This window comes from Balaenoptera borealis (assembly GCF_965194805.1).
Source record: "Balaenoptera borealis genome assembly, chromosome: 20".
Lineage (NCBI taxonomy): Eukaryota > Metazoa > Chordata > Mammalia > Artiodactyla > Balaenopteridae > Balaenoptera > Balaenoptera borealis.
In genome coordinates, this window is record NC_138879.1 from 52,551,600 (window position 1) to 52,655,161 (window position 103,562).

General features: G+C 53.7%; 14 protein-coding genes, 1 long non-coding RNA gene and 3 pseudogenes across 22 annotated transcripts; 3 read left to right on the forward strand and 15 right to left on the reverse strand.

Moving 5' to 3' along the window:
- Positions 1–1,281: 1,281 nt before the first annotated feature.
- Positions 1,282–4,660, reverse strand: LOC309618774 (acetylcholine receptor subunit beta-like; the record flags this gene model as incomplete). Its single annotated transcript, XM_082373028.1, has 5 exons — positions 1,282–1,859; positions 2,164–2,311; positions 2,666–2,847; positions 3,341–3,564; positions 4,375–4,660. Coding segments are annotated over 5 exons (981 nt in total), but the record flags the coding sequence as incomplete, so codon positions are not given.
- A 412-nt stretch (positions 4,661–5,072) lies between these two features.
- LOC309618771 (uncharacterized protein SPEM3-like) lies at positions 5,073–7,305 on the reverse strand. Its single transcript, XM_082373022.1, has 3 exons — positions 6,494–7,305; positions 6,288–6,345; positions 5,073–6,169 (listed from the first exon to the last, which is right to left on the reverse strand). The coding sequence occupies exons 1-3, from the start codon at positions 6,629–6,631 to the stop codon at positions 5,292–5,294; spliced, it is 1,074 nt and encodes a 357-aa protein (XP_082229148.1). The 5' UTR covers positions 6,632–7,305; the 3' UTR covers positions 5,073–5,291.
- A 5,897-nt stretch (positions 7,306–13,202) lies between these two features.
- On the reverse strand, positions 13,203–16,581 carry LOC309618775 (acetylcholine receptor subunit beta-like; the record flags this gene model as incomplete). Its single annotated transcript, XM_082373029.1, has 5 exons — positions 13,203–13,780; positions 14,085–14,232; positions 14,587–14,768; positions 15,262–15,485; positions 16,296–16,581. Coding segments are annotated over 5 exons (981 nt in total), but the record flags the coding sequence as incomplete, so codon positions are not given.
- Positions 16,582–16,993: 412 nt separating this feature from the next.
- Positions 16,994–19,226, reverse strand: LOC309618770 (uncharacterized protein SPEM3-like). Its single transcript, XM_082373021.1, has 3 exons — positions 18,415–19,226; positions 18,209–18,266; positions 16,994–18,090 (listed from the first exon to the last, which is right to left on the reverse strand). Exons 1-3 carry the CDS (start codon positions 18,550–18,552, stop codon positions 17,213–17,215), a joined length of 1,074 nt encoding a protein of 357 aa, XP_082229147.1. The 5' UTR covers positions 18,553–19,226; the 3' UTR covers positions 16,994–17,212.
- A 5,870-nt stretch (positions 19,227–25,096) lies between these two features.
- Positions 25,097–27,375, reverse strand: LOC309618773 (acetylcholine receptor subunit beta-like). The gene is made up of 4 exons (XM_082373027.1): positions 27,156–27,375; positions 26,481–26,662; positions 25,979–26,126; positions 25,097–25,674 (listed from the first exon to the last, which is right to left on the reverse strand). Exons 1-4 carry the CDS (start codon positions 27,369–27,371, stop codon positions 25,534–25,536), a joined length of 687 nt encoding a protein of 228 aa, XP_082229153.1. The 5' UTR covers positions 27,372–27,375; the 3' UTR covers positions 25,097–25,533.
- Positions 27,376–28,887: 1,512 nt separating this feature from the next.
- LOC309618769 (uncharacterized protein SPEM3-like) lies at positions 28,888–30,965 on the reverse strand. Its single transcript, XM_082373020.1, has 3 exons — positions 30,321–30,965; positions 30,103–30,160; positions 28,888–29,984 (listed from the first exon to the last, which is right to left on the reverse strand). Exons 1-3 carry the CDS (start codon positions 30,510–30,512, stop codon positions 29,107–29,109), a joined length of 1,128 nt encoding a protein of 375 aa, XP_082229146.1. The 5' UTR covers positions 30,513–30,965; the 3' UTR covers positions 28,888–29,106.
- A 480-nt stretch (positions 30,966–31,445) lies between these two features.
- On the reverse strand, positions 31,446–34,153 carry LOC309618221 (uncharacterized protein SPEM3-like; annotated as a pseudogene). The gene is made up of 5 exons (XR_014249852.1): positions 34,016–34,153; positions 33,810–33,867; positions 33,517–33,691; positions 33,248–33,375; positions 31,446–33,162 (listed from the first exon to the last, which is right to left on the reverse strand). The product of XR_014249852.1 is annotated as an uncharacterized protein SPEM3-like (transcript).
- A 2,826-nt stretch (positions 34,154–36,979) lies between these two features.
- On the reverse strand, positions 36,980–39,863 carry LOC309618223 (uncharacterized protein; the record flags this gene model as incomplete). The annotated part of the gene is made up of 2 exons (XM_082371676.1): positions 36,980–38,930; positions 39,859–39,863. 2 exons carry the CDS (start codon positions 39,861–39,863, stop codon positions 36,980–36,982), a joined length of 1,956 nt encoding a protein of 651 aa, XP_082227802.1.
- Positions 39,864–40,705: 842 nt separating this feature from the next.
- On the reverse strand, positions 40,706–48,967 carry LOC309618776 (acetylcholine receptor subunit beta-like). Its single transcript, XM_082373030.1, has 11 exons — positions 48,804–48,967; positions 48,573–48,718; positions 47,943–47,987; positions 47,284–47,393; positions 47,071–47,179; positions 46,558–46,705; positions 45,892–46,101; positions 42,765–42,988; positions 42,090–42,271; positions 41,588–41,735; positions 40,706–41,283 (listed from the first exon to the last, which is right to left on the reverse strand). Exons 1-11 carry the CDS (start codon positions 48,871–48,873, stop codon positions 41,143–41,145), a joined length of 1,533 nt encoding a protein of 510 aa, XP_082229156.1. The 5' UTR covers positions 48,874–48,967; the 3' UTR covers positions 40,706–41,142.
- Positions 41,632–44,815, forward strand: LOC309618778. Its single transcript, XR_014238619.1, has 2 exons — positions 41,632–41,744; positions 44,107–44,815. It is a non-coding gene; the product is annotated as an uncharacterized lncRNA (long non-coding RNA).
- A 112-nt stretch (positions 48,968–49,079) lies between the features above and the next one.
- On the reverse strand, positions 49,080–56,160 carry LOC309618772 (fibroblast growth factor 11-like). Of its 4 annotated transcripts, none has more exons than XM_082373025.1 (5): positions 54,767–56,045; positions 53,858–54,098; positions 52,091–52,201; positions 50,963–51,886; positions 49,080–50,695 (listed from the first exon to the last, which is right to left on the reverse strand). In XM_082373025.1, the coding sequence occupies exons 2-4, from the start codon at positions 54,048–54,050 to the stop codon at positions 51,603–51,605; spliced, it is 588 nt and encodes a 195-aa protein (XP_082229151.1). In that variant the 5' UTR covers positions 54,051–54,098; positions 54,767–56,045; the 3' UTR covers positions 49,080–50,695; positions 50,963–51,602. The 4 variants fall into 4 exon arrangements, with proteins under 4 accessions (XP_082229151.1, XP_082229150.1, XP_082229149.1 ...); XM_082373024.1 differs by lacking the exons at positions 53,858–54,098; positions 54,767–56,045 and adding an exon at positions 53,140–53,851 and having other exon boundaries at positions 50,963–51,077; positions 51,783–51,886; XM_082373023.1 differs by lacking the exons at positions 53,858–54,098; positions 54,767–56,045 and adding an exon at positions 53,140–53,851 and having other exon boundaries at positions 50,963–51,161; positions 51,783–51,886.
- On the reverse strand, positions 56,160–59,567 carry LOC309618767 (transmembrane protein 102). The gene is made up of 3 exons (XM_082373017.1): positions 58,153–59,567; positions 57,601–57,957; positions 56,160–57,499 (listed from the first exon to the last, which is right to left on the reverse strand). The coding sequence occupies exons 2-3, from the start codon at positions 57,812–57,814 to the stop codon at positions 56,178–56,180; spliced, it is 1,536 nt and encodes a 511-aa protein (XP_082229143.1). The 5' UTR covers positions 57,815–57,957; positions 58,153–59,567; the 3' UTR covers positions 56,160–56,177.
- A 655-nt stretch (positions 59,568–60,222) lies between these two features.
- Positions 60,223–63,832, reverse strand: LOC309618224 (uncharacterized protein SPEM3 pseudogene; annotated as a pseudogene). The gene is made up of 3 exons (XR_014249853.1): positions 62,962–63,832; positions 62,755–62,812; positions 60,223–62,636 (listed from the first exon to the last, which is right to left on the reverse strand). The product of XR_014249853.1 is annotated as an uncharacterized protein SPEM3 pseudogene (transcript).
- A 2,077-nt stretch (positions 63,833–65,909) lies between these two features.
- LOC309619354 (uncharacterized protein SPEM3 pseudogene) lies at positions 65,910–69,420 on the reverse strand (annotated as a pseudogene). Its single transcript, XR_014249854.1, has 3 exons — positions 68,649–69,420; positions 68,442–68,499; positions 65,910–68,323 (listed from the first exon to the last, which is right to left on the reverse strand). The product of XR_014249854.1 is annotated as an uncharacterized protein SPEM3 pseudogene (transcript).
- Positions 69,421–71,775: 2,355 nt separating this feature from the next.
- Positions 71,776–74,567, reverse strand: LOC309618225 (uncharacterized protein; the record flags this gene model as incomplete). Its single annotated transcript, XM_082371677.1, has 4 exons — positions 71,776–71,787; positions 71,945–73,098; positions 73,135–73,470; positions 74,552–74,567. The coding sequence occupies 4 exons, from the start codon at positions 74,565–74,567 to the stop codon at positions 71,776–71,778; spliced, it is 1,518 nt and encodes a 505-aa protein (XP_082227803.1).
- Positions 74,568–75,349: 782 nt separating this feature from the next.
- Positions 75,350–83,350, reverse strand: LOC309618768 (acetylcholine receptor subunit beta-like). 2 transcript variants are annotated; one of them, XM_082373018.1, is made up of 10 exons: positions 83,222–83,350; positions 82,586–82,631; positions 81,927–82,035; positions 81,714–81,822; positions 81,202–81,349; positions 80,536–80,745; positions 77,409–77,632; positions 76,734–76,915; positions 76,232–76,379; positions 75,350–75,927 (listed from the first exon to the last, which is right to left on the reverse strand). In XM_082373018.1, the coding sequence occupies exons 2-10, from the start codon at positions 82,611–82,613 to the stop codon at positions 75,787–75,789; spliced, it is 1,299 nt and encodes a 432-aa protein (XP_082229144.1). In that variant the 5' UTR covers positions 82,614–82,631; positions 83,222–83,350; the 3' UTR covers positions 75,350–75,786. The 2 variants fall into 2 exon arrangements, with proteins under 2 accessions (XP_082229144.1, XP_082229145.1); XM_082373019.1 differs by lacking the exon at positions 83,222–83,350 and adding an exon at positions 82,758–83,120.
- On the forward strand, positions 83,304–88,344 carry SHBG (sex hormone binding globulin). The gene is given in 10 exon segments (XM_082373031.1): positions 83,304–83,464; positions 83,690–83,833; positions 83,999–84,090; positions 85,225–85,414; positions 86,257–86,418; positions 86,654–86,813; positions 86,931–87,067; positions 87,466–87,504; positions 87,507–87,683; positions 87,934–88,344. Coding segments are annotated over 9 exon segments (1,212 nt in total). The 5' UTR covers positions 83,304–83,464; positions 83,690–83,722; the 3' UTR covers positions 88,078–88,344.
- Positions 88,345–96,224: 7,880 nt separating this feature from the next.
- ATP1B2 (ATPase Na+/K+ transporting subunit beta 2) lies at positions 96,225–103,023 on the forward strand. The gene is made up of 7 exons (XM_082373609.1): positions 96,225–96,945; positions 98,736–98,864; positions 99,575–99,679; positions 99,788–99,993; positions 100,231–100,287; positions 101,070–101,168; positions 101,276–103,023. The coding sequence occupies exons 1-7, from the start codon at positions 96,834–96,836 to the stop codon at positions 101,438–101,440; spliced, it is 873 nt and encodes a 290-aa protein (XP_082229735.1). The 5' UTR covers positions 96,225–96,833; the 3' UTR covers positions 101,441–103,023.
- Positions 103,024–103,562: the final 539 nt, after the last annotated feature.

The following is a 103,562-nucleotide window of genomic DNA, read 5'->3' on the forward strand; positions in this document are numbered from 1 at the left end:
ATTTTGCAATTTTGTCTTTTGAAAATTATCAAGTCTTGTCAGTTTGTGCCCTCTTTCCCCATGTTCCCTGGGAAGAAGGGTGACGGTGGAGTGGAAAGGCCACTGGTTCTGTGCCACAGCACGCAAGATTTAGAATTCTACAGACTCTAGCTCTATACGTAGTGAGGACCCAGATTTAGAGAAACTGACCAATATTTATCTCCGCATTTGTGTGTGTGTCCAACTCTCTAGGCCAATAAACCAACAAGACAAACGAACTGTGCTCCACAGTGGGATGCCAGGTGCAATTATTGGCGTGGCTGGTGGGTCTGGCTGGACAGGGACATGCTAACCTTGTCCCACAGGGATCCCTACAAGTTGTAGCCCTATTCTCCCTCTTAGGACAACAACTTCCAGCAGTTGAGTAGCTGTGAGAGCCTGTTGACCCTAGGTACTTCATTGTAATTGCTGCAGCCACTAGGCTCAAGCTGACTTTGCTCTGACCTCCAGGCAGAAACATTAACACAGCCTGCTGGGCACAAGATCTTCATCTCCCAGATGAAGCCTTTTCTCCAAACTGAAAGGAAACTGAGGCACAAAATGTGTGATGGCCATAAGAGACACCAACACCCTTTCTTGTTCCACTCCTGGCCTCCCACGGGCTTCAACTCCCTGTCCCTCCTCCCCTCCCCTGTATTTTGTCTAGTGTTATGCAGGGATGGGCAAGTAAAATGAGTGGTCAGGTGGGTGGGGCCTTTGAGGAATTCTGGTACAAATACCTTGACCAGAGTGGGCAGCCACTAATCAGCTCTAGCAGGTTGCTGCCAACAGGGGAATCAGACCTGGTGCTACTGTAGTTCTTAAAAAGTTTCAAGAGAAGCCAGAAATCCAAATTTCTCTGTGAAATATCCACATTTTAAAAGTAGCAAACCAATTCAAATTTTAAATTCTGCTGGCCAACAACATGGGCCAAACAAAACACACCAGTTTGTAACCTCTGATGTATACTGCCTAATGCTTTTGTTCTCATCTTCTCATATGATCCTCAGACTAGGGAGCAGATACTATTATTAGCTTCATTTTACAGATGGGGAAACTGAGGCACAGAGCAGTTTAGTAGCTTGTCCAAAGTTTGAGCACCAAAGCTGGAACTTGAGGTTTTTACAGTGTGCTTTTTTATCCTCATTACAAATGTATCCTTTCAGAAATAACTTTTTTTATCCTAATGATAATACATACTACAAAATACAATAAACTACAGAAAGGTAAAAACAAAGAAAAAACGACCACTAGTCCCCAACATGCAAATATAAGCGATATTAGTGTATTTCCTTACAGAAAAAAATTTCCCTATTCATTCAACCAGAGGTAGCGGCCATATAGGTTAGGATCTGTGCTAGGTGCTGGGGATATTACAGTGAACAGACATAGTTCCTGCCCTCAGAAGGCTTACAAGCTAGCGATTGTTCTTTGTTCCATTCATTGCCAACCTAGGTGTGAATATCCAATGGAGCTTCTTCAAGAAGCCAAAGAGTAAATAAGCGGATAGTGCATTTCAGGTGGGCCCAAGGCCCCCATCTGCCCAGTCCCACTTGGGCTTCCTCCCTAGAAACGAAATGATGAGAGGATTGGACTCCTAGTGCAGGAGTTAAGATGCAGAAAGGGATAGGGCTTGAGAGTACTACCAAACTAACTCTCAATTCAACTGGCCGAGGACCTCGGTCTCGGCCCTCTCGTCCTCAAGGAGAGGGGTCGGGAGGGGGCAAGTGGTACGTGGCGTCCAGAAAGATGACGAGGGTCCCGACGCTCGTGAAGATGATGAAGGTCCACAGGAAGAGGCGGTCCACCACCATGGCCACAAACTGCCAGTCCTCCTTCAGCTGAGGGTAGGAAGAGGAAACTGTTCCTGAGCTCCAGACCCCCAGGGAAGGCGGCCCCAAGGCCCTGTGCCGCACCCAGGTCCTCCTACCACGGCTTTGAGACAAGGGCGGGCCCGCAGAATAGCAGAGAGCGAAACTGCGGGCGACGGATGTGAGTAAAGAACAAGTCGGAAACCAGGGGGCGGGACCAAGTGAGGCAAACTTCCAATCAGAAATAAAATCGAGTGCTGGGGGCGGAGCCTAAGTTTGCGGGTGGAGCCAAGGCCACCCAGGCCTTGCCTTGGCCCACCCTCTTCGGACTCACCGCGTCGTGGTCCTCCTGTTCCTGCAGCTGTTGAGCGATGTAGCTGATTGAGGAAACGACCTCCCGTAGCTCGGGAGGCAGGCCCACAGCCCGGTTTGGACCATCGATAAATCGCCGCAGGTCCGGGGCAGACAGTTCAGGCTGGAACCTGAAAGAGGCGAGTCTGTTTGGCCACGACCGGGGCGCAAAGACGGCCTGCGCGGGTGCTCTAGCCCCCGCCCCAACTCCCTCCTCCAACGCCCGTCCAGGTTTCAAAACGTGAGAGAGCCCTTCAGGTTGCCTCTGACAGCGGCGCCCTCTCTAGCCTTCCGCAATTCCTCCTATTCCCGTACGCTTTAGTCCCCACCTCCCCGCAAAGTGGGCAACAGAAGGGATACTGCAACTCCCATGATGCTCAACCACGACATCCTCCAGGAGCTTAGGACGCCTGCCTGCGCACAGTCTTCTGGGAACTGTAGTTCTCCCTCTCCCTTCTACGTGGGCGATGGGGAGTAGATACTACCTGTTGGGTTTGGGGAAGAGAAAATCATTTGGTGGCTTGCGGATGAAATATTCATCTGTTCCCCGACCCCAGCCACTTCCTGGAGAATCCCTGAGAGGTATAGGAGGTGGCTCCGGTATCTGGTCTCTCTCAGGCTTGGGTCTCTTCAGACCCAGATACAGAGGGAGTTTGTGGATAAAGATCTGCAGAGTAGAAGAAGAGGCGTGTTGGAGGGGGCTCTTATGCTTTCAGACCAGAAGGGAAGCCGCCAACCACCCCCACGGCACGTGCCCATTCTTGCGCATGCGTGCATGCATCCCACAGATGAAATGCAACTACACAGCCCAAGAGTTCTTAAGTGGGTTAGGAGGCATCCTGACTGGAAAGAAAAGTTCTGAGGGCTTCCACCCTGATAGTACCTAACCCTGAGAATGCTTCCTTGGGACCCACGATGGGCAGTATTGATGAAGAGAGTCTGGGATCTACGCAATGTTAATGATGGGAGGATAAAATTAATTGGGCAACATTTCAACACCCAAAGACCTTGGCACTTTGACACTCTACCAGGAGTTGTAGTTCTCCCTCAGGTCTGTGAAAGGGAAGGTTGAAGTTGGTGGGAGGGAGGAGCGATACCGGGACAAAAAGCCAAATACTAGGATTGAGAGTTAACACAGGTTGGAGAGGAGATCTTCTTACCTGACGGACCCAAAGGGGCATTTGGTGGGTGTAGGGTGAGCGATGGTGCAGGTTGAGGACTACGACGCTAAGGATGACTGAGAAGGTGACGAGGACCATGGTAAACATGAGGTATTTGATAATGATGGGGACAGACAGGGAGGTCTCAGGCACTTTGTCTGCCAGCAGCAGCAGGAACACAGTAAGGGTCAGCAGGGCAAAGATCGAGAGCCCCATCTTCTCTCCTTGGGGGACAGAGGGGAAGGCGGGAGGATTAGGCTTTGCCAGAAAGCAATCTCCCTGGCATAATCAGTGACCGTGTTTCCAGCTCACTCAAGGACAGGCTTTTGGAAGGGCCAACTGCATGCAAATAACTCCTACATTTATACCTCCAACCTGGACTGATTCCCCTAAATTCCACACTTGTATCCACCTGCCTACTTAACCTCTCCATTTGGGTGTCCAATAGACATCTCGAACTTCACATGTCCAAAACTTAATTCCCTCACCACCGACTCCCCACATAGTCTTCCCCAGTTCATAAATGACAACTCGATCTTTCCTGTGGCTCAGGCCATATCCCCTTGAGTCATTCTCAGCTCTCCTCTCTCTCATCCCATATCCAATCCATACCAAACCCTATTGGCTCTACCTTCAAAAGATATCCTGAAACTGATGACTTATCACGTCTACCACTACCATCCTGGTACAAGCCACCATTACCTCAGATCTGAGTTATTATAAAGGCCTCCTCTTTGCTTCATCCTTTGCCCCCCTGCTGACTGTTCTCAACAGAGCAGCCAGATTGATCCCGTTAAAATGTAAATCAGATCATATCACTCCAGTGGCTTCCCATCGCCTTTAGCATAAGAGTCCTTACTGAAGTCTACAAGGCCTTCCCATTAGCTCTCTGACTACATCTCCTACTGTTTTCTCTCTTGCTTACTTCATTCAGTTACACTGGCTATTTCTTGAATATGCAAGGCACACGCCACCTCAGAGCCTTTGCATTCACTGTTAACTCCTCCTGGTAATTTCTTCCCCCAGATATCTACCAGGGTCACGTCCGCAGGAGATAGGGCGCCGCAACCCTAGTCCCGGCCACCAGAGGGCGCAGCAGCGCCAGGGCCGCCGCGTGCGCTTGCAGCAGGGGAACGGGTATGCGCGTCTTGAGCGCCAGCTCTTGGCAGGCGAAGCAGAGCTGCCATCCGGAGGCGCCCGGCCGCTCTGTGCCGCCGCCGCCGGGCACCAGGTAGAAGGAAGACGACTCCGAGGCCAGCGGGCCGGCCCACGAGTGGCTCCGAGCCTCCTGGGGCCAGCCGGCCACGGACACCACGGGGATCAAGTCGAAAAGCAGGAGGCGGCGCGGGGGCCCGGGCGTAGCCAGGAGGATGGTGGTGACCCCCGCGTGGTGGGCTGCGTGGACCAAGCGCGGGGCACCCGGGACCGGAAACAGGGACTCAACGACCGCAGCCAGCGAAGCAAAGAACCAGGCAGCCACCTGGGCGGGGCACAACGTGGGCCACGCCCCCCGAGCCTCCAACGGCTGTGGCACTAACTGCTGGCTAACGGCGGCTGCTTTGGTGACGTCACCATTCGTTTTTTTCAGTGGTGAGAGTACCCAAGTCCTTTCTGGAGTACCCAGATTTCTGAGGGGGACACACATGGAATAAGTTCTGCTTTAACCTGCGGGCATCGTAGACCACCTGGCCGGAGGAGAGGCCTTGGCTGAAGGAAGACAAGGTAGAGGGAATAGAAGCTAGGATGGGGATAGGGGTGGTGGAAGGGACTGGAGTGGTCGTCAGGGCCATGACCAGCACTGGGACAGAGGTTGTGGCAGAGATCGGGACAGGGGCTGGTGTAGGGGCTAGGGCAGGAGTAGTAGCAGGGGCAGAAGTTGGGGGAGAGACTGGGGCCGAAGTTGGGGGAGGGACCAGAGTGTTGGCATGGGTATAGGTCAGATGAGCATGGGTCAGGGTGCAGACAGAAGTGTGGCCCAGGGACTGGGCTGAGGCATTTGAGGGGGCCTGGGCTTGGGCCGGGGCTGGGGTATGGGCTGAGGTATGCTCAGGGCCATGAACCTGGGCAGGGCTGCGCCCAGGGGTGAGGGCTGGGGAGGGGGTCTGGGCCTGGGGGGTGGTGTGCTCAGGGGGGTGGAAGGTGGAGCAAGTCTGGGCCTGAGGTGGGGCGTGCTCAGAGGGGTGGGTAGAGGAGAAGGTCTGGGCCTTGGCAGGTGTGCGCCCAGTGGGGTCCACTGGGGAGAAGGCCTGGGCCTGGGCGGAAGTGTGCTCATGGGCGTGGCCTCGGGAGCAGCTCTCGGCCTGGGGGGTGTGTGCTCAGGGGGGTGGGCTGAGGAGAAGGTCTGGGCCTTGGCAGGAGCATGCGCAGGGGGCTGAACTGGGGGGCGGGTCTGGGCCCGGGCTGGGGCCTGGGCTGGGTCATAGTCTGGGGTCTTCGTCTTGCTCTCTTGGGGCAGGCGGAGTGGAAGCACGTCCACCTTGCTCATCCTGCGGAGCTTGGAAGATGTCTCTTGCCTGGAGCAAAAGGTGGCTCGGGACGTTAAGGCTGTGACCGGAGGGGCCTCGCCAGCGCCCACTACCCCCTCCTTCCACAGTCCCCGTGGAGCCTCCATGGGAGCCCCAGCCCGTCCACACTGAGGCGGCCTCCAGCAGCACCCAGAAGCCTTCTCATTTTTTGTGTCTGGCATCCACGAGTCAAGGTGGTTTGGGTGCCCGAGCAGGAAGCTTGGGCGATGGCGGAAGCGGGAAGGAACTCTTGAGCACAGGTTCTTGGGATCCACGGAGCAGCGCATGCACATGCGATGGCTGCCTACACAGCTGGCTTGCTTGTCTGCGGGGAAAGGCGAGATGGGACAGGGCCTGGGTTCCTGAGGGGCTGAGAATCGAGGCAGGGATAGAAGAAAGGGGACAGGCCCACATCCCCTGAGCCCACGCTGGCGCCCACTCACCTTTGGGGAAAATATGATTGAAAAGTGTCCGCAAGGAGCTCTTCAGATGCCTCCAGATCTGAGGGAAGCAGGGGAGAGGGGAGGCCGGGAGCAGGGTGAGCCCTGAAATCCAACCCTTGTCCGGCCACACCCCAGCAGCCCTCCCACCTCAGCCCCTTCAAGACCCCAGGGCTCCCCTAACCCCGCTGCCCACATCCTGCACTGACCAGAGTCACCACGTTGATCCCCACGTTGAGCAAGATGAAGCTGCCCAGGAACAGAAGAATTGAGTCTCCTAGGTCCTGGCATTTCCTGGGGTTGGTGCCAGAGCACGGCTGGGCTCGGTAGTGGGTTTGCTCACCCATGGCCGTGGGTCCCAGGACTGCCTGGGCCCCCCGGCCTCCACATAGTCACTGGGAGCCAGACTCCTCTGGTGGGGGAGGGGGAGAAGGACTGGGTCATAATGGGGCAGGTGGTGGGGTCACAATGAGGGGGGAGGAGGAAAAGGAGGGCCCAGGGTGGCATTCCCTGGTAACCAGGTAATCAGGTAAGCTGAGCCTGGACAGTCAAACAGGGCCCGGAGGCCGGCACACCTCCCCTCGAGCGGTCAATCATTCGCTCACCGCCCGCTGACTCACTTGTTCAAATGACACATTCCATCTCTTGGCCCCTCCTGAGACTAGGAGGACCTTGGCCTCAGAGCCCTGGGGAAGGCCTGGCTGGAGTCCAGAGCCTCAGCCTTCTTCATGCCCTTCACTGGGCGTGGAGCTGGACCTGCCCAGATGTGGAACCTCCCAGTTTGGAAGCAGCTTCTTGTATGAGGCTCTCTGGGGACAGGGACAGCTGAGACACAGAGGAGGTGCCCAGAGACCAGTGGTTTGGAGTCTGCAGCTGCAGATCTCCTTAGTGCATGGTATAGGACCAGGAGGGGCTTGCTGGCAGGACTGTGGCCACTAAACCAAGGGGACCCTCAGGCCAAGAAGAGGACACTGGCTTCTTATTGCAGGAAGCCAAGGGCAGGGACCCAGGCTGGCAGAAGGAGTGGCTCTTCCAAGCCACAGACCACCAATGTTTCCTGGACTCTGGCGCTCTTTATTCCTCTCTCCATGCCCTGCCGCCCCCCGCCCCCGCCCCCGCCCCCGTTTGCTGCTGGTCAGTTCATTTTTCCCAGTCTGGCTCCCGTGCAGAGGGGGCCTCGAGGCCGAGGTGGAAGGCGGCAGCGAGTTGGCCCGCGCTCGGCTCTCCTGCACTTGCCGCTTCAGCTCCAGGCTGTCATACACCTGGTAGCTGGCATTGCCCCCCGGGTCCTGGCTGAGTGGCATGAAGGTGGGCCGGGGCGGAAGGTGCTCGGTAGCCTGGACGTCGGGCAGGGGCTGGGAGGAGCGGACGAGCAGGGCTGAGCTGGGAGCCGGGGCCCGCCGGTACGAGGCCTCGGCCAGCACCGTGAGGGAGGCGGAGGTGGTCAGAGGGCGCCGCACGGGCAGCATCTCGGCCCATTCGGCCGCCCGGCGCCGAACTCCTTGGGGTTAGAACAGAGGCCTAATAGGATGGATCTGAATAGCAAACAATAATGAGGGACATACACTAGGGCATGCGGAGAAATAGGGGACTCCACATCTCACTTGGGAGTAGAGGAGCCCTGGTCATTTAAATCTAGAAGCGTTCTTGCATGCAATTATAACTTCATTTTAGAGGTGAGACTGCAAGCCTAGAAAGGTTGCACATGACTTGTCCAAGGTCAGAGCTGAGCCAGAGAGGTGTTGGAAATGGGCTCTCCCGCTGGGACGTATCTCCTTGGAATCGGTGGTGGTAATGTTAGACAAGAACACACCGATAGTGTGCCTGTAGTGACCCAGGGATGGACATCTGACTCAGGGAAGGGACATATTAGTGTTGCCCACCTCAGACACACAAGTGGTGGCAGGGAAAACACTTTGCAATCTCGCAGCTTATGTGTGTATACAGAAGAGTTATCAGGACTGAAAATCAAGTCCAGAGGAAACTCCAGCTGGGCTAGGGCAGGGCAATGAGAAATTATGAGGGGAAGGAAATTGCTTTCAGCGGCCAGTGCTATCATGGACACAGCTTAAGTCCAGGCTGAAACTAGGAGCCAGAATAATAGGACAGAAAGATAGGACACCAGAGATACGCTCACAGATTAGACCAATGCATGCTGGACCAGGAATTCTTACATTCCTTTTTCCCAGGGGTCTGTCTCCACAGTGAACTAGGCCTAAGTCCATGGGCAAGAAAATTAAGTGGAGACACCTCGAGAAAATTAGAGGCCTATGAAGGAGGGCACCGTCAGAATCCAAGGCTCAATTTGGGGAGCCTAAAACACAAGGTTTCCTAGTCACTGACCAAGAGAGGTCTTCTCCCTCAGTAACCACGAGCCCCAAACACAGCCCAAAACGGGGGAGGCAAGTTTCCATACCTCTGGTCGTGACCCAAGAGACCAGATCAGGAAAACTGAAGCCTGGGCTTCTTCTCACAGTCTGGGGAAATCAGGCGTTGGGTGTCCATGCCTACATCTTACCTCCTCCCCAGAGGGTGGCTTCTGAGCCACCCTAAAAAGAACTACGTTCTCTGGGCTCTGGGGGAGCTTTAAGATGCTGGGGGTGGGTGACAGGGAAAGGAAAATTGCTCTAAACTCTAAAGCACTGCTCTCCAATAACATTTTCCATGATGATGGAAACGTTCTAAATCTGTGCCGTCCAATGCAGTATCCGCTAGCTCCATGTGACTACTGAGCACTTAGAAGATCATGACACTGAGGAACAGAATTTTTTTCTTTTTTGGCCAAGCCATGAAGCTTGCAGGGTCTGAGTTCCCCGACCAGGGATTGAACCGCGGCCACAGCAGTGAAAGCGCCAAGTCCCAACAACTGGACCACCAGGGAACAGAATTGGACGCCAGGGAAATTCTGTTCCCTGAGGAAGAGAATTTTTAACTTTTTAACTTAATTTTTAACAGAATTACTTTTCCTTAATTTTAACTAATTTATATTCTAATAGGCATATTTGGCTAGTGGCTACTGTAATTGACAATGCAGCTCTAGGGCCTTGGTGATAGCGGATTTAGCTAGACAGCGATGGAGGGAAAGCAGGGATAGTTTAGGTCCTCATCAGGCCCTGTGGGATGGGGCTGGGGTGGATGTCCTCACACAACCACAGAACACTTCTCTTGTCTCTTTATCCCTCATGCATGTCTGTCCCCTCTTTCTCTAAGTTTCTCATCACACACTGATATCCCCACTCCTTGATGGTCTCCGGTGAGTTGTTGGATGTCTCTCGGTGAAGGCGCCTGGGAGACAGAGCTTCGCATTTGTCCCTGCCCGCTCTGAACGGTCTCTGGCGGGCGTCAAAGACCCCATGCCCTAGCCGGGTGCCTGACCCAGGACAGTAGGGCTTCCAGCTGGTCTTGGGAGGCGCAGACATCTGGCGATAGTTCTGGCAGGCTGGAGGAACTGTATCCATGGGGTGGCACACCCAGTCTTGGCCGCCTGCTCGCCGGGAGGATGATTGCAGCTCAATCAGCACAGGTACCTCTGAGAAGGTTTGCAGGTCATTGGAGGTCACCTGAGCCTTGGGAGAGCAGGAGTTCTGACTGGGTGGGACAGAAGTCCCTGGTATGTGCTGCCCTGCATCCTCCTTTCGAGGACCTGCCTCACATATAAATGACTTTCGGGTCTGATGTGGGCCCAAAGCTTGGACAGAGTCAGTTCCTAGAGGGTTCTTGTGGAGGCCTGGATTTGGGATAAGGCATGAGTTGTTATGGAGGCCTGATCTCTTGGATGAGCCAGAGTCTTGAGTAAGGGCTGGACCCTTATGGGGGCCAGGATCTCGATTAATTCCTGAGTACTTGTGGAAGTTAGGGTCGTGGGTATGTTCTGAGCTCCTGTAAATTCCAGCATCTTGGGTAAGGCCACATCTCCTTTTGACTTCAGTGGCTTGGGTTAGGCCTGGATTCTTATGGAGGTCAGAATCTTGTGTAAGGCCTTGGCTCCTGCAGACTCCAGAATCTTGGGTAAGACCTGGATTCTTGTAGTCTCCTGAGTCTCGGGTAAGGCTTGAGCCCTTATGGAGGCGAGGGGTTTGCACAAGGCCTGGGCTCTTATGGAGGCCAGATTCCTGGCAAAGGCCTGAGCTCTTGTTGACTCCAGAGTCTTGGGCAAGGTATGGACTCTTCTGTGGCCCAGAATCTTGGGTAAAGTCTGGACTCCTAGAGACTCCTGGATCTTGGGCACTACCTGTACTCTTGTAACATCCAGAATCTTGAGAAGGGTGTGGGCTATTATGGAGGTCAGTTCTTTGGGAGAGCTCTTGACTTTTATAGAGTACAGTCTCTTGGTTTCGTTCTAGATTCCTATAGACTCCACAATCATGCATAAAGCCTGAGCTCCTCTGAATGTCAGAAGTTTGGAGAAACGGTGTGTTCTTGTGGAGACCAGAGGGTTGGGGGAGATATGGGCTTTTAAAGAAACGTCCATCTCGAGTAGAACCTAAGCTCTTCTGGGAGCCAGAACCTTGGGTAATGACTGGATTCTTCTGAAGGTCAGAGTCTTGGGAAAGGTTTGGATTCTTGCAGAGATAAGGGTCTTGGGTAAGGCCTGGAAGCTTGTGGAGTCCTGGATCTTGAGCAAGGCTTGGGTTCTTGGGGACGCCTGGCTCTCGGGTAAGGCCTGGGTTCTTGTGGAGACCTGGGTCTCGGGTAAGGCCTGGGTTCTTGTGGAGGCCTGGATTTGGGGTAAGGCCTGGGTTTCTGGAAACTCTACAGTCTTTTGAAGGGCCTGGGGTCCTTTGGAGGACAGAGCCTTGGTTGAGGCCTAGATTCTCACGAAGTTCAGGGGCTTGGGGCTGGTTTGGGGTTTGGGAAGTAGTGGATAACTGGGAGGGATGGGGCCCTGGGAAGAGAGGACAGACGGAGGAGACTTGGAGGTTGGGGGAAAGGTGGGGGGTTGTATTAAGGTGGAGGGCTTCTGGTGGTTGCTGTGTTGATGAAGGACAAAGGATCTGGGAGAGGGCTTCCCTGGTGGCGCAGTGGTTGAGAATCTGCCTGCCAATGCAGGAGACGCGGGTTCGAGCCCTGGTCTGAGAAGATCTGCAAAAAAAAAAAAAAAAAAAAAAAAAAAAATCACTAAAAAAATTCCCACAAATCTTGTTTCTGGCACTTTAGAAAAACTGCGGAAAAAAGTACATAATAAAGAATACATATATATCTACACACAAATTATATATATTATATATATATATATATATATATATATATATATATATATATATATACACACACACACACAGCGGAACCATAAGAGAGACTGAGGAAGGCCTTGGAGGCAGGGGGCAGATGCGTTAACAGTCCCCCTATATCCTTAACCTGCACTCCTCTGAGGCAAAAAGGCACAGAGATGGAAGGGGTTGAGGATGGACCAGGGAATTTGAATTTCAGAACAGGTCAAAATTCTAAAACCATGGACATTTTGGGAGAACTGAGACTGTAGACATTTATTTTTTTGAAAATATGATTTAGGAAAATAGTTTCCAGAATTTGGTGGTTCTGGGCAACAAAGGAGATTGTGGTGAAATGGCGATTAAAATACATGTATCTGAGTTGGGGAACTTGAATACTGTGAATTTCACATGTTGGAAATTTGGGATTTTGCAATTTTGTCTTTTGAAAATTATCAAGTCTTGTCAGTTTGTGCCCTCTTTCCCCATGTTCCCTGGGAAGAAGGGTGACGGTGGAGTGGAAAGGCCACTGGTTCTGTGCCACAGCACGCAAGATTTAGAATTCTACAGACTCTAGCTCTATACGTAGTGAGGACCCAGATTTAGAGAAACTGACCAATATTTATCTCCGCATTTGTGTGTGTGTCCAACTCTCTAGGCCAATAAACCAACAAGACAAACGAACTGTGCTCCACAGTGGGATGCCAGGTGCAATTATTGGCGTGGCTGGTGGGTCTGGCTGGACAGGGACATGCTAACCTTGTCCCACAGGGATCCCTACAAGTTGTAGCCCTATTCTCCCTCTTAGGACAACAACTTCCAGCAGTTGAGTAGCTGTGAGAGCCTGTTGACCCTAGGTACTTCATTGTAATTGCTGCAGCCACTAGGCTCAAGCTGACTTTGCTCTGACCTCCAGGCAGAAACATTAACACAGCCTGCTGGGCACAAGATCTTCATCTCCCAGATGAAGCCTTTTCTCCAAACTGAAAGGAAACTGAGGCACAAAATGTGTGATGGCCATAAGAGACACCAACACCCTTTCTTGTTCCACTCCTGGCCTCCCACGGGCTTCAACTCCCTGTCCCTCCTCCCCTCCCCTGTATTTTGTCTAGTGTTATGCAGGGATGGGCAAGTAAAATGAGTGGTCAGGTGGGTGGGGCCTTTGAGGAATTCTGGTACAAATACCTTGACCAGAGTGGGCAGCCACTAATCAGCTCTAGCAGGTTGCTGCCAACAGGGGAATCAGACCTGGTGCTACTGTAGTTCTTAAAAAGTTTCAAGAGAAGCCAGAAATCCAAATTTCTCTGTGAAATATCCACATTTTAAAAGTAGCAAACCAATTCAAATTTTAAATTCTGCTGGCCAACAACATGGGCCAAACAAAACACACCAGTTTGTAACCTCTGATGTATACTGCCTAATGCTTTTGTTCTCATCTTCTCATATGATCCTCAGACTAGGGAGCAGATACTATTATTAGCTTCATTTTACAGATGGGGAAACTGAGGCACAGAGCAGTTTAGTAGCTTGTCCAAAGTTTGAGCACCAAAGCTGGAACTTGAGGTTTTTACAGTGTGCTTTTTTATCCTCATTACAAATGTATCCTTTCAGAAATAACTTTTTTTATCCTAATGATAATACATACTACAAAATACAATAAACTACAGAAAGGTAAAAACAAAGAAAAAACGACCACTAGTCCCCAACATGCAAATATAAGCGATATTAGTGTATTTCCTTACAGAAAAAAATTTCCCTATTCATTCAACCAGAGGTAGCGGCCATATAGGTTAGGATCTGTGCTAGGTGCTGGGGATATTACAGTGAACAGACATAGTTCCTGCCCTCAGAAGGCTTACAAGCTAGCGATTGTTCTTTGTTCCATTCATTGCCAACCTAGGTGTGAATATCCAATGGAGCTTCTTCAAGAAGCCAAAGAGTAAATAAGCGGATAGTGCATTTCAGGTGGGCCCAAGCTCCCCATCTGCCCAGTCCCACTTGGGCTTCCTCCCTAGAAACGAAATGATGAGAGGATTGGACTCCTAGTGCAGGAGTTAAGATGCAGAAAGGGATAGGGCTTGAGAGTACTACCAAACTAACTCTCAATTCAACTGGCCGAGGACCTCGGTCTCGGCCCTCTCGTCCTCAAGGAGAGGGGTCGGGAGGGGGCAAGTGGTACGTGGCGTCCAGAAAGATGACGAGGGTCCCGACGCTCGTGAAGATGATGAAGGTCCACAGGAAGAGGCGGTCCACCACCATGGCCACAAACTGCCAGTCCTCCTTCAGCTGAGGGTAGGAAGAGGAAACTGTTCCTGAGCTCCAGACCCCCAGGGAAGGCGGCCCCAAGGCCCTGTGCCGCACCCAGGTCCTCCTACCACGGCTTTGAGACAAGGGCGGGCCCGCAGAATAGCAGAGAGCGAAACTGCGGGCGACGGATGTGAGTAAAGAACAAGTCGGAAACCAGGGGGCGGGACCAAGTGAGGCAAACTTCCAATCAGAAATAAAATCGAGTGCTGGGGGCGGAGCCTAAGTTTGCGGGTGGAGCCAAGGCCACCCAGGCCTTGCCTTGGCCCACCCTCTTCGGACTCACCGCGTCGTGGTCCTCCTGTTCCTGCAGCTGTTGAGCGATGTAGCTGATTGAGGAAACGACCTCCCGTAGCTCGGGAGGCAGGCCCACAGCCCGGTTTGGACCATCGATAAATCGCCGCAGGTCCGGGGCAGACAGTTCAGGCTGGAACCTGAAAGAGGCGAGTCTGTTTGGCCACGACCGGGGCGCAAAGACGGCCTGCGCGGGTGCTCTAGCCCCCGCCCCAACTCCCTCCTCCAACGCCCGTCCAGGTTTCAAAACGTGAGAGAGCCCTTCAGGTTGCCTCTGACAGCGGCGCCCTCTCTAGCCTTCCGCAATTCCTCCTATTCCCGTACGCTTTAGTCCCCACCTCCCCGCAAAGTGGGCAACAGAAGGGATACTGCAACTCCCATGATGCTCAACCACGACATCCTCCAGGAGCTTAGGACGCCTGCCTGCGCACAGTCTTCTGGGAACTGTAGTTCTCCCTCTCCCTTCTACGTGGGCGATGGGGAGTAGATACTACCTGTTGGGTTTGGGGAAGAGAAAATCATTTGGTGGCTTGCGGATGAAATATTCATCTGTTCCCCGACCCCAGCCACTTCCTGGAGAATCCCTGAGAGGTATAGGAGGTGGCTCCGGTATCTGGTCTCTCTCAGGCTTGGGTCTCTTCAGACCCAGATACAGAGGGAGTTTGTGGATAAAGATCTGCAGAGTAGAAGAAGAGGCGTGTTGGAGGGGGCTCTTATGCTTTCAGACCAGAAGGGAAGCCGCCAACCACCCCCACGGCACGTGCCCATTCTTGCGCATGCGTGCATGCATCCCACAGATGAAATGCAACTACACAGCCCAAGAGTTCTTAAGTGGGTTAGGAGGCATCCTGACTGGAAAGAAAAGTTCTGAGGGCTTCCACCCTGATAGTACCTAACCCTGAGAATGCTTCCTTGGGACCCACGATGGGCAGTATTGATGAAGAGAGTCTGGGATCTACGCAATGTTAATGATGGGAGGATAAAATTAATTGGGCAACATTTCAACACCCAAAGACCTTGGCACTTTGACACTCTACCAGGAGTTGTAGTTCTCCCTCAGGTCTGTGAAAGGGAAGGTTGAAGTTGGTGGGAGGGAGGAGCGATACCGGGACAAAAAGCCAAATACTAGGATTGAGAGTTAACACAGGTTGGAGAGGAGATCTTCTTACCTGACGGACCCAAAGGGGCATTTGGTGGGTGTAGGGTGAGCGATGGTGCAGGTTGAGGACTACGACGCTAAGGATGACTGAGAAGGTGACGAGGACCATGGTAAACATGAGGTATTTGATAATGATGGGGACAGACAGGGAGGTCTCAGGCACTTTGTCTGCCAGCAGCAGCAGGAACACAGTAAGGGTCAGCAGGGCAAAGATCGAGAGCCCCATCTTCTCTCCTTGGGGGACAGAGGGGAAGGCGGGAGGATTAGGCTTTGCCAGAAAGCAATCTCCCTGGCATAATCAGTGACCGTGTTTCCAGCTCACTCAAGGACAGGCTTTTGGAAGGGCCAACTGCATGCAAATAACTCCTACATTTATACCTCCAACCTGGACTGATTCCCCTAAATTCCACACTTGTATCCACCTGCCTACTTAACCTCTCCATTTGGGTGTCCAATAGACATCTCGAACTTCACATGTCCAAAACTTAATTCCCTCACCACCGACTCCCCACATAGTCTTCCCCAGTTCATAAATGACAACTCGATCTTTCCTGTGGCTCAGGCCATATCCCCTTGAGTCATTCTCAGCTCTCCTCTCTCTCATCCCATATCCAATCCATACCAAACCCTATTGGCTCTACCTTCAAAAGATATCCTGAAACTGATGACTTATCACGTCTACCACTACCATCCTGGTACAAGCCACCATTACCTCAGATCTGAGTTATTATAAAGGCCTCCTCTTTGCTTCATCCTTTGCCCCCCTGCTGACTGTTCTCAACAGAGCAGCCAGATTGATCCCGTTAAAATGTAAATCAGATCATATCACTCCAGTGGCTTCCCATCGCCTTTAGCATAAGAGTCCTTACTGAAGTCTACAAGGCCTTCCCATTAGCTCTCTGACTACATCTCCTACTGTTTTCTCTCTTGCTTACTTCATTCAGTTACACTGGCTATTTCTTGAATATGCAAGGCACACGCCACCTCAGAGCCTTTGCATTCACTGTTAACTCCTCCTGGTAATTTCTTCCCCCAGATATCTACCAGGGTCACGTCCGCAGGAGATAGGGCGCCGCAACCCTAGTCCCGGCCACCAGAGGGCGCAGCAGCGCCAGGGCCGCCGCGTGCGCTTGCAGCAGGGGAACGGGTATGCGCGTCTTGAGCGCCAGCTCTTGGCAGGCGAAGCAGAGCTGCCATCCGGAGGCGCCCGGCCGCTCTGTGCCGCCGCCGCCGGGCACCAGGTAGAAGGAAGACGACTCCGAGGCCAGCGGGCCGGCCCACGAGTGGCTCCGAGCCTCCTGGGGCCAGCCGGCCACGGACACCACGGGGATCAAGTCGAAAAGCAGGAGGCGGCGCGGGGGCCCGGGCGTAGCCAGGAGGATGGTGGTGACCCCCGCGTGGTGGGCTGCGTGGACCAAGCGCGGGGCACCCGGGACCGGAAACAGGGACTCAACGACCGCAGCCAGCGAAGCAAAGAACCAGGCAGCCACCTGGGCGGGGCACAACGTGGGCCACGCCCCCCGAGCCTCCAACGGCTGTGGCACTAACTGCTGGCTAACGGCGGCTGCTTTGGTGACGTCACCATTCGTTTTTTTCAGTGGTGAGAGTACCCAAGTCCTTTCTGGAGTACCCAGATTTCTGAGGGGGACACACATGGAATAAGTTCTGCTTTAACCTGCGGGCATCGTAGACCACCTGGCCGGAGGAGAGGCCTTGGCTGAAGGAAGACAAGGTAGAGGGAATAGAAGCTAGGATGGGGATAGGGGTGGTGGAAGGGACTGGAGTGGTCGTCAGGGCCATGACCAGCACTGGGACAGAGGTTGTGGCAGAGATCGGGACAGGGGCTGGTGTAGGGGCTAGGGCAGGAGTAGTAGCAGGGGCAGAAGTTGGGGGAGAGACTGGGGCCGAAGTTGGGGGAGGGACCAGAGTGTTGGCATGGGTATAGGTCAGATGAGCATGGGTCAGGGTGCAGACAGAAGTGTGGCCCAGGGACTGGGCTGAGGCATTTGAGGGGGCCTGGGCTTGGGCCGGGGCTGGGGTATGGGCTGAGGTATGCTCAGGGCCATGAACCTGGGCAGGGCTGCGCCCAGGGGTGAGGGCTGGGGAGGGGGTCTGGGCCTGGGGGGTGGTGTGCTCAGGGGGGTGGAAGGTGGAGCAAGTCTGGGCCTGAGGTGGGGCGTGCTCAGAGGGGTGGGTAGAGGAGAAGGTCTGGGCCTTGGCAGGTGTGCGCCCAGTGGGGTCCACTGGGGAGAAGGCCTGGGCCTGGGCGGAAGTGTGCTCATGGGCGTGGCCTCGGGAGCAGCTCTCGGCCTGGGGGGTGTGTGCTCAGGGGGGTGGGCTGAGGAGAAGGTCTGGGCCTTGGCAGGAGCATGCGCAGGGGGCTGAACTGGGGGGCGGGTCTGGGCCCGGGCTGGGGCCTGGGCTGGGTCATAGTCTGGGGTCTTCGTCTTGCTCTCTTGGGGCAGGCGGAGTGGAAGCACGTCCACCTTGCTCATCCTGCGGAGCTTGGAAGATGTCTCTTGCCTGGAGCAAAAGGTGGCTCGGGACGTTAAGGCTGTGACCGGAGGGGCCTCGCCAGCGCCCACTACCCCCTCCTTCCACAGTCCCCGTGGAGCCTCCATGGGAGCCCCAGCCCGTCCACACTGAGGCGGCCTCCAGCAGCACCCAGAAGCCTTCTCATTTTTTGTGTCTGGCATCCACGAGTCAAGGTGGTTTGGGTGCCCGAGCAGGAAGCTTGGGCGATGGCGGAAGCGGGAAGGAACTCTTGAGCACAGGTTCTTGGGATCCACGGAGCAGCGCATGCACATGCGATGGCTGCCTACACAGCTGGCTTGCTTGTCTGCGGGGAAAGGCGAGATGGGACAGGGCCTGGGTTCCTGAGGGGCTGAGAATCGAGGCAGGGATAGAAGAAAGGGGACAGGCCCACATCCCCTGAGCCCACGCTGGCGCCCACTCACCTTTGGGGAAAATATGATTGAAAAGTGTCCGCAAGGAGCTCTTCAGATGCCTCCAGATCTGAGGGAAGCAGGGGAGAGGGGAGGCCGGGAGCAGGGTGAGCCCTGAAATCCAACCCTTGTCCGGCCACACCCCAGCAGCCCTCCCACCTCAGCCCCTTCAAGACCCCAGGGCTCCCCTAACCCCGCTGCCCACATCCTGCACTGACCAGAGTCACCACGTTGATCCCCACGTTGAGCAAGATGAAGCTGCCCAGGAACAGAAGAATTGAGTCTCCTAGGTCCTGGCATTTCCTGGGGTTGGTGCCAGAGCACGGCTGGGCTCGGTAGTGGGTTTGCTCACCCATGGCCGTGGGTCCCAGGACTGCCTGGGCCCCCCGGCCTCCACATAGTCACTGGGAGCCAGACTCCTCTGGTGGGGGAGGGGGAGAAGGACTGGGTCATAATGGGGCAGGTGGTGGGGTCACAATGAGGGGGGAGGAGGAAAAGGAGGGCCCAGGGTGGCATTCCCTGGTAACCAGGTAATCAGGTAAGCTGAGCCTGGACAGTCAAACAGGGCCCGGAGGCCGGCACACCTCCCCTCGAGCGGTCAATCATTCGCTCACCGCCCGCTGACTCACTTGTTCAAATGACACATTCCATCTCTTGGCCCCTCCTGAGACTAGGAGGACCTTGGCCTCAGAGCCCTGGGGAAGGCCTGGCTGGAGTCCAGAGCCTCAGCCTTCTTCATGCCCTTCACTGGGCGTGGAGCTGGACCTGCCCAGATGTGGAACCTCCCAGTTTGGAAGCAGCTTCTTGTATGAGGCTCTCTGGGGACAGGGACAGCTGAGACACAGAGGAGGTGCCCAGAGACCAGTGGTTTGGAGTCTGCAGCTGCAGATCTCCTTAGTGCATGGTATAGGACCAGGAGGGGCTTGCTGGCAGGACTGTGGCCACTAAACCAAGGGGACCCTCAGGCCAAGAAGAGGACACTGGCTTCTTATTGCAGGAAGCCAAGGGCAGGGACCCAGGCTGGCAGAAGGAGTGGCTCTTCCAAGCCACAGACCACCAATGTTTCCTGGACTCTGGCGCTCTTTATTCCTCTCTCCATGCCCTGCCGCCCCCCGCCCCCGCCCCCGCCCCCGTTTGCTGCTGGTCAGTTCATTTTTCCCAGTCTGGCTCCCGTGCAGAGGGGGCCTCGAGGCCGAGGTGGAAGGCGGCAGCGAGTTGGCCCGCGCTCGGCTCTCCTGCACTTGCCGCTTCAGCTCCAGGCTGTCATACACCTGGTAGCTGGCATTGCCCCCCGGGTCCTGGCTGAGTGGCATGAAGGTGGGCCGGGGCGGAAGGTGCTCGGTAGCCTGGACGTCGGGCAGGGGCTGGGAGGAGCGGACGAGCAGGGCTGAGCTGGGAGCCGGGGCCCGCCGGTACGAGGCCTCGGCCAGCACCGTGAGGGAGGCGGAGGTGGTCAGAGGGCGCCGCACGGGCAGCATCTCGGCCCATTCGGCCGCCCGGCGCCGAACTCCTTGGGGTTAGAACAGAGGCCTAATAGGATGGATCTGAATAGCAAACAATAATGAGGGACATACACTAGGGCATGCGGAGAAATAGGGGACTCCACATCTCACTTGGGAGTAGAGGAGCCCTGGTCATTTAAATCTAGAAGCGTTCTTGCATGCAATTATAACTTCATTTTAGAGGTGAGACTGCAAGCCTAGAAAGGTTGCACATGACTTGTCCAAGGTCAGAGCTGAGCCAGAGAGGTGTTGGAAATGGGCTCTCCTGCTGGGACGTATCTCCTTGGAATCGGTGGTGGTAATGTTAGACAAGAACACACCGATAGTGTGCCTGTAGTGACCCAGGGATGGACATCTGACTCAGGGAAGGGACATATTAGTGTTGCCCACCTCAGACACACAAGTGGTGGCAGGGAAAACACTTTGCAATCTCGCAGCTTATGTGTGTATACAGAAGAGTTATCAGGACTGAAAATCAAGTCCAGAGGAAACTCCAGCTGGGCTAGGGCAGGGCAATGAGAAATTATGAGGGGAAGGAAATTGCTTTCAGCGGCCAGTGCTATCATGGACACAGCTTAAGTCCAGGCTGAAACTAGGAGCCAGAATAATAGGACAGAAAGATAGGACACCAGAGATACGCTCACAGATTAGACCAATGCATGCTGGACCAGGAATTCTTACATTCCTTTTTCCCAGGGGTCTGTCTCCACAGTGAACTAGGCCTAAGTCCATGGGCAAGAAAATTAAGTGGAGACACCTCGAGAAAATTAGAGGCCTATGAAGGAGGGCACCGTCAGAATCCAAGGCTCAATTTGGGGAGCCTAAAACACAAGGTTTCCTAGTCACTGACCAAGAGAGGTCTTCTCCCTCAGTAACCACGAGCCCCAAACACAGCCCAAAACGGGGGAGGCAAGTTTCCATACCTCTGGTCGTGACCCAAGAGACCAGATCAGGAAAACTGAAGCCTGGGCTTCTTCTCACAGTCTGGGGAAATCAGGCGTTGGGTGTCCATGCCTACATCTTACCTCCTCCCCAGAGGGTGGCTTCTGAGCCACCCTAAAAAGAACTACGTTCTCTGGGCTCTGGGGGAGCTTTAAGATGCTGGGGGTGGGTGACAGGGAAAGGAAAATTGCTCTAAACTCTAAAGCACTGCTCTCCAATAACATTTTCCATGATGATGGAAACGTTCTAAATCTGTGCCGTCCAATGCAGTATCCGCTAGCTCCATGTGACTACTGAGCACTTAGAAGATCATGACACTGAGGAACAGAATTTTTTTCTTTTTTGGCCAAGCCATGAAGCTTGCAGGGACTGAGTTCCCCGACCAGGGATTGAACCGCGGCCACAGCAGTGAAAGCGCCAAGTCCCAACAACTGGACCACCAGGGAACAGAATTGGACGCCAGGGAAATTCTGTTCCCTGAGGAAGAGAATTTTTAACTTTTTAACTTAATTTTTAACAGAATTACTTTTCCTTAATTGTAACTAATTTATATTCTAATAGGCATATTTGGCTAGTGGCTACTGTAATTGACAATGCAGCTCTAGGGCCTTGGGGATAACGGATTTAGCTAGACAGCGATGGAGGGAAAGCAGGGAGAGCTTAGGTCCTCATCAGGCCCTGTGGGATGGGGCTGGGGTGGATGTCCTCACACAACCACAGAACACTTCTCTTGTCTCTTTATTCCTCATGCATATCTGTCCCCTGATATCCCCACTCCTTGATGGTCTCCGGTGAGGTGCTGGATGTCTCTCGGTGAAGGCGCCTGGGAGACAGAGCTTCGCATTTGTCCCTGCCCGCTCTGAACTGTCTCTGGCGGGCGTCAAAGACCCCATGCCCTAGCCGGGTGCCTGACCCAGGACAGTAGGGCTTCCAGCTGGTCTTGGGAGGCGCAGACATCTGGCGATAGTTCTGGCAGGCTGGAGGAACTGTATCCATGGGGTGGTACACCCAGTCTTGGCCGCCTGCTCGCCGGGAGGATGATTGCAGCTCAATCAGCACAGGTACCTCTGAGAAGGTTTGCAGGTCATTGTAGGTCACCTGAGCCTTGGGAGAGCAGGAGTTCTGACTGGGTGGGACAGAAGTCCCTGGTATGTGCTGCCCTGCATCCTCCTTTCGAGGACCTGCCTCAGATCTAAATAACTTTCGGGTCTGATGTGGGCCCAAAACTTGGAGAGAGTCAGTTCCTAGAGGGTTCTTGTGGAGGCCAGGATTTGGGATAAGGCATGAGTTGTTACGGAGGCCTGATCTCTTGGATGAGCCAGAGTCTTGGGTAAGGGCTGGACCCTTATGGGGGCCAGGATCTCGATTAATTCCTGAGTACTTGTGGAAGTTAGGGTCGTGGGTATGTTCTGAGCTCCTGTAAATTCCAGCATCTTGGGTAAGGCCACATCTCCTTTTGACTTCAGTGGCTTGGGTTAGGCCTGGATTCTTATGGAGGTCAGAATCTTGTGTAAGGCCTTGGCTCCTGCAGACTCCAGAATCTTGGGTAAGACCTGGATTCTTGTAGTCTCCTGAGTCTCGGGTAAGGCTTGAGCCCTTATGGAGGCGAGGGGTTTGCACAAGGCCTGGGCTCTTATGGAGGCCAGATTCCTGGCAAAGGCCTGAGCTCTTGTTGACTCCAGAGTCTTGGGCAAGGTATGGACTCTTCTGTGGCCCAGAATCTTGGGTAAAGTCTGGACTCCTAGAGACTCCTGGATCTTGGGCACTACCTGTACTCTTGTAACATCCAGAATCTTGAGAAGGGTGTGGGCTATTATGGAGGTCAGTTCTTTGGGAGAGCTCTTGACTTTTATAGAGTACAGTCTCTTGGTTTCGTTCTAGATTCCTATAGACTCCACAATCATGCATAAAGCCTGAGCTCCTCTGAATGTCAGAAGTTTGGAGAAACGGTGTGTTCTTGTGGAGACCAGAGGGTTGGGGGAGATATGGGCTTTTAAAGAAACGTCCATCTCGAGTAGAACCTAAGCTCTTCTGGGAGCCAGAACCTTGGGTAATGACTGGATTCTTCTGAAGGTCAGAGTCTTGGGAAAGGTTTGGATTCTTGCAGAGATAAGGGTCTTGGGTAAGGCCTGGAAGCTTGTGGAGTCCTGGATCTTGAGCAAGGCTTGGGTTCTTGGGGACGCCTGGCTCTCGGGTAAGGCCTGGGTTCTTGTGGAGACCTGGGTCTCGGGTAAGGCCTGGGTTCTTGTGGAGGCCTGGATTTGGGGTAAGGCCTGGGTTTCTGGAAACTCTACAGTCTTTTGAAGGGCCTGGGGTCCTTTGGAGGACAGAGCCTTGGTTGAGGCCTAGATTCTCACGAAGTTCAGGGGCTTGGGGCTGGTTTGGGGTTTGGGAAGTAGTGGATAACTGGGAGGGATGGGGCCCTGGGAAGAGAGGACAGACGGAGGAGACTTGGAGGTTGGGGGAAAGGTGGGGGGTTGTATTAAGGTGGAGGGCTTCTGGTGGTTGCTGTGTTGATGAAGGACAAAGGATCTGGGAGAGGGCTTCCCTGGTGGCGCAGTGGTTGAGAATCTGCCTGCCAATGCAGGAGACGCGGGTTCGAGCCCTGGTCTGAGAAGATCTGCAAAAAAAAAAAAAAAAAAAAAAAAAAAAAAATCACTAAAAAAATTCCCACAAATCTTGTTTCTGGCACTTTAGAAAAACTGCGGAAAAAAGTACATAATAAAGAATACATATATATCTACACACAAATTATATATATAATATATATATATATATATATATATATATATATATATATATATACACACACACACACAGCGGAACCATAAGAGAGACTGAGGAAGGCCTTGGAGGCAGGGGGCAGATGCGTTAACAGTCCCCCTATATCCTTAACCTGCACTCCTCTGAGGCAAAAAGGCACAGAGATGGAAGGGGTTGAGGATGGACCAGGGAATTTGAATTTCAGAACAGGTCAAAATTCTAAAACCATGGACATTTTGGGAGAACTGAGACTGTAGACATTTATTTTTTTGAAAATATGATTTAGGAAAATAGTTTCCAGAATTTGGTGGTTCTGGGCAACAAAGGAGATTGTGGTGAAATGGCGATTAAAATACATGTATCTGAGTTGGGGAACTTGAATACTGTGAATTTCACATGTTGGAAATTTGGGATTTTGCAATTTTGTCTTTTGAAAATTATCAAGTCTTGTCAGTTTGTGCCCTCTTTCCCCATGTTCCCTGGGAAGAAGGGTGACGGTGGAGTGGAAAGGCCACTGGTTCTGTGCCACAGCACGCAAGATTTAGAATTCTACAGACTCTAGCTCTATACGTAGTGAGGACCCAGATTTAGAGAAACTGACCAATATTTATCTCCGCATTTGTGTGTGTGTCCAACTCTCTAGGCCAATAAACCAACAAGACAAACGAACTGTGCTCCACAGTGGGATGCCAGGTGCAATTATTGGCGTGGCTGGTGGGTCTGGCTGGACAGGGACATGCTAACCTTGTCCCACAGGGATCCCTACAAGTTGTAGCCCTATTCTCCCTCTTAGGACAACAACTTCCAGCAGTTGAGTAGCTGTGAGAGCCTGTTGACCCTAGGTACTTCATTGTAATTGCTGCAGCCACTAGGCTCAAGCTGACTTTGCTCTGACCTCCAGGCAGAAACATTAACACAGCCTGCTGGGCACAAGATCTTCATCTCCCAGATGAAGCCTTTTCTCCAAACTGAAAGGAAACTGAGGCACAAAATGTGTGATGGCCATAAGAGACACCAACACCCTTTCTTGTTCCACTCCTGGCCTCCCACGGGCTTCAACTCCCTGTCCCTCCTCCCCTCCCCTGTATTTTGTCTAGTGTTATGCAGGGATGGGCAAGTAAAATGAGTGGTCAGGTGGGTGGGGCCTTTGAGGAATTCTGGTACAAATACCTTGACCAGAGTGGGCAGCCACTAATCAGCTCTAGCAGGTTGCTGCCAACAGGGGAATCAGACCTGGTGCTACTGTAGTTCTTAAAAAGTTTCAAGAGAAGCCAGAAATCCAAATTTCTCTGTGAAATATCCACATTTTAAAAGTAGCAAACCAATTCAAATTTTAAATTCTGCTGGCCAACAACATGGGCCAAACAAAACACACCAGTTTGTAACCTCTGATGTATACTGCCTAATGCTTTTGTTCTCATCTTCTCATATGATCCTCAGACTAGGGAGCAGATACTATTATTAGCTTCATTTTACAGATGGGGAAACTGAGGCACAGAGCAGTTTAGTAGCTTGTCCAAAGTTTGAGCACCAAAGCTGGAACTTGAGGTTTTTACAGTGTGCTTTTTTATCCTCATTACAAATGTATCCTTTCAGAAATAACTTTTTTTATCCTAATGATAATACATACTACAAAATACAATAAACTACAGAAAGGTAAAAACAAAGAAAAAACGACCACTAGTCCCCAACATGCAAATATAAGCGATATTAGTGTATTTCCTTACAGAAAAAAATTTCCCTATTCATTCAACCAGAGGTAGCGGCCATATAGGTTAGGATCTGTGCTAGGTGCTGGGGATATTACAGTGAACAGACATAGTTCCTGCCCTCAGAAGGCTTACAAGCTAGCGATTGTTCTTTGTTCCATTCATTGCCAACCTAGGTGTGAATATCCAATGGAGCTTCTTCAAGAAGCCAAAGAGTAAATAAGCGGATAGTGCATTTCAGGTGGGCCCAAGCTCCCCATCTGCCCAGTCCCACTTGGGCTTCCTCCCTAGAAACGAAATGATGAGAGGATTGGACTCCTAGTGAAGGAGTTAAGATGCAGAAAGGGATAGGGCTTGAGAGTACTACCAAACTAACTCTCAATTCAACTGGCCGAGGACCTCGGTCTCGGCCCTCTCGTCCTCAAGGAGAGGGGTCGGGAGGGGGCAAGTGGTACGTGGCGTCCAGAAAGATGACGAGGGTCCCGACGCTCGTGAAGATGATGAAGGTCCACAGGAAGAGGCGGTCCACCACCATGGCCACAAACTGCCAGTCCTCCTTCAGCTGAGGGTAGGAAGAGGAAACTGTTCCTGAGCTCCAGACCCCCAGGGAAGGCGGCCCCAAGGCCCTGTGCCGCACCCAGGTCCTCCTACCACGGCTTTGAGACAAGGGCGGGCCCGCAGAATAGCAGAGAGCGAAACTGCGGGCGACGGATGTGAGTAAAGAACAAGTCGGAAACCAGGGGGCGGGACCAAGTGAGGCAAACTTCCAATCAGAAATAAAATCGAGTGCTGGGGGCGGAGCCTAAGTTTGCGGGTGGAGCCAAGGCCACCCAGGCCTTGCCTTGGCCCACCCTCTTCGGACTCACCGCGTCGTGGTCCTCCTGTTCCTGCAGCTGTTGAGCGATGTAGCTGATTGAGGAAACGACCTCCCGTAGCTCGGGAGGCAGGCCCACAGCCCGGTTTGGACCATCGATAAATCGCCGCAGGTCCGGGGCAGACAGTTCAGGCTGGAACCTGAAAGAGGCGAGTCTGTTTGGCCACGACCGGGGCGCAAAGACGGCCTGCGCGGGTGCTATAGGCCCCGCCCCAACTCCCTCCTCCAACGCCCGTCCAGGTTTCAAAACGTGAGAGAGCCCTTCAGGTTCCCTCTGACAGCGGCGCCCTCTCTAGCCTTCCGCAATTCCTCCTATTCCCGTACGCTTTAGTCCCCACCTCCCCGCAAAGTGGGCAACAGAAGGGATACTGCAACTCCCATGATGCTCAACCACGACATCCTCCAGGAGCTTAGGACGCCTGCCTGCGCACAGTCTTCTGGGAACTGTAGTTCTCCCTCTCCCTTCTACGTGGGCGATGGGGAGTAGATACTACCTGTTGGGTTTGGGGAAGAGAAAATCATTTGGTGGCTTGCGGATGAAATATTCATCTGTTCCCCGACCCCAGCCACTTCCTGGAGAATCCCTGAGAGGTATAGGAGGTGGCTCCGGTATCTGGTCTCTCTCAGGCTTGGGTCTCTTCAGACCCAGATACAGAGGGAGTTTGTGGATAAAGATCTGCAGAGTAGAAGAAGAGGCGTGTTGGAGGGGGCTCTTATGCTTTCAGACCAGAAGGGAAGCCGCCAACCACCCCCACGGCACGTGCCCATTCTTGCGCATGCGTGCATGCATCCCACAGATGAAATGCAACTACACAGCCCAAGAGTTCTTAAGTGGGTTAGGAGGCATCCTGACTGGAAAGAAAAGTTCTGAGGGCTTCCACCCTGATAGTACCTAACCCTGAGAATGCTTCCTTGGGACCCACGATGGGCAGTATTGATGAAGAGAGTCTGGGATCTACGCAATGTTAATGATGGGAGGATAAAATTAATTGGGCAACATTTCAACACCCAAAGACCTTGGCACTTTGACACTCTACCAGGAGTTGTAGTTCTCCCTCAGGTCTGTGAAAGGGAAGGTTGAAGTTGGTGGGAGGGAGGAGCGATACCGGGACAAAAAGCCAAATACTAGGATTGAGAGTTAACACAGGTTGGAGAGGAGATCTTCTTACCTGACGGACCCAAAGGGGCATTTGGTGGGTGTAGGGTGAGCGATGGTGCAGGTTGAGGACTACGACGCTAAGGATGACTGAGAAGGTGACGAGGACCATGGTAAACATGAGGTATTTGATAATGATGGGGACAGACAGGGAGGTCTCAGGCACTTTGTCTGCCAGCAGCAGCAGGAACACAGTAAGGGTCAGCAGGGCAAAGATCGGGAGCCCCATCTTCTCTCCTTGGGGGACAGAGGGGAAGGCGGGAGGATTAGGCTTTGCCAGAAAGCAATCTCCCTGGCATAATCAGTGACCGTGTTTCCAGCTCACTCAAGGACAGGCTTTTGGAAGGGCCAACTGCATGCAAATAACTCCTACATTTATACCTCCAACCTGGACTGATTCCCCTAAATTCCACACTTGTATCCACCTGCCTACTTAACCTCTCCATTTGGGTGTCCAATAGACATCTCGAACTTCACATGTCCAAAACTTAATTCCCTCACCACCGACTCCCCACATAGTCTTCCCCAGTTCATAAATGACAACTCGATCTTTCCTGTGGCTCAGGCCATATCCCCTTGAGTCATTCTCAGCTCTCCTCTCTCTCATCCCATATCCAATCCATACCAAACCCTATTGGCTCTACCTTCAAAAGATATCCTGAAACTGATGACTTATCACGTCTACCACTACCATCCTGGTACAAGCCACCATTACCTCAGATCTGAGTTATTATAAAGGCCTCCTCTTTGCTTCATCCTTTGCCCCCCTGCTGACTGTTCTCAACAGAGCAGCCAGATTGATCCCGTTAAAATGTAAATCAGATCATATCACTCCAGTGGCTTCCCATCGCCTTTAGCATAAGAGTCCTTACTGAAGTCTACAAGGCCTTCCCATTAGCTCTCTGACTACATCTCCTACTGTTTTCTCTCTTGCTTACTTCATTCAGTTACACTGGCTATTTCTTGAATATGCAAGGCACACGCCACCTCAGAGCCTTTGCATTCACTGTTAACTCCTCCTGGTAATTTCTTCCCCCAGATATCTACCAGGGTCACGTCCGCAGGAGATAGGGCGCCGCAACCCTAGTCCCGGCCACCAGAGGGCGCAGCAGCGCCAGGGCCGCCGCGTGCGCTTGCAGCAGGGGAACGGGTATGCGCGTCTTGAGCGCCAGCTCTTGGCAGGCGAAGCAGAGCTGCCATCCGGAGGCGCCCGGCCGCTCTGTGCCGCCGCCGCCGGGCACCAGGTAGAAGGAAGACGACTCCGAGGCCAGCGGGCCGGCCCACGAGTGGCTCCGAGCCTCCTGGGGCCAGCCGGCCACGGACACCACGGGGATCAAGTCGAAAAGCAGGAGGCGGCGCGGGGGCCCGGGCGTAGCCAGGAGGATGGTGGTGACCCCCGCGTGGTGGGCTGCGTGGACCAAGCGCGGGGCACCCGGGACCGGAAACAGGGACTCAACGACCGCAGCCAGCGAAGCAAAGAACCAGGCAGCCACCTGGGCGGGGCACAACGTGGGCCACGCCCCCCGAGCCTCCAACGGCTGTGGCACTAACTGCTGGCTAACGGCGGCTGCTTTGGTGACGTCACCATTCGTTTTTTTCAGTGGTGAGAGTACCCAAGTCCTTTCTGGAGTACCCAGATTTCTGAGGGGGACACACATGGAATAAGTTCTGCTTTAACCTGCGGGCATCGTAGACCACCTGGCCGGAGGAGAGGCCTTGGCTGAAGGAAGACAAGGTAGAGGGAATAGAAGCTAGGATGGGGATAGGGGTGGTGGAAGGGACTGGAGTGGTCGTCAGGGCCATGACCAGCACTGGGACAGAGGTTGTGGCAGAGATCGGGACAGGGGCTGGTGTAGGGGCTAGGGCAGGAGTAGTAGCAGGGGCAGAAGTTGGGGGAGAGACTGGGGCCGAAGTTGGGGGAGGGACCAGAGTGTTGGCATGGGTATAGGTCAGATGAGCATGGGTCAGGGTGCAGACAGAAGTGTGGCCCAGGGACTGGGCTGAGGCATTTGAGGGGGCCTGGGCTTGGGCCGGGGCTGGGGTATGGGCTGAGGTATGCTCAGGGCCATGAACCTGGGCAGGGCTGCGCCCAGGGGTGAGGGCTGGGGAGGGGGTCTGGGCCTGGGGGGTGGTGTGCTCAGGGGGGTGGAAGGTGGAGCAAGTCTGGGCCTGAGGTGGGGCGTGCTCAGAGGGGTGGGTAGAGGAGAAGGTCTGGGCCTTGGCAGGTGTGCGCCCAGTGGGGTCCACTGGGGAGAAGGCCTGGGCCTGGGCGGAAGTGTGCTCATGGGCGTGGCCTCGGGAGCAGCTCTCGGCCTGGGGGGTGTGTGCTCAGGGGGGTGGGCTGAGGAGAAGGTCTGGGCCTTGGCAGGAGCATGCGCAGGGGGCTGAACTGGGGGGCGGGTCTGGGCCCGGGCTGGGGCCTGGGCTGGGTCATAGTCTGGGGTCTTCGTCTTGCTCTCTTGGGGCAGGCGGAGTGGAAGCACGTCCACCTTGCTCATCCTGCGGAGCTTGGAAGATGTCTCTTGCCTGGAGCAAAAGGTGGCTCGGGACGTTAAGGCTGTGACCGGAGGGGCCTCGCCAGCGCCCACTACCCCCTCCTTCCACAGTCCCCGTGGAGCCTCCATGGGAGCCCCAGCCCGTCCACACTGAGGCGGCCTCCAGCAGCACCCAGAAGCCTTCTCATTTTTTGTGACTGGTATCCACGAGTCAAGGTGGTTTGGGTGCCCGAGCAGGAAGCTTGGGCGATGGCGGAAGCGGGAAGGAACTCTTGAGCACAGGTTCTTGGGATCCACGGAGCAGCGCACGCACATGCGATGGCTGCCTACACAGCTGGCTTGCTTGTCTGCGGGGAAAGGCGAGATGGGACAGGGCCTGGGTTCCTGAGGGGCTGAGAATCGAGGCAGGGATAGAAGAAAGGGGACAGGCCCACATCCCCTGAGCCCACGCTGGCGCCCACTCACCTTTGGGGAAAATATGATTGAAAATTGTCCACAAGGAGCTCTTCAGATGCCTCCAGATCTGAGGGAAGCAGGGGAGAGGGGAGGCCGGGAGCAGGGTGAGCCCTGAAATCCAACCCTTGTCCGGCCACACCCCAGCAGCCCTCCCACCTCAGCCCCTTCAAGACCCCAGGGCTCCCCCAACCCCGCTTCCCAGATCCTGCCCTGACCAGAGTCACCACCTTGATCCCCACGTTGAGCAAGATGAAGCTGCCCAGGATCAGAAGAATTGAGTCTCCTAGGTCCTGGCATTTCCTGGGGTTGGTGCCAGAGCACGGCTGGGCTCGGTAATGGGTTTGCTCAACCATGGCCGCGGGTCCCAGGGGTCTCTTTCCCAGGGGTCTGTCTCCACAGTGAACTAGGCCTAAGTCCATGGGCAAGAAAATTAAGTGGAGACACCTCGAAAAAATTAGAGGCCTATGAAGGAGGGGACCGTCAGAATCCAAGGCTCAATTTGGGGAGCCTAAAACACAAGGTTTCCTAGTCACTGACCAAGAGAGGTCTTCTCCCTCAGTAACCACGAGCCCCAAACACAGCCCAGAACGGGGGAGGCAAGTTTCCATACCTCTGGTCGTGACCCAAGAGACCAGATCAGGAAAACTGAAGCCTGGGCTCTTTCTCACAGTCTGGGGAAATCAGGCGTTGGGTGTCCATGCCTACATCTTATCTCCTCCCCAGAGGGTGGCTTCTGAGCCACCCTAAAAAGAACTAAGTTCTCTGGGCTCTGGGGGAGCTTTAAGATGCTGGGGGTGGGTGACAGGGAAAGGAAAATTGCTCTAAACTCTAAAGCACTGCTCTCCAATAGCATTTTTCATGATGATGGAAACGTTCTAAATCTGTGCTGTCCAATACAGTATCCGCTAGCTCCATGTGACTACTGAGCACTTAGAAGATCATGACACTGAGGAACAGAATTTTTTTTCTTTTTTGGCCAAGCCATGAAGCTTGCAGGGACTGAGTTCCCCGACCAGGGATTGAACCGCGGCCACAGCAGTGAAAGCGCCAAGTCCCAACAACTGGACCACCAGGGAACAGAATTGGACGCCAGGGAAATTCTGTTCCCTGAGGAAGAGAATTTTTAACTTTTTAACTTAATTTTTAACAGAATTACTTTTCCTTAATTGTAACTAATTTATATTCTAATAGGCATATTTGGCTAGTGGCTACTGTAATTGACAATGCAGCTCTAGGGCCTTGGGGATAACGGATTTAGCTAGACAGCGATGGAGGGAAAGCAGGGAGAGCTTAGGTCCTCATCAGGCCCTGTGGGATGGGGCTGGGGTGGATGTCCTCACACAACCACAGAACACTTCTCTTGTCTCTTTATTCCTCATGCATATCTGTCCCCTGATATCCCCACTCCTTGATGGTCTCCGGTGAGGTGCTGGATGTCTCTCGGTGAAGGCGCCTGGGAGACAGAGCTTCGCATTTGTCCCTGCCCGCTCTGAACTGTCTCTGGCGGGCGTCAAAGACCCCATGCCCTAGCCGGGTGCCTGACCCAGGACAGTAGGGCTTCCAGCTGGTCTTGGGAGGCGTAGACATCTGGCGATAGTTCTGGCAGGCTGGAGGAACTGTATCCATGGGGTGGTACACCCAGTCTTGGCCGCCTGCTCGCCGGGAGGATGATTGCAGCTCAATCAGCACAGGTACCTCTGAGAAGGTTTGCAGGTCATTGTAGGTCACCTGAGCCTTGGGAGAGCAGGAGTTCTGACTGGGTGGGACAGAAGTCCCTGGTATGTGCTGCCCTGCATCCTCCTTTCGAGGACCTGCCTCAGATCTAAATAACTTTCGGGTCTGATGTGGGCCCAAAGCTTGGACAGAGTCAGTTCCTACACGGTTCTTGTGGAGGCCTGGATTTGGGGTAAGGCCTGGTTTTTTGGAAACTCTACAGTCTTTTAAAGGTCCTAGGGTACTTTGGAGGACACAGCCTTGGTTGAGGCCTAGACTCTCACGAAGTTCAGGGGGTTGGGGCTGGTTTGGGGTTTGGGACGTCGTGGATAACTGGGGAGGGATGGGGCCCTGGGAAGAGAGGACAGACGGAGGAGACTTGGAGGTTGGGGGAAAGGTGGGGGGTTGTATTAAGGTGGAGGGCTTCTGGTGGTTGCTGTGTTGATGAAGGACAAAGGATCTGGGAGAAACAAGAGGCAGAGAAAGAGTGCATGGTGGAGGCATGGCGCATGGTGAGCTCTGGGCACTGGTTGGAGAATGGAAGCAAGGTTGAGAAGGTGCAGCATCCTTGGAGTACACCAGGAATTTGGGGTAGACTGGAGCCTGGGGGGTCCGTGTTTCTCTTCTCAGAACTGCAAGGATGGAAGCTGCAGTAAGGGAAGGTCTTGGACTGCACAAATTTGTCTTTGGCATCATTTGAGATCTTCCATTCCATATTCCCCAACTCCAGGTAACCCAGTATGGATCCAGTGGAGGGCTTGGCACTGTCCCCACTACATTGCTTCAGTGTTTGCTCAGCTGTACCAGAGCTCACCAGACCATGCCCCTCTTGGGGCCTGGAGACGGTACCCAAGTCCTTTCTGGAGTACCCAGAGTTCTGAGGGGGACACACATGGACCACGTTCTGCTTTACCCTGCGGGCATTGTAGACCACCTGGCCGGAGGAGAGGCCTTGGCTGAAGGCAGACAAGGTAGAGGGAATAGAAGCTAGGGTGGGGGTAGGGGTGGTGGAAGGGACTGGAGTGGTCGTCAGGGCCATGACCAGCACTGGGACAGAGGTTGTGGCAGAGATCGGGACAGGGGCTGGTGTAGGGGCTAGGGCAGGAGTAGTAGCAGGGGCAGAAGTTGGGGGAGGAACTGGGGCCGAAGGTGGGGGAGGGACCAGAGTGTTGGCATGGGTATAGATCAGATGAGCATGGGTCAGGGTGCAGACAGAAGTGTGGCCCAGGGACTGGGCTGAGGCATTTGAGGGGCCCTGGGCTTGGGCCTGGGCTGGGGTATGGGCTGAGGTATGCTTAGGGCCATGGACCTGGGCAGGGCTGCGCTCGGGGTGAGGGCTGGGGAGGGGGTCTGGGCCTGGGGGCGGGTGTGCTCAGGGGGTGGGCTGAGGAGAAGGTCTGGGCCTTGGCAGGAGCATGCGCAGGGGGCTGAACTGGGGGGCGGGTTTGGGCCCGGGCTGGGGCCTGGGCTGGGTCATAGTCTGGGGTCTTCGTCTTGCTCTCTTGGGGCAGGCGGAGTGGAAGCACGTCCACCTTGCTCATCCTGCGGAGCTTGGAAGATGTCTCTTGCCTGGAGCAAAAGGTGGCTCGGGACGTTAAGGCTGTGACCGGAGGGGCCTCGCCAGCGCCCACTACCCCCTCCTTCCACAGTCCCCGTGGAGCCTCCATGGGAGCCCCAGCCCGTCCACACTGAGGCGGCCTCCAGCAGCACCCAGAAGCCTTCTCATTTTTTGTGACTGGTATCCACGAGTCAAGGTGGTTTGGGTGCCCGAGCAGGAAGCTTGGGCGATGGCGGAAGCGGGAAGGAACTCTTGAGCACAGGTTCTTGGGATCCACGGAGCAGCGCACGCACATGCGATGGCTGCCTACACAGCTGGCTTGCTTGTCTGCGGGGAAAGGCGAGATGGGACAGGGCCTGGGTTCCTGAGGGGCTGAGAATCGAGGCAGGGATAGAAGAAAGGGGACAGGCCCACATCCCCTGAGCCCACGCTGGCGCCCACTCACCTTTGGGGAAAATATGATTGAAAATTGTCCACAAGGAGCTCTTCAGATGCCTCCAGATCTGAGGGAAGCAGGGGAGAGGGGAGGCCGGGAGCAGGGTGAGCCCTGAAATCCAACCCTTGTCCGGCCACACCCCAGCAGCCCTCCCACCTCAGCCCCTTCAAGACCCCAGGGCTCCCCCAACCCCGCTTCCCAGATCCTGCCCTGACCAGAGTCACCACCTTGATCCCCACGTTGAGCAAGATGAAGCTGCCCAGGATCAGAAGAATTGAGTCTCCTAGGTCCTGGCATTTCCTGGGGTTGGTGCCAGAGCACGGCTGGGCTCGGTAGTGGGTTTGCTCACCCATGGCCGTGGGTCCCAGGACTGCCTGGGCCCCCCGGCCTCCACATAGTCACTGGGAGCCAGACTCCTCTGGTGGGGGAGGGGGAGAAGGACTGGGTCATAATGGGGCAGGTGGTGGGGTCACAATGAGGGGGGAGGAGGAAAAGGAGGGCCCAGGGTGGCATTCCCTGGTAACCAGGTAATCAGGTAAGCTGAGCCTGGACAGTCAAACAGGGCCCGGAGGCCGGCACACCTCCCCTCGAGCGGTCAATCATTCGCTCACCGCCCGCTGACTCACTTGTTCAAATGACACATTCCATCTCTTGGCCCCTCCTGAGACTAGGAGGACCTTGGCCTCAGAGCCCTGGGGAAGGCCTGGCTGGAGTCCAGAGCCTCAGCCTTCTTCATGCCCTTCACTGGGCGTGGAGCTGGACCTGCCCAGATGTGGAACCTCCCAGTTTGGAAGCAGCTTCTTGTATGAGGCTCTCTGGGGACAGGGACAGCTGAGACACAGAGGAGGTGCCCAGAGACCAGTGGTTTGGAGTCTGCAGCTGCAGATCTCCTTAGTGCATGGTATAGGACCAGGAGGGGCTTGCTGGCAGGACTGTGGCCACTAAACCAAGGGGACCCTCAGGCCAAGAAGAGGACACTGGCTTCTTATTGCAGGAAGCCAAGGGCAGGGACCCAGGCTGGCAGAAGGAGTGGCGCTTCCAAGCCACAGACCACCAATGTTTCCTGGACTCTGGCGCTCTTTATTCCTCTCTCCATGCCCTGCCGCCCCCCGCCCCCGCCCCCGCCCCCGTTTGCTGCTGGTCAGTTCATTTTTCCCAGTCTGGCTCCCGTGCAGAGGGGGCCTCGAGGCCGAGGTGGAAGGCGGCAGCGAGTTGGCCCGCGCTCGGCTCTCCTGCACTTGCCGCTTCAGCTCCAGGCTGTCATACACCTGGTAGCTGGCATTGCCCCCCGGGTCCTGGCTGAGTGGCATGAAGGTGGGCCGGGGCGGAAGGTGCTCGGTAGCCTGGACGTCGGGCAGGGGCTGGGAGGAGCGGACGAGCAGGGCTGAGCTGGGAGCCGGGGCCCGCCGGTACGAGGCCTCGGCCAGCACCGTGAGGGAGGCGGAGGTGGTCAGAGGGCGCCGCACGGGCAGCATCTCGGCCCATTCGGCCGCCCGGCGCCGAACTCCTTGGGGTTAGAACAGAGGCCTAATAGGATGGATCTGAATAGCAAACAATAATGAGGGACATACACTAGGGCATGCGGAGAAATAGGGGACTCCACATCTCACTTGGGAGTAGAGGAGCCCTGGTCACTTAAATCTAGAAGGGTTCTTGCATGCAATTATAACTTCATTTTAGAGGTGAGACTGCAAGCCTAGAAAGGTTGCACATGACTTGTCCAAGGTCAGAGCTGAGCCAGAGAGGTGTTGGAAATGGGCTCTCCCGCTGGGACGTATCTCCTTGGAATCGGTGGTGGTAATGTTAGACAAGAACACACCGATAGTGTGCCTGTAGTGACCCAGGGATGGACATCTGACTCAGGGAAGGGACATATTAGTGTTGCCCACCTCAGACACACAAGTGGTGGCAGGGAAAACACTTTGCAATCTCGCAGCTTATGTGTGTATACAGAAGAGTTATCAGGACTGAAAATCAAGTCCAGAGGAAACTCCAGCTGGGCTAGGGCAGGGCAATGAGAAATTATGAGGGGAAGGAAATTGCTTTCAGCGGCCAGTGCTATCATGGACACAGCTTAAGTCCAGGCTGAAACTAGGAGCCAGAATAATAGGACAGAAAGATAGGACACCAGAGACACGCTCACAGATTAGACCAATGCATGCTGGACCGGGAATTCTTACATTCCTTTTTCCCAGGGGTCTGTCTCCACAGTGAACTAGGCCTAAGTCCATGGGCAAGAAAATTAAGTGGAGACACCTCGAGAAAATTAGAGGCCTATGAAGGAGGGCACCGTCAGAATCCAAGGCTCAATTTGGGGAGCCTAAAACACAAGGTTTCCTAGTCACTGACCAAGAGAGGTCTTCTCCCTCAGTAACCACGAGCCCCAAACACAGCCCAAAACGGGGGAGGCAAGTTTCCATACCTCTGGTCGTGACCCAAGAGACCAGATCAGGAAAACTGAAGCCTGGGCTCTTTCTCACAGTCTGGGGAAATCAGGCGTTGGGTGTCCATGCCTACATCTTACCTCCTCCCCAGAGGGTGGCTTCTGAGCCACCCTAAAAAGAACTACGTTCTCTGGGCTCTGGGGGAGCTTTAAGATGCTGGGGGTGGGTGACAGGGAAAGGAAAATTGCTCTAAACTCTAAAGCACTGCTCTCCAATAGCATTTTCCATGATGATGGAAACGTTCTAAATCTGTGCCGTCCAATACAGTATCCGCTAGCTCCATGTGACTACTGAGCACTTAGAAGATCATGACACTGAGGAACAGAATTTTTTTCTTTTTTGGCCAAGCCATGAAGCTTGCAGGGACTGAGTTCCCCGACCAGGGATTGAACCGCGGCCACAGCAGTGAAAGCGCCAAGTCCCAACAACTGGACCACCAGGGAACAGAATTGGACGCCAGGGAAATTCTGTTCCCTGAGGAAGAGAATTTTTAACTTTTTAACTTAATTTTTAACAGAATTACTTTTCCTTAATTGTAACTAATTTATATTCTAATAGGCATATTTGGCTAGTGGCTACTGTAATTGACAATGCAGCTCTAGGGCCTTGGGGATAACGGATTTAGCTAGACAGCGATGGAGGGAAAGCAGGGAGAGCTTAGGTCCTCATCAGGCCCTGTGGGATGGGGCTGGGGTGGATGTCCTCACACAACCACAGAACACTTCTCTTGTCTCTTTATTCCTCATGCATATCTGTCCCCTGATATCCCCACTCCTTGATGGTCTCCGGTGAGGTGCTGGATGTCTCTCGGTGAAGGCGCCTGGGAGACAGAGCTTCGCATTTGTCCCTGCCCGCTCTGAACTGTCTCTGGCGGGCGTCAAAGACCCCATGCCCTAGCCGGGTGCCTGACCCAGGACAGTAGGGCTTCCAGCTGGTCTTGGGAGGCGCAGACATCTGGCGATAGTTCTGGCAGGCTGGAGGAACTGTATCCATGGGGTGGTACACCCAGTCTTGGCCGCCTGCTCGCCGGGAGGATGATTGCAGCTCAATCAGCACAGGTACCTCTGAGAAGGTTTGCAGGTCATTGTAGGTCACCTGAGCCTTGGGAGAGCAGGAGTTCTGACTGGGTGGGACAGAAGTCCCTGGTATGTGCTGCCCTGCATCCTCCTTTCGAGGACCTGCCTCAGATCTAAATAACTTTCGGGTCTGATGTGGGCCCAAAACTTGGAGAGAGTCAGTTCCTAGAGGGTTCTTGTGGAGGCCAGGATTTGGGATAAGGCATGAGTTGTTACGGAGGCCTGATCTCTTGGATGAGCCAGAGTCTTGGGTAAGGGCTGGACCCTTATGGGGGCCAGGATCTCGATTAATTCCTGAGTACTTGTGGAAGTTAGGGTCGTGGGTATGTTCTGAGCTCCTGTAAATTCCAGCATCTTGGGTAAGGCCACATCTCCTTTTGACTTCAGTGGCTTGGGTTAGGCCTGGATTCTTATGGAGGTCAGAATCTTGTGTAAGGCCTTGGCTCCTGCAGACTCCAGAATCTTGGGTAAGACCTGGATTCTTGTAGTCTCCTGAGTCTCGGGTAAGGCTTGAGCCCTTATGGAGGCGAGGGGTTTGCACAAGGCCTGGGCTCTTATGGAGGCCAGATTCCTGGCAAAGGCCTGAGCTCTTGTTGACTCCAGAGTCTTGGGCAAGGTATGGACTCTTCTGTGGCCCAGAATCTTGGGTAAAGTCTGGACTCCTAGAGACTCCTGGATCTTGGGCACTACCTGTACTCTTGTAACATCCAGAATCTTGAGAAGGGTGTGGGCTATTATGGAGGTCAGTTCTTTGGGAGAGCTCTTGACTTTTATAGAGTACAGTCTCTTGGTTTCGTTCTAGATTCCTATAGACTCCACAATCATGCATAAAGCCTGAGCTCCTCTGAATGTCAGAAGTTTGGAGAAACGGTGTGTTCTTGTGGAGACCAGAGGGTTGGGGGAGATATGGGCTTTTAAAGAAACGTCCATCTCGAGTAGAACCTAAGCTCTTCTGGGAGCCAGAACCTTGGGTAATGACTGGATTCTTCTGAAGGTCAGAGTCTTGGGAAAGGTTTGGATTCTTGCAGAGATAAGGGTCTTGGGTAAGGCCTGGAAGCTTGTGGAGTCCTGGATCTTGAGCAAGGCTTGGGTTCTTGGGGACGCCTGGCTCTCGGGTAAGGCCTGGGTTCTTGTGGAGACCTGGGTCTCGGGTAAGGCCTGGGTTCTTGTGGAGGCCTGGATTTGGGGTAAGGCCTGGGTTTCTGGAAACTCTACAGTCTTTTGAAGGGCCTGGGGTCCTTTGGAGGACAGAGCCTTGGTTGAGGCCTAGATTCTCACGAAGTTCAGGGGCTTGGGGCTGGTTTGGGGTTTGGGAAGTAGTGGATAACTGGGAGGGATGGGGCCCTGGGAAGAGAGGACAGACGGAGGAGACTTGGAGGTTGGGGGAAAGGTGGGGGGTTGTATTAAGGTGGAGGGCTTCTGGTGGTTGCTGTGTTGATGAAGGACAAAGGATCTGGGAGAGGGCTTCCCTGGTGGCGCAGTGGTTGAGAATCTGCCTGCCAATGCAGGAGACGCGGGTTCGAGCCCTGGTCTGAGAAGATCTGCAAAAAAAAAAAAAAAAAAAAAAAAAAAAATCACTAAAAAAATTCCCACAAATCTTGTTTCTGGCACTTTAGAAAAACTGCGGAAAAAAGTACATAATAAAGAATACATATATATCTACACACAAATTATATATATAATATATATATATATATATATATATATATATATATATATATATATATATATATACACACACACACACAGCGGAACCATAAGAGAGACTGAGGAAGGCCTTGGAGGCAGGGGGCAGATGCGTTAACAGTCCCCCTATATCCTTAACCTGCACTCCTCTGAGGCAAAAAGGCACAGAGATGGAAGGGGTTGAGGATGGACCAGGGAATTTGAATTTCAGAACAGGTCAAAATTCTAAAACCATGGACATTTTGGGAGAACTGAGACTGTAGACATTTATTTTTTTGAAAATATGATTTAGGAAAATAGTTTCCAGAATTTGGTGGTTCTGGGCAACAAAGGAGATTGTGGTGAAATGGCGATTAAAATACATGTATCTGAGTTGGGGAACTTGAATACTGTGAATTTCACATGTTGGAAATTTGGGATTTTGCAATTTTGTCTTTTGAAAATTATCAAGTCTTGTCAGTTTGTGCCCTCTTTCCCCATGTTCCCTGGGAAGAAGGGTGACGGTGGAGTGGAAAGGCCACTGGTTCTGTGCCACAGCACGCAAGATTTAGAATTCTACAGACTCTAGCTCTATACGTAGTGAGGACCCAGATTTAGAGAAACTGACCAATATTTATCTCCGCATTTGTGTGTGTGTCCAACTCTCTAGGCCAATAAACCAACAAGACAAACGAACTGTGCTCCACAGTGGGATGCCAGGTGCAATTATTGGCGTGGCTGGTGGGTCTGGCTGGACAGGGACATGCTAACCTTGTCCCACAGGGATCCCTACAAGTTGTAGCCCTATTCTCCCTCTTAGGACAACAACTTCCAGCAGTTGAGTAGCTGTGAGAGCCTGTTGACCCTAGGTACTTCATTGTAATTGCTGCAGCCACTAGGCTCAAGCTGACTTTGCTCTGACCTCCAGGCAGAAACATTAACACAGCCTGCTGGGCACAAGATCTTCATCTCCCAGATGAAGCCTTTTCTCCAAACTGAAAGGAAACTGAGGCACAAAATGTGTGATGGCCATAAGAGACACCAACACCCTTTCTTGTTCCACTCCTGGCCTCCCACGGGCTTCAACTCCCTGTCCCTCCTCCCCTCCCCTGTATTTTGTCTAGTGTTATGCAGGGATGGGCAAGTAAAATGAGTGGTCAGGTGGGTGGGGCCTTTGAGGAATTCTGGTACAAATACCTTGACCAGAGTGGGCAGCCACTAATCAGCTCTAGCAGGTTGCTGCCAACAGGGGAATCAGACCTGGTGCTACTGTAGTTCTTAAAAAGTTTCAAGAGAAGCCAGAAATCCAAATTTCTCTGTGAAATATCCACATTTTAAAAGTAGCAAACCAATTCAAATTTTAAATTCTGCTGGCCAACAACATGGGCCAAACAAAACACACCAGTTTGTAACCTCTGATGTATACTGCCTAATGCTTTTGTTCTCATCTTCTCATATGATCCTCAGACTAGGGAGCAGATACTATTATTAGCTTCATTTTACAGATGGGGAAACTGAGGCACAGAGCAGTTTAGTAGCTTGTCCAAAGTTTGAGCACCAAAGCTGGAACTTGAGGTTTTTACAGTGTGCTTTTTTATCCTCATTACAAATGTATCCTTTCAGAAATAACTTTTTTTATCCTAATGATAATACATACTACAAAATACAATAAACTACAGAAAGGTAAAAACAAAGAAAAAACGACCACTAGTCCCCAACATGCAAATATAAGCGATATTAGTGTATTTCCTTACAGAAAAAAATTTCCCTATTCATTCAACCAGAGGTAGCGGCCATATAGGTTAGGATCTGTGCTAGGTGCTGGGGATATTACAGTGAACAGACATAGTTCCTGCCCTCAGAAGGCTTACAAGCTAGCGATTGTTCTTTGTTCCATTCATTGCCAACCTAGGTGTGAATATCCAATGGAGCTTCTTCAAGAAGCCAAAGAGTAAATAAGCGGATAGTGCATTTCAGGTGGGCCCAAGGCCCCCATCTGCCCAGTCCCACTTGGGCTTCCTCCCTAGAAACGAAATGATGAGAGGATTGGACTCCTAGTGCAGGAGTTAAGATGCAGAAAGGGATAGGGCTTGAGAGTACTACCAAACTAACTCTCAATTCAACTGGCCGAGGACCTCGGTCTCGGCCCTCTCGTCCTCAAGGAGAGGGGTCGGGAGGGGGCAAGTGGTACGTGGCGTCCAGAAAGATGACGAGGGTCCCGACGCTCGTGAAGATGATGAAGGTCCACAGGAAGAGGCGGTCCACCACCATGGCCACAAACTGCCAGTCCTCCTTCAGCTGAGGGTAGGAAGAGGAAACTGTTCCTGAGCTCCAGACCCCCAGGGAAGGCGGCCCCAAGGCCCTGTGCCGCACCCAGGTCCTCCTACCACGGCTTTGAGACAAGGGCGGGCCCGCAGAATAGCAGAGAGCGAAACTGCGGGCGACGGATGTGAGTAAAGAACAAGTCGGAAACCAGGGGGCGGGACCAAGTGAGGCAAACTTCCAATCAGAAATAAAATCGAGTGCTGGGGGCGGAGCCTAAGTTTGCGGGTGGAGCCAAGGCCACCCAGGCCTTGCCTTGGCCCACCCTCTTCGGACTCACCACGTCGTGGTCCTCCTGTTCCTGCAGCTGTTGAGCGATGTAGCTGATTGAGGAAACGACCTCCCGTAGCTCGGGAGGCAGGCCCACAGCCCGGTTTGGACCATCGATAAATCGCCGCAGGTCCGGGGCAGACAGTTCAGGCTGGAACCTGAAAGAGGCGAGTCTGTTTGGCCACGACCGGGGCGCAAAGACGGCCTGCGCGGGTGCTCTAGCCCCCGCCCCAACTCCCTCCTCCAACGCCCGTCCAGGTTTCAAAACGTGAGAGAGCCCTTCAGGTTGCCTCTGACAGCGGCGCCCTCTCTAGCCTTCCGCAATTCCTCCTATTCCCGTACGCTTTAGTCCCCACCTCCCCGCAAAGTGGGCAACAGAAGGGATACTGCAACTCCCATGATGCTCAACCACGACATCCTCCAGGAGCTTAGGACGCCTGCCTGCGCACAGTCTTCTGGGAACTATAGTTCTCCCTCTCCCTTCTACGTGGGCGATGGGGAGTAGATACTACCTGTTGGGTTTGGGGAAGAGAAAATCATTTGGTGGCTTGCGGATGAAATATTCATCTGTTCCCCGACCCCAGCCACTTCCTGGAGAATCCCTGAGAGGTATAGGAGGTGGCTCCGGTATCTGGTCTCTCTCAGGCTTGGGTCTCTTCAGACCCAGATACAGAGGGAGTTTGTGGATAAAGATCTGCAGAGTAGAAGAAGAGGCGTGTTGGAGGGGGCTCTTATGCTTTCAGACCAGAAGGGAAGCCGCCAACCACCCCCACGGCACGTGCCCATTCTTGCGCATGCGTGCATGCATCCCACAGATGAAATGCAACTACACAGCCCAAGAGTTCTTAAGTGGGTTAGGAGGCATCCTGACTGGAAAGAAAAGTTCTGAGGGCTTCCACCCTGATAGTACCTAACCCTGAGAATGCTTCCTTGGGACCCACGATGGGCAGTATTGATGAAGAGAGTCTGGGATCTACGCAATGTTAATGATGGGAGGATAAAATTAATTGGGCAACATTTCAACACCCAAAGACCTTGGCACTTTGACACTCTACCAGGAGTTGTAGTTCTCCCTCAGGTCTGTGAAAGGGAAGGTTGAAGTTGGTGGGAGGGAGGAGCGATACCGGGACAAAAAGCCAAATACTAGGATTGAGAGTTAACACAGGTTGGAGAGGAGATCTTCTTACCTGACGGACCCAAAGGGGCATTTGGTGGGTGTAGGGTGAGCGATGGTGCAGGTTGAGGACTACGACGCTAAGGATGACTGAGAAGGTGACGAGGACCATGGTAAACATGAGGTATTTGATAATGATGGGGACAGACAGGGAGGTCTCAGGCACTTTGTCTGCCAGCAGCAGCAGGAACACAGTAAGGGTCAGCAGGGCAAAGATCGAGAGCCCCATCTTCTCTCCTTGGGGGACAGAGGGGAAGGCGGGAGGATTAGGCTTTGCCAGAAAGCAATCTCCCTGGCATAATCAGTGACCGTGTTTCCAGCTCACTCAAGGACAGGCTTTTGGAAGGGCCAACTGCATGCAAATAACTCCTACATTTATACCTCCAACCTGGACTGATTCCCCTAAATTCCACACTTGTATCCACCTGCCTACTTAACCTCTCCATTTGGGTGTCCAATAGACATCTCGAACTTCACATGTCCAAAACTTAATTCCCTCACCACCGACTCCCCACATAGTCTTCCCCAGTTCATAAATGACAACTCGATCTTTCCTGTGGCTCAGGCCATATCCCCTTGAGTCATTCTCAGCTCTCCTCTCTCTCATCCCATATCCAATCCATACCAAACCCTATTGGCTCTACCTTCAAAAGATATCCTGAAACTGATGACTTATCACATCTACCACTACCATCCTGGTACAAGCCACCATTACCTCAGATCTGAGTTATTATAAAGGCCTCCTCTTTGCTTCATCCTTTGCCCCCCTGCTGACTGTTCTCAACAGAGCAGCCAGATTGATCCCGTTAAAATGTAAATCAGATCATATCACTCCAGTGGCTTCCCATCGCCTTTAGCATAAGAGTCCTTACTGAAGTCTACAAGGCCTTCCCATTAGCTCTCTGACTACATCTTCTACTGTTTTCTCTCTTGCTTACTTCATTCAGTTACACTGGCTATTTCTTGGATATGCAAGGCACACGCCACCTCAGAGCCTTTGCATTCACTGTTAACTCCTCCTGGTAATTTCTTCCCCCAGATATCTACCAGGGTCATTCTCTCACTTCCTTCAAGTCTTTGTTCAAATATTGATCAAACATTCCCTTTTTAGTGAGGCATTCACTGACCATCCTATTTTTAAATTGCAACCCCTGTGATAAATCATAGCGGAAAAGAATATGAAAAAGAATATATATATCTATAACTGAGTCACTTTGCTGTACAGCAGAAATGAAACACAACATTGTAAATCAAGTATATTTCAATAAAATTGTTTAAATAAATAAATAAATTGCAACCCCTACCCCCATTCTCATCCTCCCGAAACCCTTTTCCTACTTCATTTTCCTTCTTAGGAATTGACCTCTCCTAATATACTATCTAGGACTTCCCTGGTGGCACAGTGGTTAGGAATCCGCCTGCCAATGCAGGGGACACGGGTTCGAGCCCTGGTCCGGGAAGATCCCACATACCGCGGAGAAACTAAGCCCGTGCGCCACAACTACTGAGCCTGCGCTCTAGAGCCCGCGAGCCACAACTACTGAGCCCGTGTGCCACAACTACTGAAGCCCACGCACCTAGATCCCATGTTCCACAACAAGAGGAGCCACTGCAGTGAGAAGCCCGTGCACTGCAACGAAGAGTAGCCCCTGTTCACCACAACTAGAGAAAGCCCCTGCGCAGCAACGAAGACCTAACGCAGCCTAAATTAATTAATTAATTAATTAATTAAAAAAATAATAATATACTATCCAATGGGTTTATTTATTATGTTTACTGACTGTCTCCCCCACTAGAATATAAACTCCATGAGACCAGGGATTTTTGTCTGTTTTATTCACTGATGTATTCCCAGTGCCTTGCACGTCACAGATGTTCAACAAATATTGTTGCATGAATGAATGGACCAACCCCTGTAGCAGGAGCTATATAGCAAATCGAAGGATCTAAAAATGAAACCAAGTATATAAGAATATGCCAGGTGGCTGGTTATTACTGTGGCATACAACAGGCACTGCAAACTTCACGGAAGGTATTGAAATAAATAACTTTTATGGTCTGTTCTACTTTAGTCCTGTAATGTTGGGTTCCAAGATTTGCCTTGCTCCAGGAAGGAGAAGTTACATGTGGAAGTGTGTTCTAGAGCCGCATCACTCTCCTTCCCTAGACTGAGAGAGGGCTTGATTACAGAGAGGAGGAAAGCGTGTTTTTTGTTTGTTTTGTTTTGTTTTTCAGGCCACAGCAGTGAAAGCCCGGAATCCTAACCACTAGGCCACCAGGGAACTCCCAGGAAAGCATGTTTTGAATACGAGAGTTTAGGATATCAGTCTCTGAATCAGACTAGTACTAACCAGGGTTGGAATAGCAACGCTGCCTCTCTCTGTGTAATGTCAGGTGAATGACTTAAACTCACTTACCCTCTGTGAAATGGGAAGACAATTCAGTACTTACCTCACAGAGTTGTGAAGATTAGAACTGAGTTAATATATGTAACACATTATTTGTATTATCTTATAGCAAGTGCTCAAAATTAGAAAAGACTATACCTACACTTAACACAAAGCTTACAGAGTACCAGGCATAGTTCTATTAACTCAGTTAATCCTCAAAATAGTCCTATGTGGGAGGGACAACGACTGTCCTATTTCCAGATTAGGACACTAAGAGATTAAGGAATTTGCCCAAGGTTACTCTGTTAGCATGTTGTGCTTTCTCCCAGAGAAATGTTGGCTGTTATTTCCAAGGGAGATAGGAGGTTAAGGGACTAGTAGGCATTTGACAAGTGGGGGAGGGAGGATGCCAGGAATGGGGAAAGGGAAAGGAAGCGTTAGCTAAGCCTGGGAGTTTGTTGGTCAGAGGAGTGGCAGTTCCAAGGATGAGACCCTAGGATTCTGAAGGGAAGAGTTCAGAAGTTACTGGGTGCGGAGAAATGAGCAGCAGAGGGGAGGTAGAGCTTGAGGTTGGAGGGGAAATCTGGATGCAGAGGCAAAGGCTCTTCCTGAAAGGAAAACCTGGGTGAGATTGCTGAAGCACAGTTCATGAAGGCTTGAGTTGGCAGGAGAATCTTCCCTGTATTATGGGGGAAGAGAAAGAAGCTGAGCTATTGGTAAGAAGGAGTGCCGGGCCCCTTCCCCCCTTACCTGCATCTGGTGGCAGGTAGAAGACGAAGATGGCCAGAAGAGTGATGAGGATGCATGGGGCAATGACGTTGACCAGGTAAAAGAGAGGCTTCCGGCGAATGATGAGGTAGAAGGTGACTTCCTCACGCCGTCTTTCCCCCTCTCCCCTAGGATCCACTGGAGGCTGGATTAGCCGAGAAGCCTTGTGAATAATCTCCCATTGACCATTCTCTTGGGGGGTGGGGGGAGAAGAGAAGGTGACACAGATGTGGAACCTGTTTTTGTTGGTACCAGATACGGCTTTCTTTTCTTTTTTTTTTTTTTTGCCTCACCGCGCCACTGCGCTGCTTGTGGGATCTTAGTTCCCCAACGAGGGACTGAACCCGGGCCCTCAGCAGTGAAAGTGTGGAGTCCTAATCACTGGACCGCCAGGGAATTCCCAGATATGGCTTTCTCTGCCACATCCTAGAGCAGGGGGGACTGATGTAATAAGGGGCTAGCTATGGTCCCTGGGCTGGACAGCCCATCTCTAATAAATGAGCAAGTCTCAATTTCCATAACCACAAAATACAGACAGTTATACCTATCTTGCTGAACCCACAGGGACTCACTGATGGAGTATATTTATCAGCCTGTTAGAAACTGGAAATCATAAAGCCCATGGACATGGGAGCCATGCCCACTCACCAATGAAGGTGCCTTCATGAATGTGCACTTCCTGCCGCTCCTGCCCATCGGGACCCAAGCCAGTCTGCAGGCTGACTTCTGAGCTGTCATAGCTATAGGAACTGAACACCATGGTGCAGTTCTGCCAGTCAAAGGGGAAGTAGGTGACCTGGATGGAGTGGAGAGTCACTAGAGCTGCCAGAGAGCTGGTCAGGGCTGGGGGAGTTGGGGAGGTCACAGGGCAGACAGGGGTCAGAGGATATGGGGCACTAGGGAGATGGGGACCACCAGGGGAAGATCACAGAGAAGTGGAGTCACAGAGGAATAAGAAGGTTATGTGGGGAGGTCATGGACAATGGAGGGGGGGGGTCACTGAGGAAGACTGGAAGTCAATGAAAGTGGACAGAGAAGATGAAACTCAACGGAAAATCAGAAGGGTAAGGGAGACGTGAGGGTCATGGGGATAATGGAGGAGGGATGTCTGAGTGAGGGTTTCTAGGAGCGCCTTGAGCTTCCCAGGTGGGGCCCGGACACCTGGATGCTGCAGCTGCTGCGATAGATGCCCGGGGACTGCCAGCGCACGGAGCCGTCGGAGGACACCACGACGTTGATGTCCAGAGCAACATCAAAATTTCCGTCATTGCTGCAGGGAAAGAATCTTCTCATCTGGGATCAGGCCCCTCCCTCCGGAGGCCGCGCCCCTCCAGAGGCCCTGCCCCACCTCCCAGACTTTGGGAACATCCTCACTTGTTTAGGAGCACCACGTCTGGTAGCCACACGGATTCGGCAGTGATGCGGAGTGAATCGATGCCCTCGTGCTCCTCAGGGTCCCAGCTCAGCCTGTAGTCAGTCCACTCCTAGGGAAGCAGAGGCTGAGGGGCCGTCTGGGGCTGGAGGCTGGAAGGAGTCTTGGGATGTGCGAAGGAAGCCCGGGCAGGGAGTGCAAGGGAAGAGAGCCGCGCAGGCATGGTCTGTGGTTCTGGAGGCCGGGCTCTGTTTAAGACTCCACCTGCACTCTCTGGGACCCTATCAACTAATTTCCCCTTCCCTCTCATCGGGCCCCAGTTTCTTCTTTCTGTAAAAACGAGGGGGTTGCACGCTAGCCTCTAAAACAGTGGTTTTCAAACTGCAGTTAACGACCCGTTTCATAGGTCCGGAATCAAATGAGTGGCCCCAAACCAGTGTTAAAAAAAAAAAAATTTAGAATGAAAAACGCATGGAATGCAGCTCCCATAGTAAAGATAGGTATTGTTTCCTGAAGCTTCTGTTTCAGTTATAAGTGTGTTTTCTTAGGTCGTGATGCAAAAAAAAGAAAAAAAAATCTTACTGTGCGGGACGGGACATTCGAGAAAATTGTAAAGGCAGCGGGACGCCCGCCCTTTCCCACCCTGCGGGGGTGTCCGTACCAGGTCTAAGTAGACCTTTGTGCTCATCTCCTCATCCTTCTCGTTCTAGAAGGGAAAAGTTTAAAGGGTAGATATGATGTCAGTGTAGAGAAATGAGGGGCTCGGTGGGTAAACTCTCCCTGGAAACTCCCCTCTTTTTCTGAGTCGCACCCTCTTGGGTTCAAGCCCCACCTCCTATAAGCTGCGTTGGTTTAAGCCCCGCCTCTATCTCGTAAACTTCCTGCTGGCCGTACAGCCCGCCAGTTCATTTACCAGTCCCAGTCCCGGCCCCGGCCGGAGTGAATCTCTGCCCGCTGTTGTTTATTGACCCTGTCCGGCACCAAGGTCTGCCCCAGCCTGTGACCCCGCCTCCAGGTCCGCTCTCCGGCCTGTCCATCGGCCCCAGCTCCACTGTGAGATCCGCCCACAGGCCCGATCATCATCCTGCCCGGCTCAATCCTGGCCCGTCCAGCAGCCACGCCCACAGGTCGTCCATTGGTCCGATTTCGACCCAATCTCTACCAACCGCCCGTCAGTCTCCCAGCCTGGCCTCGCCCCGGACCCCGCCCCCAGTGGTCCCTGGGTCCCGCCCTGCCTAAAGCCACGCCCCCCAGCCGGCTAGTGGGCCAGACCTTAACTCCCCGCGTGCGCCCTCCCCGGGCTGATTAATTGCGCTAGGCTGAGACCAACGCTGACCCCGACGCGGTCTCCCACCTCCCGCGCCGGCCTCACCGAGCTATCATAGCCCGAGAAAAGTTTCTCACGGAGTCGGCCCTCCGCTTCCGAGCCGCGGGCGCCTGGAGGAGGAGAGAACTGAGTGAAGCTCTGGTTCCTGGCCACGACCTCTGGCCCTGTCACTGCCCCTTTGAGGCCCAGACTTACCCGGGGCGAATGGCGCCCCCAACGCCCCCAGCAGCAGCAGCAGCAGCAGCAGCAGCGCCCCTGGTGTCATAGCCCGCCCGCGTCGCTCAGTGAGTCCGCTTGGGTGAGCCGCCAGGACAGCCAGCGCAGGGGAAGTGACGAGGCGCCCAGGAATGTGCACCTGTTATTGGGGGGCAGCCCAGCCCACCCGCCCCGCCCCGCCCCACCCCTGGGACTTGATCCCTCCCCAAGCAACTGCCAAAGCCTGCTACCCGCAGATGGCAGACAACACTTCAATTGTATAAATCGTCTTTAATTGAGAAAGCATGGAGTGGAGACCGGTCCCCTGGGAGCAGAGCCTTTTTGGGTACCTGACATCCAGCTGAGGTAAAGCAAGTTCTATTCAGTTAGAAGCTGGAGGGGTGTGTGAGGTCTAGAGACCAAGAGGCCCTCACCCTCCTTGGCCTGACCCGTAGGGGACAAGGGTGGGACTTATTGCTGAATTGGGGTCTCCTCATTTGGGGGGGGTCAAAGCTATGTCCCATTTGTCTTTTTTATTCTAGACCCATTACCCTAAAGACCTCAGCTTTAAAGGGGACCTGGAAGGAATTCCTGCTGAGGTAGCTAAGTGTTCATGTCCCCCCAACCCAGGCACAGGTCCAGTCATGCCATAGTTCTGGCCCCTTCCCCATCCTAGCTGCCCTTCTATGAGCCAGGGATTCCTTCCAAAATTCCTCTGCCCTTCCTCAGCCTCTGTTCCCTGGCAGGACCCCAGCTGAGTTGCAGGAGCTAGAAACTGCATGTAAAAAAGAAGGTTAGCATTCTATAGAAAGAATAAGATTTTTGGAAAATTGTCTAGGGAAAACAAGAAGTGGTTCTTGATCCATCCAGAACTTAGTTCTTTGTGAATCATAGCTGGGTCCTTTCCAGAGCTCCTGCTTAACAGGTATCACTAGAGAAGGTGGGAGCGTGGGTCTAGAACTCTTACTCTAGAGCAATAACATGGCTATATAGGCTCTAGTTCCATCCTAGAGGGAAGGGCTGAGAGTCGTGGTCTATGTCCTAGAGCTGAGATTCAGAAGGAAGTATGGCTCCGTACGTGTCTAGAACATCACGCTCTAGAATTGGGTGTCTCTGGGGTAAGAAAGTTAAACCTGTGGTGATCTGAGACTGGCTCAATTCAGGCCAAGACCAACAGCTGGACAGGGCCCAAATCCAGCCTCTCTCCACTTGGAAACCAGGGGTCCATCTGGGTGAAGGACAGAAGCCTGATGGATCCAGAACAGAGCCTGGCAGCATGCCTGTGTTCCAGCACAGACCCTGAGTGCAGAAATGGCCCTGGCTGGGGTGCCTGGTGTTCCAGAACCTGTCTGGAACAAGGCAAAAGGTGGAGTAGGGAAAGAAGGAAACTAATCCTGAGCTCCAGTGGACCTATAAATCTATGGCTTGGTGGCCATGAAAAGGGCAAAGGGCTCCAGGAACTGGCTGAGCCCGGGGTGCGGAAGATTTATGCCCTGGTTTTGTCAGTTTTGGAACTCCCCGCGCCATCTCGGGAAAAGGCTTTGGAGGGTGTGAGTGTGGAAGGAAAGAAGTGATCAGCCAGGACCATTTTCAGACATCCCCCCTCTCTGACCCCTTTCCCGGGCCCAAGGATCTGAGGGTCTCAGCAGCCCCGGAAGTCACGGCCGGCCCCTAGGCTCCCTCTGGGTAGAGCACCTGGTGGGACCTGGCTGCTCAGGGCATGAGCGTGGCAGCAGGGGTGAGAGCAGGGCCAGAAGCAGGGCTGGGAGACAGGCTGTGGTGGTGGCGAGGGCAGGGAGCCTCCAGTCCGGGGACTGCATGGCAGGGGGCAGGGGGCCTGGAAGGGGAGGTCTCAGGGACACTGTGGAGAGAAGGCTCCCGGTACCCAGCCACTGTGAAGGGGAGAGAGAGGAGCAGGAAGGAGAGTTAGGCACCAAGAGAGCTCTGAAAGGGCTCCCTTCCCCTACAATCCTCCTCTGGGAACCCACAGAAGGAGAGCTTCCCAAACCTCCAAAGGCCAGAGCCTTCCTGGCTTGACCTGTCATAGCATGTGTCCTCTTAAAACACTTATAGCCCCTTAGCTGTGTGTCACTAAATGTCCCTGTCAAGGTCAATACCGTCCCATGTGGTCCACCTCTTCCCTGGGGGTCCATACTCACCCTCCAGGAGCTTGGGCACAAAGTGGGCGGCTGCCTTGGTCTTCTTGACTCGATTTCCCTTCATGACTCAGCCCTCCTTGTCCAGGCCCAGGTACCAGGACCGGCCAGAACGACGCTGGCGATAGAGAGCAGAGGCGTACAGGACATAGTAATTCTCAGAGACGCACTCCTTAAAGCGACACTCAGCTGTGAAATGTGGCTGAGGAGACAAAGACCCAGAAAGGCACACACAGACAGAAAGACAAAAAGACACATCACTGAACAGAAGGGAGCCCTGGGAAGAACAAGGCAGGATATAATCCATACGTTTGAGACTGGGAGAGCCAACTTCTGAGCCCACGCAGGAACTGGGAGAAAGGGAGGATGAGGAAGAGTCTGGTGGCCCCCGAGGGCCAGGAACTAGACTTCTGGGGGCCTGGAATAAGAAGATAACTTCTCTCTGCTCTACTCCCAACCTCTCACCATCCAGGGGACCTGGAGAGAATTTCTGCTTGGAGGAGTTCCTGAATCCTTCCCCAGTATCCTGAATGACTCTGGGGAAGTGAGTAATAATGAGGTCTAGAGGAGGTTGGAGAAGACACAGGGGTTCTAAAAGGTTGAAAGAGTTGGACATTCAAAGAGCCTGGGGGTGTTTAGGAGGCTATTGGAGGAGAAGGGATTGGAGGGACCCTAGAGGAGGTGCTTGGGAGCGGGCAGTGAGGACAGGGTGTCGGCAAGAGCTGGAGGGAGAGGAGGCCCTGAGCTGCAAAATATCTGTAGTTGGGAAGGCTGTAGCTAGGGGAGTCCCCTGACTCCAGGCCACTCTGCCCCCTTGTCTCACCGAGCTGTAGAGCGGCCCCTCAGCGTTCATGGCCATGTAGTGACCCAGCTTGGCACTCTGGATGGTGACTACACGGAGCCCCACAGGGATCAGGTTGAAGTGGGCTGGGGGTGGAGAGAAGAGGTATCAGTACCCCAAGCCTCCAATCCCCATCTGAGCCCCCCCTCAATTCTGGTCCCAGTTCTACTTCTTCCTTTGCGGGGTCAAAGAGCCAGACTGAAAACAACAGAACCTGAAGCCACAATAGGATTGTCATCTCCTATGCCTGCTCTCCCCCTTCCCACCCAGCAGCTGGCTTCCCCTCTCACTGAAAGAGCTGGTGTCCTCTGGGGTGCCCTGGATACTCCCGTCGGGATTCGCCTGGAGGTAGAAACCCTGGCAGCAGAACAGTTTGGTGACGATGCCTTTGAGCTGAGGCTCTGGAGAAAGAGACATTCATCTTGGAACATGACATCTCTGTTCCCAGAAACATTGCTACACTTGGCGGGATCAGAGGAGAGAAAGAAAGGAGGATGGAGGGAAGGAAGAGGGTCCCAGGGCCCCAGCTCCCTGACCCTCTAAGCAAGGTCTCTCCCACCTCTCTTTGACTCCAGAGGAAGCTGGGGTGTGGGTCCCTTCTGCTTCCTCTAACCAGCTTTCAGTTTAATTGATTGAAATTTATTTAAAGGCTTAATTCCTACTCTACAGCTCAACCAGAATGGGGGGAGGGGAGAAGAAGGTAGAGGAAGGGGAGAGATACATGGAAAGGCAGAGGACAAAGGGAGACAGGCAGAGCTGCTGAAGCGGCAGTGTGTTTGCGAATGTGGGGGGCAGTAAGGTGACCCCAGGGTAGGGGCGCCCCCTCAGGAGTGGGGGTGGGACTGGGCCTGACGCTGACTCAGCACCTGCTGCTGCGGCTGCCGCTCGCTTCTCGCGGGCCTCGCCTTGGCCCAGCGCCGGCCTGTCTGACACTGACCCATCTGTCTGTCTGTCTGTCTGTCAGTCTGCTGGCTCGCGGGGGCCCAGCCCTCCCTGAGGCTCAGCCTCTCCCCTTCAGCCAGGTAACCCGCCTGGGATGGGGGATATTCGGTAGCAAACCAAGGAAATGGGGGAGGGGGCCAGGGAGCTGGTGAGGCAGGCTGACTCACGTGGGGGCTGGGTCCCACTCAAAGGGTGGGCTGCGGACCGTACCACTGCGGAGGGCCGGCGGCGGGGGGAGGAGGACGCCAGCGGGGGGCGGGGGGGTCTCCCCCTAGGGGAGCTGGGAGCGGGCGGGAGCGAGGCCAGAGGGACTTCCCGCCTGTCGCACCTGGACGGGGACCACACGCTAACCCTCACAACTCTCCTCCCCCGGCGCTTGCGGCCGAGTTCCCGGTACCCCCTCGTAGATGGTACGACCCCCAGTCTCCGTGCGGGTATCCAGCCGTGTAGTGTGTCTGAGTTGCTCGCGGCAGAGGGTCCCCTGAGCCCGTGGGACCCGATTTCGGAGTCGCGTAGGCGGTCATGGGGGAGTGCCCAGCTCCCTTCTTGAAGTGCAGGTCACGGGAGGAGGGCGCACAGAGGGGCGGACTGGCGAGGTAGCTGCAAGGACACCCCGGGGAGAGCTGGGGAGATTGGTACCGAGCCAGGCAAGCTCGGCGAGGAGGAACGGAGCCAAGGCTCGGAGGAGCGGGAGAAGCGGGGCGGGGGCGGGGCTGCCGGAGCCGCAGAAACCCTCGGGGTGACCCAGGCGTCCGGAACCCCCAGGCCCCTCCGCTCGGCATTGAAAGAATCGCGAGAGACCGCACGTAGGCAGAGGACGGTGGGGGTGGGGACTCGTGTGTTGGGAGGGGGGGCGAGCGGGAGCTGCCAGGCTTCGGGGCACCAGGCTTAGCCCCTCAAGCCTTCCCCTTGCCCTCGAAAGCAAGGAGACTCGGGGTTATGGGCGAGAGAGAAGGGAAACTGAGGCATCGTCTGGCCGAGAGTTTGTGGTCCAGGTGCACCCCCTTTCACTTTCGGGGAGCCGCCGTCAGTCGGGCCCCGCTCTTCCGAGTCCCTGGCCTCAACCTCCCAGGCAGAGAGACCCCCGGCCCGGAGACCCCGCCCCAGCCACTCACCCGGGCAGCGGTCCGGCCGCGCGGGCCGCCCCCCGCACAGTCGCACCTTGGACAGCAGGATGAGGTGCTGCTTCTGGCAAAGGGACTTGGTGCCGCGGGGACACACGCGCCGCTGCGCTGACACGGGCCGGCTGCCCCCGGGCTCGCGGACCTCCCGCTTCTGCCGGATCAGGCTGCTGGCCGGTGCCGCCATGGCGCCCCGGGAGGAGACACCCCAAAACCGGCAGGCTCCCGGAGCGCGCTGGGACCCCCCAGAGAAGCCCGCTAGCTCACCAGGACATGGTCTTGCCTCTCCGGTCCGACTCGCCGCCTCACCCACGGGACCTGAGGATAAGCCCTAGACGACCCCCACCCCAGGCACCAGCTCCCACCCTTGGGCCTCGTGCTAGCTTCGCCAGACCCAGCAGCCTATGTACCTCTCAGTTGACCCCACCCTCGACCTTTGCCCCCCACAGAAAACTCCCCCTTCTCTGATCTCCAGTGTCCCTGTCCCCCACTAACACTATCCCAAAGCCAAGACCCTCAAATTTTCCAGGATGTGGTTCCAATATCCCCAGGCACCTTTCCACCCTATTTCCGGGCCCTGCACTCCTGCCAAAGCCACTCTTGTAATTTTAAGGGTGTGGGTCCTTAGCTTTGGGGATATTAGCTCACCCCACCCCTGCTGGGGTGCTGCCAGTGTCTAGGAAGAACCCAACCTTGGTGTCTTTTCCTTTGCCACCCTCTAAGTGAAGAATCCCCCACTTTTTTTCACTGAAATCCCCAAAAAACTATGCCTTGAAATATCCAGACTGTCGCCAATCAGCAAGAAGAGGTTCCCAGACCCTGTCTCTGGACGATACCGGTTTTTACCAAGTCACCCCCATTTCTAGTGGCACAGGGTTCCAGCTGCTGAGCCCCTTTCCTCACCTTGTTACCCTCCACTCCTTTTGAAGTCACCTCCAAATCCGCCCTTCCTAGTGGTTACACCAGGTGGTTGTCTGGAGGGCCCTCTGTCACCTCGGAATAAGGAGCATAGGTTTTTGGCTTTTTTGTTTTTTTCTGGCAGCCCCTAATTTCCTCGGGGACAGCTGGTGCTGTTTAGATCCCACGCCCTCCAATCCAACCAGCCCCCCGAGAGAGGAGTGCACCCACGTTGTCACGGGTCCCCAAATGTGAACAGACCCGCTATAAGTCAGAGCGCATCAGAGCTTTCTGCGACAGGGCTTCCTTGTCCTCCCCGGGACTGCCTATAGCACCCCCTCTTCCTTCCCCGACGCCCCTCAACCTGTCCTGTCTTGTCGATCCGGGGACGGCTGGCGCTGGCTCTGGTTCCAGGCTCCTCCCTCCCTGTACCCCGCAAGCGGAGCTTCCCCCCACGCCCGGCTAGGCGTCCCGGACCCCAGGAAGGAGTGAGGGTGTCTCCGCAGAGCGCCCTGGTCTGGCGAAGTGAGCACTGGGCCTGGCGGCTGGACCAAGCGGAGCGGCGGCAGCGGCGGCAGCGGTAGCGGCTGTGGGAAGCTGAGGCGGCGGCGGCGACAGCAGCTCTCCCCTCCTCCGAGAGCCGGCCCGGGGGCGGGGCAGGGGGCGGAGACTCCGGGAAAGAGATGGGGGGGGTGAAGCTGGGCGGGCGGAACCCTGGGGTTCCTTGGAGGCAGGGAGTGGGGACGGTCTTAGAGACAGGTGGAGCCGAGACAAGGCCGCATGTCTCGCATGTCTCGGGGTTCAGAGGAGGAGGGACAAGGAGGCGACTCCACTGAATGGAACTCTGGATGGGGGGAGAGGTTGGGCTTAGATAGATGGAATGGCAGATGCCCCGAGAATGGAGAAAGGGACCCTACTGCCCGGGATGGAGGACAGAACTGGATGAGGAAGGTGGGGGGAATAACTGAAGAGATAGCGGTGGCGGTGAGGTCTAGCCTGGGGTGAAATCCGGCCTCCTTAATATCTCTGCTTTTGTGTGAGACAAATTGGTCAGTCCCTGGTCTCCATACCTTTCTCCTTTACACGTTTTTTCAGCAGATATGTTACCCCCATCCCTATTGACTCCTAAGAGAAAAGACCATAAGAACTGGCGGGAGATGGATGCCAGAGGCTGCACGGGAGCAGGAGGGGTGCTGGCCACAGATTTGGAAAGTGGAGAGGCCAGAATGGAACGACCTGTGCCAGGGATGCGGCGGGAGGAGGGTGGGAGGAAGCGGAGGAACCGGCGAGGAGGCCTTCTAGAACGGGTTCTTCGGGCCCAAGGCGCTCAGCCTGTCTCCCAGGTGAGGGGAGAGCAGTCCCCTCCACATCCCGCTGGCCAACAGAAGCACATTCCAGGTTAGTAGGAACAGCGTCTTTAATGGGCCCCGCCTCCCACGCCGGCTAAGCCGCCCCCCTTGCGTGCAGCCTTGGCCTCTTCCACAGCGGCTCGCAGGGCGCGGGCAGGGTCCCTGCGAAGCAGGGCCAACGCCCCGAGCAGCGAAGCGGCGCCGTCCCCCGCACCGAGCTTTTGGCCACTCAGAAAATAGTGGGGCAGCGTCCCGGCCTCGAGCACCCGGCCCAGCTCATCCAGCAGCCCGAGGCAGCAGGCGCCCGCATTCTCGGGTCGCGCCAGATAGAGCGCGGGCAGCCGCTCGCACGCCCAGTAGAGCAACGTCCGCAGGAGATAGGGCGCCGCGACCCTAGTCCCGGCCACCAGCGGGCGCAGCAGCGCCTGGGCCGCCGCGTGCGCTTGCAGCAGGGGAACGGGTATGCGCGTCTTGAGCGCCAGCTCTTGGCGGGCGAAGCAGAGCTGCCATCCGGAGGCGCCCGGCCGCTCTGTGCCGCCGCCGCCGGGCACCAGGTAGAAGGAAGACGACTCCGAGGCCAGCGGGCCGGCCCACGAGTGGCTCCGAGCCTCCTGGGGCCAGCCGGCCACGGACACCACGGGGATCAAGTCGAAAAGCAGGAGGCGGCGCGGGGGCCCAGGCGTAGCCAGGAGGATGGTGGTGACCCCCGCGTGGCGGGCTGCGTGGACCAAGCGCGGGGCACCCGGGACCGGAAACAGGGACTCAGCGACCGCAGCCAGCGAAGCAAAGAACCAGGCAGCCACCTGGGCGGGGCACAATGTGGGCCATGCCTCCCGAGCCTCCGACGGCTGTGGCACTGGGCTAACGTCGGCTGCTTTGGTGACGTCACCATTCGTTTTTTTCAGTGGTGAGGGAAAGTCAACATCGGTTACGTCTTGTTGAGGCAATTCTGGCACTGAAACATTACTAGGTGATTTTTCCAAAGACTCGTGTGCCTCAGGCTCAGTGACGTCACCGTGCAGCTGGTCCACGGAGATTTGCGGATCCTTGGGAGTTTGTTTGCTTTGGGCTGGGTGGATCGAATCACGTCCTCCTGGGACTGGGGGTCCTAGGCAATCCTGCCATGCCTCCCGGACCGAGGTTCCGCGTACTTGCTCTGGGAGGAAGAGCCATGCGTAACAGGATCCCACGTCCGGTTGCAGCTCCTGCCCAGTGCCATCTAGCGAAAGCACGGGCACCAGGAGGGTGAAGCTGGCGTCGTAGTGAGGTCCCCGAGCGTAGGGACCTAGAGGCGCAGGCCCCAGATCCAGGGAGCCCTCGCGAATCCCGCCACGAAGCAGCAAGAGCTCTGCCTGAGGAGGAAAGCGAAGGTCCCGGCGGTGAACGAGACCTAAGGAAAGAGAAGGGATCGTAAAGGCGTGATCCAGAGCCGGGGCGGGGTGAGGCGGAGCTGAGAGCTGCAAGTTCCCGAAGGCTGGGAGGGTTACTTACCAAGCAAAGAGAAAACAAAGTCCTTGGCCTGGAGGAGATCTGGTCCTGGCTTGGGACCTTCACTCCAGCTCTCCTGCACACCCAGCTCCTGGATCAGCTGGGTTAGTTCTTGCAGCTGCGCCCCAGAGCAGAAGTCGATGTCCGTGAGCGGCCGGGCTGGGGCTGGGGGCGGTGGGCCCCACCAGGGAGCACTCCCCCAGACCGCGGAAGCCATATGGCTCTGTCGTTTGGGGGCTAGGAAATACACAGACGGGAGGAAGCCCAGACGGGCCGTTCCTTTTGCTGCGGAAAACTGGCCCCCGTTCTTTTCTCTTCCAGAGGCCAAGAGGGTTCCCAAGGCACAGTCCGCCAATGGGTCTGCAGACAAAGGGCCCTAAATTTAGTCTTGAAAGGGAACAAATAAACACCTCCTCCGTCCTTGCCCTTTTCTCATATGCTGGTCCCCGCCCCCATGGAACGGTTCACCTGACTCAGCAGGTAGAAAGTAGCTGTTTGGCCCCTCCTAAGGAATGCAGTAGCCTCCTTCGCTGCCCCTTGTCTACGTCCCCTTACCTCTTTTTCAGAAGAGGCTAGTGGTTTACGGCTTCCCTCTTAGGGGTAGCTACAAAGGCTGGGAAGAGAATGGATAGGAAGATTCAACAGGTAACTTCTTCCTGCTGCCTGCAAGGCCACGCCCCTAAATTATAACCACGCCCCTTTCTGGAGGCTGTCGGGGTGGTTCCGGACCAGCCCGGCCTCCAGTCAGAGTTCAGTCCATCCTTTCGCTCTGCAGAGATCTCGCGGCTATCCTGGGAGTTGTAGTTTGTCTTCAAAACTACCAGGGCGTTGGGGCCACGCCGCCACATCCTTTCCGGTTCCGTTCAAGTAGTGCCTGATGGAAGTTGTAGTTTCTATGCAGATAAACTATTCTGTGTCTTTACAAGGCCAGGTCAACCGCACAAACACTCCTTGGGGTTAAAACAGAGGCCTAATAGGATGGATCTGAATAGCAAACAATAATAATGAGGGACATACACTAGGGCATGCGGAGAAATAGGGGACTCTACATCTCACTTGGGAGTAGAGGAGCCCTGGTCATTTAAATCTAGAAGGGTTCTTGCATGCAATTATAACTTCATTTTAGAGGTGAGACTGCAAGCCTAGAAAGGTTGCACATGACTTGTCCAAGGTCAGAGCTGAGCCAGAGAGGTGTTGGAAATGGGCTCTCCCGCTGGGACGTATCTCCTTGGAATCGGTGGTGGTGATGTTAGACAAGAACACACCGATAGTGTGCCTGTAGTGACCCAGGGATGGACATCTGACTCAGGGAAGGGACATATTAGTGTTGCCCACCTCAGACACACAAGTGGTGGCAGGGAAAACACTTTGCAATCTCGCAGCTTATGTGTGTATACAGAAGAGTTATCAGGACTGAAAATCAAGTCCAGAGGAAACTCCAGCTGGGCTAGGGCAGGGCAATGAGAAATTATGAGGGGAAGGAAATTGCTTTCAGCGGCCAGTGCTATCATGGACACAGCTTAAGTCCAGGCTGAAACTAGGAGCCAGAATAATAGGACAGAAAGATAGGACACCAGAGACACGCTCACAGATTAGACCAATGCATGCTGGACCAGGAATTCTTACATTCCTTTTTCCCAGGGGTCTGTCTCCACAGTGAACTAGGCCTAAGTCCATGGGCAAGAAAATTAAGTGGAGACACCTCGAGAAAATTAGAGGCCTATGAAGGAGGGCACCGTCAGAATCCAAGGCTCAATTTGGGGAGCCTAAAACACAAGGTTTCCTAGTCACTGACCAAGAGAGGTCTTCTCCCTCAGTAACCACGAGCCCCAAACACAGCCCAGAACGGGGGAGGCAAGTTTGCATACCTCTGGTCGTGACCCAAGAGACCAGATCAGGAAAACTGAAGCCTGGGCTCTTTCTCACAGTCTGGGGAAATCAGGCGTTGGGTGTCCATGCCTACATCTTACCTCCTCCCCAGAGGGTGGCTTCTGAGCCACCCCAGAAAGAACTAAGTTCTCTGGGCTCTGGGGGAGCTTTAAGATGCTGGGGGTGGGTGACAGGGAAAGGAAAATTGCTCTAAACTCTAAAGCACTGCTCTCCAATAGCATTTTCCATGATGATGGAAACGTTCTAAATCTGTGCCGTCCAATACAGTATCCGCTAGCTCCATGTGACTACTGAGCACTTAGAAGATCATGACACTGAGGAACAGAATTTTTTTCTTTTTTGGCCAAGCCATGAAGCTTGCAGGGACTGAGTTCCCCTACCAGGGATTGAACCGCGGCCACAGCAGTGAAAGTGCCAAGTCCCAACAACTGGACCACCAGGGAACAGAATTGGACGCCAGGGAAATTCTGTTCCCTGAGGAAGAGAATTTTTAACTTTTTAACTTAATTTTTAACAGAATTACTTTTCCTTAATTGTAACTAATTTATATTCTAATAGGCATATTTGGCTAGTGGCTACTGTAATTGACAATGCAGCTCTAGGGCCTTGGGGATAACGGATTTAGCTAGACAGCGATGGAGGGAAAGCAGGGATAGTTTAGGTCCTCATCAGGCCCTGTGGGATGGGGCTGGGGTGGATGTCCTCACACAACCACAGAACACTTCTCTTGTCTCTTTATTCCTCATGCATATCTGTCCCCTGATATCCCCACTCCTTGATGGTCTCCGGTGAGTTGTTGGATGTCTCTCGGTGAAGGCGCCTGGGAGACAGAGCTTCGCATTTGTCCCTGCCCGCTCTGAACTGTCTCTGGCGGGCGTCAAAGACCACATGCCCTAGCCGGGTGCCTGACCCAGGACAGTAGGGCTTCCAGCTGGTCTTGGGAGGCGTAGACATCTGGCGATAGTTCTGGCAGGCTGGAGGAACTGTATCCATGGGGTGGTACACCCAGTCTTGGCCGCCTGCTCGCCGGGAGGATGATTGCAGCTCAATCAGCACAGGTACCTCTGAGAAGGTTTGCAGGTCATTGGAGGTCACCTGAGCCTTGGGAGAGCAGGAGTTCTGACTGGGTGGGACAGAAGTCCATGGAATGTGCTGCCCTGCATCCTCCTTTCGAGGACCTGCCTCACATATAAATGACTTTCGGGTCTGATGTGGGCCCAAAGGTTGGATAGAGTCGGTTCCTAGAGGGTTCTTGTGGAGGCCTGGATTTGGGGTAAGGCCTGGGTTTCTGGAATCTTTTGCAGGGCCTGGGGTCCTTTGGAGGACAGAGCCTTGGTTGAGGTCTAGACTCTCACGAAGTTCAGGGGGTTGGGGCTGGTTTGGGGTTTGGGACGTCGTGGATAACTGGGGAGGGATGGGGCCCTGGGAAGAGAGGACAGACGGAGGAGACTTGGAGGTTGGGGGAAAGGTGGGGGGTTGTATTAAGGCGGAGGGCTTCTGGTGGTTGCTGTGTTGATGAAGGACAAAGGATCTGGGAGAAACAAGAGGCAGAGAAAGAGTGCATGGTGGAGGCATGGCGCATGGTGAGCTCTGGGCACTGGTTGGAGAATGGAAGCAAGGTTGAGAAGGTGCAGCATCCTTGGAGTACACCAGGAATTTGGGGTAGACTGGAGCCTGGGGGTCCGTGTTTCTCTTCTCAGAACTGCAAGGATGGAAGCTGCAGTAAGGGAAGGTCTTGGACTGCACAAATTTGTCTTTGGCATCATTTGAGATCTTCCATTCCATATTCCCCAACTCCAGGTAACCCAGTATGGATCCTGTGGAGGGCTTGGCACTGTCCCCACTACATTGCTTCAGTGTTTGCTCAGCTGTACCAGAGCTCACCAGACCATGCCCCTCTTGGGGCCTGGAGACGGTACCCAAGTCCTTTCTGGAGTACCCAGAGTTCTGAGGGGGACACACATGGACCACGTTCTGCTTTACCCTGCGGGCATCGTAGACCACCTGGCCGGAGGAGAGGCCTTGGCTGAAGGCAGACAAGGTAGAGGGAATAGAAGCTAGGATGGGGGTAGGGGTGGTGGAAGGGACTGGAGTGGTCGTCAGGGCCATGACCAGCGCTGGGACAGAGGTTGTGGCAGAGATCGGGACAGGGGCTGGTGTAGGGGCTAGGGCAGGAGTAGTAGCAGGGGCAGAAGTTGGGGGAGGGACTGGGGCCGAAGGTGGGGGAGGGACCAGAGTGTTGGCATGGGTATAGGTCAGATGAGCATGGGTCAGGGTGCAGACAGAAGTGTGGCCCAGGGACTGGGCTGAGGCATTTGAGGGGGCCTGGGCTTGGGCCGGGGCTGGGGTATGGGCTGAGGTATGCTCAGGGCCATGGACCTGGGCAGGGCTGCCCCCAGGGGTGAGGGCTGGGGAGGGGGTCTGGGCCTGGGGGGTGGTGTGCTCAGGGGGGTGGAACGTGGAGCATGTCTGGGCCTGAGGTGGGGCGTGCTCAGAGGGGTGGGTTGAGGAGAAGTTCTGGGCCTTGGCAGGTGTGCGCCCAGTAGGGTCCACTGGGGAGAAGGCCTGGGCCTGGGCGGAAGTGTGCTCATGGGCGTGGCCTCGGGAGCAGCTCTCGGCCTGGGGGGGGGTGTGCTCAGGGGGGTGGGCTGAGGAGAAGGTCTGGGCCTTGGCAGGAGCATGCGCAGGGGGCTGAACTGGGGGGCGGGTCTGGGCCCGGGCTGGGGCCTGGGCTGGGTCATAGTCTGGGGTCTTCGTCTTGCTCTCTTGGGGCAGGCGGAGTGGAAGCACGTCCACCTTGCTCATCCTGCGGAGCTTGGAAGATGTCTCTTGCCTGGAGTAAAAGGTGGCTCGGGACGTTAAGGCTGTGACCGGAGGGGCCTCGCCAGCGCCCACTACCCCCTCCTTCCACAGTCCCCGTGGAGCCTCCATGGGAGCCCCAGCCCGTCCACACTGAGGCGGCCTCCAGCAGCACCCAGAAGCCTTCTCATTTTTTGTGACTGGTATCCACGAGTCAAGGTGGTTTGGGTGCCCGAGCAGGAAGCTTGGGCGATGGCGGAAGCGGGAAGGAACTCTTGAGCACAGGTTCTTGGGATCCACGGAGCAGCGCACGCACATGCGATGGCTGCCTACACAGCTGGCTTCCTTGTCTGCGGGGAAAGGCGAGATGGGACAGGGCCTGGGTTCCTGAGGGGCTGAGAATCGAGGCAGGGATAGAAGAAAGGGGACAGGCCCACATCCCCTGAGCCCACGCTGGCGCCCACTCACCTTTGGGGAAAACGTGACGGAAGAGTGTCCGCAAGGAGCTCTTCAGATGCCTCCAGAGCTGAGGGAAGCAGGGGAGGAGGGGAGGCCGGGAGCAGGGTGAGCCCTGAAATCCAACCCTTGTCCGGCCACACCCCAGCAGCCCTCCCACCTCAGCCCCTTCAAGACCCCAGGGCTCCCCTAACCCCACTGCCCAGATCCTGCCCTGACCAGAGTCACCACGTTGATCCCCACGTTGAGCAAGATGAAGCTGCCCAGGATCAGAAGAATTGAGTCTCCTAGGTCCTGGCATTTCCTGGGGTTGGTGCCAGAGCACGGCTGGGCTCGGTAGTGGGTTTGCTCACACATGGCCGCAGGTCTCAGGACTGCCTGGGCCCCCTGGCCTCCACATACTCACTGGGAGCCAGAGGGGGAGAAGGACTGGGTCATAATGGGGCAGGTGGTTGGGGTCACAATGAGGGAGGGGGAGGAAAAGGAGGGCCCAGGGTGGCATTCGCTGGTAACCAGGTAATCAGGTAAGCTGAGCCTGGACAGTCAAACAGGGCCCGGAGGCCGGCCTACCTCCCCTCGAGTGGTCAATCATTCACTCACCACCCTCTGGCTCACTTGTTCAAATGACACATTCCATCTCCTGGCCGCTCCTGAGACTAGGAAGACCTTGGCCTCAGAGCCCTGGGGAAGGCCTGGCTGGAGTCCAGAGCCTCAGCCTTCTTCATGCCCTTCACTGGGCGTGGAGCTGGACCTGCCCAGATGTGGAACCTCCCAGTTTGGAAGCAGCTTCTTGTATGAGGCTCTCTGGGGACAGGGACAGCTGAGACACAGAGGAGGTGCCTAGAGACCAGTGGTTTGGAGTCTGCAGCTGCAGATCTCCTTAGTGCATGGTATAGGACCAGGAGGGGCTTGCTGGCAGGACTGTGGCCACTAAACCAAGGGGACCCTCAGGCCAAGAAGAGGACACTGGCTTCTTATTGCAGGAAGCCAAGGGCAGGGACCCAGGCTGGCAGAAGGAGTGGCGCTTCCAAGCCACAGACCACCAATGTTTCCTGGACTCTGGCGCTCTTTATTCCTCTCTCCATGCCCTGCCGCCCCCCGCCCCCGCCCCCGCCCCCGTTTGCTGCTGGTCAGTTCATTTTCCCAGTCTGGCGCCCGTGCAGAGGGGGCCTCGAGGCCGAGGTGGAAGGCGGCAGCGAGTTGGCCCGCGCTCGGCTCTCCTGCACTTGCCGCTTCAGCTCCAGGCTGTCATACACCTGGTAGCTGGCATTGCCCCCCGGGTCCCGGCTGAGTGGCATGAAGGTGGGCCGGGGCGGAAGGTGCTCGGTAGCCTGGACGTCGGGCAGGGGCTGGGAGGAGCGGACGAGCAGGGCTGAGCTGGGAGCCGGGGCCCGCCGGTACGAGGCCTCGGCCAGCACCGTGAGGGAGGCGGAGGTGGTCAGAGGGCGCCGCACGGGCAGCATCTCGGCCCATTCGGCCGCCCGGCGCCGAACTCCTTGGGGTTAGAACAGAGGCCTAATAGGATGGATCTGAATAGCAAACAATAATGAGAGACATACACTAGGGCATGCGGAGAAATAGGGGACTCCACATCTCACTTGGGAGTAGAGGAGCCCTGGTCACTTAAATCTAGAAGGGTTCTTGCGTGCAATTATAACTTCATTTTAGAGGTGAGACTGCAAGCCTAGAAAGGTTGCACATGACTTGTCCAAGGTCAGAGCTGAGCCAGAGAGGTGTTGGAAATGGGCTCTCCCGCTGGGACGTATCTCCTTGGAATCGGTGGTGGTGATGTTAGACAAGAACACACCGATAGTGTGCCTGTAGTGACCCAGGGATGGACATCTGACTCAGGGAAGGGACATATTAGTGTTGCCCACCTCAGACACACAAGTGGTGGCAGGGAAAACACTTTGCAATCTCGCAGCTTATGTGTGTATACAGAAGAGTTATCAGGACTGAAAATCAAGTCCAGAGGAAACTCCAGCTGGGCTAGGGCAGGGCAATGAGAAATTATGAGGGGAAGGAAATTGCTTTCAGCGGCCAGTGCTATCATGGACACAGCTTAAGTCCAGGCTGAAACTAGGAGCCAGAATAATAGGACAGAAAGATAGGACACCAGAGACACGCTCACAGATTAGACCAATGCATGCTGGACCAGGAATTCTTACATTCCTTTTTCCCAGGGGTCTGTCTCCACAGTGAACTAGGCCTAAGTCCATGGGCAAGAAAATTAAGTGGAGACACCTCGAGAAAATTAGAGGCCTATGAAGGAGGGCACCGTCAGAATCCAAGGCTCAATTTGGGGAGCCTAAAACACAAGGTTTCCTAGTCACTGACCAAGAGAGGTCTTCTCCCTCAGTAACCACGAGCCCCAAACACAGCCCAGAACGGGGGAGGCAAGTTTCCATACCTCTGGTCGTGACCCAAGAGACCAGATCAGGAAAACTGAAGCCTGGGCTCTTTCTCACAGTCTGGGGAAATCAGGCGTTGGGTGTCCATGCCTACATCTTACCTCCTCCCCAGAGGGTGGCTTCTGAGCCACCCCAGAAAGAACTAAGTTCTCTGGGCTCTGGGGGAGCTTTAAGATGCTGGGGGTGGGTGACAGGGAAAGGAAAATTGCTCTAAACTCTAAAGCACTGCTCTCCAATAGCATTTTCCATGATGATGGAAACGTTCTAAATCTGTGCCGTCCAATACAGTATCCGCTAGCTCCATGTGACTACTGAGCACTTAGAAGATCATGACACTGAGGAACAGAATTTTTTTCTTTTTTGGCCAAGCCATGAAGCTTGCAGGGACTGAGTTCCCCTACCAGGGATTGAACCGCGGCCACAGCAGTGAAAGTGCCAAGTCCCAACAACTGGACCACCAGGGAACAGAATTGGACGCCAGGGAAATTCTGTTCCCTGAGGAAGAGAATTTTTAACTTTTTAACTTAATTTTTAACAGAATTACTTTTCCTTAATTGTAACTAATTTATATTCTAATAGGCATATTTGGCTAGTGGCTACTGTAATTGACAATGCAGCTCTAGGGCCTTGGGGATAACGGATTTAGCTAGACAGCGATGGAGGGAAAGCAGGGATAGTTTAGGTCCTCATCAGGCCCTGTGGGATGGGGCTGGGGTGGATGTCCTCACACAACCACAGAACACTTCTCTTGTCTCTTTATTCCTCATGCATATCTGTCCCCTGATATCCCCACTCCTTGATGGTCTCCGGTGAGTTGTTGGATGTCTCTCGGTGAAGGCGCCTGGGAGACAGAGCTTCGCATTTGTCCCTGCCCGCTCTGAACTGTCTCTGGCGGGCGTCAAAGACCACATGCCCTAGCCGGGTGCCTGACCCAGGACAGTAGGGCTTCCAGCTGGTCTTGGGAGGCGTAGACATCTGGCGATAGTTCTGGCAGGCTGGAGGAACTGTATCCATGGGGTGGTACACCCAGTCTTGGCCGCCTGCTCGCCGGGAGGATGATTGCAGCTCAATCAGCACAGGTACCTCTGAGAAGGTTTGCAGGTCATTGGAGGTCACCTGAGCCTTGGGAGAGCAGGAGTTCTGACTGGGTGGGACAGAAGTCCATGGAATGTGCTGCCCTGCATCCTCCTTTCGAGGACCTGCCTCACATATAAATGACTTTCGGGTCTGATGTGGGCCCAAAGGTTGGATAGAGTCGGTTCCTAGAGGGTTCTTGTGGAGGCCTGGATTTGGGGTAAGGCCTGGGTTTCTGGAATCTTTTGCAGGGCCTGGGGTCCTTTGGAGGACAGAGCCTTGGTTGAGGTCTAGACTCTCACGAAGTTCAGGGGGTTGGGGCTGGTTTGGGGTTTGGGACGTCGTGGATAACTGGGGAGGGATGGGGCCCTGGGAAGAGAGGACAGACGGAGGAGACTTGGAGGTTGGGGGAAAGGTGGGGGGTTGTATTAAGGCGGAGGGCTTCTGGTGGTTGCTGTGTTGATGAAGGACAAAGGATCTGGGAGAAACAAGAGGCAGAGAAAGAGTGCATGGTGGAGGCATGGCGCATGGTGAGCTCTGGGCACTGGTTGGAGAATGGAAGCAAGGTTGAGAAGGTGCAGCATCCTTGGAGTACACCAGGAATTTGGGGTAGACTGGAGCCTGGGGGTCCGTGTTTCTCTTCTCAGAACTGCAAGGATGGAAGCTGCAGTAAGGGAAGGTCTTGGACTGCACAAATTTGTCTTTGGCATCATTTGAGATCTTCCATTCCATATTCCCCAACTCCAGGTAACCCAGTATGGATCCTGTGGAGGGCTTGGCACTGTCCCCACTACATTGCTTCAGTGTTTGCTCAGCTGTACCAGAGCTCACCAGACCATGCCCCTCTTGGGGCCTGGAGACGGTACCCAAGTCCTTTCTGGAGTACCCAGAGTTCTGAGGGGGACACACATGGACCACGTTCTGCTTTACCCTGCGGGCATCGTAGACCACCTGGCCGGAGGAGAGGCCTTGGCTGAAGGCAGACAAGGTAGAGGGAATAGAAGCTAGGATGGGGGTAGGGGTGGTGGAAGGGACTGGAGTGGTCGTCAGGGCCATGACCAGCGCTGGGACAGAGGTTGTGGCAGAGATCGGGACAGGGGCTGGTGTAGGGGCTAGGGCAGGAGTAGTAGCAGGGGCAGAAGTTGGGGGAGGGACTGGGGCCGAAGGTGGGGGAGGGACCAGAGTGTTGGCATGGGTATAGGTCAGATGAGCATGGGTCAGGGTGCAGACAGAAGTGTGGCCCAGGGACTGGGCTGAGGCATTTGAGGGGGCCTGGGCTTGGGCCGGGGCTGGGGTATGGGCTGAGGTATGCTCAGGGCCATGGACCTGGGCAGGGCTGCCCCCAGGGGTGAGGGCTGGGGAGGGGGTCTGGGCCTGGGGGGTGGTGTGCTCAGGGGGGTGGAACGTGGAGCATGTCTGGGCCTGAGGTGGGGCGTGCTCAGAGGGGTGGGTTGAGGAGAAGTTCTGGGCCTTGGCAGGTGTGCGCCCAGTAGGGTCCACTGGGGAGAAGGCCTGGGCCTGGGCGGAAGTGTGCTCATGGGCGTGGCCTCGGGAGCAGCTCTCGGCCTGGGGGGGGGTGTGCTCAGGGGGGTGGGCTGAGGAGAAGGTCTGGGCCTTGGCAGGAGCATGCGCAGGGGGCTGAACTGGGGGGCGGGTCTGGGCCCGGGCTGGGGCCTGGGCTGGGTCATAGTCTGGGGTCTTCGTCTTGCTCTCTTGGGGCAGGCGGAGTGGAAGCACGTCCACCTTGCTCATCCTGCGGAGCTTGGAAGATGTCTCTTGCCTGGAGTAAAAGGTGGCTCGGGACGTTAAGGCTGTGACCGGAGGGGCCTCGCCAGCGCCCACTACCCCCTCCTTCCACAGTCCCCGTGGAGCCTCCATGGGAGCCCCAGCCCGTCCACACTGAGGCGGCCTCCAGCAGCACCCAGAAGCCTTCTCATTTTTTGTGACTGGTATCCACGAGTCAAGGTGGTTTGGGTGCCCGAGCAGGAAGCTTGGGCGATGGCGGAAGCGGGAAGGAACTCTTGAGCACAGGTTCTTGGGATCCACGGAGCAGCGCACGCACATGCGATGGCTGCCTACACAGCTGGCTTCCTTGTCTGCGGGGAAAGGCGAGATGGGACAGGGCCTGGGTTCCTGAGGGGCTGAGAATCGAGGCAGGGATAGAAGAAAGGGGACAGGCCCACATCCCCTGAGCCCACGCTGGCGCCCACTCACCTTTGGGGAAAACGTGACGGAAGAGTGTCCGCAAGGAGCTCTTCAGATGCCTCCAGAGCTGAGGGAAGCAGGGGAGGAGGGGAGGCCGGGAGCAGGGTGAGCCCTGAAATCCAACCCTTGTCCGGCCACACCCCAGCAGCCCTCCCACCTCAGCCCCTTCAAGACCCCAGGGCTCCCCTAACCCCACTGCCCAGATCCTGCCCTGACCAGAGTCACCACGTTGATCCCCACGTTGAGCAAGATGAAGCTGCCCAGGATCAGAAGAATTGAGTCTCCTAGGTCCTGGCATTTCCTGGGGTTGGTGCCAGAGCACGGCTGGGCTCGGTAGTGGGTTTGCTCACACATGGCCGCAGGTCTCAGGACTGCCTGGGCCCCCTGGCCTCCACATACTCACTGGGAGCCAGAGGGGGAGAAGGACTGGGTCATAATGGGGCAGGTGGTTGGGGTCACAATGAGGGAGGGGGAGGAAAAGGAGGGCCCAGGGTGGCATTCGCTGGTAACCAGGTAATCAGGTAAGCTGAGCCTGGACAGTCAAACAGGGCCCGGAGGCCGGCCTACCTCCCCTCGAGTGGTCAATCATTCACTCACCACCCTCTGGCTCACTTGTTCAAATGACACATTCCATCTCCTGGCCGCTCCTGAGACTAGGAAGACCTTGGCCTCAGAGCCCTGGGGAAGGCCTGGCTGGAGTCCAGAGCCTCAGCCTTCTTCATGCCCTTCACTGGGCGTGGAGCTGGACCTGCCCAGATGTGGAACCTCCCAGTTTGGAAGCAGCTTCTTGTATGAGGCTCTCTGGGGACAGGGACAGCTGAGACACAGAGGAGGTGCCTAGAGACCAGTGGTTTGGAGTCTGCAGCTGCAGATCTCCTTAGTGCATGGTATAGGACCAGGAGGGGCTTGCTGGCAGGACTGTGGCCACTAAACCAAGGGGACCCTCAGGCCAAGAAGAGGACACTGGCTTCTTATTGCAGGAAGCCAAGGGCAGGGACCCAGGCTGGCAGAAGGAGTGGTGCTTCCAAGCCACAGACCACCAATGTTTCCTGGACTCTGGCGCTCTTTATTCCTCTCTCCATGCCCTGCCGCCCCCCGCCCCCGCCCCCGTTTGCTGCTGGTCAGTTCATTTTCCCAGTCTGGCGCCCGTGCAGAGGGGGCCTCGAGGCCGAGGTGGAAGGCGGCAGCGAGTTGGCCCGCGCTCGGCTCTCCTGCACTTGCCGCTTCAGCTCCAGGCTGTCATACACCTGGTAGCTGGCATTGCCCCCCGGGTCCCGGCTGAGTGGCATGAAGGTGGGCCGGGGCGGAAGGTGCTCGGTAGCCTGGACGTCGGGCAGGGGCTGGGAGGAGCGGACGAGCAGGGCTGAGCTGGGAGCCGGGGCCCGCCGGTACGAGGCCTCGGCCAGCACCGTGAGGGAGGCGGAGGTGGTCAGAGGGCGCCGCACGGGCAGCATCTCGGCCCATTCGGCCGCCCGGCGCCGAACTCCTTGGGGTTAGAACAGAGGCCTAATAGGATGGATCTGAATAGCAAACAATAATGAGAGACATACACTAGGGCATGCGGAGAAATAGGGGACTCCACATCTCACTTGGGAGTAGAGGAGCCCTGGTCACTTAAATCTAGAAGGGTTCTTGCATGCAATTATAACTTCATTTTAGAGGTGAGACTGCAAGCCTAGAAAGGTTGCACATGACTTGTCCAAGGTCAGAGCTGAGCCAGAGAGGTGTTGGAAATGGGCTCTCCCGCTGGGACGTATCTCCTTGGAATCGGTGGTGGTAATGTTAGACAAGAACACACCGATAGTGTGCCTGTAGTGACCCAGGGATGGACATCTGACTCAGGGAAGGGACATATTAGTGTTGCCCACCTCAGACACACAAGTGGTGGCAGGGAAAACACTTTGCAATCTCGCAGCTTATGTGTGTATACAGAAGAGTTATCAGGACTGAAAATCAAGTCCAGAGGAAACTCCAGCTGGGCTAGGGCAGGGCAATGAGAAATTATGAGGGGAGGGAAATTGCTTTCAGCGGCCAGTGCTATCATGGACACAGCTTAAGTCCAGGCTGAAACTAGGAGCCAGAATAATAGGACAGAAAGATAGGACACCAGAGACACGCTCACAGATTAGACCAATGCATGCTGGACCAGGAATTCTTACATTCCTTTTTCCCAGGGGTCTGTCTCCACAGTGAACTAGGCCTAAGTCCATGGGCAAGAAAATTAAGTGGAGACACCTCGAGAAAATTAGAGGCCTATGAAGGAGGGCACCGTCAGAATCCAAGGCTCAATTTGGGGAGCCTAAAACACAAGGTTTCCTAGTCACTGACCAAGAGAGGTCTTCTCCCTCAGTAACCACGAGCCCCAAACACAGCCCAAAACGGGGGAGGCAAGTTTCCATACCTCTGGTCGTGACCCAAGAGACCAGATCAGGAAAACTGAAGCCTGGGCTCTTTCTCACAGTCTGGGGAAATCAGGCGTTGGGTGTCCATGCCTACATCTTACCTCCTCCCCAGAGGGTGGCTTCTGAGCCACCCTAAAAAGAACTACGTTCTCTGGGCTCTGGGGGAGCTTTAAGATGCTGGGGGTGGGTGACAGGGAAAGGAAAATTGCTCTAAACTCTAAAGCACTGCTCTCCAATAGCATTTTCCATGATGATGGAAACGTTCTAAATCTGTGCCGTCCAATACAGTATCCGCTAGCTCCATGTGACTACTGAGCACTTAGAAGATCATGACACTGAGGAACAGAATTTTTTTCTTTTTTGGCCAAGCCATGAAGGTTGCAGGGACTGAGTTCCCCGACCAGGGATTGAACCGCGGCCACAGCAGTGAAAGCGCCAAGTCCCAACAACTGGACCACCAGGGAACAGAATTGGACGCCAGGGAAATTCTGTTCCCTGAGGAAGAGAATTTTTAACTTTTTAACTTAATTTTTAACAGAATTACTTTTCCTTAATTGTAACTAATTTATATTCTAATAGGCATATTTGGCTAGTGGCTACTATAATTGACAATGCAGCTCTAGGGCCTTGGGGATAACGGATTTAGCTAGACAGCGATGGAGGGAAAGCAGGGAGAGCTTAGGTCCTCATCAGGCCCTGTGGGATGGGGCTGGGGTGGATGTCCTCACACAACCACAGAACACTTCTCTTGTCTCTTTATCCCTCATGCATATCTGTCCCCTCTTTCTCTAAGTTTCTCATCACACACTGATATCCCCACTCCTTGATGGTCTCCGGTGAGGTGCTGGATGTCTCTCGGTGAAGGCGCCTGGGAGACAGAGCTTCGCATTTGTCCCTGCCCGCTCTGAACTGTCTCTGGCGGGCGTCAAAGACCACATGCCCTAGCCGGGTGCCTGACCCAGGACAGTAGGGCTTCCAGCTGGTCTTGGGAGGCGTAGACATCTGGCGATAGTTCTGGCAGGCTGGAAGAACTGTATCCATGGGGTGGTACACCCAGTCTTGGCCGCCTGCTCGCCGGGAGGATGATTGCAGCTCAATCAGCACAGGTACCTCTGAGAAGGTTTGCAGGTCATTGGAGGTCACCTGAGCCTTGGGAGAGCAGGAGTTCTGACTGGGTGGGACAGAAGTCCCTGGTATGTGCTGCCCTGCATCCTCCTTTCGAGGACCTGCCTCACATATAAATGACTTTCGGGTCTGATGTGGGCCCAAAACTTGGAGAGAGTCAGTTCCTAGAGGGTTCTTGTGGAGGCCAGGATTTGGGATAAGGCATGAGTTGTTATGGAGGCCTGATCTCTTGGATGAGCCAGAGTCTTGGGTAAGGGCTGGACCCTTATGGGGGCCAGGATCTCGATTAATTCCTGAGTACTTGTGGAAGTTAGGGCCGTGGGTATGTTCTGAGCTCCTGTAAATTCCAGCATCTTGGGTAAGGCCACATCTCCTTTTGACTTCAGTGGCTTGGGTTAGGCCTGGATTCTTATGGAGGTCAGAATCTTGTGTAAGGCCTTGGCTCCTGCAGACTCCAGAATCTTGGGTAAGACCTGGATTCTTGTAGTCTCCTGAGTCTCGGGTAAGGCTTGAGCCCTTATGGAGGCGAGGGGTTTGCACAAGGCCTGGGCTCTTATGGAGGCCAGATTCCTGGCAAAGGCCTGAGCTCTTGTTGACTCCAGAGTCTTGGGCAAGGTATGGACTCTTCTGTGGCCCAGAATCTTGGGTAAAGTCTGGACTCCTAGAGACTCCTGGATCTTGGGCACTACCTGTACTCTTGTAACATCCAGAATCTTGAGAAGGGTGTGGGCTATTATGGAGGTCAGTTCTTTGGGAGAGCTCTTGACTTTTATAGAGTACAGTCTCTTGGTTTCGTTCTAGATTCCTATAGACTCCACAATCATGCATAAAGCCTGAGCTCCTCTGAATGTCAGAAGTTTGGAGAAACGGTGTGTTCTTGTGGAGACCAGAGGGTTGGGGGAGATATGGGCTTTTAAAGAAACGTCCATCTCGAGTAGAACCTAAGCTCTTCTGGGAGCCAGAACCTTGGGTAATGACTGGATTCTTCTGAAGGTCAGAGTCTTGGGAAAGGTTTGGATTCTTGCAGAGATAAGGGTCTTGGGTAAGGCCTGGAAGCTTGTGGAGTCCTGGATCTTGAGCAAGGCTTGGGTTCTTGGGGAGGCCTGGCTCTCGGGTAAGGCCTGGGTTCTTGTGGAGACCTGGGTCTCGGGTAAGGCCTGGGTTCTTGTGGAGACCTGGGTCTCGGGTAAGGCCTGGGTTCTTGTGGAGGCCTGGATTTGGGGTAAGGCCTGGGTTTCTGGAAACTCTACAGTCTTTTGAAGGGCCTGGGGTCCTTTGGAGGACAGAGCCTTGGTTGAGGCCTAGATTCTCACGAAGTTCAGGGGCTTGGGGCTGGTTTGGGGTTTGGGAAGTAGTGGATAACTGGGAGGGATGGGGCCCTGGGAAGAGAGGACAGACGGAGGAGACTTGGAGGTTGGGGGAAAGGTGGGGGGTTGTATTAAGGTGGAGGGCTTCTGGTGGTTGCTGTGTTGATGAAGGACAAAGGATCTGGGAGAGGGCTTCCCTGGTGGCTCAGTGGTTGAGAATCTGCCTGCCAATGCAGGAGACGCGGGTTCGAGCCCTGGTCTGAGAAGATCTGCAAAAAAAAAAAAAAAAAATCACTAAAAAAATTCCCACAAATCTTGTTTCTGGCACTTTAGAAAAACTGCGGAAAAAAGTACATAATAAAGAATACATATATATCTACACACAAATTTTATATATATATATATATATATATATATATATATATATATATACACACACACACACAGCGGAACCATAAGAGAGACTGAGGAAGGCCTTGGAGGCAGGGGGCAGATGCGTTAACAGTCCCCCTATATCCTTAACCTGCACTCCTCTGAGGCAAAAAGGCACAGAGATGGAAGGGGTTGAGGATGGACCAGGGAATTTGAATTTCAGAACAGGTCAAAATTCTAAAACCATGGACATTTTGGGAGAACTGAGACTGTAGACATTTATTTTTTTGAAAATATGATTTAGGAAAATAGTTTCCAGAATTTGGTGGTTCTGGGCAACAAAGGAGATTGTGGTGAAATGGCGATTAAAATACATGTATCTGAGTTGGGGAACTTGAATACTGTGAATTTCACATGTTGGAAATTTGGGATTTTGCAATTTTGTCTTTTGAAAATTATCAAGTCTTGTCAGTTTGTGCCCTCTTTCCCCATGTTCCCTGGGAAGAAGGGTGACGGTGGAGTGGAAAGGCCACTGGTTCTGTGCCACAGCACGCAAGATTTAGAATTCTACAGACTCTAGCTCTATACGTAGTGAGGACCCAGATTTAGAGAAACTGACCAATATTTATCTCCGCATTTGTGTGTGTGTCCAACTCTCTAGGCCAATAAACCAACAAGACAAACGAACTGTGCTCCACAGTGGGATGCCAGGTGCAATTATTGGCGTGGCTGGTGGGTCTGGCTGGACAGGGACATGCTAACCTTGTCCCACAGGGATCCCTACAAGTTGTAGCCCTATTCTCCCTCTTAGGACAACAACTTCCAGCAGTTGAGTAGCTGTGAGAGCCTGTTGACCCTAGGTACTTCATTGTAATTGCTGCAGCCACTAGGCTCAAGCTGACTTTGCTCTGACCTCCAGGCAGAAACATTAACACAGCCTGCTGGGCACAAGATCTTCATCTCCCAGATGAAGCCTTTTCTCCAAACTGAAAGGAAACTGAGGCACAAAATGTGTGATGGCCATAAGAGACACCAACACCCTTTCTTGTTCCACTCCTGGCCTCCCACGGGCTTCAACTCCCTGTCCCTCCTCCCCTCCCCTGTATTTTGTCTAGTGTTATGCAGGGATGGGCAAGTAAAATGAGTGGTCAGGTGGGTGGGGCCTTTGAGGAATTCTGGTACAAATACCTTGACCAGAGTGGGCAGCCACTAATCAGCTCTAGCAGGTTGCTGCCAACAGGGGAATCAGACCTGGTGCTACTGTAGTTCTTAAAAAGTTTCAAGAGAAGCCAGAAATCCAAATTTCTCTGTGAAATATCCACATTTTAAAAGTAGCAAACCAATTCAAATTTTAAATTCTGCTGGCCAACAACATGGGCCAAACAAAACACACCAGTTTGTAACCTCTGATGTATACTGCCTAATGCTTTTGTTCTCATCTTCTCATATGATCCTCAGACTAGGGAGCAGATACTATTATTAGCTTCATTTTACAGATGGGGAAACTGAGGCACAGAGCAGTTTAGTAGCTTGTCCAAAGTTTGAGCACCAAAGCTGGAACTTGAGGTTTTTACAGTGTGCTTTTTTATCCTCATTACAAATGTATCCTTTCAGAAATAACTTTTTTTATCCTAATGATAATACATACTACAAAATACAATAAACTACAGAAAGGTAAAAACAAAGAAAAAACGACCACTAGTCCCCAACATGCAAATATAAGCGATATTAGTGTATTTCCTTACAGAAAAAAATTTCCCTATTCATTCAACCAGAGGTAGCGGCCATATAGGTTAGGATCTGTGCTAGGTGCTGGGGATATTACAGTGAACAGACATAGTTCCTGCCCTCAGAAGGCTTACAAGCTAGCGATTGTTCTTTGTTCCATTCATTGCCAACCTAGGTGTGAATATCCAATGGAGCTTCTTCAAGAAGCCAAAGAGTAAATAAGCGGATAGTGCATTTCAGGTGGGCCCAAGGCCCCCATCTGCCCAGTCCCACTTGGGCTTCCTCCCTAGAAACGAAATGATGAGAGGATTGGACTCCTAGTGCAGGAGTTAAGATGCAGAAAGGGATAGGGCTTGAGAGTACTACCAAACTAACTCTCAATTCAACTGGCCGAGGACCTCGGTCTCGGCCCTCTCATCCTCAGGGAAAGGGGTCGGGAGGGGGTAAGTGGTACGTGGCGTCCAGAAAGATGACGAGGGTCCCGACGCTCGTGAAGATGATGAAGGTCCACAGGAAGAGGCGGTCCACCACCATGGCCACAAACTGCCAGTCCTCCTTCAGCTGAGGGTAGGAAGAGGAAACTGTTCCTGAGCTCCAGACCCCCAGGGAAGGCGGCCCCAAGGCCCTGTGCCGCACCCAGGTCCTCCTACCACGGCTTTGAGACAAGGGCGGGCCCGCAGAATAGCAGAGAGCGAAACTGCGGGCGACGGATGTGAGTAAAGAACAAGTCGGAAACCAGGGGGCGGGACCAAGTGAGGCAAACTTCCAATCAGAAATAAAATCGAGTGCTGGGGGCGGAGCCTAAGTTTGCGGGTGGAGCCAAGGCCACCCAGGCCTTGCCTTGGCCCACCCTCTTCGGACTCACCGCGTCGTGGTCCTCCTGTTCCTGCAGCTGTTGAGCGATGTAGCTGATTGAGGAAACGACCTCCCGTAGCTCGGGAGGCAGGCCCACAGCCCGGTTTGGACCATCGATAAATCGCCGCAGGTCCGGGGCAGACAGTTCAGGCTGGAACCTGAAAGAGGCGAGTCTGTTTGGCCACGACCGGGGCGCAAAGACGGCCTGCGCGGGTGCTCTAGCCCCCGCCCCAACTCCCTCCTCCAACGCCCGTCCAGGTTTCAAAACGTGAGAGAGCCCTTCAGGTTGCCTCTGACAGCGGCGCCCTCTCTAGCCTTCCGCAATTCCTCCTATTCCCGTACGCTTTAGTCCCCACCTCCCCGCAAAGTGGGCAACAGAAGGGATACTGCAACTCCCATGATGCTCAACCACGACATCCTCCAGGAGCTTAGGACGCCTGCCTGCGCACAGTCTTCTGGGAACTGTAGTTCTCCCTCTCCCTTCTACGTGGGCGATGGGGAGTAGATACTACCTGTTGGGTTTGGGGAAGAGAAAATCATTTGGTGGCTTGCGGATGAAATATTCATCTGTTCCCCGACCCCAGCCACTTCCTGGAGAATCCCTGAGAGGTATAGGAGGTGGCTCCGGTATCTGGTCTCTCTCAGGCTTGGGTCTCTTCAGACCCAGATACAGAGGGAGTTTGTGGATAAAGATCTGCAGAGTAGAAGAAGAGGCGTGTTGGAGGGGGCTCTTATGCTTTCAGACCAGAAGGGAAGCCGCCAACCACCCCCACGGCACGTGCCCATTCTTGCGCATGCGTGCATGCATCCCACAGATGAAATGCAACTACACAGCCCAAGAGTTCTTAAGTGGGTTAGGAGGCATCCTGACTGGAAAGAAAAGTTCTGAGGGCTTCCACCCTGATAGTACCTAACCCTGAGAATGCTTCCTTGGGACCCACGATGGGCAGTATTGATGAAGAGAGTCTGGGATCTACGCAATGTTAATGATGGGAGGATAAAATTAATTGGGCAACATTTCAACACCCAAAGACCTTGGCACTTTGACACTCTACCAGGAGTTGTAGTTCTCCCTCAGGTCTGTGAAAGGGAAGGTTGAAGTTGGTGGGAGGGAGGAGCGATACCGGGACAAAAAGCCAAATACTAGGATTGAGAGTTAACACAGGTTGGAGAGGAGATCTTCTTACCTGACGGACCCAAAGGGGCATTTGGTGGGTGTAGGGTGAGCGATGGTGCAGGTTGAGGACTACGACGCTAAGGATGACTGAGAAGGTGACGAGGACCATGGTAAACATGAGGTATTTGATAATGATGGGGACAGACAGGGAGGTCTCAGGCACTTTGTCTGCCAGCAGCAGCAGGAACACAGTAAGGGTCAGCAGGGCAAAGATCGAGAGCCCCATCTTCTCTCCTTGGGGGACAGAGGGGAAGGCGGGAGGATTAGGCTTTGCCAGAAAGCAATCTCCCTGGCATAATCAGTGACCGTGTTTCCAGCTCACTCAAGGACAGGCTTTTGGAAGGGCCAACTGCATGCAAATAACTCCTACATTTATACCTCCAACCTGGACTGATTCCCCTAAATTCCACACTTGTATCCACCTGCCTACTTAACCTCTCCATTTGGGTGTCCAATAGACATCTCGAACTTCACATGTCCAAAACTTAATTCCCTCACCACCGACTCCCCACATAGTCTTCCCCAGTTCATTAATGACAACTCGATCTTTCCTGTGGCTCAGGCTAAATCCCTTTGAGTCATTCTCAGCTCTCCTCTCTCTCATCCCATATCCAATCCATACCAAACCCTATTGGCTCTACCTTCAAAAGATATCCTGAAACTGATGACTTATCACATCTACCACTACCATCCTGGTACAAGCCACCATTACCTCAGATCTGAGTTATTATAAAGGCCTCCTCTTTGCTTCATCCTTTGCCCCCCTGCTGACTGTTCTCAACAGAGCAGCCAGATTGATCCCGTTAAAATGTAAATCAGATCATATCACTCCAGTGGCTTCCCATCGCCTTTAGCATAAGAGTCCTTACTGAAGTCTACAAGGCCTTCCCATTAGCTCTCTGACTACATCTCCTACTGTTTTCTCTCTTGCTTACTTCATTCAGTTACACTGGCTATTTCTTGGATATGCAAGGCACACGCCACCTCAGAGCCTTTGCATTCACTGTTAACTCCTCCTGGTAATTTCTTCCCCCAGATATCTACCAGGGTCATTCTCTCACTTCCTTCAAGTCTTTGTTCAAATATTGATCAAACATTCCCTTTTTAGTGAGGCATTCACTGACCATCCTATTTTTAAATTGCAACCCCTGTGATAAATCATAGCGGAAAAGAATATGAAAAAGAATATATATATCTATAACTGAGTCACTTTGCTGTACAGCAGAAATGAAACACAACATTGTAAATCAACTATATTTCAATAAAATTGTCTAAATAAATAAATAAATTGCAACCCCTACCCCCATTCTCATCCTCCCCAAACCCTTTTCCTACTTCATTTTCCTTCTTAGGAATTGACCTCTCCTAATATACTATCTAGGACTTCCCTGGTGGCACAGTGGTTAGGAATCCCCCTGCCAATGCAGGGGACACGGGTTCGAGCCCTGGTCCGGGAAGATCCCACATACCGCGGAGAAACTAAGCCCGTGCGCCACAACTACTGAGCCTGCGCTCTAGAGCCCACGAGCCACAGCTACTGAGCCCGTGTGCCACAACTACTGAAGCCCGTGTGCCTAGATCCCGTGTTCCACAACAAGAGGAGCCACCGCAGTGGGAAGCCCGTGCACTGCAACGAAGAGTAGCCCCTGTTCACCACATCTAGAGAAAGCCCCTGCGCAGCAACGAAGACCCAACACAGCCTAAATAAATAAATTAATTAATTAATTTAAAAAGTAATAATATACTGTCCAATGGGTTTATTTATTATGTTTACTGACTGTCTCCCCCACTAGAATATAAACTCCATGAGACCAGGGATTTTTGTCTGTTTTATTCACTGATGTATTCCCAGTGCCTTGCACGTCACAGATGTTCAACAAATATTGTTGCATGAATGAATGGACCAACCCCTGTAGCAGGAGCTATATAGCAAATCGAAGGATCTAAAAATGAAACCAAGTATATAAGAATATGCCAGGTGGCTGGTTATTACTGTGGCATACAACAGGCACTGCAAACTTCACGGAAGGTATTGAAATAAATAACTTTTATGGTCTGTTCTACTTTAGTCCTGTAATGTTGGGTTCCAAGATTTGCCTTGCTCCAGGAAGGAGAAGTTACATGTGGAAGTGTGTTCTAGAGCCGCATCACTCTCCTTCCCTAGACTGAGAGAGGGCTTGATTACAGAGAGAAGGAAAGCGTGTTTTTTGTTTGTTTTGTTTTGTTTTTCAGGCCACAGCAGTGAAAGCCCGGAATCCTAACCACTAGGCCACCAGGGAACTCCCAGGAAAGCATGTTTTGAATACGAGAGTTTAGGATATCAGTCTCTGAATCAGACTAGTACTAACCAGGGTTGGAATAGCAACGCTGCCTCTCTCTGTGTAATGTCAGGTGAATGACTTAAACTCACTTACCCTCTGTGAAATGGGAAGACAATTCAGTACTTACCTCACAGAGTTGTGAAGATTAGAACTGAGTTAATATATGTAACACATTATTTGTATTATCTTATAGCAAGTGCTCAAAATTAGAAAAGACTATACCTACACTTAACACAAAGCTTACAGAGTACCAGGCATAGTTCTATTAACTCAGTTAATCCTCAAAATAGTCCTATGTGGGAGGGACAACGACTGTCCTATTTCCAGATTAGGACACTAAGAGATTAAGGAATTTGCCCAAGGTTACTCTGTTAGCATATTGTGCTGTCTCCCAGAGAAATGTTGGCTGTTATTTCCAAGGGAGATAGGAGGTTAAGGGACTAGTAGGCATTTGACAAGTGGGGGAGGGAGGATGCCAGGAATGGGGAAAGGGAAAGGAAACGTTAGCTAAGCCTGGGAGTTTGTTGGTCAGAGGAGTGGCAGTTCCAAGGATGAGACCCTAGGATTCTGAAGGGAAGAGTTCAGAAGTTACTGGGTGCGGAGAAGTGAGCAGCAGAGGGGAGGTAGAGCTTGAGGTTGGAGGGGAAATCTGGATGCAGAGGCAAAGGCTCTTCCTGAAAGGAAAACCTGGGTGAGATTGCTGAAGCACAGTTCATGAAGGTTTGACTTGGCAGGAAAACCTTCCCTGTATTATGGGGGAAGAGGAAGAAGCTGAGCTATTGGTAAGAAGGAGTGCCGGGCCCCTTCCCCCCTTACCTGCATCTGGTGGCAGGTAGAAGACGAAGATGGCCAGAAGAGTGATGAGGATGCATGGGGCAATGACGTTGACCAGGTAAAAGAGAGGCTTCCGGCGAATGATGAGGTAGAAGGTGACTTCCTCACGCCGTCTTTCCCCCTCTCCCCTAGGATCCACTGGAGGCTGGATTAGCCGAGAAGCCTTGTGAATAATCTCCCATTGACCATTCTCTTGGGGGGTGGTGGGGGGAGAAGAGAAGGTGACACAGATGTGGAACCTGTTTTTGTTGGTGCCAGATAAGGCTTTGTTTTCTTTTTTTTTTTTGCCTCACCGCGCCACTGCGCTGCTTGTGGGATCTTAGTTCCCCAATGAGGGACTGAACCCGGGCCTTCAGCAGTGAAAGTGTGGAGTCCTAATCACTGGACCGCCAGGGAATTCCCAGATATGGCTTTCTCTGCCACATCCTAGAGCAGGGGGGACTGATGTAATAAGGGGCTAGCTATGGTCCCTGGGCTGGACAGCCCATCTCTAATAAATGAGCAAGTCTCAATTTCCATAACCACAAAATACAGACAGTTATACCTATCTTGCTGAACCCACAGGGACTCACTGATGGAGTATATTTATCAGCCTGTTAGAAACTGGAAATCATAAAGCCCATGGACATGGGAGCCATGCCCACTCACCAATGAAGGTGCCTTCATGAATGTGCACTTCCTGCCGCTCCTGCCCATCGGGACCCAAGCCAGTCTGCAGGCTGACTTCTGAGCTGTCATAGCTATAGGAACTGAACACCATGGTGCAGTTCTGCCAGTCAAAGGGGAAGTAGGTGACCTGGATGGAGTGGAGAGTCACTAGAGCTGCCAGAGAGCTGGTCAGGGCTGGGGGAGTTGGGGAGGTCACAGGGCAGACAGGGGTCAGAGGATATGGGGCACTAGGGAGATGGGGACCACCAGGGGAAGATCACAGAGAAGTGGAGTCACAGAGGAATAAGAAGGTTATGTGGGGAGGTCATGGACAATGGAGGGGGGTGTCACTGAGGAAGACTGGAAGTCAGTGAAAGTGGACAGAGAAGATGAAACTCAACGGAAAATCAGAAGGGTAAGGGAGACGTGAGGGTCATGGGGATAATGGAGGAGGGATGTCTGAGTGAGGGTTTCTAGGAGCGCCTTGAGCTTCCCAGGTGGGGCCCGGACACCTGGATGCTGCAGCTGCTGCGATAGATGCCCGGGGACTGCCAGCGCACGGAGCCGTCGGAGGACACCACGACGTTGATGTCCAGAGCAACATCAAAATTTCCGTCATTGCTGCAGGGAAAGAATCTTCTCATCTGGGATCAGGCCCCTCCCTCCGGAGGCCGCGCCCCTCCAGAGGCCCTGCCCCACCTCCCAGACTTTGGGAACATCCTCACTTGTTTAGGAGCACCACGTCTGGTAGCCACACGGATTCGGCAGTGATGCGGAGTGAATCGATGCCCTCGTGCTCCTCAGGGTCCCAGCTCAGCCTGTAGTCAGTCCACTCTTAGGGAAGCAGAGGCTGAGGGGCCGTCTGGGGCTGGAGGCTGGAAGGAGTCTTGGGATGTGCGAAGGAAGCCCGGGCAGGGAGTGCAAGGGAAGAGAGCCGCGCAGGCATGGTCTGTGGTTCTGGAGGCCGGGCTCTGTTTAAGACTCCACCTGCACTCTTTGGGACCCTATCAACTAATTTCCCCTTCCCTCTCATCGGGCCCCAGTTTCTTCTTTCTGTAAAAACGAGGGGGTTGCACGCTAGCCTCTAAAACAGTGGTTTTCAAACTGCAGTTAACGACCCTTTTCATAGGTCCGGAATCAAATGAGTGGCCCCAAACCAATGTTAAAAAAAAAAAAAATTTAGAATGAAAAACGCATGGAATGCAGCTCCCATAGTAAAGATAGGTATTGTTTCCTGAAGCTTCTGTTTCAGTTATAAGTGTGTTTTCTTAGGTCGTGATGCAAAAAAAAGAAAAAAAAATCTTACTGTGCGGGACGGGACATTCGAGAAAATTGTAAAGGCAGCGGGACGCCCGCCCTTTCCCACCCTGCGGGGGTGTCCGTACCAGGTCTAAGTAGACCTTTGTGCTCATCTCCTCATCCTTCTCGTTCTAGAAGGGAAAAGTTTAAAGGGTAGATATGATGTCAGTGTAGAGAAATGAGGGGCTCGGTGGGTAAACTCTCCCTGGAAACTCCCCTCTTTTTCTGAGTCGCACCCTCTTGGGTTCAAGCCCCACCTCCTATAAGCTGCGTTGGTTTAAGCCCCGCCTCTATCTCGTAAACTTCCTGCTGGCCGTACAGCCCGCCAGTTCATTTACCAGTCCCAGTCCCGGCCCCGGCCGGAGTGAATCTCTGCCCGCTGTTGTTTATTGACCCTGTCCGGCACCAAGGTCCGCCCCAGCCTGTGACCCCGCCTCCAGGTCCGCTCTCCGGCCTGTCCATCGGCCCCAGCTCCACTGTGAGATCCGCCCACAGGCCCGTTCATCATCCTGCCCGGCTCAATCCTGGCCCGTCCAGCAGCCACGCCCACAGGTCGTCCATTGGTCCGATTTCGACCCAATCTCTACCAACCGCCCGTCAGTCTCCCAGCCTGGCCTCGCCCCGGACCCCGCCCCCAGTAGTCCCTGGGTCCCGCCCTGCCTAAAGCCACGCCCCCAGCCGGCTAGTGGGCCAGACCTTAACTCCCCGCGTGCGCCCTCACCAGGCTGATTAATTGCGCTAGGCTGAGACCAACGCTGACCCCGACGCGGCCTCCCACCTCCCGCGCCGGCCTCACCGAGCTATCATAGCCCGAGAAAAGTTTCTCACGGAGTCGGCCCTCCGCTTCCGAGCCGCGGGCGCCTGGAGGAGGAGAGAACTGAGTGAAGCCCTGGTTCCTGGCCACGACCTCTGGCCCTGTCACTGCCCCTTTACCGCAGGTGGGCAGAAGGCTTGGAGGACCCAGGTCAGGCTCTAGAAGGAGAGGGGAAGTGAGGTGTCCTCTCCCAGCTCAGAAACTTTCTCAGCAGCGGGGGAGGGTAGTGGAGGAACTCTGTCCCTCACTGCATTTGTCCTCAGAGGGGCCGTAGGGTCAGTGGCCCTGTCTCCTGCCCCCCTTCTTCCCCCGGGGCAACCTTTAACCCTCCACCAACCATGTGCGACGCTGCCTGCCCCCACGCATTCTCCTCAGAGTTGTCTGAGGCAGAGAGGACCGCGGCTGATTATGGAGAGCGGAGATCCACCGGCCACATGGCATGGGCTGCCGCTGCTGCTGCTACTACTGCTGCCTCCCAGCCATGAAGGACGGGCCGTGAGACATACTCTCCCCAGACAGGTGCAGGAGCAGGACAGGGCGCTAAGCCCTGTGTGTGTTTAAGTGAGCTACACTTTAGCTCTGCTGTCTTCCTTCCTTTCCTCCTCTGGCCTTGTAACAGTGCTTCTCCCTCCTGCCTGTCTCTGGCACGTCTCATTTCAGCTTGTTTATTTTTCTCCCTGGCAGAGGACTCAGGACCGGCCTGCTCTGCACCTCAGCAATGGCCCTGGACAAGAACCTGTAACCATCATGACCTTTAACCTCACCAAGATCATAAAGTATGGGGTTGACCTAATTCTTTGACCTAGTCCCCTGACCTCACCCTCTCTCCATCAGCTCCTCTCTTTTTTTTTTTTTTTTTGCTTTATTTAATTGAAGTATAGTTGATTTACAGTGTTGTGTTAGTTTCTGGGGTACAGCAAAGTGATTGAATTTTATATATATATGTATTTATGATACATGTTATATATATATATATATATTCTTTTTCAGGTTCTTTTGCATTATAGTTTATTACAAGATATTGAATATAGTTTCCTGTGCTATACAGCAGGACCTTGTTGCTTATCTTTTTTTTTTTCCAAAAATATTCTTTATTGAGATCATTGCTCCTAAAACAGAAGCAAAAAGCAGAGATCAAACTTGGTAGTAAGATGTGATTAAAAAAAAAAAAAGATGATAAAATGTAAGCTGACACATTTCAAGGAATAAGCAACAGAAGTTGCTTATCTACTTTATATATAGTAGTTTGTATCTGTTAATCCAAACTCCCAGTTTATCCCTCCCCACCTTCCCCTTTGGTAGCCATGAGTTTGTTTTTTATGTCTGTGTGTCTGTTTCTGTTTCGCAAATAAGTTCATTTGTATCAGTTTTTAAATTCCACTTGCAAGTGATAGCATATAGTATTTTGTCTTTGTCTGATTTACTTCACTTAGTAGGATAATCTCTAGGTCCATCCATGTTGCTGCAGATGGTATTGTTTCATTCTTAAATATTTATTTATTTGGCTGTGTCGGGTCTTATTTGCAGCATGTGGGATCTTCGTTGCGGCATTCAAGATCTTTAGTTGCCGCATGTGGGATCTAGTTCCCTGACCAGGGATCGAACCCAGGCCCCCTGCACTGGGAGCTCAGAGTTTTAACCACTGGACCACCAGGGAAGTCCTTGTTTCATTCTTTTTCATGGCGGAGTAATATTCCATTGCATATATGTACCACATCTTCTTTATCCATTCATCTATCGATGGACCTTTAGGTTGCTTCCATGTCTTAGCTATTATAAACAGTGCACCAGCCCCTCTCTTTTCCCTGTCTCCCTGTCCTTCTCTCTCCCTGAACTCCACCTCCCTCAACCTCATGTCTATGCTCAAAGAGCACACCCCATACACAGTCTTTCCTTCTGTGTCCTTCCAGAACCTCCTCCTCCTTTGAGTTTCGGACCTGGGATCCAGAGGGAGTGATTTTTTATGGTGATACCAACCCAGAGGATGACTGGTTTGTGCTGGGACTTCGGGATGGCAGGCCTGAGATCCAGCTTCATAATCACTGGGCCCAACTTACAGTGGGTGCTGGACCCCGGCTGGATGATGGGAGGTGGCACCAGGTAAGCCAGATCTGGTCCTGAGAGAGGGGTGTCTTGAGCTGATCTGAGGAAGGGAATGGAACCAAGTTATTGGGCATCCCTTTACCATTGTCATCTCATTGAATCCACACAAAAGTCCCATGAAATTGCTTTTTTTTTGGCCACCCCGCTTGGCATGCAGGATCTTATTTCCCTGACCAGGGATCAAACCCGTGCCCCCCACAGTGGAAGCGCAGAGTCTTTTTTTTTTTAATATAATTTTATTTATATATTTGGCTGCATTGGGTCTTTGTTGCGGTGCGCGGGCTTCTCATTGCGATGGCTTCTCCTGTTGCGGAGCATGGGCTCTAGAGCCCAGGCTCAGTAGTTGTGGCTCATGGGCTTAGTTTCTCCGAGACATGTGGGATCTTCCCGGAGCAGGGATCGAACCCGTGTCCCCTGCATTGGCAGGCGGATTCTGAACCACTGCACCACCAGGGAAGTCCCAGAATTGCAGAGTCTTAAGCACTAGACCACCAGGGAAGTCCCAGAAGTTGCTATTCTTGTCCCCATTTTTTCAGAAGGGAGTTCTGAGGCTTAGTTAGTATGTAAGTGACAAGTCAAGAGTGAGCTGGGGATGCCAGCTGACTCTTCAAGTACATGTTCTTTCTGCCATACTAGACTGCCTCCGGTAGGTTCAAGTCTTTTTTCGTAGATGGTTGTTCAGCAGTTAGTTGTGATTTTGGTGTCTTCGTGAGAGGAGGTGAGCTCAAGTCCTTCTACTCCGCCATCTTCAGTATGGCATTTTCTAGACTGCCTCTGAAGAAAGTGGTGGAGGCAGGCCCCAGGAACCTCTGATTCTTCTTCTCTTTTTCTTCTTGCAGATGGAAGTGAAGATCCTTGGGGATTCTGTGATGCTGGGGGTGGATGGGGAGGAGGTGCTGCACCTGAGACAGGTCTCTGGGCCACTGGCAAGCAAACCCCAGCCCATCATGAGGATTGCTCTGGGGGGGCTGCTCTTCCCTGCCTCCAAACTCTGGTTGCCGGTAACTGCGTCACAGGGGCAGGAACCAAGACCAAAGCTCGTAAAGCATTGCTGGCTGGATGGCTGTGGGGGTCTAAGTCCACACTTCAAGGAGGGGGGATGGGGTGAGAGCTGCATGGGGGAGGCCAAATGCTTGCGTCTTGGAGGGGAATAAACAGGGTGGGAGTCTGGGACTGGGGCTCAGATATCCTGATTCCAACATCCCCCGCATCTTCCCTTCCCCCCACGGGCCCCAGCTGGTCCCTACCCTGGATGGCTGCCTGCACCGGGATGACTGGCTGGACCAGCAGGCCCAGACCTCAGCATCTGTCCCCACTAGTCTCAGAAGCTGTGCTGTAGAGTCTCAACCTGGGATATTCTTCCCGCCAGGGACTGGTGCAGAATTCAGTCTCCAAGGTAAAGGTTATTTTGCCCTCCATGGCCAGCTCTGTGTCCATTTCCCTCCAGCACTAGCCCCTTCCCTCCATGAATCCCCAGCCTTCAGACCTCAGGAGGATCATTTCTCCCCCCCAGACATTCCCCGGCCTCATGAAGAGCCCTGGGCTTTCTCCTTGGACCTGAGACTCCAGCTAGCAGCAGGCTCAGGCCACCTCCTTGCCCTTGGGAGCCCAGAAAACGCTTCTTGGCTCAGCCTCCAACTCCAAGATCAAGTAAGAGGGGGTTGCTGCCCGTATTCAGTGGAGCCTGGGAGCAGTGGGAGAAAAGGGGATGCTAAAATGTCAATATTATGAAAAAATAAAATCAAAATAAAATAAAATGTCAATATTACGATGGTTTAAGGGTTGGGGTGGGCGGGCAGAGACACATATTAAAGCTGCCCACAGCAAACAGTGACTTTTAGTTAGATTATATATTTACTTGGGGAGGGTGTGGTTTTATAGAGGGCCAAGCCAGGAGAGTTAAGGCAGGATGGAGGTGGTGGGAATGGCCAGTAGATAGACTGCACGGCTAAGAGACAGAATTAAGGCAGCCAGGGGTGGGGTCACACGGAGCAGATGCAGTTCATTCTTTCCTCCCCCACTTATGTCCCTTCCCACATACTCTGCAGAAAGTGGTGCTGTCTTCTGTGTCAGGGCCAGGGCTGGATCTTTGCCCCTCGTCTTGGGGATCACTCTTCAGCTGAAGCTGTCTGTGTCCAGGGTGGTTTTGAGCCAGGGGACAAAGAAGGAGATCCTTGCTCTGCCTCCCATGGGCCCTGGCTCCCTCCTCAACCTCTGGGCCCAGACGCAGGGGCGTCTCTTCCTGGGGGCTTTGCCAGTTAAGAAAGTGATGTTGAAGTTTCTCAGCACACCATGGGAAACAGCTAAGGGGAGGGGAAGAGGTGGGAAGGGATGCATTTTTAGGGGAAGGAAATCTCTGCGAGGGAAGAGGAGAAGGCCACAAGAAGAGAGAGGATAAGGGGACAGTGGGAGGAAGTGCTTTAAAAAATTTAGGTTAGAGGACTGGAAAAGTGGGGAGGAGCTTCTGGACCCCGGCCACCCTAATGCCTCCTCCATACTACCTCCCTCTAGGAGAGGCCTCTTCTGCATCCTTTTGCTTGGATGGCCTTTGGGCACAAGGCCAGAGGCTGGACGTGGACCGGGCCCTGAGCAGAAGCCAGGACATCTGGACTCACAGCTGCCCCCAGAGCCCAGGCAATGGCACTGACACTACCCATTAAATCCCCACCTAAGAACCTCCTTTGAATGTCACTCATTCATTTATTTAACAAATATTTACTGTGCATCTGCAATGTACCAGGCACTGTGCTGAGCATCGGGTTGCAATGATGAGCAAAACTAACCCTGCTTCGGGACTTCCCTAGTGCCAGTGGTTAAGACTCCGAGCTCCCAAGGCAGCGGGCCTGGATTCGATCCCTGGTCGGGGAACTGAGATCCTGCATGCCGCACACTGCGGCCAAACAAAATAAAACAAAACAAAAAATTAACCCTGCTTCCTGCCCTCTCGGTGCTTGTGGTCCCCTGGGGGAGGCAGGCATCCATCAAAGACTAACAAGTGAGTGGATAATTGGAAACTCTGATATGCACCATAAAGGAGCAGTCAGGGAACTGAGAAAGCTTGAAGGCCAGTGGCCTTGACCTAGGCTGGGGATCAAGGAGGGCTTCCTGAGGAAGTGGTGACTTCTTAGGCTGAGATCCCAGCAACAGCACCCACAGACACACACACCCCAGATGCGAGTCACTTCCTGGGAGCCAGGAGCCCACCTCCTTCCCCAGCAGCTGCTGCCTTGGGGCTTTAGCTTTGTCCCTCTGAGGCTGGTCCCCAGAAATCAGGAGGGAAGGGAAGAGATGAGATTTTGTTGTCCTTTAGACAGGACACTGCTATCCAAGAAAGGAGCAGCAGGGGGCGTGAGTGGGTCATAGAGAGATGGAGCCCTTTGGGAAAAGGGGTGGAGGCAGCAGGGAGAAAGAAAAGGGGGCGGGGGAGAGCAGAGGGAAAAGGCTGCCTCCATCTCTCCTCATCTCGGCCCACTAACTGCGTTCCCAGACAAATGTGTCTTTACTCCATTAAACAGGAACTGGCTTGTGCTGGTCCCAGCTGGAAAGAACAGAGTGGGGAATATCTCTGCCCTTAAAGAATATATGGTGAGGGCTTCCCTGGTGGCGCAGTGGTTGAGAATCTGCCTGCCAATGCAGGGGACACGGGTTCGAGCCCTGGTCTGGGAAGATCCCACATGCCGCGGAGCTACTAGATCCGTGCGCCACGACTACTGAGCCTGCGCGTCTGGAGCCTGTGCTCCTCAACAAGAGAGGCCGCGATAGTGAGAGGCCCGCGCACCGCGATGAAGAGTGGCCCCCGCTTGCCGCAACTAGAGAAAGCCCTCGCACAGAAACGAAGACCCAACACAGCCAAAAAAAAAAAAAAAAAAAAAAAAAAAGAATATATGGTGACCCAGCCCTCAGCCCCAAGACCTCTGGAGAATCCTGGTGCCCCATCTTCTCCCTGGGGTACCCTCCTGCCTCAGCCCCCAGCTCCCTGGGAAACTTCATGCCCATCCCCCATCACCAGACCCCATGGGGATCCCAGTGTCCCAGGTTCCTAGGTTACAAGGATCTTCCTACCAGTAACCCAGGCAACAGGGTGAGTCACTTTTTGGACCTGCTGTCCCCCTTCTACAAGGATTAGCCAGGACCTAAATGACCCCAGAGAGTCTCTGGGTTGGAAGACACATCCTAGGCCCCTCCTTGGACCCTCACAATCTCAAGTTTGCAAGTCTATAGCTGCCTCCTTCCCGTCAGAGTGTTTTGCAGGAGAGTCCTCAGCATGTCCAGAGAGCCCAAATTCAACTCTGGTCCCTGGGCAATGTTCAGGGTCAGCCTGGGCCACTTGAATAAGTTCATTCAACTGATATTTACTGAGCACCTACTGTGTACCAGGCACTGTTCTAGACACTGAGAATGCATTGATGAAAAGGATAGACACAATCCCTGCGCTTATGAAGTTCACAGTATAAGAGAGGAGAAAGCCAGATAGTCCATAAACAAAAATAAATAAGCAAGGTTATTTCAGATAGTGGTTGTCTCTATAAAGGGAATAAAACCCTGTAGTAGAATCAAGGGTGGTAGGGGAGGGGCAGCATTAGCCGGGTGGTCAGGGAAGGCTTCTCTGAGGCAGTGTCACTTGAGCAGAGACCTGAATAGAAACCTGAAAAGAAACCAGTCTTGTGGGGGTCTCGGGTATGAGCAAGCCAGTGGGGAGAGAGGCTCAAGGGCTTGAACACACCTGGTCCCCACCAAGGGGGTTGTTCTGAGTGGCAACTTCCTGGCCTTGTGTCCCTGAGGAATCTCCCAAGGGCTAGCTTTTCTCTCCTCCCTCTACCCCGTCCTGTCCAGGACACTGTGCTCCCAGCCTCTCTTTCTCCAGCCTGCCCTAGATTCCAAGATTCCTGATTACCATCCAGATCTGTCTACACTCTTTCATTAAGACTGACTCTGCTTTTACACAGACTCTGCCAGGCTCCCACCAAGGGCACCTACAATGCCAGCCCAGTGTCCCCTGCCTCTCCCACACCCCTAAAAACCATTCTGGAGCTTGACAGCATATGCTGTAGGCTCCAAGCCTGGTCTACCCACTCACTCCACCCTGTGTGTTACCTCTCTTCCCTTCCCTCCTTCCTTCTCTCTCTCTCTCTCTCCCTCTTTCTTTCTTTCAACTAACATTTATTGGACCCTGATAGTATGCCAAACACTGTGTTAGGTACTCCATAGGGACTCCAGAAATGAATAAGACTTGGTCCTGGCCCTGGAGAACAGGGGTCTGGGGAGAGAGATAGATATGTAAAATGATTTAATGGGGATCTCTTAGGAAGTGCCAGGAACTTGAACAAATGACTAAACCTCTTTACCTTTCAGTTTCCCCATCTACAAAATGGGCAAGTCACCCTACTCAGGGTTGCCGGGAGGGTTTGGTGGAATCATGTAAGTCAGATGTGTAGCACAGTGCTTGGCATATAGCAAGTGCTCCCTGTATGAGAGATGTTGCTCTTGTTTATATCATTAGCCTCCTGCATAGTTCTTGAAATATAAGTCTGAGCCTGCCGGGTGTGGAAGATAAGGAAGGGTGTGTGATGTGGCTGAACCGGGGGCAGGCTGAGATGGAATGAGGGCAGACTGGGAAGGCTCCTTGGGCCATGGGGTGAGAGGCCTTGTATGTCCTGCTGAGGAGTTGGGGCTTGATCTAGTCAGCGGAGGAACATCTGTGTTTCTTTCCTTTTTTTTAAATTGTGGTAAAATACACATAACATAAAATTTATCATCTTTATCTATCACCAATTTTTTGAGGAATTTACAATTTAATCAAGATATATTGAATACATGGATGAAATGAAAAGCCAACGGATAAAAAACATTTATACATTAGTTCCAGGTGGCATGGTTTAAAGTCAGGCTAAGTCTTTAACGGTTACAGAATACAAATATATACCTTCATAAAATCACACATACCTTCATCACATAAAATAAAGACACTCTAGGCCATTACACAGACCATGATAAATTGCAAGAAAGGAGAGGTGCTATAATAGTAAATTCAAGCCAGTCAGTTTTCCTCAGTCTTTTACCATCTTAACCATTTTTAAGTGTCCAGTTCAGTGGCATTAAGCTTCACAATGTTGTGCAAATATCACCACCATCCATCTCCAGAACTCTTCATCTTGTAAAACTGAAAGTCTGTACCCATGAAATAATAACCCCCTACTTTTCCTCCCCCTGCCCCCATATCTGTGTTTTGGAGCCCTCTTCTTTCCTTGTTCTTGTCTCTACAAAGACCCATCTTGCTGGGAACCCAAACAGCTGAGTCCCTGGGATTTGGTTGGTAGGGGGAAGGGAGTCATTGGGCACAGACCTAAGACAGGCTCTGGGTATGGGAGAGGGGGTGTGGGAGCTCTTATTCCCTTCTTCCTTTCTGGAGATGCTGGAGGAGGGCTGGGTTCCGGAAAGAGGTTGGAGGTTTGTAATGGCTCTTTGCCCCCTCACTCCTTCCTCAGCTTGTTTCCCTGTGAACACCAATGCTGCATGGAGTAGCGTGTTCTTTCCTCCCTACCCCCAACCCTCCTCATGCTGACCTCACCTTTAGGAGAAGGCATGGAAGGCAGCAACACTAGCTCAGCCTTACCCCAGAACTGCCCTAAAGGTACAGAAGACATTCATTCTTTCTTTTCCAAGTGAGCCTGGGGTACAGGGCAGAGACTGAACCAACAGTCTGGAGGCCATCTGCAGGCCTGTGTTTGCCAGGCTGTGTGTGTTGAGGGTAAGATCCAGGCCTCATCTCTCCAGATCGAGCCTGGCCCATTTCCGTGCTCCTTAACTGATGAAGGAAAAGGCAGGTTGCTTCCCTGAGGTTTCTCGTAGAAGGAGTCATTCCATGTTTAAGCCCAATTCAGCAACCAGGCATTATCTTCGGTAGCTCTGTGGGTTGCTTGGGTATGGAGGATATATAGAAAGCCTTGCTCTGAAAGAGCTTACAGTCTAGCTGAAAAGATAAAATACAAGAGTTTTCAGCCCAGTTGCTCAAGACAAAAACCTAGGCACTAGCCATGGTCATCATTCTACTTCCTAAATAGATTCTGAAGCCATCCTCTTGTCTCCATCTGCAAAGCTGCTGCCCTGGCCCAGGCCATCCATATCTCCCACCCGGACTGCTGCAAAGCCCTGCTACCTGGTCTCCTCGCTTCCCATGGTCCACTCTCACATGGCAGCCATGGTGATTTTCATTAAATTTAATCATGTCAATCCCTTGCTTAAAACCGTAGAATTAAGACTTCCCTGGCGGTCCAGTGGTTAAGACTCTGTGCTTCTACTGCAGGGGGCATGGGTTCGATCCCTGGTCGGGAAACTAAGATCTCATGTGCTGCACATTGCGGCCAAACAAACAAACAAACAACAACAAAAAACCCACAGAAAGGGCTTCCCTGGTGGCGCAGTGGTTGAGAGTCTGCCTGCTAATGCAGGGAATACGGGTTCGAGCTCTGGTCTGGGAAGATCCCACATGCCGCGGAGCAACTGGGCCCGTGAGCCACAACTACTGAGCCTGCGCGTCTGGAGCCTGTGCTCTGCAACAAGAGAGGCCGCGATAGTGAGAGGCCCACGCACCGCGATGAAGAGTGGCCCCCGCTTGCCACAGCTAGAGAAAGCCCTTGCACAGAAACGAAGACCCAACACAGCCATAAATTAATTAATTAATTAATTAAAAAAAAAAAAAACCCACAGAAAAATCCTAAAATTGTTTCTGTGATGGTTGGATTAAAATCCAAACTACTCCCTTTGGCGTACAAGGACCTGTTTGATTTGGCCTCTGCCTACCTCTCAGATCTCTTGCTGTACCAATCTTGCTGTCCCTCATTCAAGCCTAGCCTTTGCACTCACCCTTCCCTCCACCTGGAAAGCTCTTCCCCTACATGTCCCTATGGCTCCTTTGGGTTACTTGGGGCAATTAAAAATTATCTCCTCAGTAAGGCCATCCATGCCCATGCAGGCACTCTGGCACATCACCCTGTTTTATTTTTTTCTGCATAATATTAACATTATTTAATTTGTTTGTTTTTATTGTTTGTTGGAATGGGAGTCCCAGGAGCACAGGAACCAGAATAGTGCCTGGCGCTAAGCAAATGCTCATTAGGTACACATTGAATGAATGAATGGGAGTCGGGGCTGGACTCTGAAGGGTGGGCAGTCTTCCAGGATGCGGAAATAATATGGACAAAGGTGTAAAGTCAGGAGTAAGCACAGCCTGTCCCAGGAGTGGCCAGCTCAGCTCCAGCAGAGGACTAGTTGGGGCCTAGTGGCAAAGGAGGTTGGGGATACAGACTGGGTCTAGACATGGAGTACCCTGAAAGTTAGACTGAAGAATCAGGACTGCATCCTGCAAGGTCACAGGAAGCCACCGAAGACCTTTGAGCTGAGGGGTGGCCTAATTAAAACTGTATTTTGAGGGGCTTCCCTGGTGGCGCAGTGGTTGAGAATCTGCCTGCCAATGCAGGGGACACGGGTTCGAGCCCTGGTCTGGGAGGATCCCACATGCCGCGGAGCAACTAGGCCCGTGAGCCACAACTACTGAGCCTGCGCGTCTGGAGCCTGTGCTCCGCAGCAAGAGAGGCTGCGATAGTGAGAGGCCCGTGCACCGCGAGGAAGAGTGGGCCCCACTTGCCACAACTAGAGAAAGCCCTCGCACAGAAACGAAGACCCAACACAGCCAAAAGTAAATAAATTAAAAAAAATAAAATAAAATAAGGTACCGCTTACTTTAAAAAACAAAACAAAACAAAACAAAAAACAACAACAAAAAAACTGTATTCTGAGAAAATTAATCCAGAGTCTGCTGCAGAAGGGACTGAAGTAAGACCAGCTGCATAATTTGTGGGACCCAGTGCAATATGAAAATGTGGAATCCCTTGTTCAAAAAGCAGGAAAAAAGTGCCGTTCGGGTACTAAAATATAAAATATTTTCCTTTCTTCCATGGTTCTTCTCTCGACTTTTCATGATATTTTAAATTTATTTAATGTTATTCTAGATAAAGAAAATAACATTTTGGGGACTTCCCTGGTAGTCAGGGGTTAAGAATCCGCCTTCCAATTCAGGGGACTCGGGTTCGATCCCTGGTCAGGGAACTAACATCCCACATGCCGCAGGGCAACTAAGCCCACGCACTGCAACTACTGAGCCTGCGTGCTCTGGAGGCCGCGCACCACAACCAGAGAGCCTGCACGCCACAACTAAGAGCTGACGCAGCCTAAATAAATAAATATTGTTTAAAAAGAAAATAACATTTTTAAAAATAAATTTATTTATTTAGTTTTGGCTACATTGGGTCTTCATTGCTGCATGCGGGCTTTCTCTAGTTGCGGAGAGCAGGGGCTACTCTTCGTTGCAGTGCGCGGGCTTCTTATTGCGGTGGTTTCTCTTGTTGTGGAGCATGGGCTCTAGGCAGGTGGGCTTCAGTAGTTGTGGCTTGCGGGCCCTAGAGCGCAGGCTCAGTAGTTGTGAGCACGGGCTTAGTTGCTCTGAGACATGTGGGATCTTCCCGGACCAGGGCTCAAACTTGTGTCCCCTGCATTGGCAGGCGGATTCTTAACCACTGCACCACCAAGGAAGTCCCAGATAATGATTCTTTTTTTTTTTTTTTTTTTACATTTGTTATTTATGGCTGTGTTGGGTCTTCGTTTCTGTGCGAGGGCTTTCTCTAGTTGTGGCAAACGGGGGCCACTCTTCATCGCGGTGCGCCAGATAATGATTCTTAACAGGAGGTCTTTCGAGGCCCATGTACCTCCCTACTAGACTGTGGGTCTCTGGAGCCCTGTGAGAACCACGACTTTACCTCCCCAGCGGTGGGTTGCACAAGGTCTCTAGTAGGTGCTCAATAAATGTCTGTTGACCCAAATGGGCAAATGAGAAGGAGAGTTCAGACATGGGGGTGGGAGGAGGCAGAACACCTAAGCAGATGGGGCTCCAGGGCTGGGGTCTCAGGGCAGTATTGGGGGCTGGGAATGCGGTGTTGGAAGGCCTTTTTTGTCCCCCTAATATTTACTTGGTCGCGTCAGGTCTTAGTTGTAGCAGGCGGGCTCCTTAGTTGCGGCATGCACGTGGGATCTAGTTCCCTGACCAGGGATGGAACCAGGGCCCCCTGCATTGGGAGCGCGGAGTCTTAACCACTGCGCCACCAGGGAAGTCCCTGGAAGGGTTTCATGAGAGATGTGGTGGGAAAGCAGGGAAGCCCCCAGGCTTGGGGAGAAGCACGTGGTGGGAGAAGCGGCAGTGGGACTGGAGTAGGAGGTGTCGGGGGGATTGGTAGCGGCTCCCATAGGGGGAATTTCCCTCCTGTGGTGGCCTCTATTGATCTCTTTGAGGCCTGTTCTAGCTTCCAGCCCACCTGGTGTAGTACCTCAGCTGGTCTCTTCGATCTGTTTTTCTTGATCTCTGGCTCCTTCTCTATTCGTCTCACATTCTGCCCTGTCTCCTGGATATTAGTCTCTTTCTAACTCCCTGCCTGGGGCCCCCATCTCAGCATATATCTGCTTTCCTTTCTGTCTTCTGTGTCTCTCTGGGGTTACCTTACCCTCTACTCCGCCCGGACACGCCCTCTATCCTCTCCACCCACCCACATCTAGTCCAGTACCTGGGGTGGGGGTAAGGGAAAGACCTCTAGGTCCTGAAGAGGCGTCAGGGGGGCGGGCCCAATTCCTTTCTCCAAATTTGCATATGCATGAAGTCGCCCAGGCCAGCAGCGAGGAGGCGGGGCCTCTGGGGGGGTGGGAAGGGGGCGGGCACCCCCGGAGCCGCGGAGTATATAGACTGCGCGCCGCGGCTGCCGGCCCCGCACTGCTGAAGAGCGGAGCCTCCGCCCGGGGGACCCCTATCCCTGCCTGTCCCCCCCCAACTGCGCGTCCCCACCCCACCCCACCCCCGCGGCCGAGCCATCGCTGGTGTGGCGGTCTCCGCTAGGCAGAGAGCCTTGAACGGTCACCCGACCCCCCTCCACAGCCTCTTTGCATCTCGGATTTCGGGGCGGCCCCCTCCCCCACCTCTCCCTGCCTCTTTGCACCCCGATTTTTTATGCGCTTCTCTGGGGTTTTGCAGCCGTCTATTTTTGCATCCCTTTTCGTTTTGCTTCTGGGAGGTTTGGGGGGTGAAGCTGCGTTCGCACCCCTTCCCTTTTTATCCTCCCGTGCTCGGACAACCCCCCTTTTCATTGCAGTGGGGGGGGGCTAGGTTCTGTGCATCCTACGCCGCGCCGCCAGCACCCCGCACCGTGTGGCCCTGCGCCCCGGAATTTGCAGCAGCTGCATATCTGAGGGGGGGCTCTCCCTCGCCCCCGCTGCCTTTGCTTCCCGCGCGTTCTGGTGCGTGAGGGGGCTTCACGCGCCGCACCCCGGCTTCTCCGTAGCCCCCCGCCCCGCGCGGAACTCGCCCCCAGCCGTCAAGATGGTCATTCAGAAAGAGAAGAAGAGCTGCGGGCAGGTGGTTGAGGAGTGGAAGGAGTTCGTGTGGAACCCGAGGACGCACCAGTTCATGGGCCGCACCGGGACCAGCTGGGGTATGCGGGGCCGGCCGCGCGAGGGGTGGGGGGTCCGCCGGGCGACGCCCCGGGGACACGAGGTCCCGCCGGCGCAGCCCTAGCTCCCTTCCCGGGTCCCCGGCGTCCGGCCCCCCTGCCGGGCTCTGGGCTGGGAGGGCGCCGAATCGCCGGTCTAATCTCCCTGGCTGGCCGCTGCGGAGGCGGAGAAAGTAGGTCACTGCCGCCTTCCCGCCCCCCGCGGAGCCCCCTCGCTCGGGGGGTCGCGGGCTCTGAGCGCGTGTCCGCGCCGCGGCGCTCGCGCTCGCTGTCGGGGGCCGGTCAGCTCGGCACAGTCGCCCCCCTTCCCCAGAAGAGAGACCCTTCCCTCCCTCTGACTCTCACTAGCTAGCCAGGCCCGTCTATTTTTAGCTCGAGCCCACCCCTTGGACCCTGGGAACGTTCATGAGCGGGCGGGTCTTGGAGAGGTGGGGTGTGTGTTGGAGGGGGTTCTTCACAGCGGAAGTTGTCTGTGTCCTACTACCGGGTGTTTTGGAGCCTTCTGTGACTGCTTGGCGGGCGGGGGGCTGTTGCGCCGGGGTGACATTGGGAGGTTTTCGGGGCTGGGTGTTCGGCTCAGATGTCGCAGACGGAGGGAGTGGTCACTAGTGGTGAGACATGTACATCATCCGGCCCAGTGTGTCTGTGGGCTTGCGTGGCTTGGCTCCTTCCCCACCCATACCTTGGCGCCACTGGGGAGGCGTGGAGGGAGTTGCGTCTGGGTGAGGGTCCCGTGCTAGGCATAGGTGCCAGTGAGGGGTGGAATTCTTCCGAAAGGGATTTTCAAGCTGGGGAGTCGAAGCACAGGAGACATTGTGCGACACAGCTTACAGTTCATCCACACTAATTGAATGCTGTCCGCATTAGCCCAGCCACTTGGGGCACTTGAGGTGGGTCCGATGCAGTCCTTGCTGCAGGAAACTTGAAGTCCACTCCCTGGGACTGGAGGGATGGATCCACGAGTGCTTGGGAGAATCTGAGAAGGCTTCCTGAGTGAAGTGTCTTCTGAGATGGAAGGACTGGGGGTCAGGGCTGGTGGAAAGAGCAGGTGCTCACACTAGGCTGAGGAGTGACGGAGTGACGTGTCACATCCACCAAGGACCAGCTCTATGCCTGAAAGGCTATTGGAGGTCTACGTTTACTCCTGCCTCTGCCCTGGGTGCTGTGTGGGAATTGGGGGGTGGGGGGAACTGTTGAAGGTTCTGGACAGCTGTCTCTGAGAGACTTTGTAGCTTGGCAGGAGCCTCATTCAAGGTTTGGCTTTTGTGGGGCTCTGAGAGAGAGATTTTGCTATTTGAGTGTGGGCGTCCACACCCTGAGGGATGGGATAAGAGTTTGGCTGTGAATTGGGGCCAATGCCATCTTGAAAGTCATCGTGCTAGACAGGTTCAAGCATGAGTACCGATACAGTGGTATCAGATGTTGTGCCTTTTCAGGGCCACAAAGGTTGAGAAGTTGAGAACGAAATTTGTGGCAAAATGACTGCGGCCTGTACTAGGAGTTGTGCCAGCAACAAGAGTTTAGGTCTCTCGTGGCCTCCACAAGGTCGGGCTTCACTGTGCTGTGGGACCAGGAAGGGCTGGGAGTCATGGCTGGAAGCCAGACACAACTGCCGTTTTTCAGCTTGTCTCCTTTTGCTTCCAGGGGAAGGCTTCCCAAGGCTCTGCGATCCATTCCTGTGCAGAACCTCTGAGTGGGAGAGGGGTGTGTGGGGATAGGTCAGGTCATCGAGGGAGACCTGGAACCTGCTGACCCTGTTTCCTCCTCCTTAGCCTTTATCCTCCTCTTCTACCTCGTCTTCTATGGCTTCCTCACCGCCATGTTCACCCTCACCATGTGGGTGATGCTGCAGACGGTCTCTGACCATACCCCCAAGTACCAGGACCGACTGGCCACACCGGGTGAGTGATGAGGCTCCCCCACCAGCCACCCTAACTGCTCTCGTGCCCCCAGGTATCCAAAAGGAAAGCACAGGCTGAGAACTGTCAGCTCTTCTCAGAGGTTTGGTTCTGATGATCCAGTCACCATGTGCTGGGGAGTTCTTTTTTTTTAATTACTTATTTATTTTATTTTTGGCTGCGTTGAGTCTTCATTGCCCACGCAGGCTTTCTCTAGTTGCGGCGAGTGGGGGCTACTCTTCATTGTGGTGTGCGGGCTTCTCATTGCGGTGGCTTCTCTTGTTGCAGAGCACGGGCTCTAGGCGTGTGGGCTTCAGTAGTTGTGGCACACGGGCTCAGTAGTTGTGGCTCACAGGCTCTAGAGCACAGGCTCGGTAGTTGTGGCGCACGGGCTTAGTTGCTCTGCAGCATGGGGGATCTTCCTGGACCAGGGCTCGAACCCGTGTCCCCTGCATTGGGAGGTGGATTCTTAAGCACTGCGCCACCAGGGAAGCCCTGGGGAGTTCTTCTTGAAGTCTGCCTTCCCATTTCCCACACCTGAGAGCTCTGTGATCTGGGGAGGTGGCAGATGTTCACAGGAGATCTCCCTCCCGGGAAGACGATCTCGGATCTTCACCTGTCCCTCACCCTGGTGTTCCCTATGTCCATCTTTTTCCCTCTGTGTGTGGTCCCTCATCTTATATATACCCCTCACTCTCGCCTTTGTTGATTAGGCTTGATGATTCGCCCTAAGACTGAGAACCTTGATGTCATTGTCAATGTCAGTGACACTGAAAGCTGGGACCAGCATGTTCAGAAGCTCAACAAGTTCCTGGAGCGTGAGTATGGGGCTGGTGATGTGGCTGTGCAGGACCTCAGGGCAGGGGACTGGGGACCCTGGGAGCAGAACATGAGGCCTGTGACTCTCCCCCCACCCCCTTCCGTAGCTTACAATGACTCCATCCAAGCCCAAAAGAATGATGTCTGCCTCCCTGGGCGCTATTACGAACAACCAGATAACGGAGTTCTCAACTACCCAAAACGTGCCTGCCAGTTCAACCGGACCCAGCTGGGCGACTGCTCTGGCATTGGGGACCCCACCCACTATGGTTACAGCACGGGACAGCCCTGTGTCTTCATCAAGATGAACCGGGTACTCATGGCCTTAGTTCCCAGGGGGAACGGAGGAGGGAGCTGGGGCTACCATCTGCTGGCAGTTGCTTTCTTTTGCTGGGGCTCTTGGGCTTTGGGAGATTTTTAGATGTTTGAGTGGCTGAGAGAACAAGAGAGATGGGGCCATTGGAGGCTGAGATCGTGGTTGGAGGGCTGGATACTTGTGTCTTTGACAACTTCTTTCTTTAACCCTCACCACTCTCTCTCCTCGCTCCAGGTCATCAACTTCTACGCAGGAGCAAACCAGAGCATGAATGTTACCTGTGTGGGGAAGGTGAGTTTGTTGGGCCTTGTGCACCTGTTTGTCCTTCATGGTTTCCATGTCATTCACTCATCTCTCCCTGTCTTCTTTGCTCCCAGAGGCTCCATCACTCTAGGGACAAGGGGGTAAGAGTCGGCTCCAGTATGGCTCAAACTCCAAGGGGCTGCCACCCGTCTTGCTTCTCTCTAGGATGCAGAAGTCTGCTCTTTTGTGTGGATAGACACCTCCTTCCTGACTCCACCCAAACCCCTGCTTCTGGCTTCTCTCCCTAATCCTTCCATGTTCTCCTCTATTCCCTGACCATGTCTTCTGCTCTCCATCCCATGTCTCTCCTATCCCTCAGTTCTTTTTAGGTATCTGGTAGCTGCTGATCTGTAAGCACCACCTGCCACCACTAAGTTGTCCTTGGAACCCTGCTCCCCCCACCTCTGTCCTCTCTAGGAACTTCCCGCCCCTCTTCATTCATCCCCCTCCTTGTTTCCTACTGAGTCCTTACTCATTTATCTGTTCTCTCTTGGCTCCGCTCCAGAAACCGATTCCTGAGGATGGGGTAAGAATTTGGGGTGGGAGGGCAGTAGGAGGCTTCAGGCTCATTAGCGCCCTGGAGGCCTTCCCAGTCTGATGGAAGAGACGGGACACCCGCTCCTGCGCACGCGCAAACGCACCAGCCTCCGCGCTCAAGGGATACGGATATGAGACAGGATAATGTGGGGGTGAAGGAGGAACAAAGGGAAGTCTGGCGAGCGTCTGGGTTCCCTCACATGCTCTCCCCCACCCTCCTGCGCCCCCCACAGCGAGATGAAGATGCTGAGAATCTCGGCAACTTCGTCATGTTCCCTGCGAACGGCAACATCGACCTCATGTACTTCCCCTACTACGGCAAGAAGTTCCACGTAAGTCCCGTGGGAGGCCGGGTGCTGGCTCCTGCAGGGGAGCGGGGCCCTGGGGAGGAGGCCGAGTTGCCGCGGGCCTGGAGCCTCGCTCTCCTCCTCTGGCCCAGGTGAACTACACGCAGCCCCTGGTGGCCGTGAAGTTCCTGAATGTGACCCCCAACGTGGAGGTGAACGTGGAGTGCCGGGTCAACGCCGCCAACATCGCCACTGACGACGAGCGCGACAAGTTTGCTGGGCGCGTGGCCTTCAAACTCCGCATCAACAAAACCTGAGGCCCCTTCCTCCCGCCCCCACCTCTTTCCTACGGATGCTTCTGGAATATCCCTGACCCTGCCTGATCCCTCCCTCACCCACCCCAAAGGTATTTTTTATAACAGAGCTCTGGCTTGTCTGAGTCCCTTTTCCTTTACTTCTGAACCCGACCTGATGTCTGTCGTGATTCCCTGGCTACGCACATTTTCCACTATCTTCTTCCCACGCTAGCTCAGTCAGGGACAGGGAGATGGGACCCCAAGGCGGTCACAGAGGAGTTGGGAGCCTTTCTAGTCGTGGTGTAGCTGTGAGTGGGGTGTCCTCACAGCTACCCACCTGTCCTGCCCTCTTATCCCCTGAGAGCTATAGAAAATGCCCACCCACCCACCTACACACACATCTCATTTCGCCCCTTACTTCCAGACACTAAGGTGGCGCTCAATTCTGTTTTTTAAATTGAAGGAGAATTGACTTACAACACTACGTTAGTTCCAGGTGCACAGCATAGGGATTTAATATTTCTGTACGTTAGAGTGGTCACCAGTGTGGCCCTCTATCCCTCCATTCCAGCTCAGCTGCTGTCACCTTCCTCTGTCTGCCACGCCTTCTGCCTGTCTACGACAGTCGCTGTCTCAGTGGCTTTTGACTTGTCTGGCTTCTCTGGCCGGTCTTTCCCCACTTCTCCATCCCCATTCCCTCCACTGAAAGGGGGACCGTTTGTAATTGAGGACCGGGTGGCTCTGTGGCCTTTTCCCTTTTTCCTGGCACATCTGGCTTCTCACCCCACGTTGACTACGTGAGCTGGGAATGAGGGTCTGAAGGAGAAGTCCATGTTGGTTCTTGAAAATTCTCTTCGTAGCGCCTCCTGTCACCCAGCTAGGCACTCAGAGGGGCGGGGTTGACCTAGGCTGAATGTCCACTTTGTTTTTGCCGATGGCTCCCTTCCCCCTGTTCGCTTTCCCAGAATATCCTGCAAGTTCCACTTCCCAGGCGCCCTGGGGGAGGGGCAGCCATTTTGGCTAGGTCCCCAGTGGCCACCTTGGAAACGTCAGCTGGCTATGGGACTATTCCACCTCCTTCCCCTGGGCCCAGATATGCCCCCACCATTCTCTCTCTGGCTTCTCTTAGCAAGTTATCAACTAATCACTAACTCCTTCCCTTTTCTCTGCATGCCAGCCTGAAAATTGCAAATACCTCCTCCATCTAAGGCTCTGAATTTCTTGGCTCCATCTCCTTCAGACCCCTTTGCCTTCTTAAACAACCCCATAGTGCCCATAGAATGTTAAATGAGGGACTGCCTGTGATCTTGAGTTATAGAGGCATTTTAACTCTCTTTTCCCACGTCCTTCACTTCCTCACCTCTGACTTCCTTTTTTTTTGATGCTGCAGCTTCCACACCCCACCCACAGATGGACTCTCCTCTGTTTTTCTCTCGCTGGATCTGAGTCTCTTCCCTTTGGGTCCCCATGTTTTCCTGCACTCCCCTCACCCCAGTGGTCTCTCTCTGCAGTTATTTAATGCCTGTGTCAGATCTACTGTAAAAAGAGGATAAAGTACAATAAAATGAGAGCAATTATATATATAAATATATATCATACAGGGAGCCCTGTGTGCAGGTTGTTCCTTTCTGAGCATTTGGAAGAGCCCTGGGAAGGGGGTGGGGGGTGGATTTGGGTGACCTGGGAGTTACCCAGCCCTGGGGGGGCCCCTCCCCAGCTTTGATCTCTTCCATCCAGTGTCCAACCTCCTAGATTGCTCCATCACGTATACCATCTTGAGATCACTCAATACAAGACAGGCAAGAAGACTACGTCCTTTCCTACAGCAATACTTATAAAGTGCCTACTATGTGCGTTCTAGGCACCAGGAAGACACACTTATGAAAGAGGCAGAGTTCCTGCCCCCAAGGAACTCCCCAGTTTAACAGGAGAGGGGAGGAGCACACGAGAAACTCTCAAACCAGGTAGACATAAATGTATTTCCAGGAAGGGGAGAAAGCTGGTGAGGACAAAATTCAGAGTGGTCACCAACTCCCTGTGGGGGCTTCGAAGGGCTTAAAGGATGTCGTGGTTTTGGGGGGAGAGACTAGCATCAGCAAATGCCCGGAGACAGATGAGGAAAATTGACCAGAAGAAACAGATC

What these genes read in the sequence shown, in the direction of transcription:
- ATP1B2 (XM_082373609.1), top strand. Translation starts at nt 96,834, where the DNA reads ATGGTCATTCAGAAAGAGAAGAAGAGCTGCGGGCAGGTGGTTGAGGAG. An exon ending in CCGCACCGGGACCAGCTGGG is followed by an intron (nt 96,946 to 98,735) that starts GTATGCGGGGCC and finishes CCTCCTCCTTAG; the next exon opens with CCTTTATCCTCCTCTTCTAC. An exon ending in ATGTTACCTGTGTGGGGAAG is followed by an intron (nt 100,288 to 101,069) that starts GTGAGTTTGTTG and finishes CGCCCCCCACAG; the next exon opens with CGAGATGAAGATGCTGAGAA.
- LOC309618771 (XM_082373022.1), bottom strand. Translation starts at nt 6,631, where the DNA reads ATGGGTGAGCAAACCCACTACCGAGCCCAGCCGTGCTCTGGCACCAAC. An exon ending in GGATCAACGTGGTGACTCTG is followed by an intron (nt 6,346 to 6,493) that starts GTCAGTGCAGGA and finishes TGCTTCCCTCAG; the next exon opens with ATCTGGAGGCATCTGAAGAG. An exon ending in CAATCATATTTTCCCCAAAG is followed by an intron (nt 6,170 to 6,287) that starts GTGAGTGGGCGC and finishes CTTTCCCCGCAG; the next exon opens with ACAAGCAAGCCAGCTGTGTA.
- LOC309618776 (XM_082373030.1), bottom strand. Translation starts at nt 48,873, where the DNA reads ATGACACCAGGGGCGCTGCTGCTGCTGCTGCTGCTGCTGCTGGGGGCG. An exon ending in CAAAGGTCTACTTAGACCTG is followed by an intron (nt 47,394 to 47,942) that starts GTACGGACACCC and finishes CTGCTTCCCTAG; the next exon opens with GAGTGGACTGACTACAGGCT. An exon ending in TGCCCCTTTGGGTCCGTCAG is followed by an intron (nt 42,272 to 42,764) that starts GTAAGAAGATCT and finishes TCTACTCTGCAG; the next exon opens with ATCTTTATCCACAAACTCCC.
- LOC309618770 (XM_082373021.1), bottom strand. Translation starts at nt 18,552, where the DNA reads ATGGGTGAGCAAACCCACTACCGAGCCCAGCCGTGCTCTGGCACCAAC. An exon ending in GGATCAACGTGGTGACTCTG is followed by an intron (nt 18,267 to 18,414) that starts GTCAGTGCAGGA and finishes TGCTTCCCTCAG; the next exon opens with ATCTGGAGGCATCTGAAGAG. An exon ending in CAATCATATTTTCCCCAAAG is followed by an intron (nt 18,091 to 18,208) that starts GTGAGTGGGCGC and finishes CTTTCCCCGCAG; the next exon opens with ACAAGCAAGCCAGCTGTGTA.
- LOC309618767 (XM_082373017.1), bottom strand. Translation starts at nt 57,814, where the DNA reads ATGGCTTCCGCGGTCTGGGGGAGTGCTCCCTGGTGGGGCCCACCGCCC. An exon ending in CTTTGTTTTCTCTTTGCTTG is followed by an intron (nt 57,500 to 57,600) that starts GTAAGTAACCCT and finishes CTCTTTCCTTAG; the next exon opens with GTCTCGTTCACCGCCGGGAC.
- LOC309618768 (XM_082373018.1), bottom strand. Translation starts at nt 82,613, where the DNA reads ATGAGCACAAAGGTCTACTTAGACCTGG. An exon ending in GCAGCAGCTGCAGCATCCAG is followed by an intron (nt 81,350 to 81,713) that starts GTGTCCGGGCCC and finishes CACTCCATCCAG; the next exon opens with GTCACCTACTTCCCCTTTGA. An exon ending in TCATGAAGGCACCTTCATTG is followed by an intron (nt 80,746 to 81,201) that starts GTGAGTGGGCAT and finishes CCACCCCCCAAG; the next exon opens with AGAATGGTCAATGGGAGATT.
- LOC309618769 (XM_082373020.1), bottom strand. Translation starts at nt 30,512, where the DNA reads ATGGACTTAGGCCTAGTTCACTGTGGAGACAGACCCCTGGGAAAGAGA. An exon ending in TGCTCAACGTGGGGATCAAG is followed by an intron (nt 30,161 to 30,320) that starts GTGGTGACTCTG and finishes TGCTTCCCTCAG; the next exon opens with ATCTGGAGGCATCTGAAGAG. An exon ending in CAATCATATTTTCCCCAAAG is followed by an intron (nt 29,985 to 30,102) that starts GTGAGTGGGCGC and finishes CTTTCCCCGCAG; the next exon opens with ACAAGCAAGCCAGCTGTGTA.
- LOC309618773 (XM_082373027.1), bottom strand. Translation starts at nt 27,371, where the DNA reads ATGGGGCTCCCGATCTTTGCCCTGCTGACCCTTACTGTGTTCCTGCTG. An exon ending in TGCCCCTTTGGGTCCGTCAG is followed by an intron (nt 26,663 to 27,155) that starts GTAAGAAGATCT and finishes TCTACTCTGCAG; the next exon opens with ATCTTTATCCACAAACTCCC. An exon ending in CTCTTCCCCAAACCCAACAG is followed by an intron (nt 26,127 to 26,480) that starts GTAGTATCTACT and finishes CGCCTCTTTCAG; the next exon opens with GTTCCAGCCTGAACTGTCTG.
- LOC309618772 (XM_082373023.1), bottom strand. Translation starts at nt 53,524, where the DNA reads ATGCCGAGCGGAGGGGCCTGGGGGTTCCGGACGCCTGGGTCACCCCGA. An exon ending in GTCGTACCATCTACGAGGGG is followed by an intron (nt 52,202 to 53,139) that starts GTACCGGGAACT and finishes CTCTTTCTCCAG; the next exon opens with AGCCTCAGCTCAAAGGCATC. An exon ending in AGAGGACACCAGCTCTTTCA is followed by an intron (nt 51,887 to 52,090) that starts GTGAGAGGGGAA and finishes CTCCACCCCCAG; the next exon opens with CCCACTTCAACCTGATCCCT.